The sequence below is a fragment of the Bos taurus genome, chromosome 13, assembly GCF_002263795.3.
Source record: "Bos taurus isolate L1 Dominette 01449 registration number 42190680 breed Hereford chromosome 13, ARS-UCD2.0, whole genome shotgun sequence".
Taxonomy (NCBI): domain Eukaryota; kingdom Metazoa; phylum Chordata; class Mammalia; order Artiodactyla; family Bovidae; genus Bos; species Bos taurus.
In genome coordinates, this window is record NC_037340.1 from 11,458,661 (window position 1) to 11,602,839 (window position 144,179).

The 144,179-nt window shown below is 44.3% G+C and overlaps 1 protein-coding gene, 2 long non-coding RNA genes and 1 pseudogene across 4 annotated transcripts; 2 read left to right on the top strand and 2 right to left on the bottom strand.

The window, feature by feature from the left end:
* The first annotated feature begins 20,955 nt into the window (after positions 1–20,955).
* On the top strand, positions 20,956–112,001 carry CCDC3 (coiled-coil domain containing 3). Its single transcript, NM_001172375.1, has 3 exons — positions 20,956–21,542; positions 25,391–25,565; positions 110,165–112,001. The coding sequence occupies exons 1-3, from the start codon at positions 21,169–21,171 to the stop codon at positions 110,438–110,440; spliced, it is 825 nt and encodes a 274-aa protein (NP_001165846.1). The 5' UTR covers positions 20,956–21,168; the 3' UTR covers positions 110,441–112,001.
* On the bottom strand, positions 47,187–48,727 carry LOC132346844 (uncharacterized). The gene is made up of 3 exons (XR_009496805.1): positions 48,233–48,727; positions 47,786–47,998; positions 47,187–47,631 (listed from the first exon to the last, which is right to left on the bottom strand). It is a non-coding gene; the product is annotated as an uncharacterized lncRNA (long non-coding RNA).
* On the bottom strand, positions 78,966–95,124 carry LOC132346843 (uncharacterized). 2 transcript variants are annotated; one of them, XR_009496804.1, is made up of 4 exons: positions 90,547–90,899; positions 89,835–90,073; positions 86,027–86,153; positions 78,966–81,454 (listed from the first exon to the last, which is right to left on the bottom strand). It is a non-coding gene; the product is annotated as an uncharacterized lncRNA (long non-coding RNA). The 2 variants fall into 2 exon arrangements; XR_009496803.1 differs by lacking the exons at positions 89,835–90,073; positions 90,547–90,899 and adding an exon at positions 95,017–95,124.
* An 8,802-nt stretch (positions 112,002–120,803) lies between the features above and the next one.
* LOC132346875 (PRELI domain-containing protein 1, mitochondrial-like) lies at positions 120,804–131,097 on the top strand (annotated as a pseudogene).
* Positions 131,098–144,179: the final 13,082 nt, after the last annotated feature.

Below are 144,179 nucleotides of genomic sequence, written 5' to 3' on the forward strand. Positions count from 1 at the left end.
AACTCTTCATGCTTGGCACTGAAAAGATGGACAATTCAAACCAGATGATTATAATCCACGTGGCTCTGGATGTAATAAAGACAGTCATATGATGAGACACAGTCTATTTCTTACGCACACATTCCACTCATATATGTTTGATTTTAATTGTACTCTGCATCTAATTATAGTCCTTTCTTGACTAGTCCCACATCGTCATGGACTGTGGGGCCCAGAAAGACAGCTAGGCAGGCACCAAACTGACCCTCCACTGGGCGTTATTTGAGAGCTGATCATAAGGCTTCAAGTTCATGGCTGCAGTGGGTGCTGCCCCCACATCAGTAGCACAGAAACCTTCCTGTTGTACCAGAACGTCCATCTAAAAATGGGTAACATCAGTAGGAAGGCTGGGGCAGAGGGTAACACTGCCCTAGCAGGTTAACAGCCCTTGAAAACCAACCAATCTCAGGTCCCCTGGAAACTAGAGAGGTCTGTAGCTGTCATGAACAGGTCAGACGATGTATGAACTCACAGGAGACTCAGTCTGGCGCTCTGGGGATCAGAGCAGATGATTTAAAGTCTCTTTCTATATAACTATGTGTTCTTTGGGAGAAAAGATTGGGGTGGGGGAGCAAACTGATTTCAGAATTCTGCACTAAAGAAAGTTAAACAGCTTTCTTTAGCCTTTAATATTCTGGTTTGGTGGCAAATCTCTAAGGGAGGAAATAAAAGGAAGCTTTTCCCAAAAGTTTTTCAACTGGGATTCCGTCTCCACTGAGAATCACTCACATTTCAATGCACACAAATGCCTCCCCACCCCCGCCGCAACCCAGTTTGGAGAATGCCAGCTGGAGAGGTCAGGGAATCTCCTGCTGTCCAGGGTTGCCAGCTCTGCGGAGACTCAGCTCCTAGGTCAGTGGGAATCAGCTCCCAGACAGTCTGGTGGTGGGGGGGCCTTCACAATTGGACCCCCACATGCTTGGTGGTATGTGAATGCTTACTAAGGTTACATCAGTGCATGGATTAAAAAAACCTGAAGATCCACAGCCTGCCTGTGCACCCTTTCCAAAGGTTGCTCTGCCAAGAGCTGAGTGGCAGTGAGTGGTCCCAGGCGGGTGGAGGGTCTTGCTCTCTACAAAGACCTCTCCATAAAGGTGAGACCTGACTCTCTCCCTCTGCTTACTATGATGAGTTTCTCCAGGGCCCACAAATCTCTCGGGTGCCAGATAAAATGGTTTTTTTTGAGAAAGTGAAAGAGTCTGTTGATTTAGTATTAAATCTTTTTGCAACTCAGATGATTTCTAATACTTTGCTTTCATGAAAATTGAGGGAAGACCTAACTGAGCCATCAGAAATTAGGTCATTAAAAATCATTTTGATGATAGATCACCCTATCAGAGGGAGCTCGGTAATGGACATTGCTATGATAAAGTTCCTTTCATTTTCTTGTTCATTTTCATGAAAAATGTTTCATAGTGTGTGCAACAACCATAACAACAATAATTGTAAAATGAGATTAATGTTGGTGAGGATTGCTATCTATTTTAGGAAATAGATGCATCTTAATTTAGTAAGTCTGATGCAAACTGTTTTCTCCAATAAAATTTTACTTTTTATATTTAATATTAATAAAATCCTGTGTGTAAATCACATATTAATAGTATCTATAGTGATAATTCGGTTTAGAATTATTTCTTTAATATCTAGAGCTATTTGGCTACAGGATTTAAACATTACCTTCAAATTAAAATGTACAAAATTGAATTCAAGTTATATACATATTTTTGCTGCAGATAATTATGGATGACCAATGAAAGGATTTTAGGCATAAAATGTATCACATTAACATAAAATTATGTGAAGAGAGTAGAGTGGAAATACAACTTTAAGGAGTAAATGAAATATCTTTTGCCTACTAAAGATGAGCTTGTAGGTGTATATTAAAACGAATTAAGGTGGATCTCAAATTGCTGTGGCATTGGATTGTCCTGGAAACAGTGAAGATGTCATATTAGGATTTTACTTTTAAATGTTTCCTACTTCTGTTTCACCGGAGATTATATCCTCTGCAACTATTTAGATTGATGAAGAAATGTTTTAGATGTTAACTTAAACAGGTGTGAAATGTCATATAGTGGTTTTTTTTGTTGTTAAAAGATAGTATTAATATGCATTTTGAAATATGCACAAATGAATAATTTGAAAAGACATACAGTTTAAAGAATTATTTTAAGGGGTAACCAAGCAGGAAATTGAAGTTCTCTATATCCAACAGCACATAAGGAGAATGAAAAAACAGGGGTCCAGAAATGGCTCCATTTGGTCTGGTTCAGGCTCTTTCCACACTTCCTCCCCCTGCCCTCCCTCTAGTGCAGGATCCAGGGCTAACAGGTCCTCAGCTCCCAGCTTAATGTCCCACGTTACCACTGCTCTCCTCCTCCCACGTGTGGCACTCATTTCTTTCACACTTAATGACAATCATGTTGACTTGGCCCTGGGACCACCTCATGGAACTATCCGGGGAGTCATCGTCCCCTGGCCCATGCTCCCTGCCTCACTCTTGCCTCAAATCCCAGAAACTCTCAGACAATAGAAAGCCCAAGTTTAGGCCAGGCCCTAAGCCCTTGTCCATCTATCATCATCTGAACGATTGCTATTAATTTGTGCATTTGCAGTTTTCAAAGTGCCTCCCTCTTTATACTTCCTCTTTTCCTCTTTACCACAACCTGCTGTGATAGATGAAGGTAGAAGATGGATGGATGGATAGGTAGGTAGGTAGAAAGAAGAAACTGGGGCTCAGAGGATTTAAATGGTTTACCTGTAATGACACAGCAAGAAATGGTGGAGTTAGTATTTAGAAGCAGGTCACCTGTCTTACTCTTGCCTGGAAAATCCCATGGACGGAGGAGCCTGGTGGGCTGCAGTCCATGGGGTCGCTAAGAATTGGACACGACTGAGCGACTTCACTTTCACTTTTCACTTTCATGCATTGGAGAAGGAAATGGCAACCCACTCCAGTGTTCTTGCCTGGAGAATCGCAGGGATGGGGGAGCCTGGAGGGCTGCCGTCTGTGGGGTCGCACAGAGTCGGACACGACTGAAGCGACTTAGCAGCAGCAGCACCTGGCTTCAAACTCTTTGCCTTATGCACGACATCACAGGCAAGTCCAAGGTCAAAGAAAACCAACTGGAATCTTTTGAATCTGGGGTGGCCCACTTAGAAACCTTACTGATCATATAACCCTGGAGAGTGTGGTGGGTGTTAGCATGTGGTCCTTGTCTGATGGCTACTGTCTGGGGCCTTCACACTTCATCCAGGTTCTCTGCCAGTCATTTGGAAAGGACTTGCAGCAAGGCGAAATGAACACATAAGTGTACTTCCACGTACCGTTGGACAAGATTACTTAACTCAGAACAGGACGTGATGGTGTGGAGCTAAGAGAGCTGAGTATAAACAAACATTCACATAAAAGTGGGCAAGTTTTGCCATGAGTGGTGTTTTAGTCTGGATAGCTGTACCGGAAATAAAACTTGGGTAGATGTCAAAACACCAGTCATCTAACTTCAGCTTTATTTTTAATTAAAGACACTGACTTTTAGAAACCAAGAGAAATACTAAACCTGTTTCAACTTACCTCAAAGTGCCCAAATTATAGTTATTTCTGGCTAAGTTGACTTCACCTCTGCTTTTATGTTATTTTTTGGAAAACTTTTGAGGATACTTTTTTTTTAAGTGCATTCAGACATACAGTTTAAAAAAATAATAATTCTGACTTTGGAGCTTTATATTTTATTCTTTAATGTGCGGTATTTCATTTGAGACAGCCCTCAAGAACGTTGTAAATTTAGTTGGAATTTTGGGTCACAAAATTTCAGACGCAACTTAGGGACTAAACAACAATTGAACAACAGAGTGATTGATTCCTTAGAACTTAAAGGAGTCGGTCTGAAAGTCAGATACACAGTGAATAATTTTAGTTCACTTAGCACACACAGGACATAATTTACTAGAGAAAGGACTGTGGCATTATAAACAGCTGAAGGTTGCTCTCCAAGACTACCTGGAAGTTCAAGTGTGCAGACGGCCAGGAGTTCAGCAACCTGGACTTATTCTACCTGTCCTTGTGGATTGGCTCCAGCTGTTTCCTTCTGCTGCTGCTGCTGCTGCTAAGTCACTTCAGTCGTGTCCAACTCTGTGCGACCCCATAGATGGCAGCCCACCAGGCTCCCTCGTCCCTGGGACTCTCCGGGCAAGAATACTGGAGTGGGTTGCCATTTCACTCTCCAATACATGAAAGTGAAAAATGAAAGTGAAGTCGCTCAGTCGTGTCCTACTCCTAGCGACCCCATGGACTGCAGCCTACCAGGCTCCTCTGTCCATGGGATTTTTCAGGCAAGAGTACTGGAGTGGGGTGCCATTGCCTTCTCCGGTTTCCTTCTGAGCATAGCTCAACTTGGCTGACTAGTCAGGCTCACTGTCAGTGACCGATGTGCGTAGATTGGCCAGCAGGGAAGGGTGAAAGAGACCAGTGTAAATGACCTCCCCTGGCATTTGGGGCAGGCAAATCTATTTCTGTGAAACTTAGCTGTACAGGAGAAACAGCATCCAGACCCCTGGTGTCTACATATCAATAATGCTTCTGCTACTATTAGGATGAATAAAAGTCACCTCTCCCAGAGTTTCAAATACCAAGGATCATTTTGTTTTCAGCTGCCAGTGCTGCATATAGAGAGGACACAGGGCTCCAGGGAGGTGGAGGGGCTTGCCTGAGATCATAATGCAAGTTATTAATGGTAAGTCAGAATTTTTTCTGATATCTCTCGACTCTACACACCTGCCTACTACTATCCATCTGTGAATTTGGAATCAATTTACAGATTAATTTACTACCCATGGCCAGTGTTTGTGAAGTGTTGTAATGTCCTGTGCAAAAGGTACTTGTGTGTACTCAGTTGCTAAGCTTTGTCCAACTCTCTGTGACCCCATGGACTGTAGACCACCAGGTTCCTCTGCCCATGCGAATTTCCAGGCAATATACTGGAATATTGGGTTGCCATTATCTCCTCTAGGGCATTATCCCAAGCTCTCCTGCATCTCCTGCATTGGCAGGCAGATTCTTTACCACTCTGCCACCTGAAAAGGCTTCAAAGATGCTAATGGTATTTTATTAGTATGATTTGATATCTGTTTATAGTGTAAGGCAGTAGCAACAGAATATAAACTATAGAAGAAAAATTTAAATTCAAATCCATTCTGAAAATATTTGAAAAAAAAAAAAAAAAAGATCAGGGATGGATAGAACACTACTGTGCCCAGAATGACAGCTTTGGGAGGAGTGGGATATTCCAGTCTGGAGTAGTCTGGAATATTCTCCATACGTCCCAGTGCCGAGCACCAAGCCTGGCTCAAAGCTGACAACCAGCCAGCGTGTGTTCATCCAGACTGAAGCACGTGCATGTTTGCATGTAAGCTGCTCTCTTAGTTCATCCAAGGAGTATCTTAGAGTTTTTTATTTCTAGTTCCTCCAGGGGTTCCTATCAGGCTCCCCTGGATTATTAGGAGGAAACTGGACCCTGAAAGTAGCCCAGGTGAGTGGGAACTCAGAAGGCATGAGTTCTTGCCTTGAAGTTCAGAAGCTTGAAGCAGCCATGCAAGATGTGGCCAGGACGAGCTGCCAGTGCTGCTGGGCTGGTGTGTAGAAGAGGCCCCTGGGAAGCTCATAAATCCCTCCTTCCCAGGAGACTTAGCATCCAGAGCAAGGTGCTGGCTCTCAGGTGCTCCAAGCTGCGGGCGCTTTATTCGTATTATTGTTTCTAACCTGCTAGTGCAGGCTGCGTGTAAGTACAAGGAGAGGAGCGACTTGGGTTCCCATGCAAATCCTCCTGAGCGCCCCAGCCTGCTGCTGCCTTCCAAGAAGAGATGCGGCGGCTTTGCTGCTGAACCTCGGCAAGTCCTCTACATGTGTTTGTGATAGGAGCTTCCTCTTCCAGAACAGATACTGTTGGCTGTTTGTTTTGCTGAGACAATCAACTTTTGTTCTTTCCCAGCAGAGCGCCTACACAGCCCTAGGCTTCTGTTTCTCTGGACTGTGGAAACACTGCTCTCCTTTTCAGCTCTCTTTGGAAAACTGTTAGGGACCTCCTAGAGAGGAAAGCTATTGCTTGGGGTTCTAAGCGGATCCCGGGGAGGAGGAGGGTGGTGTGGGCACAGATGATACATGCACCAGTTTCATTGAGACAATGCAGATTGTCTTCAATATCAAACGATACACCTCTGGAAATCATAGCTGGCCAGGGGGTGGTTCACAGTTTAAGAAATGGCTTTGCAACATGTTCAGAGTGTGGCAAGTCCTTCAGGATTCTGAGCCCAGTTTTTTCAAGCTACTCAATGACATGGGAAAGGAGGGGGAATGTTCTAATGTGAAAGAAATGTAAAAGAGACCTAAGTCACATAATAATAACCTTACATAGTGTCTCAAAGAAGCCTACAGTAAGAAAGAGTGTATTAGGTATTTGAGGAACTTTTAGATATTTGAGAACAAATAGGAATTTGTCTGTATCTGCTAGGTTATCAGATTTTTTGGTATATAATTGTTCATCGAAGTCTCTAATGATCCTCTGTTCTTGTGTCTTATTATTGGTATGTCTTCTCCTTCATTTAGAATTTTATTTCGGTCTTTTCTTTTTCTTGATGAGTCTAGCTAAAGATTTGTTTATATTTTTAAAAAACAGAGCTTATTAGTTTCATTGATATTATGTTATTTTTTTAGTTTCTATTTCATTTATTTACATTCTGTTCTTTGCCTTCCTTATATTAATTTTGGGCTTGATATGTTCTTATTTTTCTGGTTCCTTATTAGGTTGCTTATCTGAGAGTGTTCTTTTTTCTTAATATACACATTTACTGTTATAAATGTTCCTCTGAGAACTTCTTTTGCTCCATCCATTAAGTTTTGGTGGTATTCGTTTACTTTCTCTCTCTCTCTCTCTCTCTTTTTTTTTGGTGCCTAATATCTATTGTTTAGCTGCTGTGCTATAAAACCCATCATAGTGTCATGCCCAAAGGTGCAAGTTTCTTTTATCTGACTTTCAGGAAGCTAGTAGAAAATTAATGTAAGACATGCTGGAGCAAAACAGGAGCAAAAAGCACTGAAGCTTGCAGAGGCCACTTCCACCTAGTGAAGTCCCCGCATGCAAGATTGCCACCCAGAAACAGAGAGAGCCATGGGGCGCTCTACTTGGGCATCCTGAAATAATCCCAGAGCTGCGTGTTACAGAGATGTCCTTCAGTCTCTTCTGTTTGTAACTCAAATGTACAGAATGAAACTAGTTCCTCAGGCAGTATCAAAGCAGCTTTCCTCATGTCACAAAAATTTCCAGAAGTTGGAGACTTGGAAGTGGATCCCCAGTGGGGGCAGTGGTGTCAGAGCCCACAGCAGGAGGCCGGGGGAGAGGCTTACATGCCTCCACTCTCATCCTTGCTCACACACCACACCCCTTGTTTAGAACAGGTTACTCTAAATCAGCAGGAAATTCCATGCATGGTTAGATCACACAACAACCCTTCACTGTCTGCTGAGCGCGGACAGTGTGGCCACCACGTTTCAGGTGCAGCGATGCAGCAGGGACGGAGACACCATGCTTCCTGTCGTTGTGGCATTTATAGTCGAGCAACGTCTGAAGTAACCTCCTGTATAAAGAGGCAGAAACCTGGTTTTGGTAGATTTGATTGTCAGAAAAAGAGATCGTACCCTTTACTTCTGTATTTGTGTTTTTCGTCAGTTTGTCCTCCTAGGACTCCAGCTCAGACCAGTTGTGTAGTAGTCTAAGAAACCAGCAGTAGTCCACAAGTTGGCTCCAATACCCTTTTTTTTTTGGTGGGTGAAGTAGCATAATCCACTAAATCCCTCAAATTTTGGTACTGCTCTGTCATCTGGGAGTGCTCTAGGAACTGTGAATTAGAAAAACGTTGACAAATAAATTAGAAATCCCAGTGAGGTTGTTCGGATGTCTGGGTCACATGTGTCCCCAATTCTGTTCTGAGATATTCCATTGACTACCGATGCTGAGACCCCATGTGTTATGTTGACCTGGCCTTTGTAAACCAGGGGGGTCCTGATAAAAAATGTGGTCAGCATTCCACTGCAGAATCATGGTATCTCCCTAAGAGGAATATTAACCTTGGTTTCCACCACTAATTGAGAAGATAGAATAGAAGGTTTAAATGCTGGCTCCAGCATTTACTAGCAGTACGACCCTGAGAACTTAAGCAAGTTAATATAAACCTCTCTAAATTATTGCTTTAGTTCATTATCAATAGATGAGGCTAATAATATTTACCTTGTAGTGCTGCAATGGTTAAATGATAAAGTCCGTGGTAGAGGGTTCATATACACTGTGGGCTTCCCTTGTGGCTTAGGTGGTAAATAATCTGCCTGCAAAGTGGGAGACCTGGCTTCACTCCCTGGGTTGGGAAGATCCCCTGGAGAAGGAAAAGGCTACCCACTTCAGTATTCTGGCTTGCTTTTAACTTATACCCCGGGCGTCCCCCCACACCCTGATTCTGGACTTGGCCATGTGATGAGCCTTGACCAGAGGAGCGTTAGCAAGAGTGATGCAAGTGAAAGCCTGGTAAGTCCTTGCACATTGGACTCTGTTTTCTTGGAATCCATCTGCCATGCTGTGAAGAAGCATAAGCAGCCATGTGGAGAAGCCCAGTTGGAGGAGAATGGAGGCCTTAAGCCAACTCCCAACTGGGCTCCCAGCCTGCAGCCAGTACTGATTTCCATCCATCTGTATGAGTCCATTTTAGACCTTCTAGACATCCAACTCAAAGCCAGCAACATTCTTAAAGCCTAGTAACCTTGTGGTCAACCCCCAGAGCTGTAAGAAGGAATAAGAAATTGTGAGAAGCCATTAGATTTGGGGTGATGTGTTCTGCAGCAGTCGATAGCTAAAACAGAGCCGTGTGGAGTCCTGCCACCACAGGTGGCACTGGTTTTGTGTCTGCTGGAAGAGTGGAGAAGTCTGGAGGAATGACGAAGAGACTGTTTGGTGCAGGCTGAAACGCAGTGGAGGCTATCCTACTGGAAGCTGCAGGAAAGAGAACTTGAGTTCTATAGCCACAGAACAGTTACCAGAACTCTGCCGGTGGAAATGGAACTAGAAGAAGTGCCTCATGAACTTGGGGTCTGGCTAAGGAGATTCCTGGACAGGATGTTGAAAGTGTCATCTGCCTCCGTTTAGACACCTGTGGTAAAGTCCAGGAGGAGCTACTTGAGCTAAAGAAGGAAATGTTTAGATTTCAAGCAAATTTAGAAGAACTAAAAAGGCACTAGAACTTGCTGGTTTGATAATAAAATTGCTTTCATCTCTCCAAGGAAAATTTCTCAACGTGAAAAATGGCCTTGGTTTGAAGATGAAATCCAGAGTGCTGTTAGTAAAGCATGACCTCAGGGTCAACGTCTCTGTTAAAACATGAACAAGATTTAAAGAGTATCTCAGTGATCCTCTCAGCTAAACAAGAAAACTTATAAGAATCTTAAAGGTACCATGTAAAGCAGAACTACCAGATCATCCAGAGGAATTGGGAGAAATGTTACATTGTTATTAAGTCTTTAAATATATGGGTGGTTTCTTATGCAGCAATAGATCAGCCAAACAGGTCACGAATGGTTTTTAGATGCGCTTGTATAATGGTAGGATAAAATATTTTTGACTTCACGTTTGACTTCACATTTGACTTTTGCCATATAGTCAGAAAAGGGCTACTTTTGCAAAAATATTCAAAAATTTAATTTTTACCCACTGTATCTTTGTCAACATCTTTATTTTCTCTTCTTAAATTGTTAACTGATCAAGTTGTATATAGGGCTTCCCTTGTAAGCTCTGTTGGTAAAGAATCTGCCTACAATGCAGGAGACCCAGGTTCGATCCTTCGGTCGGGAAGATATCCTGGAGAAGGAAATGGCAACCCATTCCAGTATTCTTGCTTGGAGAATCTCATGGACAGAGGTACCTGGCAGACTACAGACCACAGGATTGCAAGAGTCGGACACGACTTAGTGATTAAACCACCACCTTCACAAGTTGTGTATATTCTTATTTATTATTGGCTTGACATATTTCAAGCAGTTCTATGATATTGCTTTCATCAACTTCATGAAATCCTGCACCTTTTGCAATATTTACAATTTCTTTTCACTTTTACTGTCCTTGAATTTATTATCTGCTATAATGTTGGTAGGATGGAAACTAATGTCTTGAAAGAATGAGACTTTGGTTAGACATTAATTTTATAAGTAGTCAGTTTATTAATGAATAATTTTTATTTAAGAAGTTTTGCTTCTTTTAAACAACCCAGACATTGGATTCTCATATAATGAGATGCACTCCGGTACCACTCAATTTATAACTGAACAGGCCCTAGGACCACACAGGGCTTAACGTTCTGGTAGAAGCTGAGTTGAAGTATGTGATTCAGGCTCACCATCTAAGAGGAGCTTCTGTTTTTCACCCTGAATCTAAATCTTGGTGCAACCCACTCAGATGTAACTTTGGGGCGGGAGAGAACTAGAGAGAAGTCTGGCCCACTTAGCATGCCATTGTAGTGTGGAAGAGGTAGAGAAAAGAAATGAGTGCTCTGTGAAGACAGCTTCTGCACAGTGTGCAGAAGGAGGCTGACAAGAAAGCTCTGCCAATCTGTGTAATCCTCCAAGGCGCCATGAGCCTGCTTCTGGCAAGTGTGACCTGAGGCATGTCCTGGGCGCTAGGCAATAAGATCAGTACATCTTCATCTCTTGTGGGAAGATAGAGGAAGGAGTGGATGAAGAAGTAGTAAAGCAGGAAAAGAGGAGTAAAGAATCTCCTGTCTCTACAGTGTCTGTCATACTGGAGAGAATCATCCATTAGCTGATGGGAGGCTGGTTGGTCAGAAAGTAGCGAAAGGAGGTAGGTATTGTACTCAGAGGGCAGATCCCTCTGTATTTCCCTCTTACGTTTCCCCTTTGGAGAGGAGATAAGAGAACTGAGCAAAGGAAGCCACACTTCTGGGCAGCATTGCTTTAGCAACTGTGATAGAAGCTGGTTACAGGAATGAGCTCTCCTCCAAGTTGAAGTTCAGAAGTTATTGCTAAAAAAAGCTGTAAGAGTTTTTAAAAGCCCATTTTCCCCAAAGTCTGTTACTAGAAATAGGAGGGAATTGACTCCAAGAAAGGATTGAAATGGAATGAGAAGCTTTGGAGTGAAGATCTAGAGATTCGTGTCAGATTAAGCTGAGATTGAGAAGAGGAGAGAGATCCAAAGGAATGTATTGTACTTCAAGTGCATTTCTTTAAAAGAGTTATTCCAGAAGAGTTACCTGCTTCTATTGCTAAGTATTAAGCTTAGGTATTTCCACAAAGCACTCCTTTTTGTAAATAAAGAGTAGAACATGTATAGCTATATTATATTATAGTTATAATCTACTCCCAAAGCCCACATTTTTTTTAGTTTGAACACACAAATTTAATACATGAAAAGATGACATTTAAACTGAATAAACTGTTTCAGTGTTGGATAAACTTTCAGCTGAGGTTGTACATTTATAGATCAGAACATATATATTTGTCCATTCGTTTAACAATTATTCAGTGCCTGCTCACTGCTTCTCATTACATGTAGTGTTCATATTATTAATGCAGATTTAGAAAGCTTCTTTTAAAAGGCTGTAATGTGTAAAGAAGTGTCACTGGCAGTAAGTCATAGAATTTTTAAATGGAAAAAAGTCAGTAATGGAAAATTTGGAAAAAAAACAGATATTCTTCTGCAATGTACTTTATCTTAGAGGTAGAAGTTGTTGAAATACTGACCACATTATGCCTTTGCAATGAGAGCACAGATAGAAAGGTTAATACATGCAGAAGGCAACTGAAAAAAAATCAGGGGGGAAAAAACATTCTAATTGTGATGCCTTCGGGGTTTTGCTATAAATGAACCTGTTGGACTTTTTCCTGATGCCAGAAAAGGGGCTGCAATCTAGTATTATTTATGTTTCACTTATATTTATTAACCCTGTTATTCCAATGCTTTCACAATAAACATAAAAATCCATGAACTGCTTCCAACTTTTCTATTCATTTCTCAACAGTCATCACAGTGTCCCATCAAGCCAAAAATCCTGTGAGATCCTTCCTCCGGAATAAGAGCCTGTTTCTCAGCAAGCTTTCCAACAGGATTTTAACTCTTCTATGTAGCTGGCAAAAACATTGAACCAGCAAATTGAAAACACACAGTGGTCTGTATGCTTGGGTCTTAATGAAATTTCCCATGTGTGCTATTCAGTCAGCTTCATACATTCTCAGGACAGGTACTGAAGAGCTGAGGACTCAGGCAAGTGCTCAGAGGTGAGAATTGGTCCAGGATACACAGTGTGTGAATTCACAGTCTAGAGAGTGGACCCAGCTGTGGGTCTTCTCTTTAGCAGGAGGGCTCTTCCCTTTTAAGAACTGTGTCCCATTCCGCCTGCCATGGCTTCTACTACCTCCCCGGGAGACTTCACTTCCTGTGGGAAAGAACCACTCATTGATAATATCTCAGGGAAAGTCAGAGCAGCATTAGAATAATCACACAGATGCCCTCTCTCCACTTCTCAACTGTGGCTTATTTCCAGTTGCTTCCAAGGACACTGATGTGAAAGGGAACAGTGTGGTATTGATGTCAATGAAACCCACCCTGCTCTCAGTCTGAGGGTTGGTTATGCTCTGAAATATAAAGGGGAACTTGGTTCCTTAGAGACTCATCTGAGCCCCACCATGCTAAATCTTAACCGTGGTCAGTTCCATGGACTTTATTTAAGTGAAGGTGTTTCAGAGGACGTTGAACAAGGTTCTCAAGCCATTCTTCCCCAGGTAAAGGCTGTGTCTTCCAAGGCAAGCCTTTCTTTGCCCAACCTGTTAATGGCACCGATTTGACTTTGGGTAGATATTTCCCCCAAAAGGAGGGTGCTCTGTTTTATTCACTTCTGTATCCCCAGAGCCTAGAATAGGCTGACACATGGCAGTTGACAGGGAAATGTTGCAAGTTATTTGTTGAAACATACATGTGATTGACAACAGTGTCAAGATGCTCAGTCTATGCCTAACCACTTCCATTTGGCATCTAGAAACTTACACAAGAGGATGGTGGGGATTTGGTTTGATAGACTTAAAATTGCAACAGGAATTCTTAGACCCTCAGCTCAGCTTCTTGAAAAATCAACTAGTCCCCCTGTTTCTGTTCCACCAACTGTGAAAAGGGATCTGGCCAAGTCTTCACTGTGACAGAGTGAGGGAAAAATGCGAGTGCAGTGTTTAACACCTAACAGAGTGATGCATTCTTGCGAGGTGCTTGTCAACTCCACTCTTAGCTCCTTCTTTTTCTGAAATGCAGACATGGAAAACTATAGAGTGAGATGTCTATCAAGAGTCCATCCCTCTTGTTTCTATCTTCTCCTGATAGAATTGTCATGGCTTCAGCACCGGAATGGTTGTTTAGGCTAAATATTGGTCCCCAGATTGGATGGATTGAAGCTATTATAGACAATGCCTACATGTCCTAAACCTGCCTTCTGAAAATGTACTCTATGAACTTGCAGGGGAAGGACAATGTATGTGGCATGTCAGCAGTCCCATAATTTCCCTGTTATAGAACAAGATTCCCACAGAGTTTGAACACAGAATTATCTTTCAGGAAGGCGCTGTTTGGGAGCCAAGGGACCCCAGGCAGGGATTCCTAACCCCAAGCCCCATTCCCAGCATCCCTAACTGCCTGTAGTTATGGGACTGGGGCAAGGCGTTTAACCCTTGGGACTCAGCTTCTTTGTCTGTGAAATAATACTGGCTTCCTGCCTCCCAAGGGGACAGAAGGAAGACTGAATTAATGTTTACATACCACACTGAGAACCTCCAAGAAAGGCACCATACAACTGGGAAATATGATATAATGGGAAGAATGTCTTTTAAGTTGTTGGTCTCTGGTCAGCCTTTCCACATATCTCTGGTCAGGCCTGTTCCACATATACAATATTAAAACGACAGATGAAGGGGTTTGATTGGATAGTGTGCTAGTCAGGCATTGTCAGAAAAACAGATAGATAGATAGATATATATAAAATACCACCAATATGATATGTATATATGTATATATAATATATATCAGGACATACCTCTATTTGTATATACTTAGAATATAAGCATATGTTTTTTCATTATGTTTCACTTCATTGCACTTTACAGATATGTTATTTACAAACTGAAGTTTTGTGTCAACCTGGTATTGAGCAAGTTGGTTGGTACCGTTTTCCCACCAGTATTTGCTCACTTTGTGTTTCTGAACTTGTCTCACTAAGGTCAGCCCAAGGCTGAGGGTTTACTCTGTCAGTAGTAAGGACCTATACCAATGCCTTCTTATGGTCCCAGGAGCTGCCTGTGGCTCACATCATGAACTCTTTATTGCAAACTTCAGACTTAAATTGAAGAAAGTAGGGAAACCACTAGGCCATTCAGGTATGACCTAAATCAAATCCCTTATGATTATACAGTGGAAGTGGCAAACAGATTCAAGGGATTAGATCTGATAGACAGTGCCTGAAGAACTACGGATGGAGGTTCATAACACTGTACAGGAGGCAGCAATCAAAACCATCCCCAAGAAAAAGAAACGCAAAAAGGAAAAATGGTTGTCTAAGGGGGGCTTACAAATAGCAGAGTAAAGAAGAGAAGCAAAAGGAAAAAGAATAGGAAAGATATACCCATCTGAATGCAGAGTTCCAAAGAATAGCAAGTAGAAATAAGAAAGCCTTCCTAAGTGATCAATGCAAAGAAATAGAGGAAAACAATAGAAAAGGAAAGCTTAGAGATCTCTTCAAGAAAATTAGAGATATCAAGAGAATACTTCATGCAAAGATGGGCATAACAAAGGGCAGAAATGGCATGAATCTAACAGAAGCATAATATATTAGGAAGAGGGGCAAGACTACACAGAAGAACTACACAAACAAGATCTTCATGATCCAGATAAACACGATGGTGTGATCACTCAACTAGAGCCAGACATCCTGGTGTGAAGTCAAATGGGCCTTAGGAAGCATCACTACAAACAATGCTAGTGGAGGTTATGGAATTCCTGTTGAGCTACTTCAAATCCTAAAAGACGATGCTATGAAAGTGCTGCACTCAGTATGCCAGCAAATTTGGAAAACTCAGCAGTGGCCACAGGACTGGAAAAAGTCTGTTTTCATTCCAATCCCAAAGAAAGGCAGTGCCAAAGAATGTTCAAACTACCACACAATTGCACTCATTTCACTTGTTAACAAAGTAATGCTCAAAATTCTCCAAGCCAGACTTCAACAGTACGTGAACCGTGAACTTCCAGATGTTCAAGCTGGATTTAGAAACGGCAGAGGAACCAGAGATCAAATTGCCAACATCCATTGGATCATAGAAAGAGCAAGAGAATTCCAGAAAAATATCTACTTCTGCTTCATTGACTCCACTAAAGCCTTTGACTTTGTGGATCACGACAAACTGTGGAAAATTCTTAAAGAGATGGGAATAGCAGACCACCTAACCTGTCTCCTGAGAAATCTGTATGCGGACAAGATGCAATAGTTGGAACCAGACATGGAACAATGGACAGGTTCCAAATTGGGAAAGGAGTACGTCAAGGCTGTATATTGTCACCCTGCTAATTGAGCTTATATGCAGAGTACACCATGCGAAATGATGGGCTGAATGAAGCACAAGCTGGAATCAAGATTGCCAGGGGAAATATCAATAACCTCAGATATGCAGATGACACCACCCTTATGGTAGAAGGTGAAGAGGAACTAAATAGCCTCTTGATGAAAGTGAAAGAGGAGAGTGAAAAAGCTGGCTTAAAACTCAACATTCAAAAAACGAAGATCATGGCATCCGGTCCTATCACTTCATGGCAAATAGATGGGGAAACAATAGAAACAGTGAGAGACTTTATTTTTGGGGGCTCCAAAATCACTGCAGATGGTGACTGCAGCTATGAAAGTAAAAAATGCTTGCTCCTTGGAAGAAAAGCTATGACCAACCTAGATAGCATATTAAAAAGCAGAGACATTACTTGGCTGACAAAGGTCCGTCTAGTCAAAGCTTTGGTTTTTCCAGTAGTCATGTATGGATGTGAGAGTTGGACCATAAAAAGGCTAAGCACCAAAGAATTTTTGCTTTTGAACTGTGGTGTTGCATAAGACTCTTGAGAGTCCCTTGGATTGCAAAGAGATCAAACCAGTCAATTCTAAAGGAAATCAGTCCTGAATATTCATTGGAAGAAATGATGCTGAAGCTCCAATACTTTGGCCACCTGATGTGAAGAACTGACTCATTTGAAAAGACCCTGATGCTAAGAAGGATTGAAGGCAGGAGGAAAAGGGGATGACAGAGGATGAGATGTTTGGATGGCATCTCTGACTCAACGGACATGAGTTTGAGCAAGCTCCGGGAGTTGGTGATGAACAGGGAAGCCTGGCATGCTGCAGTCCATGAGGTTGCAAAGAGTCAGTCACAACCGAGCGACTGAAATGACTGAAGTGACTACACTGAACCTCTTACATCTTGGAGGGAGCAGAGACTTGTCCTCACTGGAGTAGATATATTCTAGGTGTAGATCTGCCTTTCCTGCCCCACAGTGCTTCTTCCAGGAACTCTGTCCACAGAACCCACAGAACCCATCTTCCAGCATCGTGGTACTTCCTGTAGCATTGCTTCTGATCAGTGATTTTCGTAGCATCTCTTCTTTGATGGCAAAGGGAATACAGCAATGTGCCCTTGGCCGTGGAATTAACTGGTTTTACTGAGGACGCCATCACCTAGAAACAACTGGGCAAATTTTGAAAGCTTACTGAGACAGTGTGACAGCTAAAGAGGACTCAAGTGAGTCGGATGGGAGTCAACATCCTGAAAGGGTGGGGTGCAGTCTTAAAGGGTATTGTGCATGCTGTGAAGGATACAGTGTATATTTGAAGCATAATGGTGCTATCTTCCCCCCACAGCCAGAACATATGGGTCTTGTATTCAAGGGGTGGAAGCGGCTTGTTTCACTACTAAACCCACAACTCAGTTGTAGAATTTTTGCTTCCCATCCTGGCTTCCTTGAGCTCTGCTTCTTTGGAGATCTTGGTCCCCAAAGGGGAGCTACTCACCAGGGGATGCTCACATATGTCCAGGGCTCCAAGTGAACAACCCCAATCAGGGAGGCATTCTGCCAGAGCTTCCAGTGAAGCAAAGCATGACTGATGTGTCTATGAAGAATCCAGGAGAAGGACAACCCTCACAGGCCCCTGAATCTGGAAAATGCATTCTGGGTAGTACTGGAAGAGTTTTGATTCTGTCCAGTTTATACAACAAGAGAGACATCAGCTGTGCATACTGATTTTTACTTATTTGTTCATCTAAATGGAAAGAATAATCAGGGTCTTCAGGTCTGTGGAAACAGAAAAACTTTTTCCAGCCCTCTGAAGCACTAGATACAATTTAAAGAAACACTTCCTTATTCTCTTGTCTGCATAAGTTACAGCACTAACTTAAAATAAACTTAACAACTTAAAATAGAGCAGGGCTGCTGGTGAAAACAAAATTAATGTTAGTCCCTCATTTAGCCATCACTGGTGATTCTGCGAAGGTTATTACTATTTACATATTCAGCTTCTTTTTAAATATTCAGTTATTTATTTGGCTGCACTGGGTTTTAGTTGTAACATGTGGGATCTACTTCCTGGATCAGGGACTGAACCTGGGTTCCCTGAATTTGGAGCATGGAGTCTTAGCCACAGACCACCAGGGAAGTCCCCTCTACTTGTTTCTTGATAAAGGGCCCACCTGTGCCTTTAAAACATTGCTTGTTTTGTCCATATTTTAATGCTGTAGTTAAGAACATGAACTCTGAAATCTGATGCTGGTGTTTGAATCCTGGCTCAGTTCCTTTCTGGCCGTGTGATCCTGGGTAAGTCAATTAACCTCTCCATACCTAAGTCCCCTGTCTCTAACCTGAGGATGATAGCAGTGCCCATTTTGAGTGTTTGGAGCATTCATTTACGAGAACATAGGCAATATGTTACAATAGTGTATACATATTATGTAATAGTGTATACATAATATGTATACACTATTGTAACATAGTATGTATAATAGTGTATACATAATATGTAATACATATTACAACATAACATACTATGTTGGCAGGTAGTAAGCGGTGAATAAATGTTAGCAGTTGTTATTGTTAATATTATAATTTGGCAATGCTTGCTCTAAGTTAGCGTGCCAGAAATATAAACCATTTTATATCCCCTCTTTCTCTACAAACCTGCAGAACACCTGCTAAATGACTGTTATGGATTGAATTCTGTCCCTTGTTCACATCCCCTCCTCCCTGCCCTGAATTCTTCTGTTCAAGTTTTAACCCCCAATGAGACTGTATTTGGAGATAGCACCTTTGTGGAAGCGATTAGGGTTAAATGAGGTCACAAGAGTGTGGTCTAATCTGATAGGCCTGGTGTCCTTAGAAGGGCCAGACATTTCTGCCTCTCTATATGTACAAAGAAGACAGGCCATGTGGGGACACGGAGGAGAGGTGGCCGTTTACTAGCCTGGAACCAATCCCATTGACACCCTGATCTTGGACTTCCAGCCTCCAACACTGTGGGAAATAAATGTCTGTGTTTAAGCCCCTCAGGCTGTGGTATTTTGCCATGGCACCCTGAACAGACTAAGACGTTATGAAACGTTTTAACTCGTATATTGAAGGAGAGACAAATGGGCAGTCCTAACGTAGGATGTCTGATGCCATCCTCAAATGCCATTTCTCCTTGTGCGAAAAGCTTAACTCTACCATCTCCCATGGTGGTGGGGGGGTTGTCGGGAGGAGTCATATACCATCGGGACTACTGTCCACTTGCTTCCCTCAATATAACTGTTTTCTACAGAATTAATCGAGGCTCCAGGCTGACTTCCAGCTATGTAGAGGTTAGTTATTGTCCATGAGGAGCTCTTACTCTTCTTTCCTCTTCCAACACAGATGATCTTGTAGGAATAAGAATCTGGTCCATTGAGTCACCACTTCCCTGGTGGCTCAGACGGTAAAGAATCTGCCTGCAATGTGGGACATCTGGGTTCGATCTCTGGGTTGGGAAGATCCCCTGGAGGAGGGCATGGCAACCCCCTCCAGTACTCTTGCCTAGAGAATCCCATGAACAGAGGCGCCTGGGAGGCTACAGTTCCTGGGGTTGCAAAGAGTAGGACATGACTGAGCGACTAAGCACACATCTGTCCGTTGAGTCACCGGTTGGATTCTGGATTGGTGTGACCTTATGGATCTTTAGCTTTCATTCCCTCAGAAGCTGGGCCACACTGGCTGGAGTCCTGGCCATTTCACTTCAAGGCATGCCCAAAGACTTCCAGGGTCTTCTGGTTCCCTGAGACCATGCTGCTCATGGCCTCTTCCTCCTGAGTCCCTGCCTCACGCCAGCTGGATTTCTGCCCTGTCACAAGAAGCATATATGAATTTAATTGTCCTAACTGAAGACTTGGGGATCACAGGAAGATTTGGTTGTCACAGGGATGTGAGGCCTTGGAATTTTCTCTCTTCCCCCCTCCCCACTTTTCTCCTTACCTTTCCTTTCTGAATTCCCTAAGAACTCTTCCTTTCAGTCAGAGATGACTTTGGCTGAGTTCTAAGACTTAAACTTGCAGAAAGCCTGGTTAATAAGATGCTTGCAGAACAAAGAGCCTTCCATTTTACAGCAGTTTTGCTTATCAACTTATTGTAAATATAATATGTATGACATATGTATGATATGTATATTATATCCATCCTATTTCATATATATGATGTTTTGACTGTATAAAATATTTATACTTATAAATAATCTTTTCTTTTCTTGCTACATGCTGCTGCTGCTAAGTCGCTTCAGTCGTGTCCGACTCTGTGAGACCCCTTAGACGGCAGCCCACCAGGCCCCGGCGTCCCTGGGATTCTCCAGGCAAGAACACGAGTGGGTTGCCACTTCCTCCTCCAATGCATGAAAGTAAAAAGTGAAAGTGAAGTCGCTCATTCGTGTCCGACTCTTAGCGACCCCATGGACTGCAGCCTACCAGGCTCCTCTGTCCATGGGATTTTCCAGGCAAGAGTACTGGAGTGGGGTGCCATTGCCTTCTCCCAACATGAAGAATAATTAAGGTAATTGGGAGATAAAAGGAACTGCCTAATTTGGAAATAAAGATTTAACTGTGGAGTTTAGGTCTCTTCAGAGTCACTCATTGACTTGTGAAAAGCTCTTTGGAACTTCTGAATCTATTTCTCAGGTGTAGGGTGTTCAGAATCTGAAAGTAGGAATGAGGTCAATCATGAGACCATGTGGCTGTAGGAAAATCCAAGCAATGTGAAAAGCTTTGGCTTTTCAGATGTTGAAGGCTTTCCTTAGAGCATTGTTAAAACATAAGAGATGGAAAGGGAGAGAGAGATTCAGAAAAGATCACACAGAATTTCCAAGGTAAACTCTGCGACAGTAAAGTTAGATTTCTGTGCCATCTGAGTGTAAATGAGCTACTCAGAAAATGCAAAAACGTACGCTGAGTACTCATGGCAATTGACGGCAATTATTCTAAGAAGGCCATGTCTGGAGCGCGCTTTGTGCCTGCAGAGCTTCCACCTGGTCGGTGCGCAGGGCGCTCGAAGACGGCTGGGCCGCCGCTCCCCACACTGACTTTTCGGCCGCGGACCTCCCCGCTGGCGCAAACACGGAGCTCGGCCCGGGGGCTCCCGGTCCAGCGCCGACTGAGCTGTCTCCCCAGCACCGCGCGCCGCTGGACCGCTTCCCGCCTCCGCCCCTCCCGCTGCCGCCCACGCCCCAGCCACGGGGGGCAGGAGGAGGCGGCGGCCGGCCCTCCCCGTGCCCTTTTAAAAGCCTCCCAAGCGAGGCCCGGCAGGGGGATCCCGGCGGAGGAGGGAGCAGCACGTTGAGTTCCGCAGCGGTGCGCGGAGCCAAGCGCCCCGGGCTGCGCCTCCCGCTGGTGGGGCCCGGCACTTCGGGCTCCCGGACGCTCTCGCTGCCGCCGCGGGCCTCCCCGCCCCGGCCATGCGCCCCGGGTAGCGCGCCTGGGGCGCGGCGCCCACCCGGCGGCTCCCGCCGCCCGCCCCCGCCGCCGGCATGCTGCGCCCGCTGCTGCTCGCCGCGCTCTGCCTGGCCGGCGGGCTGGGGACCGCCCGCGGCTGCCAGCTGCCCTCCGAGTGGAGACCCCTGAGCGAGGGCTGCCGAGCCGAGCTGGCCGAGATCATCGTGTACGCCAAGGTGCTGGCGCTGCACGAGGAGGTGCACGGCCTGTACAACTACCTGCCCTGGCAGTATGAGGCCAGCGACGCGGGGCTCTTCTACTCCGCTGAGATCGAGATGCTGTGCGACCAGGCGTGGGGCAGCATGCTCGAGGTGCCAGCGGGTTCCAGGCTCAACCTCACCGGCCTGGGCTACTTCTCCTGTCACTCCCACACCGTGGTCCAGGATTACTCCTATTTCTTCTTCCTCAGGTGAGCCTGCCACCTCCCGCCCATACCATCCTTTCCGCCACTTGGCACGGCCAGCAGAGGTACCTTTATCCCCAGCAGGCTCAGGAACTCCTCCAGAATCCCGTCCAGGCGATGTTAAGTGATGCCCTGGTCTCCTTCCCATTTTCTGCTCTTTGGTGCTCCTCGTGTCTACAGAGATCTTGGGAGCCTCTGGCTAAGACTGTTGAAAAAACAGGGATGGCTCCCGTGCTTGACCAGGGAAGAGTGTTTCAGGCCAAAGCTCAAGGTGGTTTCCAGCAACAAACAGCCTATTCCCGATAGCGGAGGTTTATGCGGGGGGTGATGGGGGAAGAAGGCCCTGGTCACAGAGCTCTGAGGAGTATGAAGGGCAATCGGACAGGCGCCCTCTCTGGGTGAGTTCCATGCAGGTTGGTCTGTGGTGCAGATGAGATGCCTGTGGGTAAGAGTTCAGGTGACGGCGTCTCCTGGAGTTTGAAATAAGAAAGTGGAACCCTAATTGAGGTGGAATCCTTATAGAGGAGGAAAGCTATTTTTTAAAGTGGATGCTGTGGGAGTCGTTTGGGATGGACAGTGGTCAAAACCAATCCAAACACCTTTGGAATCAGACAATTGTTGGAATTCTGGCTGTGTTCTTCCTGTCATTTTGAGCAAGTTACTGACCTTGTCAAGAACCTCAAGAGCCTCACCTTCATAATGTGCCAAACGAGGTTGGTTGAGATTAGAGCCTAGTACCTGCTGCAGAACACCTGGTGCAGGTCAGATGAGGCGCGTGTAGTTGCTCAGCTCTGCACACCTGCTTAAACGCCAAGACGGGACCGCGTGGAATGCAGCCCAGCTGTCCTCGTGTTCCACTCGGATTAGCTCGTATCAGCTGCCAGCAGATCTCAATGCCAGGCTCTTCCAAATAGCCAAAGTTGACAGAGGAAGGGCCTGGGGGTGGGGGCATTAAGGGATTGGGAAGGTGCTCACAGAGCTTTGAAGAACAGAGAGGTGAATTAGACCAGGCCTTGTCTGTTGGGAGACTCCTGGAATCTTGTGAAGTTCCATGAAAGTTTGTCGTGTGGTCACGACGAAATGCATGTAGATAAGGGTTCAGGTTATGGGTTCAACTGAAGTTTGCAATACAAAACAGCAGGTGGAACCCTAATACATTGGTTCTCTCCAGTTGGAGGAGGAGGCTGAAACAGAGGAACTGGGAGGAACCTCAAAATGGAATCTAACGGATAGTGATTGGACAATAAGTCCCATCTTCCCAGTATGTGGCAGAGCATTAAGGATATTTGGAATAGCCATGACCTTGGTCTGCAGACTAACTTTTAGCTCTTGAGATTTCACATCACTGAGAAAGAAGACAGAAGGTTCCACAGAGGGGCGTCCGTAAGCTTGCAGTAACACATGTTTTCCATATTAAAGCCAGAATATCTAAGTTTAGAATACATGGCGTGCTTTGTGTTGGCTTGGGTGGTTTAGCCAGATTAAGTTGAATTAAAAAAAAAATACTGGAGAAATACAGTTTCTAAATAAAGCTGGCAAGGAGTGAGATAGTACCTTCTTGATATGGAGAAACTTAGATTTTTACATGTCTTTATAGGGAAACCAGCTCTAAAACTATTCAACAATAAAACTTTATTTTCCAAAGTAAAAAGAGCCAGAGTACTTAAGGAGACATTATTTTCTTTTCCGATTTTATAATGAAATACAGTTTTGTCCACTGGCTCTCTGGTGGTCAGCCAGCTCTTTCCTCTTTTTCTCTGACATATTTATAAAACGTTAGGGCAGAGATACAGAGTCAAATGGTGGTCTGACAAGATTTCTATTTCAGAGGGCTGTATTGCCCTGATGTGTGTTAACAACCACAAACAAATCATTCCTCTGTTATTCTGGGCCCCTCGGAGAGGAGAACAGATTCTGGTCAGTGTCACGGGAGAGAGTGGCAGTGGAGACTCCCTGGTGAGCCCCCAAATGCCTACTTTGGGCTGGAGTGCCACTTCCATCTCTCCTTTTCCTTCTCTTGACTTCTCTGTCTTGCCAACAGGTACTTTACGCAGGGTTCTGTTAAAATGTTAAGTTTTATACGGTGCTTACTCTGTGTCAAATACTTTACTTACTTTTAAAAAAATGCACTCCTCATCATTAAACAAATAAGGATGCTGTTGTCATCCTCGTTTTATAGATTGTGCTTTAAGCTTAGAGAATTTAAGAAATTCGCTGTGTGTCAAACAGGAGATAAGTAGCAGTGGTAGGACTTGAATCTTGGGTCATTGCAATTAGCTTTCCTTTGCCCAGGAAACAAGGAGCACTCCACTAGGAGAAGGAAGGCAGCTTGGGAGATACACAAATGTTCACCCGCACCCGTCCCCCGACTCACATGTTTTGAAAAAGGATAGACACGTGCAGTGTGAGGTAGAGAAACAACAGAGAGAGTGACTCCTCTAAGGCGAGCCATGTAAATGTGTAATTGGAAGCTGCATGTAAATCAGTGAAGTTAGAATATACCCTCACACTGCACAAAAATATCTCACAGTGGTTTAAAGACTTAAACATAAGACATGATGCCATAAAACTCCTAGAAGAGAGCATGGGCAAAATGTTCTCTGACATAAATTGGACCTTTGTTTTCCTAGGTCAGTCTCCCAAGGTAATAGAAATAAAACCACATATAAACAAAGGGGACCTGATCAAACTTATAAGCTTCTGCACAGCAAAGAAAACCATAAAAAAAAAAAAAGACAACCTAAAGAATGGGAGAAAGTATTTGCAAATGATGCAATAGACCAGGGCTTAATTTCAAATATACAGACCATACAACTCAACAACAAAAAAAACCCAATCAAAAAATGGGCAGAAAACCTTAATAGACATTTCTCCAAAGAAGACATGCAGATGGCCAGTAGACACATGAAAATATACTCAGCATCACTAATTCTTAGAGAAATGCAAATCAAAGCTACCGCCAGGTACCATCTCCTATCAGACAGAATGGCTATCATCAAAAAAGAACAAATAGCAAATGTTGGAGAGAGTGTGGAGAAAAGGGAACCCTCCTACACTGTTGGTGGGAATGTAAGTTGGGGTAGCCACTATGGAAAACAGTATGGGGGATCCTCAGAAAGTTCATAGGACCACCATATGATCCAGCAGTCCCCCTCGTGGGCATATCCCCGGACAAAGCTGTAATTCAGGAACATACATGCACCCCCATGTTCATAGCAGTATTCCCAACAGCCAAGATACGGAAACAGCCTAGATGTCCCTTGATAGTTGAATGATTAAAGAAAATGTGGTATGTATATATGAATATTACTCAGCCAGAACAAGAAAGAAAGAATGCCATTTGCAGCAACATGGATGGAACTAGAGATAATTCTACTAAGCGGAGTAAGTCACAAAGAGAAGAATAAATACCATATTATATCACTTATATGTGGAATCTAAAATATGGCACGAATGAACCTATTTACAAAACAGAAACAGACTCATGGATACAGAGAATAAACGTGTGGTTGCCAAGGGGAATGGAGGGAGGGAGACGGACGGACTGGGTGTTTGGGGTTAGCAGATGCAAACTGTTATATTTGGAATAAACAGCAAGGTCCTACCTTAGCACAGGGAACCATATCCAATCTCCTGGGATAAACCATAATGGAAAAGATATAAAAAATGTATATATATGTATAACTGAGTCACTTTACAGCAGAAATTAGCACAACATTGTAATTAAACTCTACTTTAAAAAAAGATGTTGTATAACTGGCAACTCTGTCACAGTCTTCTGTTGATTCTCAATTCGACATGGCACACCCCATGGGTGTCCAGCCTACAGCTCTTGCCTCCTTTTTTTCCATTAGGATGGATGAGAACTATAACCTCTTGCCTCATGGAGTCAATTTCCAAGATGCCATCTTTCCAGACACTCAAGAGAACAGAAGGATGTTTTCTAGCCTTTTCCAGTTTTCAAACTGTTCACAAGGGCAGCAGCTGGCGACTTTCTCCAGTGACTGGGAGGTCCAAGAAGACACTAGGGTAAGAATTGGCTATACTCTGTGCTACAGCAAAATAATAAGAGAGCTATGACTCATACGAATGTTGAGAGCAAGGGGGTCAAGAGGCCTCTTCCAAAGTCCAGATCAAGAGGTATTTTTCACCCTCTCCACAGCCCTCCCAGAAGCTGACAAGCACTGCTCACAAACTCTGGAGTCCTCAGGCTGTACTGTGTGGCATGAGGTTCCTCACAAAGTGAGGGGACAAGTTGGGCTGAAGGTTGGCATGCTGTGCCTCAGTTTCCTCTTCTGTAAATTGGAAGCAATAGTAACATCTGTATCTTAGGGCGGATGCGACATGATTTAACTATGTAGGGAATGTCAATAGGTAAAGCCTTTAGTGAGGTGTTTGAGAGTAAGCACTCAATACACTGAGCTGTTATGACTACTTCTGTTGTTGATTTCAAATACTTATGTATGTTTTTACTTGGCCCTGCTGGGTCCTAGTTGTGGCATGTGGGATCTTCAGTCTTTCTGCAGCATGCAGGATCTTCAGTTGCAGCATGCAAACCTTTAGTGGCAGGATCTAGTTCCCATGGAACAGAAGGATCCGGATCACTCTGGGCATGAAGATAGAAAAGGCACCTTTCAGTCTGAGGCAGATGCCTGAGTTGTGGGGATATTTCGAGGACTGTCGCTTTCTTCGAGCAGTAGCATGCAACTGAGCCAGGGGAGCAGGGAGGCCGTGGCCCATCTCTCCCAGTCTCCCACCAAGATGTTTATAGGACCACGTGACAGACCGCAGGAGACAGTTCTGATGTGGGTTAATGAACCAACGTGCATGTATTAGGTGGTTTCCTTCTTTCCCGCATCTGTGGTGGCCTTGGTGGGGGCGCTGTCTTTCTCTTGTCTTGTGGGTTGCCCTAGGGGAGTGACCTTGTTCTTCCAAACCTCCTGCCCAGGGCTCCATGGCACCTGGAGGCTTTCTTCATGTTCTTTGCACAGAAACTGTTCTCATCGTGGGCAAATGCATCCGACTGCAGAAAAGTGTTGATTCTTCCTTTCCATACGTTATCCAGGGTTCCTTCCTTAGGCCTGCCCTACTGACGGTTCTCAACTCCCTGACCCCTCTTCAAGATTTGCCAAAATCTTCTGAGTGCTTGTCATATATTTCACTCCCCACATGGATCTAAACACCTTTCTTTCCCCTGCCCCACTCTTCTTTTTTTCCTACCCGGCTCTTAATCTGTGCCAGCGCCCACTCCACATTGAACTGGAACCACCAAGTATAAGCCTGAGTATCCCCAGCCTGGGTCAGACCGTAGCATGTTCAAATTAAATCTTTTTAGTCTTGGTCCTGTGGTTCTCCATTTTGTGGGATTTTTGCTTCATGTACTAAATCCTTGGTAATAGTACACTGATGTCAAGAGATCAGATGTTGATCCAAAAATATCTCGCAGCTGAGCCCCAAACTCTTTAGATATATAACTGATTAGCCCTGTGGTCACACAATGAAGCTATTAACATTTTACTGCAATTAGATTCTCCATCATTCAAAAAAAATAGAACAATGAGACTGTGGAGAATTGTTTTAATGTGAAGGCAGTCCTGTTTTGGGTGGTCAGATGTTGATCTTGGGGAGAATTCCTCTTCCATTTCATCATCCTGGTCTCTTAGATAACAGAGGGTGGGTATGTGTGTTTGCGCTGAGTCAGAAGCTTTTGGGGAAAGAGAATTAATTGTTCCAGGTTGCTGAGCTGCTGCAGAGCCAAATTGAGGTGTTGATGGACTTTGTATGTGTCACGTCTTGGCTCCTTCTTCTGCCCACTTTGAAAGGTACCACATCAGAGCTGAGTTAAATTAGCTAGTTCATTTGAGAATTTAGGTTTAAAATAAAACTACGGTGCTAGCATTTATATTTTATGATATTCCATGAGATATTTTTACTTTCTCTGCAGTGATTAAAATATTTGTGAATTGAAGGTGTCAGAATTAGACGAAGAGTTATGGACAGTTACTTGCTTCTTTCTTGAAAAAAAAACTAAAACTAAAAATTATCTGCCTTAAAAAAAAACAAACAACTTATGTTCAGTTGCGCTGGATGTTTGTTGCCGTGAGGGCTTTTCTCTAGTCATGGCAAGCGAAGGCTACTCTTTGTTGCAGCGCACAGGCTTCTTATTGCAGTATCTTCCCTCATCGCAGAGCACAGGCTCTGAGCACATGGGTCTCAGTAGTTGTGGGTTGTGGGCTCACTAGTTTTGGCACGCGGGCCTAATTGATCTGCAACTTGTGGGATCTTCCTGGACCAGGGATTGAACCAATGTCCCTGCTCTGGCAGATGGATTCCTATCCACTGTGCCACCAGCAAAGTCCTCTCTGCTTTTTCTGTGTGAAGGTGAGTATCCTGCTTTCTCTCCTATGCAGGGTAAATAAATCATGTTACGACACAAACAGTCTGTTTTTCCTAAGGTGATGGGTCTTCCATTTTAGACAGGGTCAGAGGAGCTTGTTTGGGTCACCTTTTAATTCCAGTTAGACTCTTGCTAATGGGAACATGTGAATCCTTCATTTGTTCTGAGACCATTATGAATGGCCCTGGACGGTGCACATTACACAGTTTCCCTATATCACATGCCGTGTCTTAGATGACGATGAATTCAGGGGGCACACTGATGCATTCTCATCATTTCCACTCTTGCTGCTGCTCTTCTCTAAGTCCCCAGTCAGCTCGAACAGTGTGCTTAGATCGTGGTCGTGAAGGGTGCATCTTCTCATTCTCATTCTCTTGGAGCATCACATGAATCTGGGACTCTAGGGTCAGTCTGGAGGTTAAGAAATGGAACCAAAGGAAAATCTGATGTAGGGAAACTTTTTGTGATACATACCCAGGACAACCTGCAACTCGGTCCTCAGCAGCCAAATCCTCCCATTCTCTAATCCCATCCTTAGACATCCCACCGCTCCCCCCTCCCCCCACCCCCCCACCCCTTGCTTCCGTCAGTGGAAACAAGCTTGCTTTCAAAAGTTGCCAGGGAATCAGCAGCACTCTTAAGTGTTCAGCATCTCTCTGGTTCAGTATCATGGTGTTAATGGGGCCTCCGGGGATGTCTTTGGCAAGTTAGAGCATCCATCCCATTTTCTGGCAGGGTTCTCTCCACGCCAGCCAAGAACATTTTCCTTTCCTTTTTTCTTCCCTGCTGGGTGAGTGTAGCAATCAAAACAAAAGTTGGCTGTTTTCCTCTCTCAGCAAGTCCTGTCCCCCGGGACCGCAACCCAGACTGACCCACACATACATCAATCCGACCTAGAGTGTCATGGGACTGACATAAAATCTGTGGAAGACCTCCTGTCATCTTTCTTTTTTCCCTTTTTAGAGTTGGGAAGGATGGTGAGGGAGGTACCATCCTCATCAGGCAATCCGGATTGGCTGTGCCATTTTCAGAGGCGTGACCTCAGACAGAACCCTTAATTTTCCACAACTTCAGTTTTCTCCTTCCCTGATAGCTCAGTTGGTAAAAAATCTGCCTGCAATGCAGGAGACCCCAGTTCGATTCCTGGGTCAGGAAGATCTGCTGGAGAAGGGATAGGCTACCCACTCCAGTATTCTTGGGCTTCCCTTGTGGCTCAACTAGTAAAGAATCCCCCTGCAGTGCAGGAGACCTGGGTTTCATCCTTGGGTTGGCAAATCCCCTGGAGAAGGGAAAGGCTATCCTCTCCAATATCCTGGCCTGGAGAATTCCATGAACTGTATAGTCCATGGGGTTGCAAAGAGTCGGACATGACTGAGTGACTTTCACTTTCAAAACATATAAACTGTCTCAGGTTGTCTTAAGGACCCCATTAGATCATAGGTTTGAAAGCACTTTGTCAGTTGTAAAGAGTGATGGAGGGGTTTATGACTATAAATGGATATTTAGAAAGTATGGCTTTAAATCTTAAAGATCATGCAGCTTTTTAAAAGCTTCCGGTGTCTTCCCAGGGCAGTGGCAGTGGGAGCAGGGCTGACAGGGTGGGTGGTGGAGAGGGGAACAGATGACGGGGAAGCTCTCGTGTGTTGTAATTCATTCAACAGACTTTACTGGGTTCTGGTCACAGAGCACTTAAAAATTCATGTACTGAGTTATAAACCATGTTCACGTGGATTCCCAAATCTGAAAGTATAAAATGGTAGTCAGTAGAGTTATTTCTCCCACCTCGGACACCCATCCACCCAGTTCCCACCTACCCTCCAAACGAATAACCACTGTTAATAGTTTCTTGTAAGCTTCCAATGAGTATTCTCCCCCAACAAACACTTCAGTCAAGATTCACTGTCTTCTTTAAGGGCATGGCAGCCCACTCCTATATTCCTGCCTGGAGAATCCCATGGACAGAGGAGCCTGACGGGCTTCAGTCCCTGGGGTCACAAAGAGTCGGACACGACTGTGTGACTAACACACACTTTTGGTACCAGTGGCACTGCGATGCGCACACGTGGTTGTGGGACGTGTAAGTAGACATGTAAGTTGCTGTATCTAGACATGTACGTTGGTTTAAACAGCTGTGTCGTATTCCATTGTATTAATGCCTTACTGTGTATTTAATCAAGTCCCCTGTTGATAGGTAGTAACACTGTTTCCAGTCCATGGATATTACATGGAGTGTGGACATGTATGACATTATATCAATACACACCTCATTTTGTGGAATTGTTGAGTCCAGTCTTTAGCAAGTGGCTGTTGAGTGACTGCCATGAGGCAGCTGCTGTGTTAGATACCAGAGTTTCAATGTTGAGAAAAATACAAAGTCCCTGACCTCATGAAGTTTATAGTCCTAGCGCTGGTGGTGAATACAATCAAAAGACCACATTAATGACTTTAGAATTTAAAATGGAAATAAATGCTTCAAGGGAAAGAAAGGAAATAATCAGGAAGTCTGACCTAGACGTAGGGATAAAGAAAGCTTTTGCTGCTGAATTATACTGGAGCTAAAATCTGATGGAAGAGGAGATACTCTAGTTAATGTGGGAGTATTGGGATAATGAGAGAAATCCAGAGAGGTGAAGAATCTGTGCAAAGGCCATGTGGTAGCAGGATCCATGGTGCCTTTGAGAAAATCAAAGAAATCCCCAGTAGCTGGAGGAAAGGGAGTGAGTGAGAAGGATGTGGCAAGAGCTCTAAGTGGGGCCAGACCGTGTGGGGATTGATAGTTTCTGGTGAGGACTGGGCTTTGTTCTAACAGTAATGGGACACCTCTGATGTTTTGAAAGCAACAGGTGATGGGAGCAAATGCATATTTAAAAAAAAAAAAACCGAAGTGGGAAATATATTGGAGGGGATCCAGATGATATGGTAAGAAGAGGCAGTGGTTGTTTGAAAGCAGCCAGATAGATGTTGGGCTCGGGTGAAGGTGGAGGGGATGGAGCGATGTAGGCAAACTTGAGAGAGATTTAGGATCTAAAATCAGTAGATGTCATGGCGGTTTGGGTTTGGCTGGTAAACTATGTGGGAGGGACAAAGATGACTCCTGTGTTCCTGGCTGACTGCATACCAGGATAAATGGAATAGGACAGGTTTGGAGAGGAATTCCTGAGTCCAGTGCTGGACATGTTGAGTTGAGGTGCCCTTGAGCTGTCCGCGTGAGAGCTTGAGTAGGTGGCTGGATCTGTGTTTGGAGGTTTGAGAAGAGCTCTGAGTGGAGGATATGCCTTTGGGACTAAGTGATATCCAGGTGTCAGCTGAACCTGGATATGGATGAGATTTCCAAGGGAGAGGACTTAGAGAGAGTTGAAGCCCGCAGGTAGGTCTGAGCCTTGTGAAATGCTAACACTGGTGAGAGGGCAGAGGCGCCCGAGAAAAATCCAGGAGCGTGAACAGCACAGAATGTGTGCAGAAGGATGAGTGATTGACAACCAAGAGCTCTTGAGAAGTCAGGTAGGAGGAGGGCTAAAATAAGCACCTTACTCCACTGGCAGAGAGAACAGTTCGGGAGAGGGAGAGAGCAGAATCTAGGCTGTGGCGTGGAGGAGGGAGGGCAGCTCCTTCGGGGTGTTCAGTTGTGGGCTGAACACCATTGAGGCTTTAGGTGAAGGGGCGAAAGAGTTGAGGGAGGGGTTTTGTTTTGTTTTAATGGCAGCCATCCTGGTCAAAGCCTCTTGGTCCCTGTTTTCCTACTCATGAGATGCTGTCTTCCCAAACAGACTAGACCACTTGAGGGCAGGAGTATCTATTCTATTCCTTGTTGTACATGTGGTGCATTTTTGTGGTGTCTCATACATTTGTTGAATGAATTCTCTCACGAATTCTCTCTCATTCAGAGAGCTCTGAGACCTTAGAAAGCAGGGGCCTCTCTTTCTTCCTCTATTTCTGTTCTCTAAATGAATATTTAATTCCACACAATAAAATTCACTTTTTCATATACAGTTATGTTTGACAGATACATATGGTTGAACAACTGCAACTCCAACCACAATATAGAAAGCTTCCGTCACTGCTGAAACCCTGCCCTGGGCTGCCACTGTGTGGTCAGACCCCTCCCCAACCTCAAATCCTGGGGACTTCTAAAGGGTTCTCCAGCTAGTTTTGCATTTTCCAGAATGTCATGTGAATAGAATCATTATGTTGCTTTTCTTTTTAAAATTTGTCTTCTTTTATATAGCAGAATGCGCTTGAGATTTGTCTGTGGTATATGTCTATAGTTCACTTTTAATGGCTAAAGCATTTTTTAAAATTAGAGATGATACTTTCATCTTTGTATGAAAGTGAAAGTGAAGTCGCTCAGTCGTGTCCGACTCTTTGCGACCCCATGGACTGTAGCCTATCAGGCTTCTCCGTCCATGGGGTTTTCCAGGCAAGAGTACTGAGTGGGGTGCCATTTCCTTCTCCAGAGGATCTTCCTGACCCAGAAATTGAACCCAGGTCTCCCGCATTGCAGGCAGACGCTTTATCGTCTGAGCCACCAGGGAAGTCATAATCTTTGTATAGTTGGCCCAATTTTTAGAAGTATTTACACTTCAGTTAGACTTCTCAGAAACAGTGTGAGGCACGTTAACATTGGAAGTGTCAGCATGTCTATTTTACAGATGAGGAAACTGAGATTTAGGGCAATTAAGTAGGTTGCACAAGATCATCCAGCTAGTAAGTGGTGAAGAGACTGAAATGCAGGCTTTCTCATTTTGTCTTTGCATTAGCCTTGTATGAGGTTTCCAGTTGTTCTTCATTCTCATTTGTACTCGGAATTGTCAGTTTAAAAACAAAATGGATATTCTAATAAGTGTGTGGTGCTATCTCAGTGTGGGTTTTAAGAAAAATTCTACATATAAGTGCGACCAAATAGTATTTGTCTTTCCTTGACTTGTATCACTGATCGTGATGTTCTCAAGGTTCATCTGTGTTATCACAAAGGGCAGAATTTCCTTCTTTCCTGTGGCTGAGTAATATTCCTTTGTATGTATTAATACATATGCCACATTTTTCTTCATTTGTTGATGGATACAGGTTGTTTCCATGAATTGGCTATTGTGATGAATGATTCAGTGAATATGGTACTGATTTCTTAGACGTACTGATGTCATTTGCTTGTATACTCAGAAGAGGGTTTTCTGGATGGTAGTTCTATTTTTAATATTTTGAGGACCTTGCATTTGGACTGTTGCCCATAATGACTGCACCAGTTGTCATTCCCATCAACGATGTACAAATGTTCTCTTTTCTCCATATCCTTGCTAACACGTTATCTTTCATTTTTTGGATCATAGCCATAGTAACAGGCTTCCCTGGTGGCTCAGACGGTAAAGAATCTGCCTGTAATGTAGGATACCCAGGTTCAATCCCTGGGTTGGAAAGATCCCCTGGAGCAGGAAACGGCTACCCACTCCATTATTCTTGCCTGGAGAATTCCATGGAGAGAGAGGAGCCTGGTGGGCTACAGTCCATGGGGTCACAAAGAGTCAGACATGACTGAGTGAGTGACACACTCACACAGCCAGAGTAACAGGCATGAGGTGATATCCCAGTATGGCTTTGGTTTGCATTTCCTTGATTAGCTAGTCATTTGTATGTCTGTTCAGAACCTTCACCTATTTTTAAACAATCAGATGGTTTTACTATTTATTTGTAAGATTTCCCTGTATGTTTTGGACCAGATAGATGGTTTTTAAATTAAAAGGGCAATAGGTCGCCCTTTTATTTTATTGTTTCCTTTGCTGCACAGGAGCTTTTTATTTTGGTGTAATCCAATTTATCAGTTTTTGCTTCTGTTGCCTGTGCTTTTGGCGTCCTATGTAGAAAATAATTGCTCATACCAGCGTCAAGAAGCAATTTCTTTTTCTGTTTTCTAGTTTCAGGTCTTACCTGTAAGTCTTTACACTGAGTTAGTTTGTGTATATAGTGTGAAAGTATTAGTCACTTAGTCATGTCCCACTCTTTGTGAACCCTGTGGACTGTAGCCCTCCAGGATTCTCTGTCCATAGGGATTCTCCAGGCAAGAATAATGAAATGGGTAGCCATTCCCTTCTCCAGGGGATCTTCCCAACCCAGGGATCAAACCTGGGTCCCCTGCATTACAGCAGATTCTTTACCATCTGAGCCAACAGGGAAGCCGCGTATAGAGTCAAATAAGGGTCAACTTTCATTTATCTTCATGTGAATCCAGTTTTACCAGCGTAATTTGTTAAAGAAACGAATCTTCCCCATTTTATGTTCTTGGCATTTTACTGTAGATTATTTGACTGTAACTGTGTGGATTTATTTCTGGGCTCTCTATTCTGTTCCCCTGGTCTTTGTTTTTAGGTTTGTACCATACTGTTTTAATTACTATACCTTTTAATATAACTTGAAATCAAGAACAGTGATGCCTCCAGCTTTGTTCTTTTTTTAAGATTGCTTTGGTTAATACGACCCAGAAATCCCACTGCTGGTCATACACCGAGGAAACCAGAATTGAGAGACACATGTACCCCAGTGTTCTTCACAGCACTGTTTACAATAGCTAGGACATGGAAGCAACCTAGATGTCCATCGGCAGATGAATGGATAAGAAAGCTGTGGTACATGTACACAATGGAATATTACTCAGCTGTTAAGAAGAACATACTTGAATCAGTTCTAATGAGGTGGATGAAACTGAAGCCTATTATACAGAGTGAAGTAAGCCAGAAGGAAAAACACCAATACAGTATGTTAACACATATATATGGAATTTAGAAAGATGGTAACAATGACCCTATATGCAAGACAGCAAAAGAGACACAGATATAAAGAACAGACTTTTGGAGTCTGTGGGAAACGGGCAAGGGTGGGATGATTTGAGAGAACAGCATTGAAACATGTATATTACCATATGTGAAATAGATCACCAGTCCATGTTCAATGCGTGAAACAGGGCACTCAAAGCTGGTGCACTGGGACAACCCAGAGGGATGGGATGGGGAGGGAGGAGGGAGGCACATGTACACCCATGGCCGATTCATGTCAGTGTGTGGCGAAAACCACTACAGTATTGCAAAGTAATTAGCTTCCAATTAAAACAAATAAATTAATTTTTTAAAAAAAGGAAAAAGAAAGGAGGGGGAAGGACAACCTAGTTAAGCACCTGACACTTTCGCATCCTGGTTGCATGACCTGCTAGTTCTGTTTCCTTGCACAAGCACTGAACTCTCTGGGCCTCTTTATCACTAAATGAAGTTAATACACGTGGGTGGTAAAAAAAAAAAAAAAAGGTTGCTTTGGCTATTCAGAATCTTTGCAGTTCCACACAAATTTTTGAATTGTTTTTTCCATTTCTGTGGAAAATGCCACTGAAATTTTAATAGCCATTGTTTTGAATCTCTAGATCACTGTGGGTAATATGGGCATTTTTAGCAATATTAGTTCTTCCAGTCCATAAATATGGGACCTCTCCCCATTGATTTTTGTCTTTCTCATCAATCTTATAAAGTTTTCAGGGCATAGATCGTTTACTTCCTTGGTTAAATTTGTTCCTAGGTATTTTGTTCTCTTAGGTGACATCATCGATAGGATTGCTTACTCATTTCCTTTTCGGATTGTTGTTGGTGTAAACAAATACAACTGCTTTTTTTTTTTTTTGTCATGTAGATTCGTATCCTAAAGTTTTACTGGATCATGTATTCTAAATTTGTGGCATGTGTGTAGAGTCTTCAGGGTTTTCTACATATAGAATCATGACATCTGCAAACAGATAGTTTTCCTTCCTTTGTTCCAATTTAAATGCCTTTTATGTCTTTTTTTTTTTTTTTTTTTGCCAGTACTTCCAGTATTATGTTTAGTAGAATTGGCATGAATAGGAAAGCCTTCAGTTTTCCCCACTGATTATGATGTTAGCCATGGGCTTTTCATAAATGGCCTTTATTGTGTTGAGGAAATTTCTTTTATATTTATTTTATTCAGTTTTTATCATGAATGGGTGTTGAATTTTGTCAAGTGTTTTTTTTTCTGCATATTGAGATGATCATGTGGTTCAAATATTGTATTTTGTGAATGTGCTATATATTACATTGATTTGTGTATGTTAAACCAACATTCCTTCCCAGGGGAAGTTGGGAACACCACTGGTCATGGTGTTTAATCTTTTTGATACATATTTGAATCCAGTGTGCTAGTGTTATTGAGGAGTTTTACACCTATGTTTATCAGAGGTATTGGTCTGTAGTTTTCTATTCTTGCAGTGTCTTTGTCCAACTATGATATCTGGTGAGGCTGCTGTCATTAAATGAGTTTGGATGTATTTCCTCTAATTTTACTTTTTGGAAGAGTTTAAGAAGCACTGGTGTTAATTCTTATTTGAATATTAGTAGAATTCAACTTTGAATCCATTTAGTCCTAGGCTTTTCACTTTGGGGAGTTTTTAAAATTACTATTTGAATCTCTTTATTTGTTACTGGTGTGTTGAGTTTTTCTGTTTTTTGTTTCAGTCTTAACACATTGTATGTTTCTCAAAATTTATCTATTCTAAGTTTTCCAATTTGTAATTGTTCATCAATAGTCCCTTATGATTTTGCTTCTTTACTTTTTAGGTACCTGTTATAATGTCACTTTCATTTCTGTTTTTATTTCAGTTTTCTCTTTTTCCTTCTTAGTTTAGGTAAGGTTTTTTAAAATTTTTTATGGATTTAAATTGAAGGCTAATTACTTGGCAGTATTGTAGTGGTTTTTGCCATACATTGACATGAATCAGCCATGGGTGTAAATATGAGGCTTTATTGATTTTGTTTATTTCTTTCAAAAAATCAACTTACAATTCTTTTCTGTTATTTTCTAGTCTGTATTTGATTTATTTCTTCTCTGATCTTTATTAATTTCCTTCCTTCTGCTAACTTTGGGTTTAGTTCTTTTGTAGTTCATTGAGGTATAAAGTTAGGTTGTTTATTAGAGATCTCTTATAATACGGGCATTTATCACTATAAACTTTTCTCTTAGTTCTGCTTTTACTATATCCCTTAAGTTTTGGTATGTTGTGTTTTCATTTTCATTTGTTTCAAGATTTTAAAAATTCCCTTTTGACATCCTCTTTGATCCAAATGGTGTACCCTCTAGGAGAGAAGGAGTTTTATTTCTCCTTTTCAAGTCTGTATGAATTTGTTTCTTTATTGCACTGGCTAGGGCTTCCTGTATGAGGTTGCGTAGATGGATAAGCGTGGACGACCTGTCTTAAGCATGATATCGTTAGTTTTTGTGCCAGCGCCTGTTAGCAGGTTAAAGAAATTTTCTTCTATTTCTGATTTGGTGAGAATTTTAATCTTAAATTGAAGTTAAATTTCATGAAAAACTCTTTCAGCATCTGAGATCATCATGACATCTTTCTTCTTCAGTTTGTAATTAAGTACATGACATTGAATGTCAAATGCTGAACCATGCTTATATTCTCAAGATAAATCCTATTTTCAGGTATTAATGGACTTTATTTGCTAATATTTTGTTGAGAAATTTTTTACACTTATGTTCATGAGAGATATTTGTTTGTAGTTTTCTTTTAATTAAAAAAAGGGCACGAGGATAATATTAGGCTTCCAAAATGGGTTGGAAAGTGTTCTTTCCTATTCTACGGATGAGACTGTGTAGAATTGGTGGTGTTTGTTTCCCATTAAATGTTGGTGGATTAGTCTTCTGTGGACAAAAATAATATCACATAGTGGGTGGCTTCAACAAGAGACATTTGTTCTCTCTCAGTCCTGGGGGCCAGGAGTCCATGATCAGGGTGCTGGCAGAGTTGAGCTCCTCTGGGGTATCTGTGGCTTGGAGGTGGCTCCCCTCTTTCTGCCTCCTCACCTGGTCATCCCTCTGCATATGAATGTCCTTGGTGTCTCTCCATTTGTGCTAATTTCCCCTTCTCATAAGGCCACCAGTCAGCTTGGATGGGGCTCACCCTAACAGGCTCATTTTAACTTGATGGCTGCTTTAAAGGCCATATCTCCAGATACAGCCGTATTCTGAAGTGCTGGGGGTTAGGCCTCCAACAAATGAATTTTGGAGAGACACAATTCAGCCCGTAATGGTTTGGTAAAATCTAATCAGTGGATAATCTGTACCTGGAGTCTTCTTTTGTTGGAAGGTTCTCTACTCATTCGGTTTCTTTAATAGAAGGGACCGTTTAGGGTGTCTGTTCTGGCTGTGCTACCGTGGCAGTGCAGATCTGAGACTAGAGTTGGCTGTGGTACAAAGCTGGGTAAGGAAAAAAGAAAAAGAAAGCCAGGGACTTCCTCCATACTGTCTAGCACACTGGGGCTCCTTTTCTTGATCTAGACAGAAATAGATTTCTTGTAGAGTTCCTGCTGCATAGCGATTCGGCCCGCTTTGATTCAGGTCCCATTGTCTCTAGCTGTTTAGTTTTCAGAGTCTTCAGGTAGTTGCTTTGTGCATTATGTGCACAGATTTTAACATAATCAACAGGAGTCATAGGCTCCATTCAGTTTCCTTCATCTTGGCTTACTGGAAGTTGATGTTTCTGTTTGACTGGGCCCATTGAGAACATCTGGTCAATCTTGCATGGAATGTATTACGGGGAGACAAAGAATGGTATTTATTTTCTGATGATCAAAAGCAAATAAGAATAGGGGGAGGATAACATTGAAACATGTATATTATCATATGTGAAATATATCGCCAGTCCAGGTTTGATGCATGAGGCAGGGTGCTCAGGGCTGGTGCACTGGGATGACCCTGAGGGATGGGATGGGGAGGGAGGTGGGAGGAGGATTCAGGATGGGGAACACGTACATCCATGGCTGATTCATGTCAATGTATGTCAAAAACCACTACAATATTATAAAATAATTAGCTTCCAATTAAATAAATTAAAAAAAAGAATGGGGGAGGAAGCAAATAGGAATGGGAAAGAGGATCTGGCATTTTTAAAGTGAAATTTGAGCCTAGATGGGTCAAGAAAATCATAATTCAGTTCATCCATATCTTCCATAAAGTACAAAAGTACTTGGTTTAAAATGTCCCTGGAACTTTGCCTAGACAGTCTAATTTACACGTTATTTGTTCAAGAACAAAGATATCCCTTAGGGATGGAGGAGTATAAGGTCAGTATACAGTAACGAGTATTTGCGCACTTGTTAAGTGTAAGTTAAGGACTTTTTCTGTATTTATTCTTCTTTGATACGACATCAAAACTTGAGAAGTGATAGTTTCTTAATAGCTATGGTGCAAAATCTGAAACCTTATCAGTGAGTTTTGTTGTATTCCTACGTGAAAATCCAGTAGTCTTTCTTGCCCTTTGAATGGGTTTTTTAAATCCATGCATGATTTTGTAACATGATGAATTGACCATATGAAAAATACTGGTTCAGAGTTTTACAGATGTTGAAAATGTTGAGACTTTTAATTATACAGTATTAAAAAATCCATTTCATCAATATCACCATTGATCTCATCAGGAAAGTCTGAAGCAGTGGAAAGCAGTGGAAAAATGTCAAGCATGCAGTGGCAAGTTTTCTAAAATTCTACTTTTTGCTTGAAAGCTTGAGTTTTATCCATGGCAAAAATCTGCTATTTTTTCCTTAACATGACAGGCCTCCTTTATTCATTTCCAAGAAAATTTCTATCAAATACTCAAATCTAGAGTTTATCTGTCATTCGTCCTTTCAAGTAAAAATAGTCTTTCACAAAGAAAGCCGCTAGCTCAGCTCCGAACTCAGGCATGGAGGTGCTTTGCCTTGAGACAGCCGTTGTCCCTTGAGCACTCGAAGCGCTCTGTGTGCTTCGGATTTCTTCAGAAGTGGCAAGCGGGGCGCAGTTGCAGCATGCGGGCTTCTCACTGTGCTGGCCTCTCTTGTAGAGCACAGGTTCTAGGCCGTGCTTGTGGGCTCTCAAGTGCCTCCTCAGGAGTCAGGCTTAGTCGCCCGTTACGGCATGTGGGATCTTCCCAGACCAAGGATCAAAACCGTGCCCCCTGCATTGGCAGATGGACCGTTAACCACTGGACCACCAGGGAAACTCATCAAGGACCTTCTGAAACTGCCTTTTTCTTTTCTGCCCACATCAGGCACTAAACAATGTAATGACTATTAGTATTATTTGGTAGCTCTGCCCTGATTTGTATTAGGTGCCATTGGTTTCGGAGAAGGTGATGGCAAGCCACTCCAGTACTCTGGCCTAGAAAATCCCATGGGTGGAGGAGCCTGGTGGGCTACAGTCCATGGGGTCGCCATGAGTCGGTCGCGACTGAGCGACTTCACTTTCACTTTTTACTTTCACGCAAAGGAGAAGGAAATGGAAACCCACTCCAGTGTTCTTGCCTGGAGAATCCCAGGGATGGCAGAGCCTGGTGGGCTGCTGTCTATGGGGTCGCACAGAGTCGGACACAACTGAAGTGACTTAGCAGCCATTGGTTTTACTCACTTTTGCTTTTATAGCAACAGTGCAAATGTCAACACAGTGACCCTGACATCTTAGTGTTGTTCTGAAAATAGTTTTGATCTCATGGGCTCCCCTGAAAGGAACTCAGGATCCACCAAGAATCTGCAGACTTTGAGAATCACTGCTCTCGACCAGCTCAGTGAAGGGAGACTGTGCCCACTAACTCATGTTGCTGCTGCTACTGCTAAGTCACTTCAGTCATGTCTGACTCTGTGCGACCCCATACACAGCAGCCCACCAAGCTCCCCCATCCCTGGGATTCTCCAGGCAAGAACACTGGAGTAGGTTGCCATTTCCTTCTCCAGTGCGTGAAAGTGAAAAGTGAAAGTGAAGTCACTCAGTCGTGTCCGACTCTCTGTGACCCCATGGACTGCAGCCTACCAGGCTCCTCCATCCATGGGATTCTCCAGGCAAGAGTACTGGAGTGGGGTGCCATTGCCTTCTCCGCTAACTCATGCTAATATTGGACAAATCCATTCACCTCAATGGATCTTTATGCTTAAAATGTAATTAATATATGCTCAATAAATATTCTTGTTCTTTGAAATAATTTCACCTCTGGAAAATGACAGGGTTATATTTTATTTCTCTAAGGGTTCTGACAACACTGAGCTTGATTCTGTTCTAATTATCACAGTTGAGTCAACTTTCACCCAGACAAGTCAAGGGCTGTGGGTGGACACTGATGGTGCTGGATGTGAGACCGGTGTCTCCTGACTTCAAGTTCACGTTGTTTCTGGTCTCCATCCTGCCGACTCCCTGGTCTCTCCAAAGGCGAGAGAGTTTCTTCTCATGGACTGTCATGTGCCTGACCCACTTCCTACCTGCTGACCTTCTTTTGTGCCGCTGGTCTGGTTTTGTTCTTTCATTGTGCTGTTAGTGCACACTTGTTTTTATGTGTGTGTGGCACTTGTTACAAAAACCATTAAGTAATGATTTATGGCGGAGAAGGCAATGGCACCCCACTCCAGTACTCTTGCCTGGAAAATCCCATGGGTGGAGGAGCCTGGTAGGCTGCAGTCCATGGGGTCGCGAAGAGTCGGACACGACTGAGTGACTTCACTTTCACTTTTCACTTTCATGCACTGGAGAAGGAAATGGCAACCCACTCCAGTGTTCTTGCCTGGAGAATCCCAGGGGCGGGGGAGCCTGATGGGCTGTCTATGGGGTCGCACAGAGTCGGACGTGACTGAAGTGACTTAGCAGTAGCAGCAATGATTTATGAAAAGACTGGTTTACTATCTATATCCCCCACCTGGAAGGTAAACTCCTTCTTATTGGTGGTTGTATTCCCAGAACCTCACAGTCCCTCTCATGGTAGGCATGGGTACCAACATACAGAAGGGGGTTGTGAAGTATCACATGAATGGTGTAGGCAGTAAAAGCTTTAGGAAGTCAGAGAAAGGAGGTGGCCAGTGAGGCACTGATTATTCTAGAAAGATTCTATAGAAGCTAGGAGGCTTGATCTGGACCTTGTTGATGATCTATAATACAGATGACCCTTGAACAACACAGGTTTGACTGGCACAGGTCCATTTATATGTAGATGTTCTTCAGTAGTAAGTAGAGTACCACACGATTCGTGATTGGTTGAGTCTGAGGATACAGGGGAACCATGGATGCGGAGGGCCGACTGTGTTACATGTGGATTAACCTCCGTGTCATTCAGGAGTCAGTGGTTTACTGCTTTCAGAGTCCTTTTGAGGTATCAAGGGTCATGTTACCAACTTATCCTCTAATTGAATGCTAGTAACTTTTAGATTGCCATTTTTAAAAACCTGACAGGTCTTTTTGTTAATTTTATTTTTTAAAATTCATGTGGCTACTCTGGGTCTAGTGATGGCCCGTGGGCTCTTCCATCTTTGTTGCAGCATGTGGAATGTAAATCCCCAACCAGGGGTTGAACTCTGCGTTGGGAGCTCAGAGTCTTAGCCACTGGGCCACCAGGGAAGTTCCTAGATTGCCGTTAGTAGATCATTCATTTGACCAGAGGGAGTCAGGACTGTGCAGTAGGTAGAGTGGTGATCTTTTTCATTCATTCATTTATTCAGACCTTTGCCATACACAGATTTATTATATACCTGCTATATGTCAGGCACTTGGAGTAAAAAAAGAAAAACAGAGAAGAGAGTTCCGTGCCCTCCTGGAACTTACACTGTGGTGGGATGAGGAAGAGATAGTCAATACATCAGTTGATAAGAAAAATGTCAGATGATGAGGTGTTTGGCAAAGAATTAAGAGAGGGTGGTAACGGACAAGGAGGAACTAGTAACTAGGCTTAGGAGATAAAACTTACACTGAACTCTGAATAACATAGGGCTGGCCATACAAAGATCAGGTGGCAAAGCATTCCAGGGAGAAGAACAAGCCAGTGCCATTGTGCAACCTAGACCTTGCTTGACATGCTTGAGGGATGGAAAGGTGTGAAGCGAGCATTATTGGTGGGAAAGAATGAAATGAGATGAATCTGTAGAGGTGAGCAGGAGTCAGACCATTCAGAGCTTTCTAAGCAAACGTATGAAGTTTAGAGCTTTGTGCTTTGGGGAGCCATGGAGGCGTGGTGTGCTGTGAGTGATGCACACTGGGGCTGGGGGCCATGGTGGCACTGGAGAGGAACGGCTGAGTTCAGGATACATTTGGAAATGGGGCTCTTCCTGTGTTCTTCCAGCTGTTCCCTGATCACAATCTACTTTTCTTTCCCCACTTTTTTTTTAAGATTTTTTTTTTTTTGATGTGGTCCATTTTTAAAGTCTTTATTGAATTTGTTGCAAACATTGCTTATGTTGTTTATGCTCTGGCTTTATTGGTCATGAGGCATGTGAGATACTACTTCCTTGAACAGGTTTAAAACCTGCACCCCCTACATTGGAAGGGGGAATCTCAACCACGGGACCACCAGGGAAGTCCCTATGCCCAGTTTTAAAAGCTTTTTTTTTGTCTTTTTCCTCATCTTGGAGGACTTCAGCCACCCCCAAGGTGTTGGCTAAATACCACATTTCCCGCAAAAGTGTTTAAAAATACACAGTAGTGATTACGTGTGAAACATTATGTCTTGACTTACATGTGCCTGTATGTACCTGCTCTGCATCACGTAGCTCACAAGAGTGAGAATTAACGATCTTGAGGCAGGACGCCCTTTATTCCCTCTGCAGTGATCTCTGAGTGCTTCCTACATCCTCAGCACTGTGTCATGTGTTATGGAGAATATAGTAGAGGAAGACAACCTGGGGTCTGAACTGGAGCATCTAGTTAGAGACACAGTTAACCCACATGGAAAGATGGATACAGCTGCTGGGAAAGTATTTGGATACCTGGAGAGAGATGAGTTTAGACAGGGAAGAGCATGAAGGGAAGCCCAGAGATGAGGATGCAGGTGTGTGTGTTAGGACAGCAAGAGCTGCATGCGAGGGGCTAGAGGGTGAGTGTTAGGACATGTGAGTTAGCGGGTCCATGCCAGAAACTCTTGATTTGTTATCAAGTATGTGCAGTTCACACAAGAGGGAGAAGTTCTCTGACATGTTGGAGAGGTGATTTGTAGCTGTCAGGGTTAGGGTTATCATTTCTTCTTCTGCCTTGAACTATAAGCTTTATTGAAACACAGCTGTTGCCTTTCTTAAAGTTAATTTTTATTAGACCACAGTTGCTTTACCACATTGGGTTAGTTTCTACTGTACAGCAAAGTGAGTCAGCTATGTGTATACATATATCCCTTCTTTTTTGGATTTCCTTCCCATTTTGGTCACCACAGAGCATTGAGTAGTGTTCCCTTAGTTATACAGTACATTGTCATTAGTTATCTATCTTATGCGTAGTATCGAGAGTATATATGTGTCAATTCCAGTCTCCCAGTTCATCCCCACCCCCCCATTCTCCTCTTGGTATCCATCCGGTTGTCCTCTTGTCTGTCTGTCTTTCTGGTTTGCAAGTAAGCCGTTACTTTTAAACATTGACTAATACCCTATATAGTTATTTAAAAAACACCCACAAACTTCTTATTTTGTAATAAATATAGATTCACTGGCAGTTGCAAAGAAATGGAGCCAAGTCTTTGGCACCCCCTTGCCCCTTCTTCCCCACTGAGCATCTTGGGTAACTAGGGCGATAGCAGATCCGGGTGATGACATGGGTTCCATGCACAGAGCTGATTCAGATGCTGCCACGTCCGCAGGCACCTGTGTGTTTGCAGCTTCCTGTCACCACCAACACAGTCACGGCACAGAACCATCCCGCCACCCAGGCTCCCTAGTGCTCCTCCTTCCAGCGTCACCTTCTCTGCTGCCCATCCCAAGCTTTGGCAGCCACTCGCCTGTTCTCTATCTCCAGAGTTTTGTTATTTCAGTGGTTTCACAAGTAGAGCTATACTGGTTGTGGAACCTTTTGAGATGATCTTCCTTCACGCAGAGTAACCTCACTGAGGTTAATCTGACTTGTTGTAGTTCTCTTTGTTGCTGAGTAACGTTCTGTGTGGTGGATGGACCATCATTTGATTCATCTCTCACCACTGAAGGACATTGGGTAGTTTTCAGTTATGAGCTGTAATGGAAAAGCTACTCTGAACACTGGCGTGTAGACTTTTATGTGGACAGAAGTTTTCATTTCTCTACAGTAGATGCCCAGGAGTGTCATAGGCTGGGTCATTTGTCACTTTAAAACAAACACTTGTCATTTTAAAAGAAGCTTGCAAACTCTTTTCCAAAGTGGCAGAATCATTTACATTCCAACCAACAGTGTATGAGTGATCAAATTTTTGCATAGTTGCCAGCATTTGCTATTATCACAACTTTTTGTTTGAGCCCTTCTGATGGATGTGCTCTTACTGTTTAATTTTTTTGAGATATAATTCACATTCTATTAAACTCTCCCTTTTAAGGTATATAATTCAGTGATTTTTAGTATATTCTCATATAGGGTCAACCATCATCATTATCTGTATTTCCAAAGCATTTCATCCCTGGTAATGCAGGGCCCATTACCAGTCACTCCCAATTCAGCTGTCTTCCCAGCCCCTGGCAACCACTGATCTTCTGTCTCTATGGATTTCCCCATTCTAGACCCATCATATAACTGAAATATGATAAAAATGGCCCTTTGTGACTGGCTTCTTTCACTTAGCATAGTATTTCCAGGGTTGATGCAGGTTGTGATATGAATCGGTACTGCTTTCCTTTGTATGGCTAAATAACATTCTGTTGTATGAATACACTGCATTTTGTTTATCCATCAGTTAATGGATATTCAGGTTGTTTCCACTTTTGCCTGTTATAAACAATGTTTCTCACAACATTTATGTACAAGTATTTCTGCCTATGTATGTTTTCTTTGGGGTATTTTCCTAGGAGTTGAATCGCTGGGTCATATGGTAATTCTGCATTTAGGCTTTTGAGGAACTGCCAAACTGCTTTTCAAAGCAGCTGCATCATTTTACCTTCCCGCCAGCAGTGTACAAGGGTTCTGGTTTCTCTACATCTTTGCCGACACTTGTATTTGTTTTATTGATTCTCGCCGTCCTACTGGAAGTGAAGTGGTCTTACACTGTAGTTTTGATTTTTCATTTCCCTGAGGACTGATGATTTTTGCATCTTCTTATGTGCTTATTTGGAGAAGGGAATGGCAACCCACTCCAGTGTTCTTGCCTGGAGAATCCCAGCGATGGGGGAGCCTGGTGGGCTGCCGCCTCTGGGGTTGCAGAGTCGGACACGACTGAAGAGACTTAGCAGCAGCAGCATAGTCGATTGACAATGTCATGTTAATTCCTGCTGTACAGTGAAGTGATTCAGTTATGCATACATGTGTATATATACCCATTCCTTTTCATATTCTTTTCTATTATGGTTTATCACAGGATAGTGACTATAGTTCTCTGTGCCATACTGTAGGACCTTGTTTATCCAGTCCGTATATAATAGTTTGCATCTGCTAATCCCAAACTCTCAGTCCACCCCTCCACCCCGCCCCTCAACAACCACAAGCCTGTTCTCTAAGTCTGTTCCTGCTTTGTAAATAAATTCACTTGTGTCATATATTAATTTTTTTAAGTTTATTTTTAATTAATTAATTTTTCCCCTGGAGAAGGGATAGGCTACCAACTCCAGTATTCTTGGGCTTCCCTGGTGGCTCAGATGGTAAAGAATCCACCTGCAATTCGGGAAACCTGGGTTCGATCCCTGGGTTAGGAAGACCCTCTGGAGGAGGACATGGCAACCCACTCCATTATTCTGGCCTGGAGAATCCCCAAGGACAGAGAAGCCTGGCGGGCTGCAGTCCATGGGGTCGCAAAGAGTCAGACACGACTGAGCGACTAATTACAACACAGCACAATTTATTTTGAGGACCATGCCTCACGGCTTGTAGAATCTTTGTTCCCTAACCAGAGATTGAACCCAGGCCTCCAGCACTGAGAGTGTGGAGTCCTAATGGCTGGACTGTCAGGGAATTCCCCATTTGTGTTATATTTTATATTCCACATATGTGTGATATCATATAGTGTTTGTCTTTCTCTTTCTGACTTGCTTCACTTACTATGATCATCTCTAGGTCCATTCATGTGGTTAGAAATAGCATCGTTTCACTCTTCTTTATGGCTGAGTAATATTCTGTTGTATATATGCACCACATCTTCTTTATCCATTCCTCTCTTAATGGACATTTAGGCTGTTTTCATGGCTTGGCTGTTGTGAATAGTGCTGCGTAGCTGTAAGATTTTGATCCATGCTAGGCGAGTACTCATTTTTATCTCATTAATAACCACATGATCTTACCATGACTCAGTTTCTCCATCAGGGAAATGGTCACAGTGGTATGGAACTTGGCTGTAATTAAACTCAGCCAATTCAGACCTTTGTGAATAATTAGTACTCAGACCTATGTGAATAATTAGTACTCTGATCCTATGGACAGCCTCATGGATGGCAGATACGTGCTTTTGCCAAGAAGTCAAACTCAGCAGGAGAATGTCCTCACTTTGGTTTTTTAATTTTTGGCTTTATTTATTTGGCTGCACTGGGTCTTGGTTGCCTCATACGAACTCTTAGCTGTGGCATGTGGGATCCAGCACCCTGAGCAGGGAGGGATCGCTGACACCCCGCATTGGGAGCGTGGAGTCCCAGTCACTAAACCACCAGGGAAGTCCCCTCATCCTGGTTTGTTGAACAGGCTTCACTGAGTGGCCACATTTCTCTATTAATTTTTCATTTCTTTTCTTGCATAATGTTTAGTCTCCAAACTATTCCAGAGTGTCTCAGCATACACATCCTGAAAAGGAAAGGAGGGGGGAACCAATTAGGGGTCTGATACTCATTATAGGGGCTTCTGTGCCCCCAAAGAGGAGGATCCCCAAGCCAGACTTCCCCTGAGCCCGAGAAACAGCCAGTTCTCAGGGAGTTGCCATGGAAATGTACTCTGGTACCAGGAGGCAGTGAAGTAAAGCGTTCCAGGAGTCTCGGAGGCTAGGAAATGGACGTTTTGATGTATGTTCCCAAAGTCTCCTGCAGTTGCTTTTTGCATTAAATTCTTTCTCAATGTTTCATCGTTCCCCTGTGGACACGGAGGCTGAAAGTGTGGACTGTCGCTTAGAGGCTTTACAAAGAGCAGGAGAGATCTGGAAGATTCTGCCATCACACTGTAGTTTTTAAATAAGACAGGATGATCATTTATATCTCTTGTCTTAGAAGCAAAAAATCTGTCCCCATCTGAACTCTCCCCATGGGCATCTTAGCTCATGCAGCCTTCTCTTGGGAAGGGGGGATGTATCTTTGCCTTTGACCTTTTTTCCTTCCCCACCCGCCCTCCTCCCTGTAGACTCTGATTCTGTAGCACCCCTCCCTGGGAGCTGACCAGCAGCTTCAGCTCTCACCTGTCTCAGCATGCACTGTGGTTTTGCGTTCCGGGGATGGATCTGGGTGGTTAGGACAAACACCGCCTGGGAATCTTTGGCCAGAGGAGATTTCTCCGGTGTCCTCCATACTGCTCTGGTTCTCGCTCATCAGACCCTCAGGGATGCTGTCAAGCTTCAGTTCCCATGGCTGGTTTTCATCTTTCTTTCAGTTAAATCAGCTATGACACCTGGCAGAGCCCTGCTTCTCATGGGGGCCAAGGCAAACCCAGATGCTGCCAGCATGTTCTGGGGCCTGGTGTCCCTGGAGTACATTCAAGGCCAGTCCATCTACTCTGCACAGACCTGGGGAGAAGAATGTCAGTGCTGGAAAGGAGCTGAAAGTCATATCATCAACCCCTTAATGCAACATTATAGAAGAATTTTATTGGAAAACAAAGACCTGCCCCCAGCTATAGTTCTTAGTATGTGGCCGAGTGATGCTATTTTGACTTTAAATATAATAACTGTGATTTCAATGATAAAACTATTAAAATATTAGTAGAAGCTAGCTTAGGGTTCCAAAAGTGTGACGCCTCTGTCACAGCTTTGTACTAAAGCAAAATGGTCGGAAATATAGGTCAAAGGAAGTCAACCAGTGTGTGCATGCACACACACACACACACACACGTAAAAAGTAAGGGAAGGACATTCTTGCACAGTGTCAGATGGAAACCCTGTAGGTGCTTTCTAAATCATTTCTATTTATTTGCTTTGAGAAGAGTGTCCTTTCCACCCCCTATTTCCTTATCCTGTGGCCAGAGAGTAGGGTCAGTTTCTCAGTTTTCTGGGAAATATCTGTGGTTGAATTGAAGACCAGGGTTAGTCTCTGTGGGCCGTTTGTCTTTGAGTTCTCCCTGTGGACCTAGGCTGGCTCCCTACCTGGTATCCAAGCTTCCACCTTACCTTCTTCTCAGAGTCCCACTCTCCAGACCTCAGAGGTTTCTTCTCCCTTACCTGTCCTTTGCTGACCTGTGTTGTTTCACTCCAAGTCTCTCCTAGATACTTGAAGCTGATCCCAGAGGCTAATTGAAGGTAAAGTGGGAGAGGAGATTAGAGGCATTCCTTATTGCCTTTCCATAAACATTTACGTTTTAAAGCTTTAGATCCTTTAATTCTAAAAAGAATCAAGAGAACAGGGGAAAGACATGATAGAGGAAGGAGATTAAGAGGTATAAACAAGTAGGTATAAAATAAGATACAATGGGAATATTCTGGTGGTCCAGACTCCCCACTTCCAATGCAGAGGGTGTGGGTTTGATCCTTGGTAGGGGAATTAAGATACCACATGCCTCATGGTGTGGCCAAAAAATAAAAATATTAAAAATAAATTTTAAAAACAAAATTAAAATAAGATACAGGGATGTAATGTACAGCACAGGGAATATTGCCAACATTTTATAATAATTTAAATGGAGTATAATCTATAAAAATGCTGAATCACTATGTTATAAATATGAAACTAGTACAATGTTGTAAATCCACTATTCTTCAGTTGAAAAAATAAAAATGAGTGCAACAGGCCACTCTAGGAGGAGTGGGAAAGTAGCTTTTCTTTTCTGGATGTTACATTGGGCCACTCAGATCGCACAGTTGATACCATCCAGACACTGGCCATGCCTACGTCTGGGCTGTAGTTCATTCCTCTGTCCGGTTGTTCTTGAGGATGATTAACCTGCTTTATTCCAGATGTGTCTTTTATAAGCTTTTATCTGTCTGTAAATCAGGTCGTAAGTTACTAATGAAAAGGAATCCTCTCTCTTAAATCCAATTATTTTTGTGAACGATAGGAACTTAATATGTATCTGTTAACAACTGAATATGAATAAACCAGAAGGAGTCAGCAGTAAGTCTTTACTAGTTTAGGAAACCACATACAAGGGTGATTGGGACAGCCCTGTGAGGGCTTGGATTCTGTGTTATGAGAAACACCAGTGAACCAAAGCTTTAAGCGAAGGTCATTTCTTCTCCCCTTAGCTAATTCACATGGCAAATATGTTGCTCTCACAGCTGGAATTGAATGCTTTCTGGAGAGACCTGTCCAAGGAAATGATCTTGAGATGCTGTCATTGTCAGCATTGTGATCAGCTCGCTGACTCTGCAGAGGTGGCAGGTCTGGTCTTTTCCTTTGAAAAACTTCATCAGTGCTGGTGTCTACAGGCATTTAGGGCACGGAGGAAATATGTCAAGGGCACTGCTTACTCTCCTATGGACACTTAAAAAATATTTTTTTAAATATAAAAATTATATATATAAATCAGAGAAGGCAATGGCACCCCACTCCAGTACTCTTGCCTGGAAAATCCCATGGACGGAAGAGCCTGGTAGGCTGCAGTCCATGGGGTCGCAAAGAGTCGGACACGACTGAGTGACTTCACTTTCACTTTTCACTTTCACGCATTGGAGAAGGAAATGGCAACCCACTCCAGTGTTCTTGCCTGGAGAATCCCAGGGACGGGGGAGCCTGGTGGGCTGCCGTCTCTGGGGTCGCACAGAGTCGGACACGACTGAAGCGACTTAGCAGCAGCAGCAGCATACATATAAATGTATATGACCTGGTGAAGACCTGTGCCTGGTCTTCGTTGCAGCTCATGGGATAGAGGGTCTTTGTTGTGGCATGCAAACTCTTAGTTATGGCATATGGGATCTAGTTCCCTAACCAGGGATCAAACCCTGCATTTGGAACACACAGTCTTAGCCACTGGACCACCAGAGAAGTCCCTCCTATGGACACTTGAAGTGGTGGGTACTGTCTTGAGTGTTGGCCTGGGGCAGACCCTGGGGCTGATCCTAGTACTGCTCTAAACTGGTTCTGTGACTGTGGGTGAGATGTTCACCCTCTGAGCCTCAGCTGCTTTATCTGTGAAACTGGAATGATGATCTCTTTGAGCAGCCCTGTTTTAAGATTTACATGAGCTCTGTATACAGAGAAAGTGAAAGTCGCTCAGTTGTGTCCAATTCTATGCAGCCCATGGACTATACAGTCCATGGAATTCTCCAGGCCAGAATACTGGAGCGGGGCTTCCCTTGTGGCTCAGCTGATAAAGAATCCGCCTGCAATATGGGAAACCTGGGTTCGATCCCTGGGTTGGGAAGATCCCCTGGAAAAGGGAAAGTCTACCCATTCCAGTATTCTGGCCTGGAGAATTCCATGGACTGTATAGTCCATGGAGTCACAAAGAGTTGGACATGACTGAGGGACTTTCACTTTCACCTTCACTGTACGCAAAGAGTTTGGCACAGATTAAGAAGTGGCTAGGGAGTGAATAGAAGCCTTATAGTTTGGTAAATCCCCAGATAGTTTGCATACTTACTTCACTCTGTATGACAGACTCGAGGTCCATCCATGTCTCTGCACATGGCACAGTTTCATTCCTTTTTATGGCTGAGTAATATCCAACCAGTCCATTCTGAAGGAGATCAGCCCTGGCTGTTCTTTGGAAGGAATGATGCTAAAGCTGAAACTCCAGTACTTTGGCCACCTCATGCGAAGAGTTGACTCATTGGAAAAGACTCTGATGCTGGGAGGGATTGGGGGCAGGAGGAGAAGGGGACAACAGAGGATGAGATGGCTGGATGGCATCACTGACTTGATGGACGTGAGTTTGAGTGAACTCCGGGAGATGGTGATGGACAGGGAGGCCTGGCGTGCTGTGGTTTATGGGGTCGCAAAGAGTCGGACACGACTAAGTGACTGATCTGAACTGAACTGAATATTCCATTGTATATATATACCATATATTCCTCATCCATTCCTTCGTTGATGGACATTTAGGTTGCTTCCATGTCCTGGCTGTTGTAAATAGTGCTACAGTGAACATTGAGGTGTGTGTGTCTTTTTTGAATTATGCTTTTCTTTGGTATATGCCCAGGATTGGGATTGCAGGATCATATGGTAGTTCTATTTTTTTAGTTTTTTAAGAAACCTCCATCCTGTTCTCCATATTCGCTCTACCAGTTTACATTCCCACCAAGGGTTTAAGATGGTTCCCTTTTCTCCACACCCTCTCCAGCATTTATCATTTGTAGATTTTTTGATGATGGCAGTACTCTTGCCTGGAAAATCCCATGGACGGAGGAGCCTGGTAGGCTGCAGTCCATGGGGTCGCTATGAGTCGGGCACGACTGAGTGACTTCACTTTCACTCTTCACTTTCATGCATTGGAGAAGGAAATGGCAACCCACTCCAGTGTTCTTGCCTGGAGAACCCCAGGGACAGAGGAGCTTGGTGGGCTTCCATCTGTGGGGTCGCATAGAGTCGGACACGACTGAAGTGACTTAGCAGCAGCATCTGACTGGTGTGAGGTGATGCCTCACTGTAGTTTTGATTTGCATTTCTCTAATAATTGGTGATGTCGAGCATCTGTTCATGTGTTTGGTCATCGGTGTGTCTTCTTTGGAGAAATGTCTGCAGGGACTCTGTCTTCTTCGTCCTTGTAGCGTAATACGCAGATTGCTCAGCCAGTGCTCGGTGAGTGGCAGAAGGCATGCTCAGGCGCCAGCTTTCAGGCCCCGTGTCCTTCACTCGTGCTGCTCTGAGCTTCTGCTGCCACTCTTGCCTCCCGTGTGCTGCTGCTTCTACTCCTCTTTCCGCCCATCTGTCTGTCGGGGGAAACTGGGCAGAGACCTGAGTCTCCAGAGAGACATGGCGGTTGCTTCTCACTGAGCCTGTGCTTATGGCGGGTTGAGGTGGCTCTGCTCCAGGGTCTGAGCCCCATCTGGGAAGGCCTGGGAGCTTGGATGCAAACAGCAGCCATCTTACTCCTGCAGGGGCTCTCAGCTCTCGTCTTCGGACAGTGGGATGCAGTGTGGAAGGGTGTGTCTCAGGCCCAGGCTTTGCTGTGTCCTGCATTTCTAGACTGGCTCAGATCAACTCACTGAAACCTGGGGAAATGCAGTGTAGCACCTGCAAACTGGGGTTGGCTTAAGTCTGCCACCCTTGGCAACATGATGAAAGGATGATGAGTGAAACACTTGGAGGCTCCTTTGGAAGAGTTCCTGGTTAAATGCACAGTCTGTCCATCTCTTGTCACCTGCCAGGGGCACCCCTCGTGTGACCGAGGGTGCTGACCTCAGAAGGGTGTTAGCCGGACCAGTCCCACTAACATCAGTGGGTGGGCAGCTGCTTGCTGAGAGCCCTCAGCTGCAGGCCTGGCCTGGTATGCAAAGCAGGAAGACTGAGTCCCCCTGGCTCACGGGAGGGGCTGTCGAGCATCATTCTTCTTCTAGTTGGAAACACAACCAGGGGCGAATTGACTTCGTGGATTTTTTCACTTTTAACTTTTCTCATGAAACTCAAACTCTTCCTTTTCTATTACAAGGCTGACCTGTGTCCAGCAGGGGTGGGGGGAATTGAGGAGAACATGGGAGGCTTCCTATCTGTTCAGAACTTGGGCTGGGGACTGGGTTTGAAGGAACCTTGCTTGGTTTCCATTGGAGGCTATGGGAGGCCCGGAGAGCATTTGTGTTTGTGTGTGCAAGGTGGGTGGGAGGGGCGGCCAGCATCTTCTTCACCATGCCCTCCGAGATGAGGGGATGCCCTCCGAGATGAGGGGATGCCCTCTGAGATGGGGGGATGCCCTCTGAGATGAGGGGGGATGTCCTCTGAGATGAGGGGGGATGCCCTCTGAGATGAGGGGGGATGCCCTCTGAGATGGGGGGATGCCCTCCGAGATGAGGGGATGCCCTCTGAGATGGGGGGATGCCCTCTGAGATGGGGGGATGCCCTCTGAGATGAGGGGGGATGCCCTCCAAAATGAGGGGATGCCCTCCAAAATGAGGGGATGCCCTCCGAGATGGGCGATGCCCTTTGAGATGAGGGGGGACGCCCTCTGAGATGAGGGGATGCCCTCCGAGATGGGGGGATGCCCTCTGAGATGAGGGGGGATGCCCTCTGAGATGGGGGGATGCCCTCCGAGATGGGGGGATGCCCTCCGAGATGGGGAGATGCCCTCTGATATGAGGGGGATGCCCTCTGAGATGGGGGGACGCCCTCTGAGATGAGGGGATGCCCTCCGAGATGGAGGGATGCCCTCCGAGATGGGGGGATGCCCTCCGAGATGGGGGGATGCCCTCTGAGATGAGGGGGATGCCCTCTGAAACGGGGGGATGCCCTCTGGGATGGGGGGACACCCTCCGGGATGGGGGGATGCCCTCCAGGATGGGGGGATGCCCTCTGAGATGAGGGGATGCCCTCTGAGATGAGGGGATGCCCTCTGGGATGGGGGGCACGGAGGCCTGGTAGGCTGCAGTGGAGGACGTTTATGGTGGAGAGTTCTCTCTGCTCCCTGCTGGGTCAGGGCCTTGGTGAGACAATGTGGATGGCAGGGTCCAAGTCCATGGCGTTCCAATAGTGTAAACCTAGGAATGGAGGTTGATTTGAGCGCAGTCAGTCAGGGACGGACTTGACCCCTGGCCTCGCCAGGTGTTCGACCTTTGGGCATGCCTTCACTGCAGGGGGACCCAGAGACCTCATTTGTCATGGGATTGTGTACAGGGTAGGCGTGACTTACCCAGAAGAGATGAGAATTTCAGGAGATAATGCATATAAAACACCAGCAACCACAAGTCCTTTACACACAGTGTGTGCTAAGTCACATCCTGTCCAACTGTCCGACTCTTTGTGACCCCATGGACTGTAGCCCACCAGGCTCTGTCCATGGAAAGTTCCAGGCAAGAATACTGGAGTGGGTTGCTGTGCCCTTCTCCGGGGGATCTTCCCAACCCAGGTATTGAACCCGAGTTGCTTCTGTTTCCTGCATTGGCAGGTGGCTTCTTTACCACTGGCGCCACCTGACTGGTGTGCAAAATATGGTAACTGTCAACTGTTGGTTTTGTAAATTTTTAGATATGTATTTTCTTGTTTATTTGGCTGCTCCGGGTCTTAGCTGCGGCATGTGGGATCTTTACTTGCAACTTGTGAATTCTCAGTAGCAGCATGTGGGATCTAGGGGTCAAACCTGAGCCCCCTGCATTGGAAGCGCTGAGTCTTAGCCCCTGGGTCACCAGAAAAGTCCCTGTCAGCTGTTAACCAGGGGAAACACATTCCTGGAGCTCTTTGAGGAGATCTGGATCTGGCCATCAACCTTCATCCCTGGATAGAATTCAAGAATCTGGTTGTGCCCCGTGGGGTGAAGCCTCAGAGAATGCCCCCACCCCCACCCAGGTGGGCAGTGACCCAGGAAGGTGGGACCCCCCCATGGAATGGGGCATCAAGGACCCAGCTGCTCAGAGAGCTGGGGGCCTCTGCTGGTGGGTCAGCATCAAGCCCACGAAAGCAGCGTCTGCTTCTCTTCCCCACACTCTCACTAAGGCTCTCCTGGGACTTCCCTGGTGGTCTAGTGGTTAGGACTCAGCACTTCCACTGCAGAGGGCATTGGTTTAACCCCTGGTCAGGAAACTAAGGTTCAGCATGCCACAAGGCACAGCCGAAAAAGAAAAGAAAAAAAAAGCTTTTGCGCCCTGGAGTGGCACTTCTCAGACATGCCACCCTTTTTCACTTGGCCACTCAGAGTGACAATTACCTCATGTCTAGGAGGCCTTGGGGCATTTTTCAAACACCTGGCATTAAAGTGAACTACAGTATCAGCTGTGGGATTAGTTTCTTCATAAAAAAGTAAAAATAGGATAATAAGTGACCCTACCTAATCAGGTTGTAAGGCGTTAAATGTATTAACTCACATTCATATACTTAATACACTTAGAGTAAGGGATTATTATTGGTTCTGTGGTTCTTACTGTGATTATTCTTTCATCTTCTCCTCCCATGCCCCCATCCTCTCCTTCCACCCCCTGCCTTTGGTTTGGGTTCCAAGAAGTTTCCAGGAAGGCAGGGGATTGTTGGGTCTGTCGTGAGAAGCTGGGTTCATCCTGTCCACCCTCCCACCATCCCCCACCCCCTCACTGCCCTCCATTCTGATGGGTTGAGTCAGCCCAGTTTTCTAACTGTGTGCCTGGCAGAAAACACGTCTTGCTCCACATAAGGTTGGTTCCTACCCTTGGAGGAGCTGGTGAGAGAGTGTCCTCATCCGACCTTGAAGGACGGGCCTCCAGGCAGAGAGGAAACGAACAGAACACAGGGCATCTCTGGGCCACAGGAGAACTCTCATAAGTACCCTCCAGTTTCTTTTCTGGGATTAAGGATGGAGATCATATCACTGGGAAAAACCAGGCCTCTTCTTGACCCTCTCACCCACTCTTCCTTTCTTCTAGAAAGATGGGGGTGTCCTGTTGACCCTGGGGCACAGCCCACCTTGGGTCTTCCTCATTGTGAGCTTGGTCCCTGGCGCCACTGTGACTCACAGTCAGAGCTCACTTGGCCCTCAGCCCCATGCCCTCTGCTTTGCAGCACCTCGGCAGTGCTCCAGCCAGGTTGTAATTCCCTTTCCACCCTACCCCACCTCCGCTTCTGTGGGGTGTTCTGAGGCCAAGTTTGGATCGAATGGCCACATGCGTGATTTCCAATTCTGTATGATTGCTGTCCCTTCCCTGTATCAGGCTACCACCAGGCAGCTCCCTCCCCTCTGCTGATAGAGATAACAGCTATAAAAACACACTTTGAGGGAAAACAGGAGGAGAGGTGTGTGGCCCGTCCCTGCCAGCAGGCTCGGCGCTGGCGGCAGTGGAGACCTCTGGCCTGCGCTGAACTGCCCTCTGTTCCTGCGCTCTGCTAGTCATGCCTCGCATGGGCCATGCCAGCTGGCTTGGCCAGGCTCCGAAAGCCGCCTGTCTCATAAATGGAAACACCAGACAGGACATTTGAAAGCCGGGCCATGGTTTCTGCATGGGACAAGGGTTTTCTCAGTATATCCAGCAGGTCTTTCCTGTCCAACATATTTCATTGTGGGGTCCACAGATTTGGGACGCTCTGTCCGTTTTCCTGTAAATCTCCTACCATTAAAGGGGCTATTGACCATGTCCTTGACCATGTTAGACCTTTCTGCACTGCTTCCCAGTCTTGGGGTGCTTTTATTTCTCATTTCATCTGCACAACCACAGACGTCATTATAGATGAGAACATGGAGGCCAGTGACCTACTCAAAGTCACAGAGGTTGTTAGTGGGTAGGAAAATAGTTCAGGTCCCCAAATGTCTGGTCTAGTGCTTTTTTAAGAGCTACATAATGCCCCTTGGGGAATAGCTGGGGTTATATGTGCAAGGGCTTGGGGATGTGGCACTGAGGCTAGTTTACCAGGAAGCCCTAAGTGAACTGGAAATTGGGTACCGTGCTGTGAATGGGAGGGAAACTCATCCCTCCTCACTGATGCTGGGGCAACAGCAGCCTTCTGGTGGTCCTGGGAACCCAGCAGATGATTTCAGCCTCTGACCTCCGGAAGGAGACTTCCATATCAGAAGAGCGTGGTCACCTCCCCCTACTTCCCAGAGCTGGCCAGTGCCGGTCCAGACAGGTGAGAACCAACCACATTCCCCGAGTACTCAAGGATGAGGCCAGGTTGCCTCTCCCACTTCTGTTAGTCAGGCCTCCCACCTTGCTTAGACTCTCTGCAGGGCCTCCTTCCTCTTCATTTAGCATGGCAACTTACCCTGTAGGGTGGGCAACTGTAGTGGCCCCATCCCTGGACTCACAGTGGGGGCTGGGGTTTGCAAGGTTCTAGGATGTTCTTTACCTGCATCCCTAAGAGCTGGTCTCATCTGGCCTCCTTCCCCTGTGATCCATCTGACTGTGTATTAGCACGAGAGACTTCAGGTCTTCAAGAAATGAAACAGGCCATAGGCTTTGCTTTGTCTCCCCCAATCCTGGGCTGAGCACTTGGCACGCAGTAAGGGCTCCTGTCGTTGTTCCTCTGATCTTCTTTATTCCTCACAACAATTCCAAAAGCCAGGTGTGACCCCCACCTCATGGTGAAGGGACCAGGCTTAGAGGACAAGGCTGCCTGGTCACAGAAGTCCGTTGCAGTGTTGGGATTTGTAATGTGCAGGTCTGTCCACTCTCAAAGTTGGGGTTTTTTCTACTACAACACCCTACTTTCCCCTCTGCTGTGCTGTTCACCCCAAACCAAGTTGATTCCTGGAGTTCCTCACTTTTATTTAAAAAAATTTTTTTTTTTATTTTTAATTTTCTTTGTTGATTTGCAATGTTGCTTTTCAAGTGTACAGTGAAGTGATTCAGTTATATATATATATGTGTGTGTGTGTGTGTGTGTGTGTGTATACACATGTATATATTCATTCTTTTCTCATATGGGTTATCCCAGAATATTGAGTAGAGTTCCCTGTGATATGCAGTAGATGCTTGTCGATTATCTGTCTTATATACAGTAGTGTGTGTTCATCCCAAGCTCTTGATTTATCCCTCCTCCCCATGTTTCCCCTTTGGTAACCATAGTTTGTTTTTGATACCTATAAATTTAGGCTATAGGTATCTGTTTTAGGTATCTGTTTCTGTTTTGTAAGTAAGTTCACTTGTTTCATTTTCTAAAAGATTAGATTCTACATGTGAATGTCATATGATATTTTTCTTTCTCTCAGACTTACTTAGTATGACAATCTCTAGGTGGAGAAGGCAACGGCACCCCACTCCAGCACTCTTGCCTGGAAAATCCCATGGATGGAGGAGCCTGGTGGGCTGCAGTCCATGGGGTCACTAAGAATCGGACACAACTGAGTGACTTCCCTTTCACTTTTCACTTTCCTGCATTGGAAGAGGAAATGGCAACCCACTCCAGTGTTCTTGCCTGGAGAATCCCAGGGACGGGGGAGCCTGGGGGGCCGCCGTCTCTGGGGTCGCACAGAGTCGGACACGACTGAAGCGACTTAGCAGCAGCAGCAGCAGGTCCATGCATATTGCTGCAGATGATATTATTTCATTCTTCTTTATGTATAAATAATATTCCATTGTGTGTGTGTGTGTGTGTGTATATATTTTTTGCCATCCATCGTCCCTATCCATCCCTTTGTCAGGGGACGTTCAGTTTGGTTCTTGGTTATTGTAAACAGTGCTGCTATGAACATTCGGGTGCGTGTATCCTTTTGGATTATGGTTTTCTCTGGGTATATGCCCAGGAGTGGAATTGCTGGATCATACAGTAGTTCTCTTTTTAGTTTTTTAAGGAAACTTCATACTGGAATTCCTCATTTTTATTAATTTTTAAATTTTTAATTGAAGGATAATTGCTTTACAGTATTGTGTTGGTTTCTGCCAAACATCCACAAGAATCAGCCATAGGGACGCCTATGTCCCCTCCCTCTTGAACCTCCCTTCCACCTCCCTCCCCATCCCACCCTCTAGGTTGTTACAGAGCCTCAGTTTGAGTTCTCTGAGTCCTACGGGAAATTCTTATCAGCTATCTATTTTCCATATGGTAACATATGTTTCCATGTTACTCTCTCTGTACTGCTCACCCTCTCCTTCCTCCCCCTGCCCCATGTCTATAAGTCTGTCCTATGTCTGTGAATCCACTGCTGCCCTGCAAATAGGTTCATCAGTACCGACTTTCTAGAGTCCATAGATATGTGTTACTATATGATATTTGTTTTTCTCTTTCTGGCTGACTTCACCCTGTATAATAGGCTCTGGGTTCATCCACCTCATTAGAACTGACTCAAATGCATTTCTTTTTATGGTTGAGTAACAGTCCACAGCTTCTTTGTCCATTCATCTGTTGATGGACATCTAGGTTGCTTCCATGCCCTAGCTACAATATATACTATTGTATACATGCTGCAATGAACATTGGGGTACATGTGTCTTTTTCAATTTTGGTTTCCTCAGGGTGTATGCCTAGTAGTGGAATTGCCGGGTCATATGGTGGTTTTATTCCTAGTTTTTAAAGGAATCTCCTTATTGTCTTCCATAGTGGCTATACCAATTTACGTTCCCACCACAGTGCAAGAGGGTTCCCTTTTATCCACACCCTCTCCAGCATTTATTGTTTGTAGATTTTTTGATGATGGCATTCTGACCGATGTGGGGTGATATCTCTTTGTAGTTTCGATCTGCATTTATCCAATAATGAGGAATGCTGAGCAACTTTTCATGTGTTTATTGGCCATCTTTGGTAAAAGTAGTGACGAATTTCCTCTTCTTGGGTTCTAATATCCCTGCGGGTGGTGACTATAGCCATGAAATCAGAAGATGATTGCTTCTTGGCAGGAAAGCTATGACAAACCTAGACAGTGCGTTGAAAAGCAGAAACGTTACTCTGCCCACAAAGGGCTGTATAGTCAAGGCTCTGGTCTTCACAGCAAACATACGGTTGTGAGAGCTGGACCATAAAGAAGGCAGAGCACCAAAGAATTGATGCCTTCAAACTGTGGTGCTGGAGAAGACTCCTGAGAGTCCCTTGGGCAGGAAGGAGATCCAACCCAGTCAATCTTAAGAGAAATAAACCTTGAATACTAGTTGGAAGGACTGATGCTGAAATTCCAGTATTTTGGTCATGTGATGCGAACAGCTGACTCTTTGGAAAAGTCCCTGATGCTGGGAAAGATTGAGGGCAGAAGGAGAAGAGGGCATCAGAGGATGAGATGGCTAGACAACATCACTGATGCAGTGGACATAACTTGGGCAGGCTTCAGGAGATGGTGAAGGACAGGGAGGCCTGGTGTGCTGCACATGGGGTCGCAAAGAGTCAGACACGCCAGGGTGACTGACCAACTACAAAGTGTCTTCTTTGGAGAAATGTCTGTTTGGGTCTTTTGCCCACTCTTTGATTGTTTGTTTCTTCAGGTATTGATTTGTATGAGCTGCTCGTGCTGCTGTGCTTTTCAATCGCTCAGTTGTGTCCGAGTCTGTGACCCCATGGACTGTGGCTCACCAGGCTTCTCTGTCCATAGGATTCTCCAGGCAAGAATACTGGAGTGGGTTGCCATTCCTTTCTACAGGGTATCTTCCCCACCCAGGGATTGAACCTGTATCTCCTGCATCTTCTGAAATGTGGCAGATTCTTTAACACTGAGCCAGTGGGGAAGCCCATGAGGTGCTTGGATATTTTGGAAATTAATCCTTTGTCAGTTGTTTAATTTGCTATTATTTTCTCCCATTCTGAGGGTTGTCTTTTTACCTTGTTTATAGTTTCCTTTGCTGTGCAAAAGCTTTTAAGTTTAATTAGGTCCCACTTGTTTATTTTTGTTTTTATTTCCATTACTCTAGGAGGTGGGTTATAGAGGATCTTGCTGTGATTTATGTCATAGACTGTCCTACCTATGTTTTCCTCTAAGAGTTTTATAGTTTCTGGTCTTCTATTTAGGTCTTTAATCCATTTTGAGTTTATTTTTGTGTATGGTGTAGGGAGTATTCCAATTTCATTCTTTTACATGTAGCTCTTCAGTTTTCCTAGAACCACTTATTGAAGAGACTCTCTTTGCCCCACTGTGTATTCTTGCCTCCTTTGTAAAAAATTAAGGTACCCAGAAGTGTGTGAGTTTATCTCTGGACTTTCTGTCTTGTTCCATTGGTCTCCATTTCTGTTTTTTGTGCCAGTGCCATGCTGTCTTAATGACTATAGCTTTGTAGTATAGTCTGAAGTCAGGAAGGTTGTAGAATTCCTCATTTTTAAAGGCATGTGGAACGTGATCTAGAGATTCCAGTTTGCTACGAAACAGGCTTCTCCCCAACTCTGGTGGATGGGGACCTGATAAGAACTAGGAACATATCAGGACTGCAGCAAAGAGTGGGACGTGGCTTAGGGTAGGCAGTCTGGCCCACCAGAAAACCCAGGATGGCAGACTGGATAACACATCAGAAACCAGCTGTATGGCCCCTGGACCTGTGGCCAAAATCTCCAGCTGGCTTTAGAAACTGGGGATGAGGTGCCAGTGAGGTTCAAGATGCTGTGGATTCTCAGAGGTTGAAGCCTGCTTGACTGTGAGTATCATGAAAACAAAAACAGAACAGCAAAGACAAAACCACAAGCAAAACTGGGGAGAGGAATTGCATGAGAGGCCTTGGATGGGAATAGTACGTTTTGCCTGGGTTGTGGATGGCGTGAGGTGATGGTTGGACAGGATTACTCTCCTGCAGGCAGTGGGGTGAGAGGTGGGGAGAAGATGGTGTTCCCGGCCTGGGAGGTGATGGTTGCAGCCACAAGGCAGAATGAGCCCCTCCTGGAGGAGATGAGAGAGCTGAAGTCGAGAACCAAGCCTTGGGGCTTTGGCTGCAGTTGAGGGAAGATAGAAGGACTAGAGTCAGCCTGGCAGCCCCCCAGCCAGCTGTGGGGAATGTGGGTGGGAGGGCAGGAGGCCTCAGTGTGGTGGGACCTTTCACAGAGACAGCCGGGGGTGGTGGGGGAGTAAGGCAGCAGTGCCAAGAGCTGAAGCCGTGGAAAGATGCCGGATTTGACAAGGAAGAGGTCCTTCAGGACTGCAGGGAATACATTCCTGCTCGTCCACACCTGCACCTTCTGGCCCCATCTTGGGAAGTTGTGCTTCAGGCAGGAGGTCTGAGGTCCTCCACGAGTCACTGGTGTTCTCTGTGCATGACCCAGTTAGGGCAAGAAATTGTCCTGGGTCATGTGAGGAAGGGTAACAACACTTGCGTTTCCTGCTCAGGCCTTGGGTCAGCTGAACATGTGTCAGCTGACTGCTTCAGCAAGTCCGGGTTTTACCGCACAGTGTAAATATAATCCACATAGCCCGGGGCACAGGGAAGGAGGGAGGTTTCTGAGGGCAGCTGACAGCTCAGGGTCTGATTTCACATCATGATAATCAAGGACTTCTCTTCCCTTCAGAATACTATAGCTTTGTTAATGTGTGTCTTAATTACCTGCCTTGATGCTGCACCTGTAAGGAGACAGCTTCCCACTTTAGAGTGTGGACACTGAGAATCAGTGTGTCTGATGACATGCCCACCTTTGTGAAGCACTTTCTAATTGCTTAGTTTATTAGTCAGTTTGTGGAGTGGCTTTTTTTTAATTGGAGTATAACTGTTTCACAACGTTGTGTTGGTTTATGCCATACAATGATGTGAATCGGCCAAGAGTGTACATATATGCCTTCCCTCTTGAGCCTCCCTCCCTCCCCTCTAAGTTATCAGAGAGCACAGGCTGAGGTCCCTGTGCTGTGCACCAGCTTCCCACTAGCTAGCTATATCACACATGGCAGTGTATGTATATCAGTGCCGCTCTCGCAGAACGCCCCGCCCTCTCCTTCCCCCGCAGTGTCCACAGGTCCGTCCTGTATGTCTGTCTCCATTCCTTCCCTGAATCAGGTTCATCAGCGCCATTTTTCTAGATTTCAAATATATGCATCAATATACAACATTTGCTTTTCTCTTTCTGACTTACTTCGCTTTGTAGAACAGGTTCTAGGTTCATCTACCTCAGTTCAACTGACTCAGTGTGGAGTGGCTTTGAAAGAATTCTTTAAGAGTCTCTAGTTTGGGTGGAGACATAGTGCTTCAGAAAGAAAAATAAGGTCATTGAAATAACAAACGAATTCATCTAATTATCTTCTTTGCCTGGTTAGAGCCTCAGAGGTGAGGAAATATTAAAGTTGGGACTTCCAGTAAATTAGGCTCTCTATTAGACAGAACCAGAATAAATGGTGTTGTACTAAAACAGCCTTTAAAAGGCAGGACCGCCATATCCAGGGAGTTTCCTTTCTGCCCGGTCATGGCTCAGACACTCAGCTCACAGTTCCTGGAGCCTTGGAGGAAGTGGGGAGGGAAAGGTGTGCTCAGAGAACAGAAGCTCAGAACTGGCAATTGATCAGGGACACTGTGCAGTGCTGAGCTCTGGACCCATCACTTAACATTTCTGGGACTTACTTTTCACACCAGGGTCCATTTGGGATAATAAATTCTGTCTTCCTCCCAGGTGTATTGAGAAAGCCCAAAGAGATAGGATATGGGCCATCACATCCTTCAGATGCCATCAAGCACTGGACACAGTCAAGGGTAGGGAAGCTGCTCTGTTTTTGGAAGATGTTGGGTTTGAGTGAGCTCTGTACATAGCCACTAGCTTCCTCACCCATGTTCTGATTGACTTGAAGACTGCTTTTTGTTACACTGATCAAGATGGTACTGGGAAGTGTGGCTCCCACTGCAGGTGGGAGGGTTGACTGCCCAGTTCAGGATTGGACGGACTCGTCCACCCAGGCAGGCACAGGTGGCTCTGGAATGCCGTGGCCTGTGTCTATGGGCTGTGATGTGCTAGTGTGTTCAGCTTTGATAAGAGACTGGAACAGGGAGTTCCCAGTGGTCAGCTAGTTCCTAAAAGGGTAAGCAGAGACGGTGGGGCCAAGTGAGGCAGGCAGGTGCCGTTTCTGTTCTCAAATAAACGAGACTCACTCTCCATCCCTGGTCGGGGGTGGGAGTGTGAGTGAGAAGCCTCTAGTGAAGGACCCTCTACACAGAAACGAGACAGCACAGAAGGAGAGTCCTCCACCAGATATTACTGTTTAGAAGTGACTTGGCCCCCAGATCTGATGCTGAGGGCTGTGACTTCTTTAGAGCTCATTTACATCTCTCCCAGAAAGCTTCTTGTCCACAGACCATGACAGATCTATTGAGACAGGGCCTTAGGAGCCTCTGGGGAAAGGCTCACGAAGGACATGAATGTCAGATACCTGGATGGGAGGATTTGCCCTCTGTGCTGGAGACTCTTAATGATGGGTGGCCACTGAAAATGAACTCTTAATTCACTTTCATAGAACTTAAAGGTTTATCATTCAGAGTGGATCCTGTGCTGAGTCCCACGTGTATGGGGTCTGCCTCTTTGCTGTGTCATTCTGCAGAGTGTATAGTAGTGCAGACATCTCCTTGGGGAGAACCAGCTCTGAGTCCTATTTTGCATGGTGCCTCTTTCCAGCTGAAGCTCCCACACCTCTAGCATCCAGGAGTCAGTGACTCAGCCTCAAAGGAGAAAAGAAGCATTAACAGTGAATGATAGATCACTGTCTTATTTATACACTTATATTCTGGAGGCTGGTCACTTGATTTTACTAAAAGATGAACCAGGGGAAAAAAAAAAAAGATGAACTATTGGAGTCAAAACCATTGTAGTTTAATTTAAAAAATTTTGCCTTTTCATGTGCCTTCTGATGCTTTCAGTGACTTGTTTGTTGTTGTTGTTCAGTCTCTCTTGTATCCAATTCTTTGCGACCCCATGAATTGCAGCATGCCAGGCTTCCCTGTCCTTCACTAACTCCCAGGATTTGTTCAAACTAATGTCCATTGAGTCGACGATGCCATCCATTTAGTGACTTACACCTGTAATCTCTCTCTCTCAAAATCCAACAATCTTTGGGGATAGGAGACAGAAATATATATTGAGCTGTAGTTAATGAACTTGCTAACCATAATTTCAAGATGGGTTGTGCTCGGCATGTATGAGAGAGACAGAGACTGTGTGTGTGATTGTGAAAGTGTCTGTACGTATAATTTATGAAACAACGGTATTTGGAAGTCTTTCTCTTAGCATTTGTTTTCAGCTTTTGTGTATGAACTGTAGTCCTTTAGTGCCTGCATTGGAGAAGGCAATGGCACCCCACACCAGTACTCCTGCCTGGAAAATCCCGTGGACGGAGGAGCCTGGTAGGCTCCATGGGGTCACTGAGGGTCAGACACGACTGAGCGACTTCACTTTCACTTTTCACCTTCATGCATTGGAGAAGGAAATGGCAACCCACTCCAGTGTTCTTGGCTGGAGAATCCCAGGGACAGGGGAGCCTGGTGGGCTGCCATCTGTGGGGTCGCACAGAGTCGGACACGACTGAAGCGACTTAGCAGCAGCAGAGTCTGCATGTTCTTAGGACATTTTCTAGCAGTGTGATTTGTGACTCTAGGCTAGTCACTTCTTCTCTTATTCCTTCTGTCTTATTCCCTTAATTTACAATTACAGATGCCTTGGCTGCAAGTAAGACAGAAATCTATACCCAGCTAATTTGAAACAATGAGGAAATGTATTATCACATGAAGCAAGAAAGCAAAAAGTACGGCAACTGCAGAAACAGTGCAGTCAGGGCTCTCTGTCCCCTCTGGGTAACTCTGCATCCTCAGACTAGCTTCCCTCATGGTGGCAAGAAGGCTGCTGCAGCAGCTCAAGGCACCCACTCCAGGTCCCACAGGATCCAAAAGAGGGAGACATTCTCTTTTCCTGCATAGCTTTTGTTGAGAACAAAGAAAATTATTCTCATGAACAATTTCTCCTTCCCCACAACGTGGCAGACTTTCTCTCACATGTCATTGGCCAGAAGAGTGTCACATACCTGTACCTTATTTAACTTGGCCCAATAAGGACCCACCTCCTAGAACAACCCCTCCTGAAGTAATGGCCACGTGAAAAGGGAGGAACTTTTAACAGCATTGTACTTTAATAGGAAGGAGGAAGGATTTAGGCTTACTGTATTGCATATGTGTTTTTGATGAGCCTGCATGCCATATCAATAAAAAGTAGTATTGTGAATGGTATTGTTTGGTAAGAGATGAAAGAAGACAGATGCCAAAGGTAAACAAGAGAGGGAAAATCTAGTTGGTGCAGAGAACCAAAGAGGAGCCAGAGTGAGCAGTTGGCCTATATTTGGTCATTGTCTTTATCTTGGGAGGAGTTGGAGCAGCTTTCTAAATAAAGGAAAAATACTATTGTCCAACGTGTTAATGAATTCCAGTCTCAGAAGTCTCCTCTTTCCCACAGCTATTTTCTTTCACTAGTTGAAAATGGTATTTAACTGCAGAAGTATTCTTAACACAGCTGGAGGTCTCTTAACCAAATAAAAAGCTTAGATTCCATTACTCTTGATGGGGGGAGAATGGAGCTGGAAAATTGTGTGTTATGTATCTGTGTGTGTAAGTTTAAATATCTCTTTATGAAAAGCACACACGTACACTTGTAAGAAACCATATAAAAGCTATGGCAATCCTAGCCAAGGAAAAGAAAAAACTTGGCTTCTTGAAGCTTTTAACTAGAACTAAAAATAATCTTCCTAAGACCATGTTTGATGCATTACTCAGGAAAAAATGTACTCTGTGTATTCTGAATGATTTTGGAGTTCATTTTCACAGTGTATGATTTAAAAAAGGTCCCTGTTGTATCTGATGGTGTTTTATGTTATTTGGGTCTTAGATTTTTGTGCCAGCCACTTGATAGGGTATTTTCAATGTAATAGCTGACAACTGCAAAATTACCTGTCTTTAGAAGCAGAAAGGAAGGAACAGTTCTAAAAGGGAATGCTTATTTACGTTAACTCGTTGATTACTCCTTATGGTTTGAAGAGGTTCAGGGGGTTTGCTGATCATTAGGTATTTTTCCTAGATCTAAAGCAAATCACTTTGAAGGGAGGGTGTCCATCTGCCAGTAGATCTCGTCATATCAAATCCTTTGACTTCAGGGAAGCCAGAGAAGGCAGGGAGAAATTTGGGAGTTCTTCCTCTGGTGCGAAAAACAGCAGTTTCTGTTTTCACTCTTCTTGGCCTTGTATCAAGTTTGAGTCTGAATCTCAGGAAGCTACACTCCATTATTTATCATCGGCCTACTAAACTCTGCTGTTTGCCAGTCTCTGATCTGACATCTAGTATCCACTGATCCAAATGATCATTTCTTCCTTTCTCAGAGGCTGACATTTTCTCTCATGTCTCTCAAAAAGGGGGTCTTCCTTGAGGTGACCTGAGTATTTTCTTTGAAATTGAGACCAAAAGTAACTATTTGGAAGCCGCATTGGGGGGTTTGTAGTGCAGACCTGCACCACGGAAGGTTGAAGTGGTAACTGTACTGATTTCAGCTGGTTTCTTGCGGGTGGGAAGTCCTTAGCGCATCCCCAGCACCATGAGCCTAAGTGCTTCTGTTAACCTCCTCATGCAAAGCCCTTCTTTGCCCTGAGTTCTCCAGGCTTCTGAGCAAACAGTGGGCTCAAACTGGGCTAGTTGTATAGGGCCTTGAGAAATAAGCAGCAGAAAAAACAACCCAATTATGTATGTAGCATCTTTTCTAAGGCTCACAAGGGTCCTTTCTGTGAATATGTTTGCCACATAAGCTGTTGCGTGGATAATTTAAGGCTGCTGGAAGCCTCTGCACTCTCTGCATTTCTCATGCCCTTCTGGTTCTTCTTTGGCTTTGAAGGAAATACTGGAGCAAGGAGTCGATCCACCTGCTGTGTCCTTTCATGACACATTTTTGGGAACAGTCACAGCAGGCTCTGGAGACGCTAGGTTTCCACAACAGCCCTACGATGTGTGTACTCTTAGGACCTTCCTGTCATAGGCATGGAAGCAGAGACAGGGTGAGGTGAAGTCACCGAGCTGGTGAGGGCAGTCTGGGCCGGAGCTTGAGTGTGCGGGGCCCCAAGCCCATGCTTCTCTGCAGATCCCCGGGGCGGTTTCAGGATGGTGATGCTCTCTGACAGCACTTTCAAGGGGATCCATATTGCTAAGGGGGTATTGGTGCTATTTCTGGGCTCTTCCCTGCTGTTAGGCACATCTGTTCCACCTCCTGACTACTTTTTTCCCACTGAGATAGCACATTCTAAACAGACCAACCTAAACTGTGAGGCTAAGAAGTCCCCCCAAAGCTCCCTGTGTTTGTGTGCAGAGCTTTGTACCCCCTGGAGAACTTGCCATGTACCATCCTCTTTGGCGGTTTTATTTTAGTAGAGCTGCTTCTGGGTGTTGGGACTGAAATCCCAAGTTGGGATCTGGCTGGCCGAGTTTGGCCCGCAGAGTGGCTCTGGTAAGGTGGTGACTTCTCCAAACCCTTGGGCCTGGGGAGGGTTGTGCAGCCTTGCCCCCTTCGGGGGCCTGGGGTCCTTCCTACAACTCTCTCCTTTCCCCACGGCCCAGCGTCCCCTGCCCCACCCTGCATTTCGATTCTGCCTCATTTGTCATTGTGGTGGGAAGGATCTGGAGCCCAGTACAGAAGTACTGGGCGACGCTGAGTACTGTGGGCTTTGCCCTGTTTGTTCCACAGGGATCAGGGCTGGAATGTCACATTATAAATCTCCCGTGTCTGGCAGCTGCCTTCTCTGGCCAATGAACAGATAAGCCTTGAACCCAGGGGCAGGGAATTTCCATCCTCGGAGTCACCAGGACCCAGACACGTCCTTCTGGCTTCCAGTGATCTTTCTTGCCCCAGCCTTTCTTTGTTCTGGCTCTTCTCCTGCACTCTTTCCAAACACATGCAAGGGAAACAGTAAAAAATAAGTAATCCCAAAGGCCTGTGGAATTGGAGGATAAATGCACAACAGAGATTCAAAAACCTTGTGTCTCTTCTTTTCATTGCTTTTTACCCTCAAGGATAGTACAGTTATGCTGAGAAAACTGTTAAGACAGGAGGGAACATTTTAATTTTCCTGTAAGTGTTCTGGGTGCCACGTGAAGAAGTAAACACTGGGCTGGGAAGAGGTCCCAGCCCTGACCTTGACCCTGACCAGCCTTGACATCCAGGCCACATCTCCAACCCTCTCTGGTCTAGTTCAGTTCAGTCGCTCAGTCGTGTCCGACTCTTTGCGACCCCATAAACTGCAGCACGCCAGGCCTCCCTGTCCATCACCAACTCCCGGAGTTTACTCGAACTCATGTCCATTGAGTCAGTGATTGAGGCCACACCTCCAACCCTCTCTGGTGCGCAGATTTTTTCTGACCATAGTCTGAGAGGTTTGGCCTAAAAGGTTTCTAAGGTTTCTTTCAGCTCTGATGTTCTGTTGTTTGAGTAGAGGAGATACTAAGTCCATAGAGATGGCTTGCTACGAGCTGGTCCTTGGGTTCCCCTGACCCCTCTATATGCAAATGATGGGACACTTGGGTGAGTAGTGGTTATTGTAAGCCAGGCACTATGCTCAGGAATAATAAAGCATAGTCTTTGTAGCTTGTAAAGTAATAATAATAAATGATAATGTGGGCGAGGTGGGAGGAGTGCCCTCCCTAGGTCACAGTGAATTGGGGCAGTTGTTGTTGGAGGACAGTTATCAGAGTCCTAGATTTAATTTCACTCCCACCATTTGTGGACAGCTGCTGTCTCAGCCATCTTCTTGCTTTTGGCAGTGGCACCCCAACTTTCCCTACAGCCACCTTTCTCATTGAACTGATGGCCTCCCTGTGAGGAAGGCCTGGCCCAGTAGAACTCACATCTGCTGGCCACGGTCAGTGTCTAAGAAATGGGCCATTGGCTCCAGTTCTTTGCTGGAACTGTAAGGACAGAGGCTCCCCTTTCCTTTTGGGGTTGCCAGTTGGAGGAATGTACACCTGACGCCATTGGCATCTTCACTGTGACATGGGATGGACCTGCTGAGGATGAGATTGACGCCGGGGAAAGCAAAGGAGATGGAAGAGGCTTCTGATGGCCTTGTCAGCATAGCTGAGTCCAGAACCGAAACTCAGGCTTGGGCTTGTCAGTTTCATGGGCCGGAGATCCTTTTTCCCTATTGGAGTTCTGGGTTGCATTTGTGCTCTACAGTGGTCACAATCCCTGACGCTCCTTGGGCACTACTATATTTCTGCCACATCCTCTGGGCAGCTCTTCATCCTTTGGGTTGAATCACTTAGAATGTGTTTGGCTTCAGGATCACATGCAAAGCAGCCTAAACAGTAGGATGCTTATTCATCTCCTATAATAAGCATCCCAGGGCCACATGGGTCCAGGGTCTGTATCTAGTGTCATCAGAAGCTCAGGCTGGCAGGGTCCTGGCTCCCTGGGCTCTCAGCATAGTCTTTGAGTTTATTCCCTCATGGTGCAAGGTTGCAACCCTAGAAATCACCTCCTCACACAACTGCTGTATCCCAAATGGAAATTTCTCCCCAAATTCCTTCATAGTCTTGGGTGGTTGGAATCCTACTAGCAGCCCTTTAGCAGACTTTCCTTATGTTTCAGGTAAAAAAAAAAAAAAAAAAAAGCCTGCCATAAGTTAAAGGTGGGAAAGACAGATTTCACTCAGTACTATGATGGTAGGCGAGAGAGAGAGACTTGTGTATACATAGAACTGAACTCAACTCTGATCCAGATAGAGGCAGCTGGGTGTTGTAAGAGAAGAATGAGTAGGGGGCTTGAGCGTAGGCAGGGAAAATCTCAGAAAGGAGGCTGCTTAATCAGTAGCCTACATCCATGAGGCCACATGGATTTGCTACCTGGTACTGGTGGAAGTGGAAGCTGGTTCCTAGTGTCCCACAGAGCCTGGGAGACCGAGGTGCTCCTGATGATTGCATTAGACGGGAATGGCTCTCAGGTCCTGGAGAAAGACACTCCTTAGTTATAGGAGATACATATATTGGGTTGGCCAAAAAGTTAGTTTTGGTTTTTCTTTCATAAAACCCAAGCAAATTTTTTGGCCAACCCAGTACATCTCAAAGGAACAGAAGAAGGACTTAAAATTGCAAGAGATTTTTTTTTTTTTTAATAAATGCTTTAAGAAGAGGGAGATCAAGGCCCTGTCAGGCTGTTGACAGAGACAAATGGTAAATTCTTTTGGCAGCTTTGAGTCTTTTCTGATCAGAACTTATAGGGCACTGGATCCACCCATGGACGTGTCCACAGGCTGCTAGAAGCCTCATTAGAGTTGGTTCATGTCCTTTAATGGGGTGCAGGGGTAAGACTCGGAGAAGGCAATGGCACCCCACTCCAGTACTCTTGCCTGGAAAATCCCATGGACGGCAGAGCCTGGTAGGCTGCAGTCCATGGGGTTGCTAAGAGTCGGACATGACTGAGAAACTTCCCTTTCACTTTTCACTTTCACGCATTGGAGAAGGAAGTGGTACCCCACTCCAGTGTTCTTGCCTGGAAAATCCCATGGGTGGCAGAGCCTGGTAGGCTATAGTCCATGGGGTCACTGAGGGTTGGACACGACTGAGCAACTTCACTTTCACTTTTCACTTTCATGCATTGGAGAACCCACTCCAGTGTTCTTGCCTGGAGAATCCCAGGGACGGGGGAGCCTGGTGGGCTGCCGTCTATGGGGTGGCACAGAGTCGGATATAACTGAAGTGACTTAGCAGCAGCAGCAGGGATAAGACTGTTTGTGCTGGAAGCTGGAGTGTTTTCAGCACAAGGTCCTCTTCTCCACCAGGCCTCAGAGCAGCTTGACTAAAGCCTCATCGAGAAGAGGTCTTTGTCGTTTCCTTGGCCAGAATTGCATTATTATTTTTAAAATAAAGTTTAATTGAAATGTTTAATTTTACAATGATGTATTAGATTCTGCTGTACAGCAAAGTGAATCGGCTATATGTATATATTTATATCCCCCCGGGTTTCCTTCCTATTAAGGTCACCACAGAGCATCGTGTGGAGGTCCCTGTCCTCTGCAGTAGGTTCTCATTAGTTATCTGTTTTAAACATAGTATCCATAGTGTATGTATGTCAATCCCAACCTCCCGGTTCATCCCACCCTCTTGGTATCCATGTGTTTGTTCTCTCCGTCTGTGTCTCTTTCTGCTTTGCAAGTAAAGGCCATCTCTACCATTTTCTAGATTTCACGTGCATGTATTAATATATAATGTTTGTTTTTCTCTTTCTGACTTACTTCCCCCTGTATGACAGTCTGTAAGTCCATCCAAGTCTTTCCAAATGACCCAATTTCGTTCCCTTTTAATGCTGAATGCTCTTCCATTGTCTCTATGTACCACATCTTCTTTATCCACTCCTCTGTTGATGGACATTTAGGTTGCTTCCATGTCCAGGCCATTGTATATAGGGCTGCACTGAACACTGGGGTGCATATCTTTTTGAATTTTGATTTTGTCCAGGTAAATGCCCAGGAGTGAGGTTGCTGGGTCATGTGGTAGTTCTATTTAGTTTTTTTTAAGGAACCTCCATACTGGTCTCCATAGCAGCTGTATCAGTTTATGTTCCCACCAGCAGTGCAGGAGGATTCCCTTCTCTCCTGGCTCTAGCCTTTATTGTTTGTAGATGTTGTGATGATGGCTTTCTGACTGGTGGGAGGTGGCACCTCATTGTAGTTTTGATTTGCATTTCTCTAATAATTAGAGATGTTGAGCATCTTTTCATGTGCCTGTTGCCCATCTGTATGTCTTCTTAGGAGAAATGTCTATTTAGATCTTCTGCCCATTTTTAGATTGGATTGTTTGCGTTTTTTTTTTATACTGAGCTGCCCGAGCTATTTGTATATCTTGGAGATTAATCCCTTGTCAGTTGTTTCATTTGCAAATATTTCTCCCATTCTGAAGGTTGTCTTTTTGTCTTGTTTATTATTTTCTTTGCTGTGCCAAAGCTTTTAAGTTTAATTAGGTCCATGAGAAACGTTGGACTGGAAGAAACACAAGCTGGAATCAAGATTGCCGGGAGAAATATCAATAACCTCAGATATGCAGATGACACCACCCTTATGGCAGAAAGTGAAGAGGAACTCAAAAGCCTCTTGATGAAAGTGAAAGAGGAGAGTGAAAAAGTTGGCTTAAAGCTCAACATTCAGAAAATGAAGATCATGGCATCTGGTCCCACCACTTCATGGGAAATAGATGGGGAAACAGTGGAAACAGTGTCAGACTTTATTTTTCTGGGCTCCAAAATCACTACAGATGGTGACTGCAGCCATGAAATTAAAACACACTTACTCCTTGGAAGGAAAGTTATGACCAACCTAGATAGCATATTCAAAAGCAGAGACATTACTTTGCCAACAAAGGTTTGTCTAGTCAAGGCTATGGTTTTTCCTGTGGTCATGTATGGACGTGAGAGTTGGACTGTGAAGAAGGCTGAGCACCGAAGCATTGATGCTTTTGAACTGTGGTGTTGGAGAAGACTCTTGAGAGTCCCTTGGACTGCAAGGAGATCCAAGCAGTCCATTCTGAAGGAGATCAGCCCTGGGATTTCTTTGGAAGGAATGATGCTAAAGCTGAAACTCCAGTACTTTGGCCACCTCATGCGAAGAGTTGACTCATTGGAAAAGACTCTGATGCTGGGAGGGATTGGGGGCAGGAGGAGAAGGGGGCGACAGAGGATGAGATGGCTGGATGGCATCACTGACTCGATGGACATGAGTCTGAGTGAACTCCGGGAGTTGATGATGGACAGAGAGGCCTGGTGTGCTGTGATTTATGGGGTCGCAAAGAGTCAGACACGATTGAGCGACTGATCTGATCTGATCTGATCTGAGGTCCCATCTGTTTACTTTTGTTTTTATTTTGATTATTCTAGAAGGTGCATCATAAAAGATCTTGCTGTAATTTATGTCAAAGAATATTTTGCCTATGTTTTCTTCTTAGAGTTTTTCATTGTCTGGCTTTATACTTAGCTCTTTAATTCATTTTGAGTTTAACAGCCCATGATAATCAAGCCACCACCAAAAGCCCCAGGCTTAGACTATGGTGAAACAAGTGTGATTCCTGTTGCTAGTGTAGAGTCTGACCTTAGACTCATCAAGATCCACCTCCTGGATCCTAATCCTTCGAGAGCTGGAAAGGGCCTTTTCTCTGAGTCCGAGACCAGGAGGAAGGTGAACAGAATCAGGCTTCTGTGTGCAGGAAGAGGGAACAAGGAGTGGATTTGAGCTCTGCCACTGGGTCTGGTGCTAACTCCCTGGCTCTGTGAGGTGGAGGGCCCATTGGTGTCCATCTTCACCATATTTTCTCTGTAGATATGCTAGACGGGAAAACTGGCCTAACGAGTATCATCCTGAGCTTTCGGGACAGCTCAGTGTAATCTCGAAAAGCACAGAATGATGGAGTGAGGGAGTTTTTCCTTCTGACCATGGGGCTGGTGGTTTGGCAGAAGAGCAACATGTAGTGGTCACAAGTCAGGGAAATAAGGGTAAAGTTACTGAATCTGCATCTTGTTTACAAGCCAGACGATCCACAGGGCTCACTTGGAACTTTTCTCCCTCTCTTCACTTCCAACATCCTGCCTTGTAATAACCGTGGACAGGCTTGGAAATAACTGGGCTTTGCCTCAGGCAGGTGTTGTTTTCAGACAGGAATCAAGTGATGGATGGAGCAGGATGGGGTGGGGGCAGGATGGAATCCCCATCAGCGGGCAAGTAGGATTTTCTTAAGTGGAATTCTGCAAATTGTCTAGCAGATGTGTCCTTGGAAAGTGAGTTAAGTTATTTTTTATTTGAATTAACAGAGCTTAGTATTTAACGGAATCTGACAGGGACTCGGTAAACAATTTGGGGACTCATAGCTGCGTTCGATATACCAGATGAAGAGTCTAAATACCAGATGTGTATGAACAATAATAGACTTACTCTAAACGTTTAAAAATAAATGATGGGTCATCAAAAAATTGAAGAACAGTTGGATGTTGTGGGTGGTGTGTGGTGGTTGAGTACTGGGCTGTGAGTGACAGCTGGTGATGTCTATGTGGCTAATCCAGACAGTAAAAATGGAACGGCAGATGGCAATGGATTTTGCAGGGCTCTCCTGGGAGTCTCCCAGGTGACACACACATTGTGACTGGGTCCCTTACTTGTTGTCATGGACAAAACTCATTTTTTAGAGTCAGATCAGATCAGTCGCTCAGTCGTGTCCGATTCTTTGCGACCCCATGAATCGCAGCACACCAGGCCTCCCTGTCCATCACCAACTCCCGGAGTTCACTCAGACTCATGTCCATCGAGTCAGTGATGCCATCCAGCCATCTCATCCTCTGTCGCCCCCTTCTCCTCCTGCCCCCAATCCCTCCCAGCATCAGAGTCTTTTCCAATGAGTCAACTCTTCGCATGAGGTGGCCAAAGTACTGGAGTTTCAGCTTTAGCATCATTCCTTCCAAAGAAATCCCAGGGCTGATCTCCTTCAGAATGGACTGCTTGGATCTCCTTGCAGTCCAAGGGACTCTCAAGAGTCTTCTCCAACACCACAGTTCAAAAGCATCAATGCTTCGGTGCTCAGCCTTCTTCACAGTCCAACTCTCACGTCCATACATGACCACAGGAAAAACCATAGCCTTGACTAGACAAACCTTTGTTGGCAAAGTAATGTCTCTGCTTTTGAATATGCTATCTAGGTTGGTCATAACTTTCCTTCCAAGGAGTAAGTGTGTTTTAATTTCATGGCTGCAGTCACCATCTGTAGTGATTTTGGAGCCCAGAAAAATAAAGTCTGACACTGTTTCCACTGTTTCCCCATCTATTTCCCATGAAGTGGTGGGACCAGATGCCATGATCTTCATTTTCTGAATGTTGAGCTTTAAGCCAACTTTTTCACTCTCCTCTTTCACTTTCATCAAGAGGCTTTTGAGTTCCTCTTCACTTTCTGCCATAAGGGTGGTGTCATCTGCATATCTGAGGTTATTGATATTTCTCCCGGCAATCTTGATTCCAGCTTGTGTTTCTTCCAGCCCAGTGTTTCTCATGATGTACTCTGCATATAAGTTAAATAAACAGGGTGACAATATACAGCCTTGACAAACTCCTTTTCCTATTTAGAACCAGTCTGTTGTTCCATGTCCAGTTCTAACTGTTGCTTCCTGATCTGCATACAGATTTCTCAAGAGGCAGATCAGGTGGTCTGGTATTCCCATCTCTTTCAGAATTTTCCACAGTTTATTGTGATCCACACAGTCAAAGGCTTTGGCATAGTCAATAAAGCAGAAATAGATGTTTTTCTGGAACTCTCTTGCTTTTTCTTTGATCCAGCACACTGGATTATAACTGGGCAAGTATCTATTAAATAGCCCATTCAATAACCTTTATCATGGAAGGAAACAGTAAGATCATCCAAAATCAAAAAGCATCTGAGTTGGATGAAGTCTTTTATGAACATTGTGTTTGTTTGGACTTAAAATATCCAAATTCTAGAGATACTGATATTTGGCATAGCTCAGATCATGAGCATTCTGAGTAAACTAATGTAGTATTTGTTTTCTTTTCTTAAATTTTCACTTCCTTGGTAGCTCAGCTGTAAAGAATCTGCCTAAAATGCAAGAGACCCCAGTTTGATTCCTGGGTCGGGAACATCCCCTGGAGAAGGGATAGGCTACCCACTCCAGTATTCTTGGTCTTCCCTGGTGGCTCAGATGGTAAAGAACCCACCTGCAGTGTGGGAGACCTGGGTTTGATCTCTGGGTTGGGAATATCTCCTGGAAGAAGGCACAGCAACTCACTCCAGTGTTCTTGCCTGGAGAATCCTGTGGCTAGAGAAGCCTGTGCATGTAGCCTGGGCTAGAGTGCATGGGGTCACAAAGAGTTAGACAGGACTGACATGACTAAGCCCGGCACATAGTTCATTTATAATGCTGTGTTAGTTTCAGGTATACAGCAAAGTGATTCAGTTACACACATACATGTCAGTATTGGCTTTCTGAGTGGAGATTTTCAGACATTACATAGCATGATTTCTCTACACTAAGATCGAGGTTGAGAAACTTCGGGCCTCTGGCCTCAGCTGGTCACTTCTGGCCCACTGTTTATCTTTGTATGGCTCCTGAGCCAGGTATGGTTTTTACACTTTTTTAAAATTATTTTTTATCTACTTATTTATCTGGCTGTGCCGGGCCTCAGTCGTGGCATGTGGGATCTTTTCATTGTGGCATGCAAACTTCTTAGTTGCAGCGTGTGGGATCTATTTCCCTGAGCGGGGATCAAACCCAGGCTCCCTGCACTGGGAGCGCGGAGTCCTTCCTAACCACTGGACTTCTAGGGAAGTCCCGTGGTTTTCACATTTCTAAGTGTAACAAAAACTTTTGTGACATGAGAATGGTAAGAAATTCGTATTTCAGCATGTGTAAACTGGTTCACAGACCTGGTTGGTGTTGGGGATTGTGTGTAGTTGTTTCTCGGCTGAAATGGTCTGGATGAATGGTGTTCCAGGCTGAGGGCCTCACAAGGCAAAAATACCTATTCACTGGCCTTTTATCACAAAAGATTGCCATCCCCACCCTGAACCCTTTTATGACTTCCCCTATTTTCCTCTTCCCACGTGAGAGGTCCTTCCCTTTGGGTCGGCACCCCCTGCCTGAGTGCCCACGAGCCCTCTGGGCTCTTCCCCAGTCCCAGAGTCCCAGTTCCCCCGGGTTAAGCCCGAGCGAGCCACCCTCTCAGCATGTATCTGAATCGAGTGAGCAGCAGGACTCCAGGGAGGATGTGCCCGGCACATGTTCAGATGGGCAGTGCCAGGGGCATAGCCCATTGACTTCCCGGAGCTCTGCCTGTGACAGCACCACCAGCCTTCGACTTTCTATTTTCCTTTTGCTTCAGGCCATACACTGTTTGATTTGCATGTTTATATATTTTAATCTTTTAAATTTCCTTATAATTTATGGGGATAGGATGAGATGGGCTAAGGCTGAGCAGGAGGACTCCAGGGGCACTGACTGGTTTACTCATTCATTCATTTCTGTATTCATTTTTGCCCCCAATAAACACTCACTGGATATGAGGCTCTGTAGACCTCAGGGGGCTCACAATCTGGTTGGAGAGTAAAACACATAAGCAGGTAAATTGCAGCAGGATGTTAGCAAACGGCAGCTGTATGGATTTGTACGCAGTACACAGATAGCACAGATGAGAGTTTGGTTTACTCTGCAGATGCTGGGGTTAAGGGCATGTTTTGAGGGGGTCATACCTGACCTGGGACTTACAGGACAATGGGATGATGTCAAAGAAGACCAGCATTTCAGGCCAAGGACACTGAAGATGCAATGGCATCAAATCATAAGATAGTCCATGCATGGGAGAATTTCCTTGAGTTCATTCTTTTTTTTTTTTTTTTTTTTTGAGTTCATTCTTGCTGAAAAAGTTTCAACATAGGCTGAGAGGGAAGAAGAAGGCATAGCTAGAAAAGGTGGAGGGAACTCAGGTGTGAAGAGGTGCCCCAGGTCAGGGCAGTTTAGTCCAAAAGATGCCATCAATACGTTTCAAGCTGGCATTCAGTCATTTTGGTTCTAACTCAGCGAGTTCTCTAAGTCTAGCCTGAGTATCTTTATTGCACCTCAGTGAAGTATGATTGCTTTGTAGGGTTAGGTAAATGTCCATGTTGGTACCTTGTGATTTTGTCCTAATTCATTCCTTTGTTGAATAATTCATTCAACTAATATTTATTGATGGCCAGCTTTGTGCCTGGGACTTTCCAGGACTGAGGACAGAGTAGTGAGCTATAGAAAACCTTTGCCTTGTGGAGCGTCCGTTCTAACTGGCACCCTCTGGCTACTTGTAGCTGTTCATTGTTTGGCTCCATAGGAGGTTTGGGGAGAAGCACACAAGCCTGCCTTTTGGTCTCTTTTCTTTTGGCACAGTCATTTTAGTGGTGTCCTCTGTGTGGCCACCAGGAGTCATTTTATTAATATATTTTGCACCTGCATCCCTGATCTATCAAAAGGATATAATCGTGGCTTCTTTGAACTCACCCAAAGAACAGTGTCAGAGGTTGTGCAGATAGGGGTGGAATTCCACCAGGGCATATACACTGAAACAGGAAAGAGGAATTCCCATGAATTCCCAGCCATCATTCATTCAGTCAGTGGCTCCCACATGTTTTTGTCTGGAGCGCTCATAAAGAACACTTTAGAACCAAAACAGAAGTTTCACAGAATTATGGAAGTGCTGCCCTGATATTTTCTATTCTGTCCTGATTTATTTACAAATGCAGGTAGAGACCCGCTCAATTGATTTCATAACCCACTGTGATTGGGCCGTGACCTCCAGGCTAAGAATCTGGCATGAAGACTAACATTCCTTGCTGGCTGATACAGGGTTTTCAACTGTCTTTATTTCTCCCAGTTCTCACTAAGTACTTGTTGATGGATTGTTTCAGCAGCTCCTTGGCCTTTGATAAGCCAAGCAACTGTGCATAAGCGCAACCACAGATCACTCAGGCTTTGTGTGGCTGAGGAATCCTAGCCATCTATGCCCCCAACATGCCCTGCCCCTCCTGTGGTGACCCTGGTCATAACTGCTCCAGTTAGGCATTAACTGGAGTCAGAACCGTCCTTCCAGAGGGTCTCGCTCTCTGCTCTGGAGAAACGGTCATGATCTGACACCTCCTCCAGGGGAGACTGCAGGTCTGAGCTTATGTCCTGTGCTCTGCTTGGGGTAAGCAGATTCTTCTATGGGTTTCAGATGTGGATGAGGAGGTGGAAAATTGAGAAATGTTTATCTTCTCTATTCCAGTGGCATACCGGAGATTTAGCCAGAAAATCCAGGATAAGGAGAAAAGATGGCAATCAAATACACATTTCTCTGGGGTTCACCAACCCCAGGGTGTTAAAGCATTTCATGTTGTTTGTTTTAATAGAGAACAATTCGCCTCATTCTGCTGTTCGCTCCTAGGCTGACCTTGGGTGTGATGGCCTGCATCTGAAAGGGTGATGGATGAATTTCTCCCTCAGAGTCTTGCTTAGCATTCCAGCAGGCAGTATTCCCTCTTTTTTTTATTTTTTAAACAGGTGAAACAGTCCTATGGACAGAGCAGTGACGATTCAGGCTGGCTTTCTTTTAAATAGGTGCTGCTTCCTGACTTCTCGAGGCGGGGTTGAAGGGGGTGGTGCTTTGGAGGGATTTCCTGTTAGCTTTAACTCTCAGACCTGAAGCCTTACTGATTATATTTATTCATTCATTCAGTAAGTATGTTCGAGCTATGACCTGTCATGGGGAGCCCTTGGGTTAGTCATTGTGCAGGTGAGAGCAGGATCAAGAAAGGACCAGCTTCAAAGAGGGGATGGGGCTGGATCTGTGTCTTCAGGAGAATCGTGGGTGTGGGAAGAGGGCTGCCCTGGAGAGGAGACAGCTACAGGAGCTCAGAGTGTGTTGGTATACAAGGGTGAGGAATGGAAGTAGCTAGGAGAGAGCACAGGTGTGCGCCCCTCAGGAACACTCGGGAACAGGTACCGTGCAATGCCTAGCCCACTGTCCCGCCATTTTGATGGGCCTGCATGACCCACGTGGATATAATCTTGGCCTATGTCAGCACCTGCTGCTTGACAGGCTGTACCCGTAGTGATCTCCAGACAGAGAAGTCCATGGTCACACTTTCCTCTGGTCAGAAAACCCAGATATATTGGTCTTAAGGGAAGAGTCTTTTGTCCAGGAATCTGATGTGACCTCCTCAAAGAGTCCTGCCAGGTTATTATTTCCACTGAGTTAGAACCACAAGACTGTTGTTACAACTTCTTTCCCAGTAAGCAAGATAACGAGTCCTGTCATGCTATATAACTGGATATATATTCCTTAGGGTTACGTTTGGGTCAAAGATCAGAAAATCCAACAGGCTCAGGTAGAAGTTTGTTTCTCACTCGTGTGAAAGTCAGGTAGGCAGGCCAGGCTGGAATGGAAAGCCTTGGGATCTGGGCTTTCCATCTGGTTACTTCCCTATGCGTGGCCTCTGTGACTTACTTTAACTCATGCCCCAAGATGTCCGTTCCAGCTCCAGCCATCACATCTGCATTCCAGCCAGTGGGAAGGTGGTGGGGAGATAAAAGAAGGACATGGATTTTTCTATTATGAAGCACTCCTCAGAGTTGTACATTCTACTACTCTACCTACCACTTCTACAAATATCCTGCGGTCAGAGCCTTGTTCACATGGCCACACTTGGCTCAAGGTAGGCTGAGATACGTTGGTTCTCATTTGGGCAGCCATGTGCCCAGTTGCACACTTTCTTATAGGACTCTGTAGGGCTTCTCTTGTGGGTGACCTGGTAAAGAATCCGCCTGCAATGCGGGAGACCTGGGTTCAGTCCCTGGGTCAGGAAGATCCCCTGAATAAGGGAAAGGCTACCCACTCCAGTATTCTGGTCTGGAGAATTCCATGGACTGTATAGTCTGGGGTTGCAAAGAGTTGGACACAACTGAGTGACTTTCACTTTCACTTTATAAGACTCTGTTACTGAGGGAAAGAGAGACCTGATATTGAGGGGCCACTGGCAGTGATGTTTGGCTGTTTAAATAAGCAGAAATCTTCCTCCCCAGGAGCCCTAATAATCAAATGTGCTGTTGCAGTCCATTCACAGCCCACTGCTTCCTGCGTGCCCTTGTAATGCCACAGGATATGAATGAACTGGCCGGACAAGAAGTCGAGTTCTGACCAGACCTCTTGGTCTTCAGTTGGTCACCAGAGGTGTATTTAATGCTCCCTGTGACCTAAGGCATCTGACCTGAGATCTGAGAGGTGCACACCCTGTCCAACAGTGACCTTCACATCAAGGTTGAGAAAGGAGATCTGTTCTAGGAAGAGTCCTACAAGTAGAAAGAGAAAGAAGGAAAAGAAAGAAGGATGCAGTCTGGGGTGAAGGTGGCCTCTCCCCTCCATCATGTATTGGGTTGGTCAAAAAGTTTGACTTTTTCCGTGAGATGGTACAAAAACCCAAACTTAGTTTGGCTAACCCAATATGTGTGCTGCCTGGCTTCCTTCAGCCACATCCAATTCTCGACCCTGCCATCGTGTGACTAGGGAACCACTCTGACCCTACTGTGACTTCTACAGACACCTAAGCTCGTTCCTAACATGGATATTACTAGTGTAACTCTCAAAGGACCATGTGGTTTTAAAGCCCTTGCAGACCATTTCATTGCAGTCTCCTGGGTACCAGGAATATATTTGAAATGTAGCAGTTTTCTCAACCGTAAAATCTCATTCCCAGGAGAAGCAGTGAACTGGGGCTTGGCTTAAGGGGAACAAATTCTTTCAATTACTCTTTTTCCAGATGCCTTGTTTTTTTCTTTCTGTGTTGTTGCTTCTGTAACTGAAATAGTCTAATGTATTTTAAGCTATTTTCTTTTCTCTGTAAAACATCTGCCAGCAGGGGCCTGTGCTTTGTCGGAAAAAATCAGCCTGTTTTCAGACATTTAGGTCTGATACGTTAACACAGAAGTAAAATTGGAGACAGGGAAGGCCCTGGAATGGGTATTTGGTCCATCTGAGCCAGGTCTGTCCTATGTTGAAAGGCCTCCAGTCTCACTTTGATGAATTAGGCTAGTACCTAACCGGAGAAGGCAATGGCACCCCACTCCAGTACTCTTGCCTGGAAAATCCCGTGGACGGAGGAGCCTGGTAGGCTGCAGTCCATGGGGTCGCTAAGAGTCGGACATGACTGAGCGACTTCACTTTCACTTTTCACTTTCATGCATCGGAGAAGGAAATGGCAACCCACTCCAGTGTTCTTGCCTGGAGAATCCCAGGGATGGGGGAGCCTGGTGAGCTGCCATCTATGGGGTCGCACAGAGTGGGACACAACTGAAGCGACTTAGCAGCAGCAGTAGCAGTACCTAACAGTCTTTATTTCAAGGAGATTCTTTGGGTTTGCCAATTAGTTAAGATTTTTATTACATCATAAGTGAAGTGAAGTCGCTCAGTCGTGTCTGACTCTTAGCGACCCCATGGACTGCAGCCTACCAGGCTCCTCTGTCCATGGGATTTTCCAGGCAAGAGTACTGGAGTGGGGTGCCATTGCCTTCTCCAACAGACCATTAAGGAATAATAATTAAGCATGCTGCTGCTGCTGCTAAGTCACTTCAGTCGTGTCCGACTCTGTGCGACCCCATAGACAGCAGCTTACCAGGCTCATATTACATCATATTACATCATTACATATTACATCATGGGGGGCTGTAAAAAGTTACTGATTTTGGTTAGTCTTTTTTTTTTCTTGGCCACTGTGCTGTGCTTAGTTGCTCAGTCATGTCTGACTCTTTGTGACTCCATGGCCACTCCTGTGGCCCGCCAGGCTCCTCTGTTCATGGGATTTCCCAGGCAAGAATACTGGAGTGGGTTGCCACACCCTCCTCCAGGGGATCTTCCCAACCCAGGGATCGATTGCAGGCGGATTTTTACCATCCGAGCCACCAGGGAAGCCCAAGAAGGGATAGAAGTGGGTAGCCTAGCCCTTCTCCAGAAGATCTTCCTGACCCAGGAGTCAAACAAGAGTTTTCTGCATTGCAGGTGGATTCTTCACCAATTGAGCTATCAGGGAAGCCCCTTTTTGGCCACACTGCGAGGCATTAGGGATCTTAGTTACCTGACCAGGAATTGAACCAATGCCTCCTGCACAGAGTCTTAACCACTGGGATGCCAGGGAAGTCCCAATTTTGGTCATTCTTAATAGGTTTGCTTTCTTTTAGATATAATTTATTCCTACAGGCCAGTAGACATCTGGACAGAATGGATCCATTTCTATCATTTATTACATACTAGTAATCTTCATTATGAAATATAAAGCTTTCTTCTCAGGCAGCTTAAGAGCTATAGTTGAATGGACTGGATGGATATTGAGCACTGGAGTAGGAATTTAGCTTACTCTGAAGAAGGGCAGCTTTTCTATTGTAACAGGGAGATTAGAAGTTGCAGATATGTTTAAAGAATAGAGAAGAAAGTTGAGGAGCCTTTATTCTATCCCCTTTCGTTTCTTTGTTTCTCTCTCATTTCTCATACACACACCCACCCCTGGAAGCCTTTATTTCTCTATAAAGCAGGAAGCCAGGTCACCTGCCAGGACTGAAAACGCAGGTGGTAGGAGAGGGTGGCTTGGAGGAGAGTGCTGAAGGCTGGCATCACTGTTGTGATTGATGGGGGAGAGAGCTGACTTTTGTGACGCGTGAAAGAAGAGATGGTGGAGAGGGTGTGGAGAAAAGGGAGCCTTCTTACACTGTTGGTGGGAATGCAAACTAGTACAGCCACTGTGGAGAACAGTGTGGAGATTCCTTAAAAAACTGGAAATAGAACTGCCATACAACCCAGCAATCCCACTGCTGGGCATACACACCGAGGAAACCAGAATTGAAAGAGACACGTGTACCCCCAATATTCATCGCAGCACTGTTTACAATAGCTAGGACATGGAAGCAACCTAGATGTCCATCAGCAGATGAACGGATAAGAAAGCTGTGATACATATACACAATGCAGTATTACTCAGCCATTAAAAAGAATGCATTTGAATCAGTTCTAATGAGGTGGATGAACTGCAGCCTATTATACAGAGTGAAGTAAGTCAGAAAGAAAAACACCAATACAGTATATTAATGCATATATATGGAATTTAGAAAGGTGGTAACGATGACCCTATACCTGAAACAGCAAAAGAGATATAGATATAAAGAACAGACTTTTGGACTCCGTGGGAGAAGGTGAAGGTGGGATGATTTGACAGAATAGCACTGAAACATGTATATTACCATATGTGAAATAGATCACCAGTCCAAGTTTGATGCGTGAAACAGGGCACTTAAAGCTGGTGTACTGGGATGACCCTGAGGGAGGGGATGGGGAGGGAGGTGGAGGAGGGTTCGGGATGGGGGACACATGTACACCCGTGGCTGATTCATGTCAATGTATGGCAAAAACCACCACAATACTGTAAAGTAATTAGCCTCCAGTTAAGATAAATAAATTAATTTTTAAAATAAATAAATAAAAGAAGAGCTGGGCAGGGTTGAAGTTGGAGATGCAGAGTTTCCGTGGAAACAGTCAAGGTCTGGGGGGTAGAAGGAGAGAAGACAGATCTCTGGTTAGATCTGGGGCTGGTGTATTGTTGGCGTGTTTATTAAAAGGCAGGGGGTTTGAAAGTATGAGAACATAGTTGGAGTTACAGCTCATTGAGTCATTTATCCATTAAGCAAATATTTATGAAGCAACCATGGGAGGCAGGGTGGCTGGATAGGGAGGGAGGTGATTTCAGAAATAAATGGATACTTTTGGAGAAAATGGAGCAATTAGGAGATGAGAAACCTCAGGGAGTCAAGGACCAAGAAAGGAAGTGAGGGTATGAACAATTTAGAAGGATGATAGTGGGAGCCAATGTGTAAATAACACTGTACATGTGCCAGGCATCATTCTAGATAGAAACTAACATCATTCTTGGTAGAAACTAACTCATTTAACTCTCCTGGCAACCATATGAGAAAAGACTTCACACTTTCCAAGCTTGGAAAAATTAAGTAACTCGTTCAGTACGGAGCTGGAATTCTGAACCCAGATAGTCTAGTGTCAAAGCCCAGGCTTTCTGCATTGTACTTACACTGCCTCTAGGAAGCTGTGGTCGGAGTGGATGCAGAATGGCAAAGGTGAGGTGGTTCCAGGTCATTACCCGGCGCTGGGGCCATCCATCGGAGAAAGTGGCTAAAGCCCAGTGTGGACGAAGGTCCCTGGAAGCAAGATAGAAGGAATGTTATCCACGTGGTTCCTGCGGGGAGAGAAGACTGGGCTGAAAACATTCAGCAGCGTAGGCTGGTGGTTAGAAGGCCAGCGGCTGACAAACGATGAGCTGGAGTTGGAGATGCAGTCAGACGGCCCAAGTCCGAAAGCTCCAGGTTATTACATGTGAGTGGAGGAGAATTAGTTCAGAAATGCCATTTTTGGGGGAGGAAAAAGCCAGTCCCTCCTCCCAGCCCTGCAGCCTGAGGGACTGGGAAGCTGTGTTCCTGGGGACAGGCCAGGCCTCAGCTTAGCAGGCAGATGGGAGGAGGATTCTCCCTGTGAGGTGAAGATGTTTGAGGGTTTATTTTCTGCTCCACCGAGTTCCAGGGATGTGGGAGGAAGGGAGGGTGTGGGGAGCCTGGATCCAAGCATCAGAACACAGACAAGATGGGAACAAGAGCAGGGCCAAGGATGGCAGGTGGAAGAGGCCAATGTTTTGTACAGGCCTACACGGACGGTTTGCCTTCACGGGTCCAGGTGGGGCCCTGGTGTGAAGTTGCATGGGCCTCCAGATGGCCAAGGCCCAGGTCGTGACCATTGTCCAGAGGGCCCAGGTTGGCCTTCCATCCGAGCCAGGCCAAAACGGACATGCTTTCCACCGACCATCAGCTCTCCTTTAGCCTTGGCAGCCAGCTGTGAACAGGCTTCTTCTGAATCGTCCTCTGTCCCTCTCCGACAGGGATTCTTTTTACTGGAGTAGAGTGGATTTACAGTCACGTTAATTTCTTCTGTACAGCAGAGTGACTCAGTTATGCATGTGTGTGTGTATGTTCTTTTCCATCATGCTTTATTATGGAGTACTGAGTGTAGTTCCCTCTGCTGTACAGTAAGACCTTGTTGTTTATCCATCCTGTACGTAACAGTTTGCCTCTGCTAATCCGCAATTCCCATTTCTTCCTTCTGCAGCCTCCCTCTTGGCCACCATAAGTCTGTTCTCTATGTCACCAAGCGGGAAACTTTTTTTTTTTTTTTTTTTAGCGTGGCGGATCTTAGCTGTAGCAAGTGGAATCTTTGTTGCAGCATGCGGACTCTTTTGTTGCGTCATGTGGGATCTAGTTCCCTGACCAGGGATAGAATCTGCGCCCCCTGCATCGGAAGCACAGAATCTAAATGTCAACACCACAGGGGAAGTCCCCCAACAGGGATTCCTAACCTTCTCTGTGGCAGACAGCTCTCTGACGGTCTGGTGATGGCGTACGGACCCCTTTCCAGAATAATATTTTTAAATGCATAAAATAAGATGCCCAGGGTTACAGAGGCAACAAGTTTTATGTAAGGAGGTTATCAGGATATAAAAACCAAGTTTGTGATATAGAAATACACACGCTTTATTATTGACACCTTACAGAATAAGAACTAGGTGCAGGCCTCATAACGTTTATAATTTCAGGTAATGATGAGCATCAGTGATCTATTGAGATCTAAGGTGAGAGGAACATGTCTGATTTCCACCAGTGACTGAATGTCAGATGTTGCTAATACTGCTGTGGCTTGTTGACTGAATGCAGAATAGAGCAAAATGCTATATTTCAGTTAGAAAATACTGAAAATAAATATGCAGTATGTTTTCCCACCCAAATCCACAGAGCCTCTGAATTCTACTCACAGACTCTCTGTTGGGTGGGGGTCTCCCAGAGTAAGAAACCCCCACAGAGGAAGCGTAAACCGAGGACCTAATTCTTGAAATGCAGACAGTTTCGGACTTCTGGCTTTTCCCATTTCACCATATCTGCCTAAGAAAGTTGATAATCGTTGTACTTAGGAGTGGACCTCACTCACGTAGGTTTGTGGACACAGTACACTCAAAAGAGCTTTAAGTGAGTTTGTGCCCCTCACTGTGTAGAGTCTGGTCTGGACCAGAACCTGGGGCAGAAACGCGTCACTGAAGTTCCCCCTGACACCCCATCATCCCAAGCTCCGCCTTGGCTCTCTGCTCTAGCTCTCCTTCTAGAACGGGCTTTCTCAGCCTTGGCACTGTTGACGTTAGGGGGCGGACACTGGCTGCTCTGTCACGGGGGGCTGTCCTGTGCATTATGGAGGTTTGGCAGCATCCTGGCCTCTATCCATTGATGGCAGTAGCATTATCTCCTGTCATGACAGACAAAAAATTCTGCAAATACTGTCAGATGTCCCCTGGGGCTTCAAATCACCATGCTTTGAGAACAGGGGCTGTAGAATATGGTGTCAACTGTTAACCCAGTAGTAGCAGCCACTACCTGTCAGTGTGCAGAAAGATAATTCTACTGCACATGTCAAAATGGCATCCCAGCCCTTTAATGTCAGATCAACCTCTGGGCTCAGATGGTAAAGAATCCGCCTGTCATCTCAGGAGACCCAGGTTCGATCCCTGCGCCAGGAAGACTCCCTGGAGAAGGAAATGGCAACCCACTCCAGTATTCTTGCCTGGAGAATTCCATGGACAGAGGAGCCTGGTGGGTTGCAGTCCATGGGGTTGCAAAGACTCACCAGTGACTCAACTGAGTGACTTATACTCCACTTCTTTCTTAGTGCAGAGAAACGTTCACGGATTGAGGGGAACTCTCATCTGAGTCATGGGAAAAGAGCATTTTCCATTGTTTACAATATTTGACAACATAAAATGGGTAATGCTTTCCCTCAAAATAATACCTGATTATGCTCATCACTCTGTTAAATGTCTGCAAATTGCTTTTGTGACACATACACTCTCTGAGGGCACATTGCAAATTGGTGACCCATTATCACTGAATAGAAAAGAAAGTGAGAAATGTTAAACCCTTCTCAGAGAAACTTAAAAAGCTTTCTAGGAGAAAGAGATTGTAAAGAAGGACTAGAAACCTATTTGATGAAAATGATTTGGCTGAGATTCTGCCTGGAGTGTGAGCTTGATGACATCTGGAATTCTGTTCCAACTGTGCAATTATGAAAGAAAACACCAGGGAGGAAAATCATCGCCATGACTTGCTCCCAAGTTAGCATCTCTCATTATAACACATAGATACAGGAACAGTACTTTTATTTGAAAACATAGCTGTTAATCATCATTTCCTTCCTATTTTATGTTAGCTGACTGCCTTCTAATACCCCACTGAAAGAAATTTCAGTGGCCAGAGCAAGCCCAGAAGATTCTTTTTCATCCTAGCTTTTCTGTTATTGTGCCTTGCAGAATAGGACCTTACTTCTCTCACCCTGATTCTTCACTTGCTTCTGTGTGGCATCTTATAGTTTACGAAGGCCTTACATGTACATATTTGTGCATGATGTGATCCCCAGTTCTATCAGATTGGCATCAGGACTTTCATTTGAAGCACAATGAGACAGCCCTGAGAGGTAAAGGTTACCGGCTCAGGATCAAGTGATGTTGGATTGTCCTAAGGGGTCAGTCTTGAGGCACGTTGGTCTTTGGACCAGTGGAGAGGGGTGAGCACCAGTCCTGGTCCACCATGATGGGTGAGTGTGTAACTGTGATGTTAGGTGGCAGGTGGTGGACAGTGATGAGGAAGATACATGGCAGAAAGGGGCAACGTGGTCTTCATTTCCCCATGACTCTAACCTGCACAGGGGTGTGTGGGCATCACCCATCGGTACAAGGAGGGACTGGGCTTTCCAGGGAAAACGATAGAGGAATTGAATAAGGAGCATCGTCTTACCTGATGCTCACAAGCTCTGTTTCTGTGACAGCCCTTCATCAGAGTCCCTCACAGCCTTTGCACCTCAATTTTAGTGACCTTAAGAAGAGGCAGAGGCAGGTTGAGTGTTTTCTCTGTCATGACGGGGTGCCAAAAAAAAAAGAAACCTCAGTGTTGAGCAGGGGTCCTGTTTAGGCAGCCTTCTGTTGCATTTCTGAGTCCTCTTTTAGTCTGATGGCCCCGGTTGGCCTGGATTTTCACTGTATCAGAGAAACAGAACCAAGAGGATAAATATAGAAATATAGAAAGACCTCTTAGAAGGGATTGACTCTCACCATCTGCCATCTGCAAGCTGGAGGTCCAGGAAAGACAGTGGTGTGGTTCCAGTCAAACCCAAAGGCCCAAGAACCAGGGTTCCAATGGTGTAAGTCTCACTCTGGGTCTGAGGGCCCGAGAACCAGGAGAGCTGATGTGTAGGGGTAGGAGCGGAGGGACATCCCAGCTCAAGCAGAGGGGGAACTCACCCTTCCCCCGCCTTGTTGTTCTGTTCGGGCCCTCAAGGGATTGGATGATGCCCATCCACACTGGGAAGGAGGGTCTTATTTACTCAGTCTACCAACTAAATGCTCATCTCTTCCAAAAACACCCTTAGTCATACACAGCAATGTTTTACCATCTCTGGGCACCCCTTAGCCTGGTCAAGTTGACACATCAAGTTAACCATCACACTCACCTCCACCTGGGGTCAACCAGGTGCCTGCAAAGCTGGTCTTGCCAATGATCCGTGATCGAGATCTGTCTGTCCTCTCACTTTGGATGTTGGGGGACTAGGCGTATCTTCAGCAGAACAAGAGCCTTCTTGCCACATCAGAACCTGTTATGTGGGGAGGGTTGATACCTCCAGGGGTGGGGTGGTGGTCAGAGGATAGAGTTCCTAGAATACTACTACTGCACCCCACCAGGGCTCCTGTGTGCAGAGTCCCTTCCTGTGCGGAGGCTTGGGGCAGGCTGGAAGCCTGGGTGGTTGGGTGAGAGGTAACTCACACCCCTAAAAGCAGCTCTAGGGGGAGGTTACTGAGGTGACTCCATCTCCCTTATTGAAGAGACCACTTTCCTTTTGGTGACAGAGTATAGCCTTGCCCACGGGCAGGAAGGTGAGTCACCTTCCCTAGTGACTCAGACGGTAAAGAATCTGCCTGCAATGCAGGAGACCCGGGTTCCATCCCTGGGTAGGGAAGATCCTTTAGAAAAGGGAATGGCAACCCACTGCAGTTCTTGCCTGGGAAATCCCATAGACAGAGGAGCCTGGCGGGCAACAGTCTGTGCGGTCACAAAGAGTCGGACATGACTGAGCAGCTGAAACTTCGACTTTCACTTCTTCAGCTCCTCAGTATGTCCTACCGAGGATATCAGTTACAAAGAACAGTCATTTCATGCTTTCTCTTTCTTTCCTGTTGTTGCATTCTTTACTTTAGTTCTTCTCTGCCTGTGGTTTTCTGAACTTTTCTTCCCAAGATGGTAGGCTTCCAAGCTCTCTAAGAGAGTCCAAGGAAGCCTTGGGGCGCAGCTGTCGTGAGCACCTCCTCTAAGCTCAGAGTGTGTCAGTATTAAGCCTTATTTGGACAGTGGTGCGATGCCATTTGCTTGACTGTGTTTGAACACGCTAAGGCCCTGGGTGTGTGCACCTGCATTCCTTGACATCTTCAATGTACCCTGGCAAGCCTTGAAGTTAGAAAAAAATTAGATAGTTACTTATGATTTGGCAGTCAGCGTTCATCCCCTTCAGCCCCAGGGGGCCCTCTGAAGTTTTTCTCCATTTTAGTGACTTTTCTGGATATATGTGTGTACTTTGAGGTTGATAGAACCTGCAAGTCTAGTTGGTACTTTTGAAATGCAGATTGAATTTCACTTGAAATTGAAAAGTCTTGCTCCTGATGATTTTAATAGAATCTGTGGATTTCTGATGGGGTTCAAACTGGCTTAAAAAAGATGGAGTGAATTCCCTGGGGAATGAGAAGCCATCTCTTCAGAATGTTTTGGAACGGAGAGTATGTATAAGAGAATTCACTCCTAAACTTCTATAATATTTTTTATTTATGTGATGGTAATAATTATCTCTAGCAGAGATCTTTGTTTACATAAAACATTGGTCTTTTTGTCATTCAGTTGCATAAAGCCACCAGTTTCTCTCAAGAAATCAATAAAGTAAAAAGGAGAGGATTATTATGGCACAAGAGACTCAGGAGGTGTAACAACCAAATGCAGTATAAGGGCCTTATTTGGACCATGATTTGAACAAACCCCATACACAAAAGACATCCGTGAAGCGATAGTACTGGTATTAGCTGATATTAAGGTATTATTAAGTGTGATAAGGACATGGTGATTATGCTTTCAAAAATGTTCTTAGCTACTAGAGAACCCTACGAAAGTATTTGCAGGTTAGATGATGTGCTATGTGGGATTTCTGGTAAAATACTCTTAAAAAATAGTTGGGGAAGGGCCAGTGGATAAATGAAACAAGAAAGACAGAATGCTGGGAATTGTTGATAGTGGGTGGTGATGGTACATGGAGATTTACTGTATTCACCTCTGCTTTGATGTGTTTGGAAATTTCCACAATAAAAAAAGATTCCTTTTCTGGGTGGAGCTGGAAAATATCACATCAGCTGATTGGAAGACCAGGCTGTTGGAGTCTTTCTCTGTTGCTAATAACTGGACTCTGAAAATCTTTAAATACTTATTTATTTACAAGGTTGTTGTTTGAGGGTAGTGACTGTATCTTATTTATCTTTCTAATGCCCCACACCATTAAAGAAATGTTCCCTGAGTTTATTTCCTACACTTTTTGTTTTAGGGATAAAAATATGTATGACTATAATGTTTTCCTGATGAGTTGATCCTTGGTAAAATATCCTCTATTATCTCAAGTAATGGACACCACGTGCTGAAATCTACTTTGCCTGATATCAGAGTGGCCACACCAGATTTCTTTTGCTGTATATTTCCATGATATATTAGTTTCTACCTTTTCTCTTTCAACCTAGTTGTGTCTTTTTATTTAAATTTTATTTCTTGTAAATAGCATGTAGTTGGGTCTTACTTTTCCATCCAGTTAGGTCATCTCTGTCCTTTTAATTACTGCTTAGTTCATTCATATTTAATAGTTGAGTTGTACCCTCTTGCTATTTATCATTTTCTGTGTCTTACATGTGATTTGATCTTTGTGTCCACATTAATAGAAAAACAGGATGCAGAGCAGAGAGAGTATGGGCAGGTGCAGAATTCACATCACAGTCTTGGAAAGAGTACTGCTGGATCGCCACTCCGGTGCATCACCAATGAGGCGCCCTGGAGAGGGCATCATGTCTGTCCTGTCTTCCTTTCGCTGGACCTCGTAGCTAAGGCTACTGTTGCCTGCCACCCTTCGGTTCCATTCAGCCACAGTTCTTGGTATACATGAAAGATATGTTAATGGCTTTAAGTACATGGTTTTGGTATTCCATTCAGTGGATCTTAGGGTTATGTCAATTGCCTGGATTCAGAAATTAACGACCACTACCAGTTACACACAGCCCAGTGTGTGGCGTAGAGACCAGCCTTCTGTCACTTATTCACAGCTGTCTTCATACTCTGTGTTCTCTGGTCCATAGTAAGGATTGATATGAATTGATGTTCTTGTTTTTGGTTTCTACTCCTGATGGTCCACCTGTTTCTACCCTGCCCAGTGTCATAGACCAGGACTGGAACAGATGCATCACCAGGTCCAGTTGACCTTCTCTATCACTGCCCAACCTCTCTGTTCAGCCCAGCACCACAAACACCCAACCGTACCTGCAGATTCTCCTTCTACAGCCTGTGAAGGCCTCCACAGCCTATTCTACCCTAGTGAACTTCCTTATAAGAGTCCCAGCTCTTCCTCTCCCTTCTCCTTCTTGCCTCCTACATAAGCTTTGGGCTTTAACAGCCCTGGTTAGAACACCTCTTAAGCACAGTGCTCTGCTCTGGACATCACATGTTGGATGGATGGATGGATGGATTGGAGGGCTTCTTGAGATGCAGAGTCAGAGCACAAGGGGTCTTGAAAAGTGTAATGGGAGAATACTCTCAGATGGAGAGAACTTAAAGAAGGCTTGGACTTGTGTAGCATTGATACAAACCTTTGGCATGTTACCTTGGAGAAGAGGAAAGGGCTTTATTCTGTGCCACTCCAGAAGCAAGAGTTGAAACTGTTTATGTCCTATTCTGCTACAAGGCACATAGGCATGTTTGCCTTTGTGGTAGGTAGCTGTGCTGGAAAATCAAGTGAGCTGGATGCCAGGCACATTCTTCCCTGGAGGCCACGTGTCAGAGGCATTTGCCTTTACTGGGCAAGAGCTTGCCTGCAGGAGCTCGAAACATGTGATTCAGTGGGGCTGAGTTTTGAAATTACTCTTGATTCATTAGTGGGCCCTCAAGGACCTTAAAGAGGGGAAAGGCCATCTGGATGACTTTTTGACTAGGGCCGGTCACCTATTTTGCCAAACATTTGACAAACATAAGCCAAACAGGCGAAGAGGACACCCTCATTTGGCGACCTTAACAGGCCTCCCACTAGCGGGACTTCTCGGCATTTCAAGGCATCTCTGCAGGCGTTGCTGCTCACTCTCCTTTCTGGAATTGCCTTCCCTGCTTCCTGATGGAGACCCACTGCTCTGACCGAGGTCTCTTGCTCCCCAGATGGGTTCTCCTGGGACCCTGTGTTTCATTCAGACCATCTCTGCTCACCAAACCTACCTTCACCCATGAATGGTATGGGTGGCTCCCTCTCCTTCAGCACACAGAAGCTTCTAGAACTTCAGACTTACTGCATCCTCTCCCCTTGTGCTCAGTAATACCCAGGGGCTGTTCACCATGTCACATCCGGTCCCCACCTTGGGGAACTGCAAGTCTCCCTTGAAAATCTCCAACTCCTCTTTGCCTGTTCCTTCCTGCTCTTCTCCGTGGTCCCCCACACTCAGGAGACCCACACTGACCACATATTTTTGGGAGCCTAACACAGATACACATATGCACAAAGAACATGGTAGAAAAGCAGAAGCTGTGGCCTGCATCCCCCAGTTTAAAAGCTGTGTTCCCGCAGGGACACTCAGGGGGAGAAGTCAGGGTGTCTAGAGGGCCACACAGAGGCACAGCGGGTTAAGAGCGGGAAAATGGATCTTACCCCAGGCCCCTATGGAGATCGCACTTAGCCGTTCCACTTCACCTGTTCTCAGAACATCAGAGTTTAGATATTGTTAGGCTGAGTAAAACATGACAGGTTTCGCTGCCATGGCAACAGTTATAAATTCTGTTTTGGCAACGAATTTTCACTTCGGAAGGCATTCTAGGATTTCTACTTCAACCCACAAGCGTAGGATTTCCTGAAACAGAGCAGAAGAGCCTAATGAGCTCACTGGTGCTCGAAAGTCTGCAGCCTAATGCAGTGCTTTCTGTGTCTTAAATCACACTCTATGGTGAGGTGGTTTCAAGACAGAGTAGGAAATAGGGAATAGCTCTTTGCCCTACAGTTTTCTGGGAGATTGGGAAGGGCTCTAAAAACTCAGAGCTTCACCTGGAAATTTGCATAGTCTAAGCTAATAACACAAGATGCTTCAAGCAGGAATTGAGGTGATAAGAATTCTGCCTCGTCTGAGACCTGTCTCCTTCAGGGTACAGAATTGAACTCACGGATGAATCTCAGACCAGACCTAGTGTGTCACCAATCTATCACAGAGAGAAAATTCTACTTTCCTTTGGTTTCACTGCAGAGTGCAGCCATTCTGCCGGGATGTGTGCATTGCTGAGTTCAGGTTCCTTATCTACATTTGCAAAGATCCACATGGAGAGAAGGTTGTCTCCACAGACTGTATGCTTAGAGAAGTGTCATCAACTTGCAAAGCTTAGTAGACTGATGTTTACTGAGTACCTGAAGAGTTCTAGGCATGGAGCAGGGGTGCTGAGTGATGGAGACCAGGAGGCAGACACAGGTGTTGCCTTCAAAGTTGCATCATCAAGCATGGAGGTGAAGACAAGTATGTACACGACCATGATGTATCTCTAGGGTGGACCCATCTTTGAACTATATAAGATTTCATGAAGTTGGTTTTAATTCTTGCCTCTGCAAGAGGAATGCAAAAAGGGAGGTTCCAAGCACCATGGGAGGCCAAGGAGGGTGGACTCCATGCAGTCGAGGGATAGGAAAGGCTTTGTGAAGGTGGCATCAGAGTCTGGCCTGAGAGAGGGTGGCCTGAGACAGGCCAGGTAAAGAAAGCATTGAGAATAGTCTAGAAGTGATGGTTGGGGTTTGTTCGGGAAACAGTACGACTAGTTCAGTGTGCCTGTAATTTAGTGCTTCATGATGACAAGTCAGCAAACTAAATGAGGACCACCTCCTGGTGGGCTCTGGTTGCCTTTGAAGCTTTCTGGGCAGAGAAGTGATGTAATCCAAGTGTCCTGGCATGTACTTCCCAAGCAGAGGAACAATCAGATTACTTTCTCTTCTAGGAGATTAAAGTTACAGACGGGCCTGGGGGATGTCTGTGGAAGCCCATTCCAGTCTGGTTTGTCTACTCAGTTTTTTTTCCTGTGTTTAAGACTTTCAAAGCCTGCAGATGATCTCTTCCCCCCACAGTGACTTTTAGAAATAAGTGATTTATTCTTCACATCTAAAAGGGATTGTCTTTCTTTCACTCACAAAGGGGAAGGGAAGGAAGGGATGTCTTGTATCTATGGATCAAACATTTGGTAAGCATCAGGACAAGAGTGTGTTTTCTGAGCCCAGGAGGCCCTGGGCTCCCCCTCCAGGCTGTAAACTGGCATTTAGGGAACCATCTCTTTCTGTACGTTCCCTGCTTGAGAGGAGACATCTCTTTTTAAGCGAGCATTTTTTTCTGCCAGACTCAGCCAAGAGAAGATGTTAGAAACAGAGGCTCCTTGGCATTCAGACAGTGGAGGACAAGCCTCTCTCTTTCTACCGCGTAGTGGGATAATACAAACTTTCTGGATTCCAGTCGATGGCAGAGAGTGAGGAGTGGGTGAATGGGGGTGTGGTGGGAAGAGGAAGTGAGGACGAGAAGGAGTGTGGTAGAGACAGAGGGCGCTGGGGTGGTTAGCAGTAGAAGCTGGCACCACCCATGGAAGGAGAGTGTTGGCATCTAACAGAGCTTTCCTGCTGCCAGGCCCTTGACACAGCTCTTCTTCAGTCCTCACATCCACCCTGGCAGTTAGATATGGGGCCTATTCTGTAGAAGGGTGTGTGGGCTCCTTGAGGTTTGGCCACCTGCCCGGGACCACCTGGCTGCCCAAGGAGGTGTGGGATTGTAACATTTTTCTGAAGCATCTCCTGACACGGAGAAGCCTGGAGAGAGAAGGGGTGGATCCTGGGCTGTCCAAGGGGCAGATCCTGAGGCTTCCAGGCAGGGAGGTCCAGCCTGAGTCTGCAAGGAACCCCAGAGGCTGTCAGAGTGGGGCCCCTCGGGAGCCTGTGCCACGTGGGTAGTCGCAGAGCAGGCTTCATCCCCCAGCATGGTGCCTCTGCAGAAAGCGATCACCACCTGGAGGAGTGGAGGCCAGTGTGTGAGGGCAGAAGTGGAACAGATGTCGGGGAAGGTAGGGTGGGGTGGAAACCCTTAGGGAGCCCAGAGGTGAGGCCTGGAGATGGAAGACCATGGGGGCATCAGTGCACTTGATGCCATGGAGCTGCGCACATAAACTTGGCTACATGAAGGTACATTTTGTGTTCTGTGTATGTTGTCATTGTTCAGTTGCTAAGTCATGTCTGACTCTTTCTGACCCTACGGACCATAGCCCACCAGGCTCTTCTGTCCATGGGATTCTCCAGGCAAGAATACTGGAGTGGGTTGCCATGCCCTCCTCCAGGGGATCTTCCCAACCCTTCTGCATTGCAGGTGGATTCTTTATCACTGAGCCACCAGGGATGCCCTCTGTGTACGTTACCACAATTTAAAAAATTATTTGAAATAAAGAATAAGGCCTGACTTTTCCCCTGATCAGTCAAGTCTATCAGTGGGCAGGGCTTCCTGCCTTCCAGCTCTATCAGAGGGTGCATGAGGGGCTGGCTGCCCGCTCTGGGCTGACCTCACAGCAGACATGCACGCCCAGCCCTGGGGACGGGATCCCAGCACAAAGGCAGCTCTGGCCACAGAGGATGTATAAAGTTTATGCGTCAAAAGGTCACCTTCTCAGGGACTGGAATGGAATTTGATGTTCATTAACTGTGAAATTTTAAAAGCCACGCTGACGTCCTTCTTCTCTAAAGTTGCTTCCTTAATTCATTTTAAATTGAATATCCAGACTGACTGCTTGCTAGTGGGATTAGGAACAGGGAGGAGGAGGTAGGCACCTGGATTGCTGGTCTTCAGTTTTCTTCTTTGGTAACTGAAACCACTGTGTCACAAGCAAATGTCATCATGTGTAGTTCGCCCAATTTTTTTGGTGGGGGTGGGCAGTAGGAGGGGGAGCAGTTGGAAGGTGGTGGTTCAGGGAAAATGGCCTTATGTGCGAGGCTGAGGGTCAGGGAAGGCCAGAGAGGAAAGCCAGGCCCCAGGAAACCTCCAGAGCTATTGGTTTGCAAATGAAATCTCCTTATTTGAAGAGCTCTGTTACAGAGCTTAAGAGCAAAGGGCACCGCCTTTGAAGAGACGAGGGTGTGGGCTTTAGGCAAGTCACTTCCGCAGTCTGAGCTTCTTTCTCTGGTCTCTAAAATGGGACAAATAGTGCAAGCTACCTTGGGGGTCAAATGTCAGAATTTAATGAGAGAACGCATCCAAAACCGGTGGTAGTATGGTGCCTGGCACGTGGATGCTGGATAAAGGGTGGTTATTGTTCTGTTTGCAACACCAGAATCTAGAGACCAGCAAGTCCCAAGAGTGGGGATCTTGCTACATGGGTATGTAACAGCCCCTCCCAAGCCATGAGCTAGTTCTGACATGTTCTGTCCTATGTCCCCCGTCGGTCACGTGTTTGGCAGCTGCTCCTTCGGACTGGGGTGACATGTACAAGTGTCACCCATGCCCTGGCTGCTGGTCTGACCCTGATCAAGCTCCTCCAACCCTTTCCAGAGCATGGCTTTTCTTACCTAAAGTGGCAACTGCAGCGTCTCTGTGAGTCCTGCGGGGCTGGGACTCGGTCACAGCACATCCCCGGGAGGCCGATGCCCCAGGGGCTCCATGGGGCTAAGTATTGTTGACCACCTGTGCACCCAAGAGCTGATCATCCCTTTGAAGAGTGTATGACTTTAAAATCAGGTACTGATTTCTCGTTGTACGAGCGAAACATACGTGAATACAGTGTTTGAATACTACAGGAAAAAACACTTTTACACTCTGAGTCCCAGGACCCTCCCTGGAGGTGACCTTCCAAACCTCTGACAGGGTTTCACAAGCATGTATGTGGGCTTTGAAAAAACCAGTTTTGTGGGTTTTTTATATGTGTGTGGTATAAATGATATCATAATATATGAATGGTTCTGCAACCAGGGAGGGTGCTTCCTACTTGACAATATATGTCAGAGATTTTTATCCTTTTAATTGTGTGTGTATTTCATCAGGTGGGCAGGCTGTAGTTTATTTAGCCCTTCCCTTACTGATAGGCATGAAAATTGTTCCTGTTTTGTCAGTCTTATAAACAATTCTGTGACCATCCTTCGTTATCCCCATTAGGAACATCTATGCATATTTTTCCAGATAGGTAATGAGAAGAAGGGAACATAAAACTTTTATAGGTTAAATCCAGAATGAAACATAAACTTTCATGGCTTTATTCCCTGAATAGGAATAAAACAGTGTTGAATCAAGGGTTTATTTAAGAAAAAACAATGGGCAGGAAGACGGATCAGAAAAGCATATACTTTGAAGCAATTTTTAAAGTTAGATAATAATAGTCGGTAGTTTTTGATCTATTCAAAATATGTTTAGAGCTGTATGGATTCATAGAATGTTTTAAGATCCGTATAGAATCCTTCTGGATTTTAAAAGTTTGGCCAAGAAATTTTTGAAAAGGAAGATCATATCTTGTAATATACTTTTAATACAAAAGCCCCATGAGATCGGTGTACTACCCCATAGCTGAACAGGACAAAGTCGGTCCAATCAGATCTTAGTGTCTAAGTCAGAATCCTGAAGAAGGAGGTACTACAATCTATGGGAAAGGGAGGAGTAGTTTTTTAAAAATATTTATTAGGCTGCACTGGGTCTTAGTTGTGGCATGCGGGATCTTTAACTGCAGCATGTGGGATCTAGTTCCCTGACCAGGGATCGAACCTGGGCCCCCCTGCACAGGGAGCATGGAGTCTCAGCTACTGAGCCACCAGGGAAGTCCTCAGGGAAGAGTATTTAACAAAATGTGGGAGAATAATTAATTTGCTATTTGAAAAAAAAATGTATTTATGTACTCACATCATACCATATACCCAAATAGAATCTAGATAAATTTTTTTAAAAAAGTGGAATATGAAAATGTAAACCTTAAATCAGTATAATACTTTTGGAAAACAACTTAGCAACACAGAGAAAAATTCTTAGAAATGTGCTTTGCTTCCAGTCTAATTACCTAATTAGGTAATTACCTAATTACCCTTTCAAGTGTCAACCCTAAAGAAATAATCCCAATGAAGAAAAATGTGGCGTTTTATTTTCTTGAACATTATTTACAGTAGCACAATGTATAAAAACAGCCTGTATGCCCAACCAAAGGAATGTGTCTAAATAAATTAAAGAGTAATCTTATAGTGAAATAGGTTCAGCCATCAGAATAATGGAACTCTCAGACTGTAAGGCTTTTATGAAATGAAAGCTTGAGAAAGCCAAATTCAAAATTGAAAATACAGGGTAATTTATAACTGGGTTAAAAAAAAATCACACCAGTAAAAGAAGTCACTTTTAGTGGTGACTTTTTTTTTCTTTCTGTTTTTCAATAGTTTCCAATTTTTAAAATACTTAGCATGTAATAGTTTTGTAATTCATCATTTCAGGCAACACTCTTTTTTGCACTTACTGTATGCCAGGCACTGTATTAGTCCCTAGGGGGTAATAGCAGTTAAAAGTGAGAGACAGAGCCCCTGTTTCATAGTTGGTGGAAGAAAGAGATTAACCATTATTTAGCCAACTGATCGTGCTACTAGGGATACGAGCAGGGTGCCAATAGTCATTAGGAGAGGTTACTTAGAGGGTGGCAAGCAAAGACATCTGAGGATGTGCCACAGGAACCAGGAGGAGGAGAAGTAACCTGCTATCCAGTCATGGAACAGCATTTCAGAAAGATGGAACAGCAAATTGTTAAAGAGGTGGCTAAGAGTAACTTTGGTTGTTTGTATAATGGGACAATAATTAAGGCATATTTAAAATTTTCTCCTCACAGCTAATATTTCTTTTTCATTTGTCATAGAGTCTGGCCATAACCATGCAGAGTGGGTAGGATTCTATAATGCCTTTCACATGTAAAATGTGCCCTGGCCATGTTATTGAAAACTTTCAAGTTTGCAAGGACTTATGCCACATATCAGGCTAGAAGGATGGCCCTTGAAAGTTGGCAGAGACACATCACTGTGCTTGAGTATCTGTTTGTCATCTGTGGTTTAAGGATTTTCCAGTAATATTTTTACCTATTAAAATACTGATGCTGGGACATGAGGTTAGGGACTGAGCCTGTATGTAATTATAATGGTCAGCATCTAGTGGATGAACTGCTTCCCACATGCCTCCATGCAGTCTCACCATTATCCGAATCTCCACTTTGTGAAAGGAGAAACACCCATGCAGCCTGAGCCAGATTTGAAGCTAACTCTCACTGAATCCCATCCCCAGCTCTGCCCCTTTAAGGACAGGCGGCTCCCAGGCTATCTGTCTTGATTCAGTAGCAGAAAAGCCTGTATCTGGGTTTGATAAATTCTCCAGAGCAAACAGACCCTGGGCTGACTCAGGCCCTGGATGTGGCATGTGGACAAGTCATCAGTCTCTGGGAAGTAAACAGGAGTGCGCTCACAACTTATAAATCTCTGTCACATTCCCCAGTTGGGCAGGGCGGGTGGCGGGAACCCTTTGGGTTTTTTAGCCAGTACTGATGATGCCAGGAAAACACACCAGGCATCAGGAGGAAAAGTAGAGCCTGGTCCTTAACTGCCCTTTCCTTCTAGGAGAAGGGCTGGACACTGAATGCTCAAAACCTGTGGGTGTGAAAGGCCCCAGGGAGATGAGCCTCGATCCAAGATGGGTCAGGATGATAGTGCCTTTGGAGGGAGAGCAGGACAGAGCAGGCGGCTTGCTGGGGCTAGTTTCTGCTCTCAGCTTTCCCCTCCCTGGTGGACCCTGGTGGTCCATGGTCCAGCCTTCCCGCTCTCAGCAGCCTCACCCAGATGTCCTGAGATCAGAAGGGCTGCCTTTAGGTCATCTTGGACCAAGTTCAGAGGACCACAGGGCAAGGTGGAAGCTTCAACTTGGTGTGCTGTCTCCTTGGGCAACAGCAGTGACCCAAGGCCTGGAGCTTAAGGAGCTAATCAGCGGCTGTGGCAGGAATGAACTTGGCCCCCATCCCCAGTAGCAGCACGTCTGTCAACTGCTGGGTTCTAGGGGAGGCACCTACACCAGCAGGCCCTGTCCTTCCTCTCCCACAGCCTGAGATGCCATGGAGGCGGAGCATGTACATCAGAAGGCCAGCGGCCAGATCTTTAAATAAACCCTGAGATCCCAGTGACCAGGAATGGCACCCATGCCCCCGAAGAGAATCCCTGCATTGGCAAGTTAACCGTGGGTCTGTTTCCTCCCACTGTTTTCATGGGAGAGAACCCCAGCCCTGGCCAATGAGAGCCTGAAATGCCCAAGGAGGCTTTGACCAAACATTCAGAGGCACAGGACCTGGGAAGATGTCTCTGAGGCTATGACCGAGGTTGAGGGAGGACCGTGACTCACCACAGTCACTGACTCATTGCTGGCAGAACTGGGACTAGATGGAGGTGCCCCTGTTTCTACTGTGATGCCAACTGTCTGGAGTGAGTTTCTGGAACCTAAACGATCGTACTCTTCTTCCTGCTTTCCCTGGATCTTTTCTTCCTTGCACCATGGAAGGTGCTGGGAACTGAAGGAGAGCTGCTCGCTGCCTTCTCATCCTAAGATCTGTGATTTCAGCTTTACCTCCCTTGGTAGGTCCAGAAAAGCCTCAGGGGTTGGAATCAGTGTTCCGTGACCTCGTGCTTCCCAATCATCCCTCCATCACAGTGGAAAATGGTGTTTGCAGGACTCCGTGGAGAGATGCAGATTCCCCCACAAGAAGCTGAGAACCGAGACTGGAATGCCACAGAATGAGACAAGTTCAGTTCCCATCATTGAGGTCTACATGCATGTAATTGAGTGGGTAGTATTTCCTGGCTCACAGCTGAGTGGACTAGCTAGGGGGTCTGGCCTCCTCCAGGCCTAGAGATGGGAAACCCTCACCCTTGAAATCAGTTGTTGTTGCCTGTGGGAGGGTTCTGCCACAGCCAAGAGAGACTGGGTGTAGTTATAGAGGTTGAGTTAATACAGGACCAGTGAGTATGGTTAATAGGTTAATGTGTATCACATCAAAGAGGAACACACAATATGCAGAATTTCTGAAATTTATGTGACAAAGAAAAACTCCATTTGTCCCCATGTGAGCATCTCATGAGATGAGCATTATGTGGACTTCACTTTGGCAGTGCTTTCTAAGTGCATTTATTGGGAGATCTGACTTTATTTCTCTGTAACTGAACTGGCAAACTTCCCTCTCTGTGGTGGCAGGGAATGGACCCGAAGCAGTACCATCTTTCCTAGTTTTAACTGTGGTCTATTCAGGAGTTGAGCACTGGCCTTTTAAGACTCTGTCTGCTTCTTCCACCATTTCTGGGGTCTTTATGAAATGTGTGCCATCTCCCAAATTTACCTGGGTTCCTATAACCTAGCATCTCCCCTTGGAAATTCAGTCTTTTCTCATCTCCATCATGTCCTACAACTCTTGTGGGTTTGGTATGGGATGTCCAAGACAACCTGGTCAGCCGGGCCTGGGAGGGAATCAGAAAAAAAAATGCATGAACTTCAGGGATCCTTAAAGCCAGTTCCTGCTCTTACTGCAACAGGGAGTCGGACGGACTTGGGACAGGACTTCACAAGGGCCATGTGGAACCCAGTACCCACTTTGCAAAGGTCGTTCCTGCTGCTCTGTTCGTTGCCCACTTTTAAATCACTGAACTTGATTCTGTTTCAACCTGCATCCCTTCATTCATTAAGGGCTTTACTCCATGACAGGTGCTAGATACAAAGATGAAAAGATGGAGCCCTTCACTTGAGTGGCTTTGTCCAGGAGAGAGTTAGACTCACAGTGTGATAAACTCGACAATGGACTTGGGGAAAGATGACATGGCTCTTTCTGGAGAAATCAGGGAAGGATTCACAGAGGAGGTGACCTGGACCCTTGGAGAATAAGAATTGTCTCAGGGTTTGTGGGGTAGTTAGTGCAGGTTTCCTAAGCAGGAGTGCAGAGGCATCGGTAACTTGAGGGATAACTGAGGGAGCCGGGTGTGGAGGAGTAGATCAATCAGGAAAGTTCAGGATGCGTAACAGTCATAAAGATTCATAAGCTGTGGTCACTGTATGTCAGGTGCAATGTCAAATGCTTTACATCTATTATCTGATTTTACTTTTAAAATATTTGGCTTTGCCAGGTCTTGGTTGTGGATGTGGGATCTAGTTCCCTGACCAGGAATCAAACCGGGCCCCTCCTGCACTGGGAGCAGATTGTCTTAGCCACTGGACCACCAGGGAAGTTCCTATTAACCTTTCATCTTCAGAGTCTGTAGTAGTGGAGACGTCACTGTTCCTGTTGTATGAATGAGGAGTGGGCGGTGCTGAGGCAGCTGCATTGACGCCCCGCAGTCAGATGGGGCAGCCAGGATGCTGTCCCAGTGGTGCTTGGTTCTGAAGCTCGGGATGCCGGATCCTGCGGCGTGTCTGGTGGGGCGGGGAGCCGCGGAGCCAGTGCCGCTCGTCCGTGGGAAGAGCACCCTGCTCCAGCTCCGCCCCCACCTCTGCTGCCCGTCCTCCACGAAGCCTGTCTGGGCGTGAGCTCTGCCTTCTCCTGGGCTCCTGGCACAGGGGGACAACGGCATTTGACTTGAGGTGGAGCAGAGGACCGGGCGCCAAGTCAGAGTCATGGGAACCTCAGGTTGCTTCTCCAGAGAGTCCACGGTAGAACTGCCCTGTTGTCACTCCTGCGGCTTGAGAGTTTTCTCTTTAGCGCTGGGTATCATCCAAATTACTACTGTCCAGTCCTTTAGGAAGCCGCTCTGCTTTGCCTGGGCTCTGCTACTCGCCTCCTTGCCCCACTCTACGATGTTTAAAAACAATGATAGAATGGATAGACAGGGCCCGAGCGAACTGGAGAGAACTCGGGTTGAAGCCTGGTGGGCTCGCCATCAACGCCCCCCGGAGTTTCCTGCTTCACACAGAAAAAGGAAGCATCTTGGCCTCTGGCCTTGACTGGGTCAGAAGACACAAGGCAGTGTAAGCTTTGCGGAACTGACGAATCGTGTGACCAGTGACCCACTTCAGAGCACCTCTCACCGAGAGTGGATGCTCCTGGGCAGTGCGTGGTAGGTTCCAGAAAGCTTATCTTTCCAGTGTCCATGGGGAATCACTTTAGAAACAGTGTGTTAACCATTTTGGAAAGAGCTGTTTTGCGAACGTCCATCCAGAGGTGTGAAACCGGCAGCAGTCTGTTGAGAGAATCCCTGAGAACTTGAGCTGGCTGCCCAAAGTAGTGCTCGCACTTTGGTGTTTGAAAGTGGTGTGAAAAGAATGTGGGGTGGGCATTGAGGGTCATGGCAGACTGTGGGACCCGATGCTATTTTCATCCTTTGCACTCATCCACACTCCTTGTCTGTTTTCCCTCCAAATTCATCCAGTTGTCAACTGTTACCTTTGCATCTCGATTTGCCTTGAGCGCCTCTCAAGACGAGGGTTCCAGAATTTTCTCCTATAAAGGGCCAGGTACAATTTTAGGCTTTTTGGATCACACAGTCTGTGTTGAGGCTCCGCATCTCTGCCACTGTAGAGGAAAGGAACCACAGACTGTGTGTAAACAAAAGACTGTGGCAGTGTGTTCCAATAAAACTTTATTCACAAAAATGGGTGGTGGGCCACATCGGGTCCATGAGCCATAGTCTGTTGACCTCTGTTCTTGGTTTTAATTTCCTCCTTTTTTCCCTGTTTTGAATCTCAAGAACGGAAGGGAAATATTAAAAAGGCAAGTTGTTGATCAGTGTTGCCACTTTGGGACTTGCCTCATTTTTAACATTTCAGAAAGTACACTTTGTCTTTATAGGTTAGGTTATTTAAATTGAAAACAGCTGCGAAGGCAAGGCTCCTCTCAGTGAGCCTGTGTGTCTGCTGCCCTGAAACAGTAATTTTTAATGTACTGTCTTTTTGTTTATTAGATACAGAGCTTAGTGGCAGAATAATTCAGGAAGAACTTTGTGACATGCAGTGCCAGGCATGGTGTAATAAATGCTTCTTGCTGGAATGAACAGACATGTATCATCTAGAGGCGATTCTCTGTTGCATATGGATTCTATACATATGCATGTAGGCAGTAACATGGATACAGTTCCTCAATAGGAAGGTCCCAGAGTCCTCCTACATCGTTCTGCTCCAACTTGGACCCTACCCATGTCAAAGGGAGGCCGTGGGATCAAGAGCGACACCCTGACCAAGGAGCTGTAGTCATTCTATTCATCCTGTCTTAATAACGACCCCCCGACCCCACACACACTTCTAGCTGTTTCTGTGCTACATCTTAGTTTCTCCAGGCCATTGTCAGGGTGGTCTTTAGACTAGGGAATGACCAGGAAGCCTGGTGTGCTCCTGTCCTTGGGGGTCGCAGAGTTGGACACGACTGAATGCCTAAAAGAAGAAGAAGAGTGGGGAACAGCTGGGCCCTGGCTCTGAGGGATGCCTGTGAAGGGTGTTGATGTCTCAGGGGTACACTGATGTTCTGCCAAGAGCCTGTGTTTTTAATTAATTTATATTGGAGTAGAGTCACTTTACAATGTTGTATTAGTTCCTAATGTACAGCAAAGTGGATCAGGTATATGTATATATATATCCACTCTCTTTTGGAGTTCCTTCCATATACAGTTGGTGCTCATTAGTTATCTAGTTTATATACAGTATTAATAGTGTACATATGTTGATCCCAGTCTCCCAAAGCACCTCTTCTTTTCCTGCTCGGTGTGTATAGATTGGTTCCCTATTTCTGTTTTGCAAAGAAGAGAATCTATACCATCTTTCTAGATGTTACATACATGTGTTAATATGACATTTCTCATGTGTGTGAAGGAAAGAGAGGAGGGAGACAAGGAAGTCACAGTGAGACCTGAGTGTAACTTGGGAACTTTGTGCACCATTCTTTACATTTATTTTTTTTATTGGAGGGATAACTTCTTTACAAATGTGGATCACCATAGTTATACAATGTTTCCCCACCTGTCTAGGTCATCACAGGTCACCAGGCACTTATAATGTGTCCACAAGTCAGTTTGTCTGTTCTGTTTGTATTCCTGCCCTACAAATAGATTCATCTGTACCTTTTTCTAAATCCCACATATATGCATTAATATGATTTTTTACGGCTGAATAATATTCCATTATATATATTTGTAACACATCTTTATCCATTAAAAAATGGCCGTTTTCCCCCCTTACTCTGGAGGATCACAGATGAATCAGGTAATTCCTGAGAGCCCAGGCAGAATAGTGACATAGGAGAGAGAGAGATGCAAGTGTCTCTCTTTTCTTTTTCTTTAAAATCCCACTAAATAACCCAAGTTGGAGTCTCAGGCAGTGTGGGTTGTGTTTCAAGGCTGAAGAGCTCCACTGTGCTCACAAGGCTGGCAGGAATAGATGGACAGACAAATCTACATCACAAAGATACCAATCACAAAACAGATAAGGAAGAAGTCTTCAGGGTAAAGGGGATGGGCGTGCAGGGGTGAGGACCAAGGGAGGAGAGGTAAAGACAGGAGGGACAGAAAAGACTGAAATGAAGGACATTGCTGCTTCAGCCAACCTGCCTGCTTCCAGAAAGGGCCAGTGAAGGAGGAAGCAAGCACCCTGTCCACTGCCCACCGAGGTGATCAAGCCCTGGAACCAGCCACTTGTATGTTGTCTGTGGGTCCCCAGCCTGCAGGTGGGAGTCTTACCCATGCATACACCCATGTATAGAGATCTGCCACTCCAGCCTGTTGCCAGCGGGATTTTTCTTGGTAAGAATGTTGGAAGGACTGAATTTCCCTCTACTACACAAGATGAGGTCTGAACGTCTGTCATAAATCTCTGGTCAGGGAGAGCCCACGGGACAGGGTCTGCATGGCGTGAGGAGAGCCTCTCCTGCCACTGCTGGCCAGAGTGGGCCGGTCTCACAGACTGAGAGGGGCGATGCTGGACCTGCTCTCTCAGGAGGAGAGGACAGAGAGAGAAGTAGAGAGAGTTCGGGGGTGGGAAGCATTGCCTGAATAAGGGTCCTGAGGCCCCAGGAAGGCAGATTTACCAAACGCGGTGACACTAAAATGAGAGGTTCAGGTGGCCTCTTTGCTTCCTGTGGGTGACGTGTTCAGTGGTCCCAGGGGTGCCCAGAAACTCTCCCCAGAAGGGGACACACTGAGTGCCACAATGTGTACCAACCAGGGCTCTTGGCCTCCTTAATCAATAGAAACTGATCAGAGGCCTGGCAAGAAGTTGGGAGGGAGGACAGACAGGTTCCCTTGCTTGCCTGCTCCTCATGGTGGTTGTGATTTGTGTTTTCCTGACGAATAGTGGTGTCCAGCACCTTCCACATACCAGTTGGCCACCTGTATGTCTTCTTTGGAGAAACCCCTGTTGAGGTCCTTTGCCCGAGAGGGTCTGGTGAAAATCGGGGACCATTGCAGTGTCCATAGCCAGGACTGGTGTCTTTTTTAATGCTTCAAGATTAACAACAATGTATTAACATTTTCACTTATAAACATACAAATTGCATATGCAGGGAAATATTGGTTCTGTGGACACAACAGAATACTAGACAGAGACGAGCAAGCAATCAGAAGGTGGTGTGCAGAGATGCATGGGTGGGCAAGACTCCTCCTGGGTCCCCTGGTGGATCATAGTTCTAAAGTCACTTTTGTTCACAGATAGATGCCAATTTTTTTTGTTGGGGCAGGGGAGAGGGATGTCTTATGCAGTCACGATGCTAATATCATTCTTCAGCCTTCTTATAACAGTGTTGGTTTCTGTGTGTGTTTAATACAATTACTATATTATTAGATATTTATCAGAATTATAATTATTCTAGATGATATATAATATGTATTTTTGCACATGTGGGAGTGTTTCTATCAGATGAAGCCTCAGAATGACTACATCAAGGCTACATGCAGTCTTCATTTTGATACAGCCAGATTGTCCTTTATAGGAGTTTACTCTCCACCTGCAGTATATGAGAATGCCTATTTCCCCAAATACGGACTCTGATTTTACCAAAGGATAAAATTGAAATTTCATTTTGTTGAAAGAAATCAATCCATTGTGGATCTACTTTGCATTTACCTTCTTAAGAGTAGGGTTAAGCTTTTCCTGTATACTACCTTTCCTGTAGACCATCCATATTCTCTGTGCATTTTTCTATTTTAGGTTTTGTTCTTTTGGGTCACTAGAGCTGTCCTTTTTGCTAGAGTGACAAATATTTAGAATTTTTTTTTTTTTCCTGTAAGAAACCAAAGGGTCTTAGGTAAGAAACAAACTCTATTTTTCAAAAGAGGCGCTCACTTGCAGTCCATTCCACAGCGACTAGAAAGATCTCCAGAATGAGGGTATTTGCACCTTGGTGCCAGCAAAGCTCTGTGGTGGAAATATGCTGAAGGCCCACCAAGTTTCCCTAGGTGATCCTCAAGCTTTGGCTTTCCTGAAAAATGTTCTAGACAGATTGGAACTGCACAGGTAAAAGCGCTGACAGAGGAGAGCACAAGGTGAAGACTGACTGCTCCAACAGGGGAGAGACAGGATGCAAATGGATAAGCACGTTAGACAATCCATGGAGCATCTTTTTACAGCAAAAGCATCTAGGTACCCAACACAGAAAGCAAGAGCCGGGCTCTGCAGTGCGGTCCACAGCGGGGAAGCAAAAAGGGGTATGAGGGCTGGCCTTATTCCGGGGTCAGGCCATTAGTGACAGGAGGCCTGTGCCTTGGGGCTGGCAACCCCAGGAAGCTTACCTGGGGAGGTTTCTGAAACTTACCTGCCTCTCTCTCCCCCAACCTCACGTTTCCTCCCCAGCTCATGTGTTCCTCGGTGCAGAAGGCCCTGTTTGAGGAGGAGGACCACGTCAAGAAGCTGCAGCAGAAGGTCGCTACCCTGGAGAAGCGGAACAAGCAGCTGCGGGAGCGGGTGAAGAAGGTCAAGCGATCCCTGCGGCAGGCGCGGAAGAACGGCCGCCACCTGGAGCTGCTGAACCGCAAGCTGAGCGAGAAGCTGGCGGCAGCGGCGGGCGCGCTCCCACACATCAACGCGCTGGGCCGCGAGCCCGCGGGTGCCCCCTACCTGCGGGGTTAGCGGGCATGGAGCGCAGGCCTCCCCTGGTCCCAGGCGGGGCCCTTCCCAGGGTGTGAAAAGGGAGGCAGGACTTGTACGCGCACATAGCTCAAGAACCCTCGTAGATGACGTTTTTACTCTGCATTTGGTAGCGGCTACTGGGTTTACAGGGCAAGTCTCCTGTCTCCTTGGCTGCCCAATTCCTGCCCTCCCGTGTGCCTGGGGCCTGACCCTGGCATCGAGGAGCAGCTGGGAAAGTGCACTTATTAGGGAAAGAACATTTCAGAATCTCTCTAGGGGCACAAGGACTCAAGGGGTTCAGCCTCCATTTTCAAGGAAAGGCAGTATGGTCTCAGTTCTGAGTGGCAGGACCACCCTGAGCTTGGAGTGTTGAGAAGCAAGTGGTGGCACCTTCTGGTGTCATTAAGACTTAATGAGCCCATCACAGGTCAGGGAATGGAACTAGGAGTCGGGTGGAGGTAATCGAGTGGGGTGAATAATGCCTGCTGTTCAACAGCAGCTGCCCAGCGTCCCAGGGGACTCCCATGGGCCACTTTAACCTAAAGGGGAACTGCCTTTATGGGCCTGTCGTGTCTCATCACAGCACATTTCTAAGTTGGAAGAGCCTCAACTTCCACGGCTAAATCTGAACTTACTGTTTGCTCAGTGCTTGGTTCCAACTTCTCCGAATTCGAGGTGAGCTGACCCAACATGCTGTGAACTTCTGTTGTGCAAAGACATTTCTTTACCTACCGGGGCCTGAGGACCTTGCCTCCTTACCGTCTGCGCTCTGCTCATGAAAGGGCTTGTGGCAGGCCTCCCGATCCTGCCTTCTTTACACAAATGCTTTCCCCCGACCTGGACTGTCCAGACAGACCCCAGCAGTAGTGCTTGAGTGTTGGCCCACTTCTCACCGCGGTAGATTTTGTGTATGGTCACTTCACCTTCTTTGGGAAGAAACCTTTAGAGAGAGAGGTATTGCGAATATCTTTTACTTACAATTTGCCGTGCTAACACTTGAGCCCTTGACTTACCCACATGTGATCAGATCCCAGGTGTGTGTTTAAGTAGTCACCCACCCCTTGGTTATCCTCTGCTAATGATCCTGTAGACCAACCACTTTCCCTTCCCTGCCCCGTAACCACCCCAGATACAGGAGGGCCTGATAGTGCCATCCTCTCCACTGGAAATGCTCAGATTTCCATCCACTGCCTTTAGAAACATCATGTCTTCCTTGCTCTTGGAGACTGTCTGGGGTGTGAGCCTTGTGTCCCTTGGTGGCAGGTGATGGCCTTGGGGGAGAAGTTGGTGCCCTGGTCTGCACAGCAGGGGGACCTCTCAAAGGCTCTTCACTGCCACGCTTCTGCCAGCACTTTATTAGTCATAGTCTTCACAGTCTGGTACAACAGGAGATGTGTCTTCTGGTTTCTTCTTCCCAGGGACGTTCCATTCTGTAGTTTCACTGCCACCCACGGGTGATTTACAGCCAGCGTCTGGAGCACTGTGGAAGCTGGGTCTCTTCAGATGAGTTATGTTCTGCCTTTTCAATAAAGATGAGCAGTAGTTCAGCCACAGCAGCAAAGTGATGTGTGTTTCTTTTGGAGCAGGGAGACTGCAGGATTTCCAGCCTGAGCCTGGAAAGGCTATTTCTATCCTCTGGGGGTCATACCTGGGATAAAGGGGAGACTGAGCCCAGTCCACCTTTGCTGTCTCCTGGGTTCCCATCTTCCCGTACACCTGCAGACAAGCCGTGTGATCCTGGCCTCACGTCATGAGGGACACGCATCTTCATTAATCAATGCCTTCAAAAGTGCACTCTGATCTATGCCAATGGGAATGCCCCAAGTCCTCATTATCTGCCATACTGTCATCTTACAGCTCCCCTCGCCACTGGCTCGTTGCATGAGTAGGAATTGTTCATGCAGGAAAAACCCAAGAACTGCTCAGAACTTCACACACTTTAGCCAGCCTATCACAGCACGGCCTCTGAGCCCCGGGGTTTGGTTCCACTCGGTGTGATTTTGCCAAAGTCATATAATAAGCAGGAGGCCAATAGATTGTAGCATCTTTTAAACCTGTGTCCCCAGGAGTCACAGACTCATGGCATATGGCCCACACCTCATGTTAGGGTGAGGCTGCGTCTGAAGGTAACCCTTACTGGAATACGGGTCTGGGCTACTGTCGCACACCACCCCCACACCCCTCCCCGTCCTCATTTATTTAAACACACACCACACATTTGTGCTACCTGCCTAGCAGCAGAAGTTAACAGGAATTCCTGCTTCTGTGGCGCAAGTCTCCATCTTCCTTGGGGGAAGAGAGAAGGTGAACTCCTATCACACGACTACAGATCAGTTGTTAGCTCAGCAGTGTCCATATTCTATGACGGTTTAGGCTCTTGCACACACACCTAATTTAATACTAATTTCATCAACAGTGATTCTGATCATCATTGCCCAGGGTGCACACTAGGACAGGTGGCCTGTCAAGCCTCCAAGTCCATCTTTCTTTCTTTGCATGTGCTCACCTACAGGACGGGGATGGCTTCACTCCTGCCATAAAGGCTGTCAAGAGGGTTGAAATTACTCCTAAAGATGCTCAGCATGATGCCTGAGAGCCCATACACATGCAATAGGTATAATACAAATCTTTACTGTGAGTGTTAAGTACTCACCAGAAGGGCCCAATGCATGTCATAAGGAAGAGGATTGGTGGGATGCCACGTGATCTTCTCATCACCTTTCTAATCACTGTAAAATATTCCAGCTCTTTTCCATGCTCGTTTCTGAACCAGCCACTTTTCTTTCACAGTCAGTACTTGGTTGTTCCTCTAAATTTACCATGAAAATATAGTCCATCAGAAGTGTGTTTCCTCCCCTTCCTAGGGTCGCACAACCTGAACTCGAGACTTCAAGTTTTATTCAGTGGATAGGCTGAGGACCTAAGCCTGGGAAGTGCGTCTCAGCTAGCTCTGAAGGACTGTTCCAAAGAGGTAAGGGAGGAGCCAGAATACATGAGTCATTGCAAAAACAAAACATGACTGCCCTGGTGGCTCAGACGGTAAAGCGTCTGTCTACAATGCGGGGGACCCAGGTTCAATCCCTGGGTTGGGAAGATCCCCTGGAGAAGGAAATGGCAATCCACTCCAGTACTATTGCCTGGAAAATCCCATGGACAGAGGAGCCTGGTAGGCTACAGTCCATGGGGTCGCAAAGAGTCAGACACGACTGAGCAACTTCACTTTATACTTTCACTTTTAAGGAAAAACCAGACATCTCAAGTTAATGAACTGAGCATATCTATAAACTGAGCATATCTTCCCGTATCTGTGTATGGGAAGATAGAAGAATCTGGGCTTACTGGAATCAGTCCTTTGGTAAGCATCTTACCTGTCTGGGGCCAGCATCCTATTTCCCTCTATCCTGAATCCCCTCGGCGCACAGTCGGCTGCTGCGGTGGCTGCTGGCCCGTTGGCCACACCATCCTTTGTTTACTGATATGGCAGGGGACATTCTTCATCCACACTAGTGCGTCACTATCTGGTCTGCCCCTCTTCTCTCCTCCCTCCCAACTCAAAGGAAGAAACAACACATCCCTCTGGCCCACATCCAGGGTCAAACCCTTTCTCCTGAGTCCATATTGCTCCTCTCAAAACCTGGCTCCACCAATGTTCCCTCATCATGTGTGTGTGTGGCCTTTTTTATTAAGTAATTTTATACAACAAATTGAAAGTCATGTCAAACATAAATGCAGTGCAAATAAGCTGTTCATGTGAAAACAGAATAAATGCATACAAAATATGTACAATATCATGAGCCTTAGTGAAGGCGCAGAAGCTAGAAGACTTGAGGCCAAGTAATGCCTTTGCACTAGGTTTTCAGGTAAAATATGGGATTCCGTATTTTATAAGTGAACAAAAAGTATTTTTAGAACCAGTATGACCCAAATATTGCACAGGACCTACCTTACAACATTCATTCATTGTTCGTTCGTTATTGAAGTTTAACTGGGCATCCTGTATTTTTCTTTGCTAAACTTGGCAACTCTACTCTGAGCTTTAGTGGATTTTCACTGATAAGATAATAATACCTAGATAGCTAATCTGGCTGTTAAGATACTCAAAAGGGGTACAATGATAGCATGTCATGAATCTTCTTTGACTTAAATATATTCAGCTCTATGCCTATCTGCTGATGTCTCCAAAAAAGAGACAATCAGAGAGTGAGAAAGAAACAGACTAAGACATGGAGAGGGAGACGCAAAATAGCAGGGACCACCCACCCAGCCCTCCACTGCCAGAGCACACGCCCGGGGTGAGAGCGAGACGGGAGGCTGCTTTTGCTGTCCTCGGTCTCCCTGACGCTGCTTCTCATAATGTGAACACCTGGTGGTTCCAGAGTGTGATTCCAGTGTTGAAAGATACTGACTTTTAAAGTGTATTTCCTAATTGGAGTGTACTTGCTTTACGATGTTCTACTGTACAACTACGTGAATCAGCTGTAGGTATACATATATCCCCTCCCTCCTGGACCTCCCTCCCACCCCTCTAGGTCATCACAGAGCACCGAGCTGAGCTCCCTGTGCTATGCAGGAGCTTCCCACTAGCTTCTATTTTACACATGGTAGCGTGTATATGTCAATCCCAATCTCCCACTTCATCCCACCCTCTCCTTTCCCTCCATGTCCAAAAGTCCATTCTCTACATCTGTGTCTCTATTCTTACCCTGCAAATAGGTTCATCAGTACTATTCTCTTGATTCTATATACATGTGTTAATATACAATGTTTTTCTCTTCTGACTTACTTCACTCTGTATGACAGACTCTAGCTTCATCCACATCACTGAAAATGACCCAATTTCATTCCTTTTAATGGCTATTCAGAAACAGTTTAGAAAGGATTGAGGCTGTCTTTAAAGATGGTGACACTGAAGGATCCTGGACTCCCTGCCTCCAGTGGACACCAAATGGACAGCTACACAGAGCAACTCTCTCTGAAGAAACTAACTGGTTAAGCACCTCTTACAAAATGAGGGACCAAGATAATGCCTATGTCGAAATGAGTAGGAAAGGCTGAGACACACTCTTGCTAAACCCCCAGTGGTGTCACAGAGCCCTACAACTGAAAGGGAATAGCCAAATGCCAGTTTCTCCTTGAGGGATGAAGGGTCTAGACCCCATATCTACAACTCCAGGTTTTAAGATTCCCACCCAAAGGCCTTCAGACAAGTTCCTAGCTCTAAAAGTCAATGGGGTTTGAATCCACCAGTTAGTTCCACAGACAATGGAAGCAAAGCAGCAGTTGTTAAAGGCACAAACACTCACCTCAGCAATCCCCTCGAGGGCAGCGCAGATCAAGCCCACTTCCCAGTCTGTCTCTGGATGGGATACTTTAAACGCTGCTGCCTGAGGGTCAGGCCTCTAATTGAGCATCTATCTAGGGGCTGACTGCAATCCTCCCCAAAGGTACCACCCCTGCCCGCTCTCTCTGACCTGCTCCAAGTTGCCAGGCCCTCCCTGAAAGAAACCTGTACACACATCTGTACCTCAGCTTTTGTGGCTACTGGTAGAGGATGGGTCCCCAGATCAGCCGTCTCTGACAGCCACCAGGGTGTGCCTTCAGAAGCCGGAGAGGACAACAGAGGCGATTTTAAACTGCACACCCTTCTCCCCCCAGGGCTTAGCACAGAGAGGGCATACAGAAATGCTCGACTCCCAGTCCTTTCCTGAAAAGAGTCCATTTGCCTACTTTTAAAGCTTCTCCTCCCCACTCCATTATTCTTGGGCTTCCCTGGTGGTTCAGATGGTAAAGAATCCATCTGAAATGCAGGAGACCTGGGTTCGATCCCTGGGTTGGGAAGATCCCCTGGAGGAGGGCATGGCAACCCACTCCAGTATGCTTGCCTGGAGAATCCCCATGGACAGTCTGCCAGGGTTCACAAAGGGTGAGACACGACCAACTAAGCACAAAGCTTCTGCCTGAGGGTCAGCCTTCTAACGTATTCTGCACCTAGGGGTGGACTGTGATCCTCCCTTAAGGGCAGGGAAGCCAGCAGACACCTCTCCCTCCAGCCTATCCCGGGTTTCTAGTTATCTCCCTGGAAGGAGCCTGGACACAAGTCTCTGTGCCCCAGCTTTTGTGGCTGCCTCCTCGGGGATAGGTGCCCAAACTGCTTGGTTCTGAGAGCAAACAGGACTTACATTCATGTAGCGAACAAAGACATTCTTAACACATTATTGACCAGAGACATATTAATACATCTTCTGTTACCCAAACATTATTCACTGTACAACTTATGACTGTCATTATTATTCACATTTTGCTCTGTGAGGTTTTTGTTCCTACCTTATGTATATTATAAATCCAAGTTAATAATACTATAAAATTTTCAAAAATGATGCATCACCAAATTTTGAGTGAAGAAGAATTTTTTGGTCAATTTTATGCAGATACTTTCTCTTGATTGTCTGAGCAACATATACCTTAGTGTCTCAGAAGAAGATTGGAGAAGGAAATGGCAACCCACTCCAGTATTCTTGCCTGGAGAATCCCCATGGACAGAGGAGCCTGGCAGGCTTCAGTCCATGGGGTCACAAAGAGTGACACAATTGAGTGACTAAGACAGAAGAAGACAGTTCTTTAGGACTTCTCTGGTGGTCCAGTGGTTAAGAATCTGCTAGCCAATGCAGGGGAGATTCCATGTCACCTGGCAATTAAGCCCGTGTGCCACAACTACTGAGCCCATACACCTAGAGCCTGTGCTCTGCAAAGAGAAGCCATCGCAATGAGAAGCCCGCACACTGCAGCTAGAGAGTAGCTCCCCCGCCTCTGCTCTCCGCAGCGAGAAAGCCTGCACATAGCAACGAAGATCCAGTACAACGAAAAATAAATTATAAAAAAGATGACAGTTCTTCAGGTATAGTTATCACTCAGATGATTTGAACATTAGACCAACAAAAAGACAAAAAAACCTTAGTGCCTGACTCTGCCACAGAAAGTGAAAATGAAACTCACGGTGCTGGAGAATGCTCCTTTGCTCCCGCAGAAGAGTGGATTGAAGACATTTCATGAAAATTAGAAGACTTTATAGGTGTGTCAGATATAATGACTGAATGTAATAACCTGCAAAGTGTTACTGAAATAACAGAATTAATTTTGGGTAACTGCTTTTTTGAGTTAGTCGCTTCTCAAACTTTTATCACCAACAGAATGAAAAATCATGTAAAAAGTATGATAAAGCTTTAAAATGGACTCATGTAACCAACAGTGACATAGAAATTTCTTTTAAAGAAGTTTCTTGAATTCATAATTTTGGTGGACAAATGAGAAAGTCACACTGGATCCATTATTTGAAACATCTATCTTTCCCAAGGTTATGACAAGAAGAAAGTTTGAACAAATAATAACATTTCTTCACTTTAAACATAACTTGGAAACTCTACTCTCTGAAGACAGACTTTCATAAATTAAACACTGATTATGCCAAAGCCTTTGACTGTGTGGATCACAATAAACTGTGGAAAATTCTTCAAGAGATGGGAATACCAGACAACCTGATCTGCCTCTTGAGAAATTTGTATGCAGGTCAGGAAGCAACAGTTAGAACTGGACATGGAACAACAGACTGGTTCCAAATAGGAAAAGGAGTTCATCAAGGCTGTATATTGTCACCCTGTTTATTTAACTTATATGCAGAGTACATCATGAGAAACGCTGGGCTGGGAGAAACACAAGCTGGAATCAAGATTGCCAAGAGAAATATCAATAACCTCAGATATGCAGATGACACCACCCTTATGGCAGAAAGTGAAGAGGAACTCAAAAGCCTCTTGATGAAAGTGAAAGTGGAGAGTGAAAAAGTTGGCTTAAAGCTCAACATTCAGAAAACGAAGATCATGACATCCGGTCCCACCACTTCATGGGAAATAGATGGAGAAACAGTGGAAACAGTGTCAGACTTTATTTTTGGGGGCTCAAAAATCACTGCAGATGGTGACTACAGCCATGAAATTAAAAGACGCTTACTCCTTGGAAGGAAAGTTATGACCAACCTAGATAGCATATTCAAAAGTAGAGACATTACTTTGTTTTGTTTTGTTTTTTAATTTTATTTTATTTTTAAACTTTACGTAATTGTATTAGTTTTGCCAAACATCAAAATGAATCCATCACAGGTATACATGTGCTCCCCCTCCTGAACCCTCCTCCCTCCCCATACCATCCCTCCAAGTCGTCCCAGTGCACCAGCCCCAAGCATCCAGTATCGTGCATTGAACCTGGACTGGCATCTCGTTTCATACGTGATATTTTACATGTTTCAATGCCATTCTCCCAAATCTTCCCACCCTCTCCCTCTCCCACAGAGTCCATAAGACTGTTCCATACATCAGCGTCACTTTTGCTGTCTCGTACACAGGGTTATTGTTATCATCTTTCTAAATTCCATATATATGCGTTAGTATACTGTATTGGTGTTTTTCCTTCTGGCTTACTTCACTCTGTATAATAGGCTCCAGTTTCATCCACCTCATTAGAACTGATTCAAATGTATTCTTTTTAATGGCTGAGTAATACTCCATTGTGTATATGTACCACAGCTTTCTTATCCATTCATCTGCTGATGGGCATCTAGGTTGCTTCCATGTCCTGGCTATTATAAACAGTGCTGCGATGAACATTGGGGTACACGTGTCTCTTTCCCTTCTGGTTTCCTCAGTGTGTATGCCCAGCAGTGGGATTGCTAGATCATAAGGCAGTTCTATTTCCAGTTTTTTAAGGAATCTCCACACTGTTCTCCATAGTGGCTGTACTAGTTTGCATTCCCACCAACAGTGTAAGAGGGTTCCCTTTCCTCCACACCCTCTCCAACATTTATTATTTGTAGACTTTTGGATCGCAGCCATTCTGACTGGTGTGAAATGGTACCTCATAGTGGTCTTGATTTGCATTTCTCTGATAATGAGTGATGTTGAGCATCTTTTCATGTGTTTGTTAGCCATCTGTATGTCGTCTTTGGAGAAACGTCTATTTAGTTCTTTGGCCCATTTTTTGATTGGGTCATTTATTTTTCTGGAGTTGAGCTGGAGGAGTTGCTTGTATATTTTTGAGATTAGTTGTTTGTCAGTTGCTTCATTTGCTATTATTTTCTCCCATTCTGAAGGCTGTCTTTTCACCTTGCTGATAGTTTCCTTTGATGTGCAGAAGCTTTTAAGGTTAATTAGGTCCCATTTGTTTATTTTTGCTTTTATTTCCGATATTCTGGGAGGTGGGTCATAGAAGATCCTGCTGTTATGTATGTCAGAGAGTGTTTTGCCTATGTTCTCCTCTAGGAGTTTTATAGTTTCTGGTCTTATGTTTAGATCTTTAATCCATTTTGAGTTTATTTTTGCGTATGGTGTTAGAAAGTGTTCTAGTTTCATTCTTTTACAAGTGGTTGACCAGTTTTCCCAGCACCACTTGTTAAAGAGATTGTCTTTAATCCATTGTATATTCTTGCCTCCTTTGTCAAAGATAAGGTGTCCATATGTGCATGGTTTTATCTCTGGGCTTTCTATTTTGTTCCATTGATCTATATTTCTGTCTTTGTGCCAGTACCATACTGTCTTGATAACTGTGGCTTTGTAGTAGAGCCTGAAGTCAGGTAGGTTGATTCCTCCAGTTCCATTCTTTTTTCTCAAGATCGCTTTGGCTATTCGAGGTTTTTTGTATTTCCATACAAATTGTGAAATTATTTGTTCTAGCTCTGTGAAGAATACTGTTGGTAGCTTGATAGGGATTGCATTGAATCTATAGATTGCTTTGGGTAGTATACTCATTTTCACTATATTGATTCTTCCAATCCATGAGCATGGTATATTTCTCCATCTATTAGTGTCCTCTTTGATTTCTTTCACCAGTGTTTTATAGTTTTCTATATATAGGTCTTTAGTTTCTTTAGGTAGATATATTCCTAAGTATTTTATTCTTTCCGTTGCAATGGTGAATGGGATTGTTTCCTTAATTTCTCTTTCTGTTTTCTCATTATTAGTGTATAGGAATGCAAGGGATTTCTGTGTGTTGATTTTATATCCTGCAACTTTACTATAGTCATTGATTAGTTCCAGTAATTTTCTGGTGGAGTCTTTAGGGTTTTCTATGTAGAGGATCATGTCATCTGCAAATAGTGAGAGTTTTACTTCTTCTTTTCCAATTTGGATTCCTTTTATTTCTTTTTCTGCTCTGATTGCTGTGGCCAAAACTTCCAAAACTATGTTGAATAGTAATGGTGAAAGTGGGCACCCTTGTCTTGTTCCTGACTTTAGAGGAAATGCTTTCAATTTTTCACCATTGAGGATAATGTTTGCTGTGGGTTTGTCATATATAGCTTTTATTATGTTGAGGTATGTTCCTTCTATTCCTGCTTTCTGGAGAGTTTTTATCATAAATGGGTGTTGAATTTTGTCAAAGGCTTTCTCTGCATCTATTGAGATAATCATATGGTTTTTATTTTTCAATTTGTTAATGTGGTGTATTACATTGATTGATTTGCGGATATTGAAGAATCCTTGCATCCCTGGGATAAAGCCCACTTGGTCATGGTGTACGATCTTTTTAATGTGTTGTTGGATTCTGGTTGCTAGAATTTTGTTGAGGATTTTTGCATCTATGTTCATCAGTGATATTGGCCTGTAGTTTTCTTTTTTTGTGGCATCTTTGTCAGGTTTTGGTATTAGGGTGATGGTGGCCTCATAGAATGAGTTTGGAAGTTTACCTTCCTCTGCAATTTTCTGGAAGAGTTTGAGCAGGATAGGTGTTAGCTCTTCTCTAAATTTTTGGTAGAATTCAGCTGTGAAGCCATCTGGACCTGGGCTTTTGTTTGCTGGAAGATTTTTGATTACAGTTTCAATTTCCATGCTTGTGATGGGTCTGTTAAGATTTTCTATTTCTTCCTGGTCGAGTTTTGGAAAGTTGTATTTTTCTAAGAATTTGTCCATTTCTTCCACGTTGTCCATTTTATTGGCATATAATTGTTGATAGTAGTCTCTTATGATCCTTTGTATTTCTGTGTTGTCTGTTGTGATCTCTCCATTTTCATTTCTAATTTTATTGATTTGATTTTTCTCCCTTTATTTCTTGATGAGTCTGGCTAATGGTTTGTCAATTTTATTTATCCTTTCAAAGAACCAGCTTTTGGTTTTGTTGATTTTTGCTGTGGTCTCTTTTGTTTCTTTTGCATTTATTTCTGCTCTAATTTTTAAGATTTCTTTCCTTCTACTAACCCTGGGGTTCTTCATTTCTTCCTTTTCTAGTTGCTTTAGGTGTAGAGTTAGGTTATTGATTTGACTTTTTTCTTGTTTCTTGAGGTGTGCCTGTATTGCTCTGAACTTTCCCCTTAGGACTGCTTTTACCGTGTCCCACAGGTTTTGGGTTGTTGTGTTTTCATTTTCATTCGTTTCTATGCAAATTTTGATTTCTTTTTTGATTTCTTCTGTGATTTGTTGGTTATTCAGCAGCGTGTTGTTCAGCCTCCATATGTTGGAATTTTTAATCGTTTTTCTCCTGTAATTGAGATCTAATCTTACTGCATTGTGGTCAGAAAAGATGCTTGGAATGATTTCTATTTTTTTGAATTTACCAAGGCTAGCTTTATGGCCCAGGATGTGATCTATCCTGGAGAAGGTTCCATGTGCGCTTGAGAAAAAGGTGAAATTCATTGTTTTGGGATGAAATGTCCTACAGATATCAATTAGGTCTAACTGGTCTATTGTATCATTTAAAGTTTGTGTTTCCTTGTTAATTTTCTGTTTAGTTGATCTATCCATAGGTGTGAGTGGGGTATTAAAGTCTCCCACTATTATTGTATTATTGTTAATTTCTCCTTTCATACTTGTTAGCATTTGTCTTACACACTGCGGTGCTCCCATGTTGGGTGCATATATATTTATAATTGTTATATCTTCTTCTTGGATTGATCCTTTGATCATTATGTAGTGACCTTCTTTGTCTCTCTTCACAGCCTTTGTTTTAAAGTCTATTTTATCTGATATGAGTATTGCTACTCCTGGTTTCTTTTGGTCCCTATTTGCATGGAAAATCTTTTTCCAGGCCTTCACTTTCAGTCTGTATGTGTCCCCTGTTTTGAGGTGGGTCTCTTGTAGGCAACATATATAGGGGTCTTGTTTTTGTATCCATTCAGCCAGTCTTTGTCTTTTGGTTGGGGCATTCAACCCATTTACGTTTAAGGTAATTACTGATAAGTATGATCCCATTGCCATTTACTTTATTGTTTTGGGTTCGAACTTATACACCGTTTTTGTGTTTCCTGTCTAGAGAATATCCTTTAGTATTTGTTGGAGAGCTGGTTTGGTGGTGCAGAATTCTCTCAGCTTTTGCTTGTCTGAAAAGCTTTTGATTTCTCCTTCATACTTGAATGAAATCCTTGCTGGGTACAATAATCTGGGCTGTAGGTTATTTTCTTTCATCATTTTAAGTATGTCTTGCCATTCCCTCCTGGCTTGAAGAGTTTCTATTGAAAGATCAGCTGTTATCCTTATGGGAATTCCCTTGTGTGTTATATGTTGTTTTCCCCTTGCTGCTTTTAATATTTGTTCTTTGCGTTTGATCTTTGTTAATTTGATTAATATGTGTCTTGGGGTGTTTCGCCTTGGGTTTATCCTGTTTGGGACTCTCTGGGTTTCTTGGACTTGGGTGATTATTTCCTTCCCCATTTTAGGGAAGTTTTCAACTATTATCTCCTCAAGTATTTTCTCATGGTCTTTCTTTTTGTCTTCTTCTTCTGGGACCCCTATGATTCGAATGTTGTAGCATTTAATATTGTCCTGGAGGTCTCTGAGATTGTCCTCATTTCTTTTAATTCGTTTTTCTTTTATCCTCTCTGATTCATTTATTTCTACCATTCTATCTTCTAATTCACTAATCCTATCTTCTGCCTCTGTTATTCTACTATTTGTTGCCTCCAGAGTGTTTTTAATTTCATTTATTGCATTATTCATTTTATATTGACTCTCTTTTATTTCTTCTAGGTCCTTGTTAAACCTTTCTTGCATCTTCTCAATCTTAGCCTCCAAGCTATTTATCTGTGATTCCATTTTGATTTCAAGATTTTGGATCAATTTCACTATCATTATTCGGAATTCTTTATCAGGTAGATTCCCTATCTCTTCCTCTTTTGTTTGGTTTGGTGGGCTTTTATCCTGTTCCTTTATCTGCTGGGTATTCCTCTGTCTCTTCACCTTGTTTAAATTGCTGAGTTTGGGGTGTCCTTTCTATATTCTGGCAGTTTGTGGAGTTCTCTTTATTGTGGCTTTTCCTCGCTGTGTGTGGGTTTGTACAGGTGGCTTGTCAAGGTTTCCTGGTTAGGGAAGCTTGTGTCGGTGTTCTGGTGGGTGTCCAGTAATGAGTTATGAGATGTCTATGGTTTGGGGGTGACTTTGGGCAGCTTGTATCTTGAAGCTCAGGGCTGTGCTCCTTTGTTGCTGGAGAATTTTCTTGGTATGTCTTGCCCTGGAACTTGTTAGCCCGTGTGTGGTGCTTGGTTTCAGTGTCGGTTTGGAGGCGTTTGATGAGCTCCTGTCAATTAATGTTCCTTGGAGTCAGGAGTTCCCTGGAGTCAGGGTTTGGACTTAAGCCTCCTGCTTCCAGTTATCGGTCTTATTTATACAGTAGTTTCAAAACTTCTCCTTCTATACAGCACCATTGATAAAACATCTACATTAAAGATGAAAAGTTTCTCTACTGTGAGGGTCACTCAGAGAGGTTCACAGCGTTACATGGAGAAGAGAAGAGGGAGGAGGGAGTTAGAGGTGACCCAATTGAGATGAGGTGGAATCAGTAGTGGAGAGAGTGGGGTAGCCAGTAGTCACTTCCTTATGTGCACTCCACAACTGGACCACTCAGAGATGTTCATGGAGTTATACAGAGAAGAGAAGAAGGAGGAAGGAGACAGAGGTGGCCAGAGGGATAAAAGGGGGGAATGAAAAGGAAGGAGACAGATCCAGCCAGTAATCAGTTCCCTAAGTGTTCTCCACCATCTGGAACACACATAAACTCACAGAGTTGGGTAGAGTAGAGAGGGGTTAGGGAGGAGACACAGGCGACCTGGTGGAGAAAAAGGAGAGTCCAAAGGGAGAGAGAGCAGTCAAGCCAGTAATCTCGCTCCCTAGTGAGAAATGGGTCCTGAACATTGGGTTCTTAAAGGTACAAAATTGGTAACAAATACATAAAAGCAAAAATTAAAAATCTAGAGTAGAGTTTGGAATTTCAAAAATACGATGTTAAAGAAAAGAAAAAGGAAAAGAAAGAGAGAAAAAATGAACAAAGAAAAACAAACAAGGTCGCGAAAATTATAAAGAAAATACAGGTACAAAATTGATAACTAATACCAAAAAGCAAAAATTAAAAATCTAGAGTAGAGTTTGGAATTTCAAAAATACAATGTTAAAAAAAAGGAAGAAGAAACATAAAGAGAGAAAACAAACAAACAAAAACAATGTCGCAAAAATTATAAAGAAGATACAGGTACAAATTTGATATCAAATACCAAAAAGCATAAATTAAAAATCTAGAGTAGAGTTTGGAATTTCAGATATACAATGTTATATAAAAGAAGAAGAGAATGAAACAGAAAAAAAAAAAGTCACAGAAATTATAAAAAAAAAACTGTAGGTACAAAATTGGTAACATATACCAAAAAGCTAAAATTAAAAAACTAGAGTAGAGTTTGGAATTTCAAAAATACAATGTTAAAGAAAAGAAGAAGAAGAAGAAAAAAAAAAAACCAAGATCAAAAAATTATAAAATATATATATGAAGTTTGCTGAAGAAGAAAAAAATAGGGTCTTTTTTTTTATTTTTTGCAAAGTAATAGGTTATAAAAGTGAAAATTAAAGAAACAATAGAGGACTTAAAAAAATTTTTTTTTAATTAAAAAAAAAAAAGAAAGAATGATCGTAAAAATAGTAAAAATATATCTAGGACTTTCTCTGGTTTTGTTGTATGGTGGGTTCAGTTCATTTTTGGCTAGTTCCTTGGTCCAACTTATATTTCTGGAGATCTATAGGCCCCTTCCTATGTAGTCCGTAGTAACCACGGGGTTTTAATCTATTGCCTGTAGCTTCCAAGGCGTTTCCCTCTGTTATAACTTCTTCTGTTTGCTGGTCTCTTCAGTGTCTGGCTTCTGCCCTGACACAAAGGGGACGGTGGGGGAAACTTTTTTTTTTTTTTTTTAGGCTCACTTTTTCAGTCGCGCTGTGGGGAGGGAGGGAGGGATGCTGCAAACAAATAACACTGGTGTGCGCTCGCAGTGCCTCAGCCACACTGGGTCTGCCCCCACTCACGGCGCGTGTAGCCTCCCTGCCCTCACTGCTCGGGCTCTCGGTTGTTCCGCCGAGAACAATCCGAGGCCGGCCCTGGGCTGCATGTACCTCCCAGGTCCAAGCCGCTCAGGTTCAGGCACTCGGGTAGTCCTCAGAGGCGCAGACTCAGTTGGGCCTGTATTTTGTGCTCTTCCCAGGTCCGAGCAGCTCAGGTGATGAGGTGCTTGGCGAACGCCAATGCTGCGACTTATCACCTCCCCGCCACTCAGTTATCTGGGTGTAAAACTGGCGCACCTTCTCAGGCAGATGTTGACCGTCCAGACCCCCAAGAAGTTTTAGTTAGCAAAGAAGCCTGCTTACAGTTTTATAGATAATGTCTCTCTGGGGCTGCGATTGTCCCCTTCCGGCTCTGGCTGCCTGTTACCAGAGGGGGAAGGTCTGCAGCCGGCTATCTCTGTTCAGTCCTTTGTTCTGTGCACGGGCCTGGCGGTGTCTTAGGTTGGGGCTGGCTTTTCGCGTGGTAGATATCCCACAGTCTGGTTTGCTAGCCCAAATTATTTCGCTCAGATAGTGCTCAGGGTATTCAGGCCAGATTCTTACTCTGAGCGATGCAGCCCGCGCAGCGCCTCCCTGCCCAGCCCCCGCTTGCTAATGGCATGTGCAGGCGTCTGCACTGCTTCTCCACTGAGGGAGTTACCATAGGGCTCGCAATCTGCGAGTTTATTGTTTATTTTTTCTCCCTGTTATGTTGCCCTCTGTGCTTCCAAAGCTCGGCACAGATTCGGCAGTGAGAAGGTTTCCTGGTGTTTGGAAACTTCTCTCTTTTTAAGACTCCCTTCCAGGGACGGAACTCCGTCCCTCCCTCTTTTGTCTCTTTTTTTTTTGTCTTTTATATTTTTTCCTACCTCCTTTCGAAGAGTTGGGTTGCTTTTCTGGGTGCCTGATGTCCTCTGCCGGCATTCAGAAGTTGTTTTGTGGAATTTACTCGACGTTTAAATGCTCTTTTGATGAATTTGTGGGGGAGAAAGTGTTCTCCCTGTCCTACTCCTCCGCCATCTTGGCTCCTCCCCACGCAATGAGACATTACTTTGCCAACAAAGCTTCGTCTAGTCAAGGCTATGGTTTTTCCTGTGGTCATGTATGGATGTGAGAGTTGGACTGTGAAGAAGGCTGAGCGCCAAAGAATTGATGCTTTTGAACTGTGGTGTTGGAGAAGACTCTTGAGAGTCCCTTGGACTGCAAAGAGATCCAACCAGTCCATTCTGAAGGAGATCAGCCCTGGGATTTCTTTGGAAGGAATGATGCTAACGTTGAAACTCCAGTACTTTGGCCACCTCATGCGAAGAGTTGACTCACTGGAAAAGAGTCTGATGCTGGGAGGGATTGGGGGCAGGAGGAGAAGGGGACGACAGAGGATGAGATGGCTGGATGGCATCGCTGACTCGATGGACGTGAGTCTGAGTGAACTCCGGGAGTTGGTGATGGACAGGGAGGCCTGGCGTGCTGCGATTCACAGGGTTGCGAAGAGTCGGACTGAGTGACTGATCTGATCTGATCTGATTCCGATAATCCCTCACGATGGCAGCCGCTGCTTGGGGGTGGCGCTGTGGCGACCGAGCCGCTGCTAGCATGGCGGCCGCGCGTCGAGCTCCAGCCCAGCCTCCGCGTGCGCTCTGCACCCCTGATGCTGCCCGGGCGCTGAGCCCGCTCTGGCTGGGACGATGGTCAAGTATTTCCTGGGGCCAGAGTGTGCTCCGGAGCTCCTGGGACCAAGTGTTCGCTGCCTTGTGGCAGCGGTACCTGAATCCCTATAGCAAACATGTCTTGACGGAAGCCAGTGCACCGAGAGGTGACCTCTGACCAGAAGCTCCTGTTCCGACAAGTCCCGACCAAGAGGAACAGGATGCCCCACTGGGCTGAGCGACTGTTTCTTGCCAATGTTGCTCACTCAGAGTACATCCTAGAGGACTCTATTGTGGAGCCACAAAAACGAGACCATGACCACCTTTACATCAACCACACCCAGCTGATGGTGGTAGAGTAAGGATGTGTTTACTGTGGGAACTCAGATAACAGCAGCTGGACCAAAATCTGCGAGGAAGCCTGGGTCTCCTCTAGCTTATTTATTTGGCGTCTCCAGAGCTGTCCAGGAATTTGGTCTCACACGGTTCAAAAGCAACGTGACCTAGACTATGAAGGGTTTTGAATACACCTTGGCCAAGCTGCAAGGTGCAGTCCCTCCAAAAACCCTTGTTGAAACAGCCAACGAAACCCAGGAGAAGGCAAAGGAGACGGCACTGGCAGCTACAGAGAAGGCCAAGGACCTTGCCGGCAAGGTGGCCACCAAGAAGCAGCAGCAGCAGTTCGTATAGCAATGCCCAGGCCCCAAGACAGCAGCCTAGCAGACTACCGGCTCCAGTCCCTATGCCCCCTCCTCCTGTACTTTATTACTGAAAGCCAGCTTCCACCCTGTCGACTGTCTGGGTGGTGGGCTGGGGGTAGGTGCCCTGTTTGGCACCTCCAGCACAGCCAGCTGGTTACCCACGTCAGAGCCAGGCCTCCTTACTCCTGCATCAGGTGGCTGAGGATAGAGGTGCAGTGACTTGCCCAGGTCACGGCATCCCCGTGAAGTGGTCATAAATGCTACTGTAAGCTCCATGAGGGCAGGGACCATTGTTTTATCCTCTGCTGTGTCCCAAGTATCTGAAACAAAATCTTGCATGTAACAGGCACTCAATAAATACTTGTTGAATTCAATCAGAAAAGAAAAAAAAACACTTTGGGGTTATTTTCTACCAAAATTTCATTTGATCTATATACCCAAACAGAGTTATCACTAAATGAGGCAATACTAAGGTGAAGAGGACAACTCAGATTCAAAACCTATAATCTAGAAAACTTACAAAATATGGAATTTTGGTCAGGATGGTTAGCGTAAGTGAAATTAGATATATATGCAACCTTGAGATTTACATAGGTGAAGGAAGGAAACCACAAGAAACAATATTATAGGTCCTGCAACCTTATCTGGGTTCATGGCACCATGGTTACCAAGGTAATTGTTACAACAGTGTGTCCACATCTGAAATACTGTTGAAAAATAAGTCCAGAGTTTGTAGGACTATAAGAGGGAACCGTGGTCTACTAAACCAACTTAAAGGTGAAATATAAAAATCTACAGAGTGGAAAAATGACATTCTTACAGAAGAAGGGTTTCCCTGATGGCTCAGCAGATAGAGTCCGCCTGCAATGCAGGAGACACAAGAGATGGTGGGTTTGATCATGGGTTGGGAAGATACCCTAGATAAGGAAATGGTAACACACTCCAGTATTCTTGCTGGAAAAATCCCACAGACAGAGGATCATGATGGGTTACAGTCCATGAGGTCACAAAGAGTTGAACATGATTGAGTGACTAAGCACAACACACAGAAAGGAAAAGAGATTCTTCTTATATGGAAAGACAAAAGGCTAATCTACATGGTGACAACTATTCATAACACCTCCATCTACAGGAAAGGAAGACAGGAGGACTGGCCATCAGATAACTAAGCCCACTTACATATTAGAGTATAATAAATATATGAAAAGAGTTACTAATCTGATTAATATCTGGCAAGCTTCAGTATATTCTGGAAAACTCAAAAATGGGCTTCTATTTGAGTAATTTTGGTTTATTTGATGCATTTAAAATTTATTGTAGCCTCAATGCATGTAATAAAATGATTTACAAGCAGTTTTTGTTACCAGTAGCCACTGACCATTCTGGTGAATGCCAAACAATGTTCAAGCTACTGCACAATTGCAATCATCTCACAAGCTAGCAAAGTAATGCGCAAAATTCTCCAAGGAAGGCTTCAACAGTACGTGAACCAAGAACCTCCAGATGGTCAAGCTGGATTTAGAAAAGGTAGAGGTACCAGAAATCAAATTGCCAACATCTGTTGGATCATAGAAAAAGCAGGCAAATTCCAGAAAAATATCTACTTCTGCCTCACTGTCTACACTAAAGCCTTTGACTGTGTGGATCACAGCAAACTGTGGAAATTCTTCAAGAGATGGGAATACCAGACCACCTTACCTGCCTCCTGAGAAATCTATATGCAGGTCAAGAAGCATCAGTTAGTACCAGACATGGAACCACAGACTGGTTACAAATTGGGAAAGGAGGACATCAAGGCTTATTTAACTTATATGCAGTTAAATAAATTATATGCTTATTTAACTTATATGCAGAGTACATCATGAGAAATGCTGGGCTGGGTGAAGCACAAGCTGGAATCAAGATTTCTGGGAGAAATATCAGTAACCTCAGGTATGCAAATGACACCACGCTTATGGCAGAAAGCGTAGAGGAACTAAACAGCAACCTCTTGATGAAAGTGAAAGAGGAGAGTGAGAAAGCTGGCTGAAAACTCAACATTCAAAAAACAAAGATCATGGCATGTGGTCCCATCATTTCATGGCAAACAGATGGGGAAACGATGGACACTGACAGACTTTATTTTCTTGGGCTCCAAAATCACTGCAGATGGTGACTGCAGCCATGAAATTAAGGCACTTGCTCCATGGAAGAAAATTTATGACTAATTTAGACAGCATATTAAAAAACAGAGACATTACTATGCCAACAAAGGTCTGTCTAGTCAAAGCTATGGTTTTTCCCATAGTCATATAAAGAAAGGTGAGCACAGAAGAATTGATGCTTTCCAACTTGGTGTTGGAGAAGACCCTTGAGAATCCCTTGGATTGCAAAGAGATCAAAGGAGTCAACTGTAAAGGAAATCAGTCCTGAATATTCATTGGAAGGACTGATGCTGAAGCAGAAGTTCCAATACTATGACCACCTGATGCCAAGAACTGACTCATTGGCAAAGACCCTGATGCTGGGAAAGATCGAAGGCAGGAGGAGAAGGGGATGACAGAGGATGAGATGGTTGGATGGCATCACTGGCTTGATGGACATGAGTTTGAGCAAGCTCCAGAAGTTGGTGATGGACAGAGAAGCCTGGTGTTCTAGAGTCCATGGGTCACAAAGAGTCGGACATCACTGAGCAACTGAACTGAACTGACTGGTTCTGGTGAATGCAATGGTAGTCTCTCACCTGGTCCTTCTTGTGGCATTTCTAAAAGAGCCCCCTGCAAAGATCCACCTTGTCGACTATCAGGTAAAATAAAAGAACATATTCTAGAGGAAATAATACCCACAGCACTTAAAAAACAAAAGCTGCCAGAAAGTATAGAGTCTGCTCTTTCCAGAGGAAAGCACAGTGAAACACGGTGCATTTGTAATAGATGTTCTGTTCTCCTGCACAGAAGTGCTTGCTACACTGCCTATCACACTAATAAAATATCAGAATGCTTTAATAAGACATGTACAAAGTTTCAAATAGATACATGAAGTGCAAATGTTGATATTTATTCAAATGTGGGTGTTTCAGCATTCACTTACATAACAAATTGCTACCCACAGGCCTTAGTTTCTGCAAAAATTTCTTAATAACGTATCAATAATGTGTTAACAGGCTTAAGAGCACATCCCTGAACACCCAGCTATACACCTGGGTCCAGAGCAGAGGGAGCAGGCAGAATCACCATCCTCCCATTTCTCCCTAGAAGACAGCTATCTGCATACTTTCCCAGCTGCTGCTGCCTGAGGGGTCAGCTTCTAACCAGCCTTCATGTAGGTGCTGACAGTGGTCCCTGCCTTTGGATCACTGCCAAGCGGGCACACCTTCAACCACCAGGATGCACTAGGAATACAGGTGGTGGCTTGGACAATTACAAAGGTTACAGGAGTGGGAGCCAGCCTGATAGATAAGCTTCCTCTCCCACACAAACCACTCAAGCAAGACTGAGAGAGGAGGCTGCTTTATCTAATGCAGAGAAACAAACTCAGAGTCAAGGAAAATGAAGAAACAGAGGAATATGTTCCAAACTAGAGAACAAGCTAAAACTCCAGAAACAGGTCTTAATAAAACAGAGATTAGTAAGTTGTCAGAGAGTTCAGTTAACAGACCCAAAGATGGTCACTATGGTCAGCAGCATCTCTGTTCCGTCATCACTTTCATGAACAAAGAATTTCAACATAGAGAAAGAAAATATTAAGAAGTACCAGTCAGATCACAAGACATAGAATATAATTAACTGAACTAAAAAACTCAATAGAGGGTTCAACAGCAAAATACATCAACCATAAGAAGAGATCCACGAACTTGAGATAGAACAGTAAACCATAGGAGCAAAAGACAGAAGCTCAAGAGAATGTAAGGGACTTATGGGACACTCAAACAGACCAATACACACACTTAGAAGGGCACAAGGAGGAGAAAAGACAGAGGAAGGGACATAAAGCTAATTTAAAGACATAATGGCTGAAACTTCCCTAACCTGGAGAAAGAAACATGTCCAGATCCAGGAAGCTCAGATTTTCAAAAAGGATGAATACAAAAACACTCATACTGAGACACATTATAATTAAATCATCAAAAAATACAAGGAGAAAAATCTTAAAAGCAGCAAGAGAAAAACAACTTGGTACATACAAGGAAACTCACATAAAATTACCAGATTTTTTTTTTTAGCAGTTTTGCAGGCCAGAAGAGACTGAAGTATGTATTCAAACTTGTGAAAGAAAAAAAAAAAACCTACCACCCAAGAATAATCTACCCAGCAAAGCTGTCCTTAAGAATTAAAGGAGAACTTATTACATATACAAAACCCTGAAGACTCAACCAGAAAAAGCTATTAGAACTAATAAACAAATTCAGTAAAGTTGCAGAATACAAAACCTATATACAAAAATCAACTGCATTTAAATTGCCCCTCAGAATTGGAGAGTGAGTTTTTCAGATAAGCAAAAATTGAAGGAGTTCAGCACCAATAGACTGTCCCTATAAGAAATGTTAAAAAGACTTTTTAAGCTGAAAAAATGGTACTAATTAGTAGCAGGAAAACATGCATAAATCTTGCTGATAAAGTTAAATATATAATCAAAGTCAGAATAATATAATGCTGTAATAGTGCTGGGCTATAAAGCCAGTATAAAGGTTAAAAAGAAAAATAGTGGAAAAAAAAAAAACCCACTATAACTACAATAATTTGTTAAAGTATACTAAAGATAAAATGATGCAAATATGACATCAAAAACATAAAATGTGATGGGAGGAGAGAGTAAAAATATAGAATTTTAGAATCATTCAAACTTAAGTTGTTATCAGCTTATAATAGACTGTTATAACTCTTAGATGTTATATGTAGGCCTCATGGTAACCATAAAGCAAAACCCTACTGAAGATACACAAAAGATAAAGAAATCTACACATACCACTCAGAAAAATCATCAAATCATAAAGGAAGAGAACAAGAAAAGAAGAACAGAGGAATTACAAAACATCCATGTTAGTAAAAGCAGAGAAGTCACTTTGCTGACAAAGGTCTGTATAGTCAAAGGTATGGTTCTTCCAGTAGTCATGTATGTATGTGAGAGTTGGACCTTAAAGAAGGCTGAGCACCAAAGAATTGATGCTTTTGAACTGTGATGCTGGAGAAGACTCTTGAGAGTCCTGTGGATGGCCAGAAGATCAAACCAATCATAAGGAAATCAACTCTGAATATTCATTAGAAGGATTGGTGTTGAAGTGGAAGCTCCAATACTTTGGCCACCTGATGGGAAGAGCTGACTCACTGGAAGAGACCCTGATGCTAGGAAAGACTAAGGGCAACAGGAGGAGACAACAGAAGATGAGATGGCTGGCTGGCATCCTGACTCAATGGACATGAGTTTGAGGAAACTCCAGGAGATGATGAAGGAGGGAAGCTGTACTTCATGGGGCTGTAAAGAGTTGGACATGACTGAGTGACTGAACAAGTAATTGCATTAAATGTAAATTAACTTAATTCCCCCCCCCCAAAAAAAGAGAGAGAGACAGATACACACAGAGTGGTTGAATAGATTAAAAAAATAAAATAAAACCCCAAAACCAAGAACCATCAATGTGCTACCTATAAGAGACTCATTTCAGGTTTATACGTACAAACTAAAAGTGAAGGGATGAAAAAAATTTTTTCATAAAAATGTAAACCCCCAAAAGCTAGGGTGGCTATAGCTAAATAGACATTAAGACAAATTTTGTAATAAGAGACAAAGAAGATCATCATGTAGCTATAAAGGGGCCAATCCAACAGGACATAACATTTGCAACTACTTATGCACTCAACTTAGAAAAACCTAAATATATCAAACAAATATTAACAGACCTAAAGGGAGCAATAGATAGCAATACTATAATAGTAGGGACTTCTATTTTTCTATTGACTATATTTTCATCAATGGATAGATCATCTAGAGAGAAAATCAATAAGAAAACACTAGACCTAACTGACATGTTAGACCAGATAAACTTGGCAGGCATTTAAGAACATTCCATCCAACAGCAGCAGAATATACATTCTTCAAGTATACATGGAACATTATTCAAGATAGATCACACAAAACAAGTCTCAACAAATTTAAGAGGACTGAAATTATATCAAGCATCTTTTCCAACCAAAGAAGTATGAGACTAGAAACCAGTTGTAAGAAAAAACTATAAAATTCACAGATATGTGGAGATTAAACATGTTACTGAACAATCAAGGAATCAAAAAAAAAATTAAGAGAAACAAAAACATGAGACAAATGAAAATGCAGCAAAAGCAGTTATAGGAGAGATTAAATGAGAAATGCCTACATTAAGAAATAAGAAACACCTCAGTACAGTAAACAACTTTCCACTTCAAGAAATTTAGAAAAAGAACAAACTAAGCCTAAGGTTAGTAAAAGGAAGGAAATAACAAAGATCAGAGCAGAAATAAATAAAATGGAGATTAAAATGACAAAAGATCAATGAAACTAAAACCTGGTTTTTGAAAAGATAAACAAAATATGCAAATCTTTAACCATACCCACCAAGAGAAAAAGAGAGCACTCACAATTAGAAATGAAAGATGAACTTTTACAAAAATATCACAGAAAAGCAGAGATCATTAAATACTTTTCTTTTGGCTACGCTGTGTGGCTTGTGGGATCTTAATTCCCTGTGACAAGGGATAGAAAACCTGTGTACAGCAGAGTCCGAACCCATGGACGCCAGGGAGTTCCCTTAAGAGACTGTTATGTACAATTATATGCCAACAAATCAAACAATTTAGAATAAGTGCATGTATTCATAGAAACATAAAACCTTATTAGACTGAATCATGAAGAAATAGAAGATACGACAAAGCAATTACTAGTAAGGAGATTGCATCAGTAATCAGAACCTCTCAACAAGTAAAAGTCCAGACCAGATGACTTTGTTGATGTATTCTTCTAAACATTTAAGAGCCAATACCAATTTTTCTCAAACTCTTAAAAAAAAAAAAATAAGAGAATACTTGTAAACATTCTACTAGGCCAGAATGACCCTGATACCAAAACCAGAAAGAATAGTACAAGAAAATTATAGGCCAGTATCCCAGATGAAAACACAAGCAAAAATCTTCTAAAAATTCAATAATATTCAATATTCAACCACATTAATGGGAACATAGAGCATGATCAAGTGGGATTTATTTCAGGGATACAAAAAGCATGGTTCAACATCCACTAATCAATGTGATATACGTTAACAGAATCAAAGATAAATATGACCATCTCAGTAATGCAGAAAACAGTACTGGACAAAATTCAACATCCATTCATAATAGAAACTCTCAATTAACTGGATACAGACTGACTGAAACTCAACATAATAAAAGACGTATGTGGTAAGCCCACAGCTAAGATAACATTCAATGGTGAAAGTTGAAAGTTTATCTTCCAAGATCAAGAATAAGACGAGGACACACACTCTGATCACTTTTATTCAATCAAGTACTGGAAATCCTAACCAGGCCATCACACAAGGAAAAAGAAATAAAAAGCATCCAAATCAGCTTAGAAAAAGTAAAACTGTCTTTATTTCCAGATGACATGCTACAAAGAGCTTCCTTGGTGGCTCATACAAACTCCTGCAATGATGGAGACCCGGGTCCAATCCCTGGATGGGAAAGATCCCCTGGAGAAGGGGATGTCAATCCACTCCAGTATTCTCTCCTGGAGAATCCCATGGTAGAGAAGCCTGACGGGCTACAGTCCGTGGGGTTGCAAAGAGTTGGACGTGACTGACAACTAACACACATGCCACTATATATAGAAAACTCTAAAAACTACACCAAAAAATGTTACAGACTAAAGTTGTAGGATATAAAATATACAAAATCAGTTATTATACACACACACACACAAAACCACATGCAAACTGAATCATTCACTCAACATTCAAAGCATAGTAGATAAAAATTTAAAACAACCTTTGGCACTATAGAGCAAGGACCATAAGGAAATGAGGAAAGAAGCACTGTATGTTAGCCACTCAGTCATGTCCAACTCTTTGCAACTCCATGGACTGTAGCTTGCCAGCCTCCTCTGTCCATGGAATTTTCCAGGCAAGAATACTGGAGTGGGTTGCCATTCCCTTCTCCAGGGGATCTTCCCAACTCAGGGATCAAACCCAGGACTCCTGCATTACAGGCAGATTCTTTACTGTCTGAGCCACCAGGGAAGACCTATAGTGGGCTTTTAAAGAAGCATTAAAGTCACAAAAAGCAAAGGTTATTCCTCTACCTCTGCATAAGGATTTAACTAGTAAACATTAACAAAGGGAAGTGAAGTTGCTCAGTCATGTCCAACTCTTTTCGACCCCATGGACTGAAGCCTACCAGGCTCCTCCATCCATGGAATTTTCCAGGCAAGAGTACTGGAATGGGTCGCCATTTCCTTCTCCATAACAAAGGGAAGTTATTAGTAAATATCTCAAAACCAAATGAGCTGCTTATAAACAGTTTATTAGAATAAACTCACTGGACTTCCCTCATGATGCAGTGGATAAGAATCCACCTGCAATGCAGGGGACATGGGTTTGATCCTGTTTGGGAGGATTCCACATGCCATGATGCAACTCTGCCCGTGCGCCACAACTGCTGAGCCCATGCTCTAGAGCCCACGAGCTACAGCTACTGAGTCTGCGTGGTGCAATTACTGCAGCCTGTGCTCCACAACGAAGAGTAGCCCCTGCTCACTGCAATTAGAAAAAGCCCACACAAAGCAACAAAGACCCAACACAGCCAAAAATAAAATAAACAAGTGAAAAAAATTTTAAAGAACAAACTCATCTATGCTGCAAAATGGAGAGAAGAGGTGACAAGCCTCACAAGCCTGGTGATATCTGACTGTCCAAGAAAAGAAACTTAGTTCAACTTAAAAAATTACAAAAAAATTATAAATTTCAACTTTTACAAAGGTACAGCTTTTTAGAAATGGGTACGACCTTATCTAGAGAGTAAAAATAACATCATAGCTGGCTTAAAAGCAGTCACCAATTAAGAAGTCATTCAAGCTCAACAATGACTTTATCTTAATATCAACAATAAGCATATCAACTCCTAGTTTTACACTGGACTGATCTATTAGCCAAAAGAAGCAATAATGTTAACATGAGTAACAAGAATTATTTCTCCTTGTATAAGCTTATATCAATTACTGATCAGATCAGATCAGATCAGTCGCTCAGTCGTGTCCGACTCTTTGCGACCCCATGAATCACAGCACGCCAGGCCTCCCTGTCCATCACCAACTCCCGGAGTTCACTCAGACTCACATCCATCGAGTCAGTGATGCCATCCAGCCATCTCATCCTCTGTCGTCCCCTTCTCCTCCTGCCCCCAATCCCTCCCAACATCGGAGTCTTTTCCAATGAGTCAACTCTTCACATGAGGTGGCCAAAGTACTGGAGTTTCAGCTTTAGCATCATTCCTTCCAAAGAAGTCCCAGGGCTGATCTCCTCCAGAATGGACTGCTTGGATCTCCTTGCAGTCCAAGGGACTCTCAAGAGTCTTCTCCAACACCACAATTCAAAAGCATCAATTCTTCAGCGCTCAGCCTTCTTCACAGTCCAACTCTCACATCCATACATGACCACAGGAAAAACCATAGCCTTGACTAGACGAACCTTTGTTGGCAAAGTAATAGCAAATAAACACAATTCAACATCAAAATACATACTAAGTATACTGTTAACCCAACATAGGCATGCACTCAAGGAAAGATTTCTTAAAGAGTAAAAGGAACTCAGCAAACACAAACCCCACCTGTTTACCAAAAATCCATCACCTCTAGCATAACTAGTATTAGAGGCACTGCCTGCCCAGTGGTGACTGTTAAACAGCTGAGGTATCCTGACAATGCAGAATGCAAAGGTAGCATCATCATTTGTTCTCTAAGTAAGGATTTGTATGAATAGCTACACAAGGATTTTACTGTCTTTTACTTTCAATCAGTGAAACTGACCTTCCCATGAAGAGACAGGTATAACAAAATATAACAAGATGATCCTGCTGCTGCTGCGGCTAAATCACTTCAGTCATGTCCGACTCTGTGTGACCCCATAGATGGCAGCCCACCAGGCTCCCCCGTCCCTGGGATTCTCCAGGCAAGAACACTGGAGTGGGTTGCCATTTCCTTCTCCAATGCATGAAAATGAAAACTGAAAGTGAAGTTGCTCAGTCGTGTCTGACTCTTAGTGACCCCATGGACTGCAGCCTACCAGGCTCCTCCGTCCATGGGATTTTCCAAGCAAGAGTACTGGAGTGGGGTGCCATTGCCTTCTCCAGAGATGATTCTATGGAGTTTTAATTAATTAACCCCAAGACACTAATTAAACTACCAATGGATAACAAAATTTTCATATAGGTTGATGGTTTTGGTTGGGGTGACCTTGGAGAACAGAAAAGCCTCTGAGTGATTAAAATCTAGACTAGTCAAAATATATTATTGATATATTTTTTATTAATATATATTATTTGCATATTTATTGAAATCATTTTTTTAAGTTTTTAATAAATTTAAAGATAGGCTACATTCGAGCAAAGAGCGACAGTTTTAATCAAAACAGTAATTAATGTAAAAACTGACATATAAAACATGGGTTTTAAGAGCAGTAATTATAGGGAAAGCATTTCAAAATGAAGGTTAAAATTCAGGATTTTTTAAAAAAAATACAGACTTAAAACATGCAAGACTACTACTCTTTAACAGAATGTCTCCATAAAAATGAACTTTAAAAAATACATAAATTTATTTAATTGGATGCTAATTACTTTACAATATTGTATTGGTTTTGCCATACATCAGCATGAATCCACCACAGGTATACATATGTTCCGCTTCCTGAACACCCCTCCCACCTCTCTCCCTGTACCATCCCTCTGGGTCATCCCAGTGCACCAGCCCCAAGTTTTGAGCAAGCATAACCAATATATGGGCTCCCTGGGTAGTTCAGTTGGTAAAGAATCCACCTGCAATGCTGGAGACCCCAGTTTGATTCCTAGGTCAGGAAGTTCCCCTGGAGAAGGGATAGGCTACCCACTCCAGTATTCTTGAGCTTCCCTTGTGTCTCAGATGGTAAAGATTCTGCCTGCAGTGCAGGAGACCTGGTTTCGATCCCTGGATTGGGAAGACCCCCTGGAGGAGGGAATGGCAACGCACTTCAGTATTCTTGCCCCACAATCCCCATGGACAGAAAAGCCTGGTGGGCTAGAGTCCATGGGGTTGCAAAGAGTCAGACATGACTGAACGACTAAGCACAGCACAGCACAACCAGTATACAGAGAAGGTCAAATCAAGACCATACGTGGTATGCTATTTTCAGCAAAGGAGAGGTACAGATTACCCTGAAAGAAAAGCAAAGAGACCAACACAAAGCTCTCCATTTTTCAAGTTCTGGAAACTTAAACATTGGAATTTAAAGAATGTTTAAGAAGATACAAGTTCATGTGGTAACCAAATTGGGCTTCACAAAGTATTTGAATAAAATACAAGCATAAATACAGAATTTTGGATGGCAACGATGTTCAGTTAAATTCTATTCACCCTTACCAGCCAAATATTAGTGAGCAAAATTAATTTTTATTATGCAAAGTGGGTCACACATAGAGGAAAAAATATTTTTCCATCATAACTGAATTATAGAGTGAAATAAGATAAATTCCTTTAAGTTCTAATGTTTAAAAGAATGAATACCTCACTATTTATTAAATCTATAGCTATAACCTTTACAGTCTTGATTTATAATATAAATCACATAGTACATAATCATACAGTCGCCAATAAACTCTTCAAAAGTGACTGCAACTTTAAAATTATTGGAAAAGCAGCCCCAACTAGTGGAGATCCCAAGAAAGAACTAGAAAAAGGAATTCTACATTCTGATCTAAACTTCGTCAGTTATTAGCTCTGAGACCTGCTTACCTTTGATAAATATTCAAAAGGTGTAGAGAAAAAATAAGAAAGAAAAAGATGACTCCAGATTTTAGGGACAGGATGAATGGAGTAAAAGATGATGCCCTGATAGGAAACCATATTATAATGGGCAACGTCTGGAAAGGCTAATTCTTTGGGGGAGTAAAGGATTTTAAATTATGTCAAGTTTAGGTTTGCAGCATAACCCAAAGCACTAAAAATGTAGGCTTAAAGACAAATTGAGGCTGAGCCAACAGGTAAGTTCTCTGTGACAGGGAAGATAATTGAGAATTGGACTTTGGTTGATGTCAGCATTCTTCAGTAGAACTTTTTGAGACGATGGAAATGTGCTGAATCCGCATTATCCAGTATGGTAGCCACTACCCACAAGTAGCTGCTGCTACTACTGAGGAAGTACATTTTCATTTTAATTAATTAAAATCAACAGTTATCCATACAACACAGTATTATTTAGCAATAAATGAGCCCTCAAGCCATGGAGAGACATACAAGAACCTTAAACACACATTGCTAAGTGAAAGAAGACAATCTCACCCATAGAACGATACAACACAGAGAGTCAACTGTAACATAAACCTATGGACTTCAGTTAATAATTTGTCAATTCTGGTGTATCAGTGATAACAAATGCACCAAACTAATGTAAGATTAAGTAACTGTGTGACTGAGGGGGAAGGCATACATGGAAACTACATTTTCAGTGTAATTTTTCTGTAAACCTAAAACTGCTCTATAAAATAGTCCATTAAAACTTTAAATAATCACATGTGCCTAGTGGCTGGTATTAAATAGCACATGTCGATTAATGAAAAGACTGATATGGGAAGAAAACGAGAATGGCATTTCATTTTTTACCACCAACTCCATAAATATTCAAAGTTTATTTTTATCTTGAATACTAACACTTGACAGCAGAAAATGTTCAAATACTCTAGATGAATATCTTTCTAAACTGATTTCTATTAAACAAAATTTAAGTAATAACATTTATTGAATGGGTACTATACTGAACATATATGTTAGCTCATTTAAATTTCAAAACAATCCTTTAAAACAAGATATTACCATTTCTATTGTCAGAGATGAAGAATCATATATGATAAAAGATGGGAACCAAGATACATCTGACTCCAAAGTCTATGTCCTAAAATACTCTGTATATAGTTCTATGATTTCCCAAATCACACACATAAGTGAATTTTTCCAAAATGAATCTACCATCAAGAACAATAGGTTATACAGCAGAATACATAATTAATTAATGATACACTGTGTGTGTGTGTGTTAGTTGCTCAATCGTGTCCAACTCTGAGACCCCATGGACTGTAGCCCGCCAGGCTCCTCTGTCCATGGAATTCTCCAGACAAGAATACTGGAGTGGGTTGCCATTTCCTTCTCCAAGAGATCTTCCTGACCTGCGGCTGAACTAGAGTTTCCTGCATTGCAGTTGGATGCTTTACCGTCAGAGTACTAGGGAAGCCCAATGATACACTAAAGAGTCTAAAGAAGCATCTCTGTATTAAACTGTCCCAAGCTAATGTGATAATTCTGGGCAAGATGAATCACGAGCCGGATTCAAGATTGCTGGGAGAAATAGCAACAACCTCAGATATGCAGATACCACCACTCTAATGGCAGAAAGTGAAGAGGAACTAAAGAGCCTCTTGATGAGGGTGATAGAAGAGGGTGAAAAAGCTGGCTTCAAATTCAACATTCAAAAAAACTAAGATCATGACATGTAGTCCCATCACTTCATGGCAAATAGAAGGGGGAAAAGTGGAAACTGACAGACTATTTTCTTGGGCTCCTAAATCACCGCACATGGTGACTGCAATCATGAAATTAAAAGACATTCACTTCTTGGAAGGAAAGCTATGACAAACCTAGAAAGCATATTAAAAAGCAGAGACACCACTTTGCTGACAAAGGTCCATACAGTCAAAGCTATGGTTTTTTCAGTAGTCATGTACAGATGTTTACAGTTGGACCATAAAGAAGCTTGGGTGCCTAAGAACTGATGCCTTCAAATCATGGTGCTGGAGAAGACTCTCGAGAGTCCCTTGGACTGCAATGAGATCAAACCAGTCAATCCTAAAGGAAATCAATCCTGAACATTCACTGGAAGGACTGATGATGGAGCTGAAGCTCCAATACTCTGGCCGCCTGATGGGAAGAACCAACTCACTGGAAAAGACCCTGATCCTAGGAAAGACATGCTGTTTCAAGCAGCAGCTCCTCTCAGCTCCAAGTCCCCATGGCTGTTGCCACTGCCACGGCAGCCACCGTTGACTCTGCCCCAGGCCGCCGGGCCATGGCCCCCACCACCACCACCAGCACTGCGTCCAGCCTCCCACCTGCTGCTGAGGCTGCTCCTGCAGCAGGGGCCATCTTGTTGATCTGCCTCCTCTTCCTCCTCCATCCTGTTGCTCATTGACCTCATCCCCTTCTTCTCCCTTGGGTTCCAGATATCATTCATTGATCCAAAAATTGACCAATGGAACAAGTTACCCTAGGGATAGCAGTGCAATCCTATTCTAGAGTTCATATCAACAATGTATTTGTCATAAATGATTAACCATCTCAATGCTGGACCAGGACATACCAATAGTATACTCACTATTAAAGATCCTTTCGTTAAATGATTAAAGTCCTACATGATCTGAGCTCAGACCAGAATAATCCAGGTCAGTTTCAATCTACTATATATTTTTCCCAGTGTGAAAGGACATGAGAAACAAGGTCTACATTTAAAAAGTGTCTTAAAACCAATTAATGATATAATCTTAATTTAATTAATATATACAAAACCTTACCCAAGAACAGAGTTTGTTAGAGCAGCACAGCTGGGTAACTGCACAAAGTTTAAACCTTTATAGCCAGAGGTTCAAATCCTCTCCCTAACAAAATGTTCATAATTTTTATAATGAGTTTATAAATGTTTACTTTATAATGAGTAAACTTAATACTTGTTATCCCTATTCTTCTAGCCATGGGATTTCTCACATTAATTGAATGAAAAGTTCTAGGCCACATGCAACTTTGAAATGGACCAAATAATGTTGTACCATATGGCCTATTACGACCTATTGCTGATGTAGTCAAATTATTCATTAAAGGACCACCATGACCAGCACATCTTCCATTTCCATACTTATCACACCCACTTTAGCCCTAATCTTAGCTCGAACCATACAAATTCCCTGACCTGTACCTCGTGAAAGTAGTGTCCGTCGCTCAGTCATGTCCAACTCTTTGTGACCCCATGACTGTAGCCCACCAGGCTCCTCTGTCCATGAAATTCTCTAGGCAAGAATACTGGAGTGGGCAGCCTGTAACTTACCCCTCATTAACAAAAACTTAGAGGAGTATTACTGATATTTATATCAGATATGTCAAGCCTAACTGTCTAGGCTTGAGCCTAGACACTGATCCGGATGAGCTTCCAATTCAAAATGTGCACTTACTGGAGCTCTACGAGCAACAGCACCAATAATGTCACGTGAAGTAATGCTAGCGATTCTTCCTCTAGTCCTTTTAATAAATGTATCCTGGGACTTCCCTGGTCGTTCAGTGGTTAAGAATCCGCCTGCCATCGCAGAGGATCCACATACTGCAGAGCAACTAAGCCTGTGCACCACAACCATGGAAGTCTGTGTGCTCCAGGGGCTGTGCTCCATAACAAGAGAAGCCACCATAAAGAGAAGCCCACACACCACAATGAAGCGTAGCCCCGACTCGCTGCAACTAGAGAAAGCCCTCATGCAGCAATGAACCCAGCACAGCCAAAGACAACCAAATAAAATGAATGGATCCTTTACTCTCTCAACCCTCATCTCAAGGACATTTACGAATAATTTTCCCATCATGACCCCTAGCCATAATACGACTTATCTCTACTCTAGCAGAAACTAACTGAACCCCCTTCAGCTTGAAAGAAGGAGAATCTGAAGCTGTATCAGGCTCTAACATAGAATATGCAGCAGGCCCATTCGCTATATTTTTCTTCACAGAATATGCCAACATCATCATAAAAAATATTTTCAAAATAATCATTTTTCTAGGAGAA

Bases quoted from the DNA above. Each gene is read 5' to 3' on its own strand.
- CCDC3 (NM_001172375.1), top strand. From the start codon at position 21,169: ATGCTGCGCCCGCTGCTGCTCGCCGCGCTCTGCCTGGCCGGCGGGCTG. The intron at 21,543-25,390 runs GTGAGCCTGCCA...TTTTTCCATTAG, and splicing joins TCCTATTTCTTCTTCCTCAG to GATGGATGAGAACTATAACC. The intron at 25,566-110,164 runs GTAAGAATTGGC...TTTCCTCCCCAG, and splicing joins AGGTCCAAGAAGACACTAGG to CTCATGTGTTCCTCGGTGCA.